The following is a 110,726-nucleotide window of genomic DNA, read 5'->3' on the forward strand; positions in this document are numbered from 1 at the left end:
GACCTTAGCGTCGCCTCTAAAACACGCAAGCGCGAACAGTATCACAACAACAATGGCGCCGTACTGTGCTGAATGGTTGCTGCTCATGCTACTCACCCTGCTGTCGGGCTTACAACAGAATCTTCTTCTTCTGGAATATCTCCAGGAAGAACAGAGCAATATCAACCACATAGTTCAGCACCTGAATTTGACTGAACCACGAAAATGGACCCGCAGGGCAACATGTATAAATATTAGTGCGGCATGCCCAACATTTCGTCGCCTATTTTTGCTTTGGCACCACAGCGCCACTTACAGGCTGGCATACATTTTGCAGCGTTTTCATGCATTCGTGTGGACGATCACATTTTATTTTACGTCTCCGTCTTTACGACAAACGTTCTGGAAAATATTAGCGTTTCGTGTTCATTTTGACTTCGTGTGGACGGGGCCTTAGTCTTCCCACAGGGGTCCGGACACTGCTAGCGAAATAAGTATGATGATGAATTGGCGCTTAATGTCCAAGGACTAATTTCTTGATAGAGGAGATGGGGAGGAGGTGGGTAGGACATCAGCTGTTATGCAGGAAGAGAGCTGGACCCATCACTTGGATCTTAGATGGGGATTTGCTTCAGAGGGGGTGCGGTCCCAATGGCGATTGGCTCGATGAATGAAATATGGGACACCAGCAGGTTATCGAGGTGAGGCTGATTAGAGCCTTCCAGATGGAATTTACGCATTAAGCTTCATAGCTACCAATATACGACCAGCTGCTAAATGACTCAGCAGTGCTGGATACTAATGCATGCCACACTTTCCAGATTTACATATGAACAAAACTGTGAAACCTGTAATTGCTTTACATTGTGTTGATGCATTCCATCACTACAACCACCACCAAAAAAAGATGTTTGTGAAATTAATTTAGAAAAACATGATTAGGTTTAAGATGTATGGATTATTTTGCAAATCACTACATGCATTGCTCCTGTAATGTAACTGATAGATTATATTTGAAAGCTCTGCATAGTGCTTCACTACACGTAATCAGCACAGGCACAGGTTATATTCATTTATTTTTAAATTTTTCCAAATAATATAGACCATACCCATGCATTATTTATTGAATTCTTTATTGATGCAATTTAAAAAACATAAAGTTTCAAGTAAAAATTTTATTTTGCTTTGATTTTACTTTTAGTAGAAAATCTTAATAATGTTTAATTAATGTTTGCACTAAATGTAAATGTAGCATGTGCATGTATGTGTTTTAAAGCAGGATTAGAATAGGGTTTCCGCATGAATGTATGCAAGGTGACATACTAAAATGTTTGTAAATATAATATACTGGAAAATGTATAGCAATAATATATCAGTAATTTAGAACAAAATAGAATATAATTGAAATAAATAGAAATATCCTTTCTTGTCTGTGGGAAAATTCAGGTGTGTCAGCAGCAAAGTGAAAAGACAATTGGAAGCATAGAGCTTAACACATCACAAAAAAAAAAAAATATAAAAAATTTCTGAGGCAAAAAAGTAGATAAGATATACCAGGATCAAAAGCAGGAATCAAAAGTAAGAATAGACTGTTCAGTAAAGCAAAAACCCACATAACAAAAAAGAAATACTGTACGGTTACCAAAATAGCAAACTCTGATTAAACTACTATTGTATGCAGTACTTTATTGTGTTTAATCTGCCTCATTGATCTCATATGCAGTGCATTAGTCTTCTGACTGATGTATATATGGGTTCTTAGTGTGCTTTTATACAATACGGAAAGTCTTTGATGCATGTTCTATCAGCCTCCATTTCCAACGTATTCAATGTTATGATCTTGGCTTTCATATATTTTCTCCCCATTTTCCTGTATGAATTGAAGCAAACTAGGATCTTCCTACTGATAAGAAAATTTTTAGATATTCTTTTCATTTTTTTATTACCTAAATAAAGTGTTTAAATGTATATGTCCATATTAAGGGCTGTCTTTGATTTGGTTTTGTATGATATAAATATGTACAGTAATTCCAATTCTTATTTCTTGTCTCTAAAAATCTTGCTTCTCTAAAAAACAACAACACGACATGCATTTTAAAGAACAATAAAAAGTTTCTATTGTATGTGTTTCAATATCATTACTTGTCAATCTAAATTAAAGTCAATATCAACTAGAAAATTTCTAAAGAAATTTTGAGGGGGGCCACCTACTGCCCGTCTGGGTAACTGGGCCAATACGGCCCTGGCAAGTGACGTCGGGGCTCCCCAGACCAACTGCTTACGCCTTTGAGGGCTGCTGAGGGAAGGAAAGAGGGCTAGGTCATGGGCAAAGAGAGCTGTGTGCCACTTGTGCTGAAATCTGGGAAATAGACGTGCACAGCATATGATGCACAAGGGTAATATGGGTTGTCCATATTGAACCGCAGTGGGTAAAGCGCAGTTGGCGGGCTCCGCCCGCCTGCTAGGAGCCCTTGCAGCGATGAAAAAAATCACCAATGGCGGGCTCCGCCCGCCTGCTAAGAGCCATTGCAGTGATGAAATCACCATTGGCGGGCTTCGCCCGCCTTCTAAGAGCCATTGCAGTGATGAAATCACCAATGGCGGGCTCCGCCCGCATGCTCAGAGCCATTGCAGTGATGAAATTACAAATGGCTATGAGCAATATGCCAGAATGTATGAGTGTGTATAAGGAAGAGGCTTTTATTCTGTAGAGTCCCTGTAGTCTTATTTTGAAAGTCTATCATGGATGTGCATCAAAAGATGGGTCATGCCCAGCAGTGATATAGAATCCATTTCCAAATGTTAAATCACTGGTTTTCCATGTTATTAGGTGAATAGCTGCTGTATTACAGAGTAAATGGGAGACTTTTATTGTGAAATTTGCTCTGGGGTGTGTTTTGAAAACGTCACTAGAGTCTAATAAAAACAACCTGGAAGAGTTTGGGTCATAATGTTGAGCCATTTGCATCAATTATTGCATTAGTATAATCTAGAGGCTTTTATTTTGTAGGGTCCCTGGAGTCTTATTTTGAAAGTCCAACAGAGTTGTGTTTAGAGAAAATGTTCAGACCCAGCAATCATAGTTGATGACTTTCCAATCGTTAAATCACTCTTTTTCCATGTTATTAGGGCAGTAGATGAAGCGGAAATGGGAGGCTTTTATTTTGAAATTTGCCATAGGGTGTGTTTTAAACAGTCTCCTAGAGTCTATTCTCTAAAATGGGGTTGAGTTTGGGTCATAATGTTGAGCCATATAGGGCAATAAATATATGTAAAAAATATAGAGGCTTTTATTTTGTAGGGTCCCTGGAGTCTTATTTTGAAAGTCTATCAGTGTTGAGTGGCAAGGGAAGTGTCATGGACAGCAGTCATATAGTGTCCATTTTCCAATGTTAAATCAGTGCTTTCACCCTCCATTGGATTAATATGTGCTGTTTAAAACAGCAGAGGTAAAATCTCTTTGAAGCACGGTTACCTTGACAACGCTTAACGAGCCTGTCAGTGACAGAGAGAAAAGCGCAGCACTATCGTTCCTTAGCTCTCAGGCTTTTTTGAATGGGAGGAACAGCTGCTGAACAAACGACTGCTGAGCAAAAACCGTAATAGGTATTAGAAAAATTCTTTCAGTGAAAGCAACATCTATCCTTTGTCTCAGACTGGGGTAACCTTCATGTCTGTAGGTCTTTCACAACCCAAAACGAAGCACAAACAAAATGGCTGATCTCACCTGCTCCTCCCTTTGTTTAAACTGCAGCACCACACTCTGTCACCTTTAAGCTGCTATAGCACCCCTCCGAACAAACGACAGCTGAGTAAAAACCGTAAAAGGTATCTGAAAAATTATTTTTATCTAAGCTAAAGCTATATCTTGTCTTCAATTGGAGTAACTTTCATGGCTGTAGGTCATCTACAACCTGAATGGGAAGAGAAAGAATAAGAAAAAACGGGTCCTCAGTCCTTAGCTTCTAACTGAGCTAGCTGCAGCAACACACTCTCACTCACCTTTAAGCTGCTAAAGCCCCCCTCCGAACAAAGGACTGCTGAGTAAAAACCATAAATGATATCTGAAAAATTATTTTTATCTAAGCTACAGCTATATCTTTACTTCAATTAGAGTAACCTTCATGTCTGTAGGTCTTTCACAACCCAAAACGAAGCACAAACAAAATGGCTGATCCCACCTGCTCCTCCCTTTGTTTAAACTGCAGCACCACACTCTGTCACCTTTAAGCTGCTATAGCACCCCTCCGAACAAACGACTGCTGAGCAAAAACCGTAAAAGGTATTAGAAAAATTCTTTCAGTGAAAGAAACATCTATCCTTTGTCTCAGACTGGGGTAACCTTCATGTCTGTAGGTCTTTCACAACCCAAAACGAAGCACAAACAAAATGGCTGATCCCACCTGCTCCTCCCTTTGTTTAAACTGCAGCACCACACTCTGTCATCTTTAAGCTGCTATAGCACCCCTCCGAACAAACGACTGCTGAGTAAAAACCGTAAAAGGTATCTGAAAAATTATTTTTATCTAAGCTAAAGCTATATCTTGTCTTCAATTGGAGTAACTTTCATGGCTGTAGGTCATCTACAACCTGAATGGGAAGAGAAAGAATAAGAAAAACGGGTCCTCAGTCCTTAGCTTCTAACTGAGCTAGCTGCAGCAACACACTTTCACTCACCTTTAAGCTGCTAAAGCCCCCCTCCGAACAAATGACTGCTGAGTAAAAACCATAAATGATATCTGAAAAATTATTTTTATCTAAGCTACAGCTATATCTTTACTTCAATTAGAGTAACTTTCATGGCTGTAGGTCATCTACAACCTGAATGGGAAGAGAAAGAAAAAAAAAAACGTTTCCTCACACCTGAGCTTCTAATTGAGCTAGCTGCAGCAGGACACTGTCACCCAGCTTTCTGGTGCTTAAAATGTCCTCCGAACAAACGACTGCTGAGCAAAAACCGTATGAGTTATTCAAAAAATTCTTTCACCGTGAGCGTCAGCCATCCTTCGACTCCAACTATGCCAACTTTGGTGTATGTGTGTCTTTCAGAACAATATTTATGACGAGTTTAAAACACATAATGTCATTCGTTTTTCTCCCCTCTGCTGTTCCAAAACCAATGAAAAACGGCTCTGATTTTCATCGACTTGAGGTCGGTCTGGAGGGTTTTTAAGGAAAAGTATTAATCCTACCGTAATTCCGAAGACATTGTGTGGGTCCAGAGATTTCAGTCTACAAACTGACCAAAAATGGTGACTCTAGCTATAAATATGTGGCCGTGAGGGCGAGTTTAAAATGTTTTTGGGTCTTAAAAAAACGGCTGCCTCACACTCTAGCTTTTCAGTCTCTCCACTCTAGAAGGCTGGATTTTGCCAAAACTTTGTGGCGCTTGAGGTCTGATTATACAAAAACCGTAGCAGTTATCAACATGCCGTCTTCAGTTTTATGCAGACGAAGGATTTATCTACAAACTGAGCTTTAAACTGTTTTTCTACGTGAATGTATGCCAACACAGTGAAGCGCTGTTTTTTATGCTGTTTTTTTCCTCTCCCCATTCATTTCCTATGGGAATTTTTTGCGACGTTTTCGCTAATAATTCGCAAACCTTCGGACTAATGAGAAAGTTTTATACAAGCACGCATCGCCCCATTGGTCTCTACGCGTGTGCCAACTTTGGGCCCGATCCGACGAATGGTGCGTGACTAGTTACGCGCCGAAGTTTTTGGTGGCGAGGAGAACTATAAGCTATAATAAAAACTAGAAAATTTCTAAAGAAATTTTGAGGGGGGCCACCTACTGCCCGTCTGGGTAACTGGGCCAATACGGCCCTGGCAAGTGACATTGGGGCTCCCCAGACCAACTGCTTACGCCTTTGAGGGCTGCTGAGGGAAGGAAAGAGGGCTAGGTCATGGGCAAAGAGAGCTGTGTGCCACTTGTGCTGAAATCTGGGAAATAGACGTGCACAGCATATGATGCACAAGGGTAATATGGGTTGTCCATATTGAACCGCAGTGGGTAAAGCGCAGTTGGCGGGCTCCGCCCGCCTGCTAGGAGCCCTTGCAACGATGAAAAAAATCACCAATGGCGGGCTCTGCCCGCCTGCTAAGAGCCATTGCAGTGATGAAATCACCAATGGCGGGCTTCGCCCGCCTTCTAAGAGCCATTGCAGTGATGAAATCACCAATGGCTATGAGCAATATGCCAGAATGTATGAGTGTGTATAAGGAAGAGGCTTTTATTCTGTAGAGTCCCTGTAGTGTTATTTTGAAAGTCTATCATGGATGTGCATCAAAAGATGGGTCATGCCCAGCAGTGATATAGAATCCATTTCCAAATGTTAAATCACTGGTTTTCCATGTTATTAGGTGAATAGCTGCTGTATTACAGAGTAAATGGGAGACTTTTATTGTGAAATTTGCTCTGGGGTGTGTTTTGAAAAGGTCACTAGAGTCTAATAAAAACAACCTGGAAGAGTTTGGGTCATAATGTTGAGCCATTTGCATCAATTATTGCATTAGTATAATCTAGAGGCTTTTATTTTGTAGGGTCCCTGTAGTCTTATTTTGAAAGTCCAACAGAGTTGTGTTTAGAGAAAATGTTCAGACCCAGCAATGATAGTTGATGACTTTCCAATCGTTAAATCACTCTTTTTCCATGTTATTAGGGCAGTAGATGAAGATGAAATGGGAGGCTTTTATTTTGAAATTTGCCTTAGGTTGTGTTTTAAACAGTCTCCTAGAGTCTATTCTCTAAAATGGGGTTGAGTTTGGGTCATAATGTTGAGCCATATAGGGCAATAAATATATGTAAAAAATATAGAGGCTTTTATTTTGTAGGGTCCCTGGAGTCTTATTTTGAAAGTCTATCAGTGTTGAGTGGCAAGGGAAGTGTCATGGACAGCAGTCATATAGTATCCATTTCCCAATGTTAAATCAGTGCTTTCACCCTCCATTAGATTAATATGTGCTGTTTAAAATAGCAGAGGTAAAATCTCTTTGAAGCACGGGTTACCTTGACAACGCTTAACGAGCCTGTCAGTGACAGAGAGAAAAGCGCAGCACTATCGTTCCTTAGCTCTCAGGCTTTTTTGAATGGGAGCAACAGCTCCGAACAAACGACTGCTTAGCAAAAACCGTATGAGTTATTCAAAAAATTTCTTCACCGTGAGCGTCAGCAATCCTTCGACTCCAACTATGCCAACTTTGGTGTATGTGTGTCTTTCAGAACAATATTTATGACGAGTTGAAAACACATAATGTCATTCGTTTTTCTCCCCACTGCTGCTCCAAAACCAATGAAAAACGGCTCTGATTTTGATCGACTTTAGGTTGGTCTGGAGGGTTTTTAAGGAAAAGTATTAATCCTACCGTAATTCCGAAGACATTGTGTGAGTCCAGAGGTTTCAGCCTACAAACTGACCAAAAATGGTGACTGTAGCTCCAAATATGTGGCCGTGAGGCAAGAACAAAATCTTTTATCTTAAAAAAACGGCCGCCTCACACTAAGATGTCAGCAGCTGCACACTAGCAGGCTGCTGCAGAAGCTAACTGTCAGCTAGCTTCCAGGTGCTTACCCTCCAAACAAACGACTGCTGAGCAAAAACCGTAAAAGGTATTTGAAAAATTCTTTCAGTGAAAGAAACATCTATCCTTTGTCTCAGACTGGGGTAACCTTCATATCTGTAGGTCTTTCACAACCCAAAACGAAGCACAAACAAAATGGTGGGTCCCACCTGCTCCTACCATTGGTTTAACTGCAGCAGCTCCTCTCTCATCTTTTTGCTGCTAAAGCACCCCTCCGAACAAACGACTGCTGAGTAAAAACCATAAATGATATCTGAAAAATTCTTTTTATCTAAGCGACAGCTATATCTTGTCTTCAATTGGAGTAACTTTCATGGCTGTAGGTCATCTACAACCTGAATGGGAAGAGAAAGAATAAGAAAAAACGGGTCCTCAGTCCTTAGCTTCTAACTGAGCTAGCTACAGCAGCTCACTGTCACCCAGCTTTCTGGTGCTTAAAATGTCCTCCGAACAAACGACTGCTGAGCAAAAACCGTATGAGTTATTCAAAAAATTCTTTCACCGTGAGCGTCAGCCATCCTTCGACTCCAACTATGCCAACTTTGGTGTATGTGTGTCTTTCAGAAAAATATTTATGACGAGTTGAAAACACATAATGTCATTCGTTTTTCTCCCCACTGCTGCTCCAAAACCAATGAAAAACGGCTCTGATTTTGATCGACTTTAGGTCGGTCTGGAGGGTTTTTAAGGAAAAGTATTAATCCTACCGTAATTCCGAAGACATTGTGTGGGTCCAGAGATTTCAGTCTACAAACTGACCAAAAATGGTGACTCTAGCTATAAATATGTGGCCGTGAGGGCGAGTTTAAAATGTTTTTTGGTCTTAAAAAAACGGCTGCCTCACACTCTAGCTTTTCAGTCTCTCCACTCTAGAAGGGTGGATTTTGCTAAAACTTTGTGGCGCTTGAGGTCTGATTATACAAAAACTGTAGCAGTTATCAACATGCCGTCTTCAGTTTTAAATAGACGAAGGATTTATCTACAAACTGAGCTTTAAACTGTTTTTCTACATGAATGTATGCCGACACAGTGAAGTGCTGTTTTTTATGCTTTTTTTTCCCTCTCCCCATTCATTTCCTATGGGATTTTTTTTGCGACGTTTTCGCTAATAATTCGCGAACCTTCGGACTAATGAGAAAGTTTTATACAAGCACGCATCGCACCATTGGTCCCGACGCGTGTGCCAACTTTGGGCCCGATCCGCCAAACCGTGCGGGACTAGTTAGGTGCCGAAGTTTTGGTGGCGAGGAGAACTATAAGCTAGTATAATACGCGGAATAAATATGTGAGATAGTAGTAGGTGGGCCATGCCTTCGGCATGTGGCCCCCCTAATAATACGCGGAATAAATATGTGAGATAGTAGTAGGTGGGCCATGCCTTCGGCATGTGGCCCCCCTAATAACAACTTTTTAATACAGGAAAACATGTATAGATACATCTAAAAATCCAAAGAACCTAATATGCCCCTAACCCTTTTTATTACCGTATATACATCTCTGGCCCAAAAGTTAATACAACAATCATCACGTAGAAAGAGTACAAAGCTGCTTGTTCTGGATAAAAAACGATCAATCTACAAAATGGCCTCTCTGCATGGACGCAGCTTGGCCAAATTCAAATGAGGCATTGTGTAATCCTTTGGGAGAAAACGAGACCATATTTACTGTTTTAAACACTGAAACCTAAAAACAATTTTACATTAAAACTGATTTTTTTTTTATAATTAGAACTAATAATCCATAAACATGTGAAGTATTTACACAAACTCATTGAAATTGCCCCTTTAAAAAACACTTATTCTTATAGTACAATTTAAGGAAGGTGATTAGGAAACACAGAACCATAGGCAGGGGTGTTGGAAGGTTTGCTACAGTGGCAGGAATTCAAAGCTTGCCCCCCTAATATATGATTGAAAGCTTATGTATTCTATTCATAAATATCTACAAGTTTAGACTGTGTATCTCATCTGTGTAGAGAAAGTATTAAAATGATTACCGGTAATTTAAGAATCGTCATTCCTAAATCTGTCCTTTTAATTTTCAAATTAGTTTTAAAATGATGCATCCTCTTTTTTTATAAGTTGCAGCATCACATTAAATTAGAGATGGCTTTCCGTAGTGGGATTTTGTTTTGAGGAACACTTTGTCTGGTCAGGACCTGCTGTTATCTGTTAATTAAAATATTCATGTAAAGCAAAGCATTTGTTTATTTCTTTTTGATTGCTTCACCACCTGATGTGTCTGTGACTGAAAAAAATCAAAACTGCAACCTGGTTCAAAAATAACTGTAAATTGTTCCAATCTTGAGAGGCATGTATGCTTTTCCCAAGCATTTACTGCAATCTATTTTTTTTATTATTATTCAGTACAGAAGTAAAGCAAATACTGAAAAACAGCACAAAACAGAACAGGTAACATTGCTTTGTGAATTTCCCCTAAGAATAAAGTTTTTATGTATAGCTATAAGCTATACATAAATTAACCTTATATGCACTGCTGTGCTGTGTCTGAATCTAAAAATGACTTTTAGGGAATTAACGAGTGTCCAGTACTGAGAAAGGCAGCATTAAAATGTGAAAACTGAAAGCATCACAAGTCTTTGTTTTCCTTTCAGTGTGCTCTGGGAATCTAAATGTGTCCTGATGCTGCAGCCCAGACCATAGCTATGTTGGGGGTCAATTTCCCAACGAACAGCTCCAGTAATCCTCTGAAGAGGAGCACCACTGCTCTGTATTAAATCCTCATGTCCCATGGCTTTCTGTGTAAAGCCAACACTGTCTGGATGAGGTATTGAGCTGCAGTGAGCCCCTTTGGCCTTATTTGATGGTATTTGCAGAAAGCAACTGAAACCAAGGCACCTTGAGATGCATTGTGGACTTTAATTGGATCAAAAAACAAAATCAAAACTGTGAGGTTGAACTGATTTGGTCCAGTAAACAAAAAAAGCATTAGTAGATTTATCTGACAGTTATAGACCAAAATGCAGGATTATGCCTTAAACCTCTAGAAAAAAAATGAAACCTTACAGCACAAATTAGAAGTACTTTTTAGGTTATGATGACCTTTCTCACAATTATTGTGTATGAATTTGATGTGGTAATAAAATTAAATATGGATCTTTAATGCATATCTAAATTATGTCATACAAAGCTGTGAGAATATAAATGTATTTATAAATAGCAACTAAGTGAAAAACATAGCATGTTGAGAGAAGGAAAATCTAGGCACATTAATCTTAAAGCAACATTTCATCACTGTGAAACATAATAGAAAATATATTTGAAAAAAAAAAATAATACAACAAGCCCTCTTTCTTAACGATTCCTGAACCTTGATGAGATTAAATGCAATTTTATATTAAGCTGTCTATCAGTTAGCTTTGTGTCGGTCATTAGAGGGGTAGGGCTGGCTTCTTTTGTGCGGAGGATGTAAGAGAATTTTCCATAAACTATGAGTTTTTGACTCTTCCTGCACTGAAAACAATCACTAAGGGAGTAGATTTTATATTTATTGGTTCATTAGACAGGTTGTCACTCAGGATTTATTGCTCACTGCAAAATGGATCTGGAAATACCACTCATTCTCATTACCATGCAACACGTGCAAATGTACACACCCTCATATGTTTTAATCTGGAGAGCCGTTAGCTACATTTGTGTAACTTGCATTTTTTGTACATTTTTTTCAGACAGCTGTAGTTCCGGTTACAACCAGCATCATAATTGTGCTTTCTCTTTGCATAAAGAAGTATGACCTAAAGGCTGTCTGGAATCGGTATAGGAATCTAGAATTCTTTTCCTAGCCACTACAGTGTTCGTACTGTTGAACCAACAGAATTAGGAGCGAGAAGGCTAACATTTTATGAATTCAAAATAATGTTTACTTTTTTCATAAAAAGTTACGATAAGTTTGTGTTCTGTTTATCTGTGCCATTTTTCTGGTACAGAGGGGGACCTTAGCTGAACTACTTCTGCTAAAACGTAGGGCATGATCTCTAAAGAATGTAAACATGAAGCAATAGCTTGGGCATCTACAAAAAACAACGTATTTTATATTATTATTATAGTTGGCGTATTTTATATTATTTCTTATTATTTAGGAAGATGGCGTATTTTATATTATTTCTTATTATTTAGGAAGATGGCGTATTTTATATTATTTCCTCATTGAAATCTCTAGTTCCAGTGGGGTGAAATAGGCATTTCCTGTTGCCTGTTGTCATGGTGACTTGTCGAATCAGGGCTCCACTGATAAAGGTTTTTCATACTTGTTACGTATATGCGAAACTCTGAGTGGTTCTACTTGGAGTTGATTGAATGAATTCATAGAAGCTGTTGTAAAACCGAAAACTGACTTTAGGCCAAATCAATTTAGAGTTGACGATTTTAATCTGAGTTTCTTAAACCTGCTTTATGAAACGGACCCCTGACACTGTGGTGTGACTTTAAAAATGCTGTTCATATGTGAAAAGCATCCACTGTGACTAAAATGCAATAATTCTGCAAAGAAGAGAGGGACAAAATTCCTCCTTAAAGCAATTATGGCAGATGTTGATGTAAAGGATGGCCCAAAAGGTTATAAGGTTGAGGAGGCAATCACTGTTCACACAGAGCCATACATGCAGGTTTAGATATTTTTTCTCTTGAATAACAAAAACCTTAAAAACTTTTTCACACTTAGAAACACTTAAACAGGAAGAGTTAAACACCTTGTCACACAATTGCTTTCTATTATTACTTATGTTGTATTATTTCATTTCAAGGAGTTCTTATAGGTGTTGATGGCTGTAGGCAGTGTTTCGCAAGAACACGTTAAATGAACGTCATTCAGCGAATACGTTCATATTTTTAGTGAACTTTGAACCGAACAGACTTATTTTTAAGTCATGAATGTGAACGAGAGCGACGTTCGCTCTGAAAATAATGAGGGACACACACAACTCACACTTGCATTAAATTGATGACACTTTTCATAAATTTTTGCGGCACGTATTACAGCAAAAAGCTGTAAACAGCAAACAGCATTACAGACCAGCATGTCTACTGCTAGCATTAGTGTGTGCGAATCAGACTCAACTGCTGGTATTTCTAAAGCCAGTTTTGGAGAGCACTTGGCAACGTTTTATGAACAAAGGAAGACTCAGACAGAAAGAAAATTCACATTTTTATGCAAACTGTGCCCACCGTGACTTAACAAACAAGTCCATTTCCACTTCAAATTTAAAGCGACACAAATCTAGTTAAAGCATCCGAGCTATCTTGGGATATATCCGCTAATAAAGGAATGTAAGAAATAATTTTTGATACAGCAGAACCTGAATGCAGGTGTATGTTTCTGAAGTACTGTGTAATTGGGATAAATAAAAACTTAACTGCACATACCGTAAAACTTGAACGCATCATATATTTTCCAATTTTTTTTAAGTATATCATGATTAAACATTTAAGGGGTGAAATATGAGGTTCTATTGTGTAGGACTGTGGCTTTATTTTACCAAATGAACTTCAACTAGTTGATTTATAGGTTGGAGAACTTAGTTAATTTTTGAAAAGGGAACTATGAAGGAGAGCAAGTTCATTTTCAGCTGTGTGAACTGAACTTTGATGCTTGTTCTTTTTAATTATGAACTGGCACAACATTGACTTTTGGCAAGAAGGATCTTCTGTAGCAGTCTGTCTTAAAGCTAGTCTGGAGATGCCTGAAGGACACCCACTTTTGTTCATGATCTTTTTCCCTTTATGAAGCATTCTTCTTCTTGAAATAATCTCCAGAGATTCCAGAGGAGTTCATAGAACAGAGCTGATATTCTGTATCAGCTTGTTGAGCTTTTGTAAGTTAGTTGCTGTTACCCCAGCAGATAATGGCAGAAGACAACACACTCTCCACAACAGATTTATAGAAGATCTGCAGCATCTTGTTGCCAACATTAAGACACCTAGGCTTTCTTAAGAAGTACAGTCTGCTCTGTTCCTTCTTGTAAACAGCTTCACATTTTGTTTTTCAGGTGAATACCAGTTATACTCCTCCACTACCTCCAATTTTTCGCCCATGATGTTAACAGGACTTGTTTCTGGGGTTTTTTGGTGAAATCTATGATAATCTACCTTGTTTTGTTCAGAAGATGGGGTCAGCACCATCGTAACATTTGGTTGTGAACAATAGCATAGAAGCAGGAGGGTCTATGGGAGATTTAAAAGACAAAGGTTTTAAGGTTTGAGAGGGAAGCTTTGGGTATTAGAAGGGTGGGATATCCGTTTGGCAAAGGGCAGGAGGAAAAGGTCCTGATCTTGTTTCTGAATCTATTAACGAATATAATTACTTCATTGCCTCTGTCCAGACTTTCCTCTTTCTGAAGCTCCTTTTGCTTGTGATCTTCTTCGTCCCTGACCACACGTCTTATATTGTCCTCTTGGAGCTTGCTTACATCTTCTTCTGTATGACCCTTGCTTTCTCATACAGTATCCTGAGTTTAAGTTGCTTCTGTATAATCTTCAATAATTATTTTTCTCCTTTACTGAAGGGGCTTTTTTTAGCAGTTCCCTCAGGTCACTGGCGATCCAGGGTTTAATACTGAAGAAGCATATTTTACTGTTCTGGTAGGAATGCGTCTATCTACACCTAAGTTTATGTAGTCACACGGAAATTTCATTGGTGTCCTCTCCATGTGCCACTACACAGTGCATCCCAATCTGTAGCCTTGAAAAAAACCTTGCAGGACTTCTTTAGCTTCCTATGCCCATCTTCAGTTCTCTTTATTACAGGTTGCCTATAAAAGTGGCAAACTCTTCTGAGCAGAGAAAAACAATATTGTGATCTTCCAAGAAGAAACTATAGATGTTTATGACATTTGCATTAAACAAATCCATCTATTTGCATACACTTCTTATATGAAAACTGCTTTTGTGGACACCAGAAGTTATGTTCTATTTATTTACGAATGCTCCAATTCCACTGCTTACTCACATCTCATGTGACTCATGGTAATACTCTCCAAATCCTGCATGAAATTATGGAACAGCTTAGTTGCTCAGCCTGAATTTTGAGAGGGGTGTGTGTGTGTTGTCCTCAAACTGACAGCTACTTAAAAAATAACCCCCTTTTTCTCTGGTCTTGAATAGGTACTTTATAATCAGCTAAAAATTGCAGGTTTTGCTTGTTCAAAGATAAAAGTAACAGGGCTGTAAATGTAATGGACATCTTATTTAGCATGTGACATCTTTTATTGACTAAAAGCAACATTAAAATAATGGCACAGCAGTAACTAGATGTTTTCTAGAGGTCAAATTTATACATCCAAATATTTTAGCTACAATGTTTTTCCTATAATATGTTTTATTTTAGCACTTAGGGGACAATACAGCATATCATTAAAATTGAATGGCAGCAATTAAATTTGGATGTTGTTCTGGAGGAGAAGAGAGGAACAGAGACATCAGGAACTGTGACCTTGGTAATAACACACATGATGGGTTTGCTGCGTGAAGGTCAAGCACACGTGTCCTGAGCTCCTACTGGAAAGATCCCTCCCTCGACTCGCTGCACCAGCTCTTAAAAAGGAAAGTGGATGCAAGTCTTTTTGTGGGTGTGTGTGTGTGTGTGTGAGATGGTAGGAAGGGTCAAGGAAAATAGGTATTTTCAGTTGATGCTATCTTTCCTTTTATATTTCAAAATGGATAATTCCTTTTTGTATTCTATGTACATTTAATCCATGGATGTAAAAATAAAGAATTTGCTGAGCAGTACATCTAAAAGTGGATCCCTCAATAAATCCAATGTGTTGTACTACTCGACACAATTTTTCTTTTTCCCTTTTATTGTCACTAGCACAGTGCTTCATATAAGCTCAGCTTTGTTTGACTTTGTTGTTTTAAGAATTTCTTGTGATATCTGCAGTTTAGCTACTCCAGATTTGAAGTGCTCCATAAATGGACTCTATGATAGAGGTTGTGCCTCTTAAGTTCAGTTTATTGTAAAAAAAAAAAAAAAACGAAAAAAAAAAAAAAAAACAACCACCTTGTTTTTAAGCAGTTTTCAATGTTGTTTAGCAACACTGTAAATATTAGTGAACAAGGATATACACTGGAGGTGTTACATGTCTCTGAGAAATAAAGAGAAGAGGAACTCAAATTCTATCATTTTTTTCTAATTCAACAGAGTAAAACCACTTGGATATTTAAAAGAAAATCTAGTTTGGGGCAATGTACAAGTTCAGTAAGTATAAAATGAAAGTTTATAAGACATTGTTTATCCAAGAAAATGCTAGGATTGCACTAAATATTCACTCTAGTTTGATCTACTCCCACATGGGCACAAGTGCTATGGAGAGGAGAGCTCCATTTCAATAGCAAGAGTGCTCAAGGAAAACAGATTCAAGAAGGCTTGAAATTCAATCAGCGGACCAAATGGGATGGGAAACAATAGGACTTTTTACAGCTGTTGACCTTTTTATTTTCCTAAATTCTATACCAACTATACACTATTGCATTCCTTTTTGCAGATCTCTCTGTTAATGTGGAAAACAAAGCCTGAAAACACCAAATCAGATTTGTCCTCTGATCCAACAGAAAATTGTGTGGATGAGGTCACGTCGTTTAGCACTCATTGAAAGTCAATGGGGATGATTACACCCGACAAGATTTTACTCAAGAAGTGTTGCATAGGTCTGACTGAGGTAGACCCGAGATTGGTCTCAGTCAGACGACGCAGCAATTCAAGAGAATTTCATGTGTCTGACAGGAAGAGAGACATGGTTACAGAGTAATGCACATCTGCTTTGGGGGCAAATACAAAATGAAATCTGTTAATCACACGGGAAAACAGTCAGTTTTGGAGTTGTACTTTATAGACTGACATTTTTACGGGAATCCCACGGGATTCCCGTGGGAGTCAGTATTAGTAACTATCATGTGATTGGGACGGTGAAGGATTAAACATTAACGGGAGCAGACGGGAGCGGGAGCTAACCAATAGTAACTAAAAAAAAACTAGGATTGATGCCAAAAAATAAAATAAAATAGAAAGAAAAAAAATCCAGTACTAGCGCCGACATTTTGTAGTTTTTTTCCTTGAAGCCTACACTATAATGCGAGTCAAAAAATCTACACGACCCAAAAACCAACAGTGCTTCCGCTCTGAGTTTTTCACCCACGCTCAAAAACAGGAACTTAACTGACCCTTCATAGAAATTCAGATTCAATGTATTGGCAGAAATCTTATTGAAGACAACAAGAATGGGAGTGGTGCAGGAGCAGGAGTCATTCTGAATGGGAGCGGGATGGGAGTGGGAGTAATTTCACCAGGAGTGGGACGGGACAGGATTTAGATTTCTACTCTTTTTTTTTTTCTGTGGGAGTGGGACGGGACAGGAGTGAAAATCCACTCCCGTCTCAGTCTCTATTGTACATTGCGTATATATCAAGCGGACAGACTCGTGCAAAAACAATGAAGAAACATTAATTTACCCATAAAAGGAATTCAGGAGGACAGAAACCGGACAAAGTAGAGTTCTTCTTTTAGTCTTGCAAAAACAACGATGGACAGAAAACAGCAGTTTATCAGTCTCCTTGAAATGAAATAACTTCAGGAGAAAAAAACAGACATAGTAAAATAGTGATCCTCTTAATGATTCCCTCATTAAAGGGAATCATTGGCCTGGCTTAAGAGGCGAGGCGCTCTTTTCCCCTGTAATAGGATGGGAGTTTTGATGATAGTGAGAAGGAATCAACTCAATCCCTGAATTGTAGGTTTTTGAAAGCTAAAATCTGATTCCACACCCAAAAGGGCATATCGCCTTTTCAGCCAGGCCAACAATTCCCTTCAATGACCCTCCTTTCAGCGACATAGACAGGTTTCGGGTATTACAGGCTAAAGGGCATTGACGACCTGGTTTCTAAACATAAACCAGCGTTTACAAAGAAACCAAACATGCCCCTTGTTTCTAAGCTAAAACAAAGCCTTGTTGTTGTCCACTCTATTAAGCCTTTAACTCAACGCTATTTCTGACATTGTGAATTGAAAAAGCTTTGTCTAGAGGAAGTGAAACATATTCAGATTTGGAAACAAAACCCAGTGGAGTTTTTTTTTTTTTTTACTTTTTTGGAGGAGCGGGTGGGTCTTTGAAAAAATTCGCGGAAATCCTCCAAAATACCTTTAAGTAAGATATCTGTTTACCTTTTATTAATAAAATAAAATAAAATAAGAAAGAGAAGGAATTTCTGAAAATTAGAATCATAAATATTTATGAGGAAAATACACAGGGAAACAATCATGAGACGTCAATTTTGCTAATTTCCGGAATCAACATCTAATGCAGCACAGCAGAGTTGCCAACTTAAAGCTTTTTTTTTTTTACTTTATTCAGTGACTTTTCACATCTCTCTAGCACATTTATTTCAATACAGCAAAAACTAGCTACTTTTTTTCTGTTTCAATGGAGACTTTGGTGGCAACACATAAAAGCACCAAACTCTGTGCTCCCAAGGGATGGGTAAGTGGATCCATAAACCTGCCTCCCACTGCATGCAGAGCAGGCTGGCTGCACACTGCAGCTGAAAGAGAAAACATTAACTTGCTTCACTAATTTACACAACTACCTCCAACATTGGCTGATTTTTTATTTTTTTTTATCTCCCTTTCTGCTCCTCCTGTCCCCTTTTGTGTCCAATTGCGGGGCTGCAGCCTTCTAAGGGCCCAGTCCAAGTTTGCTGGGCTGGAAGTGATAAAATGCACATTGGGACAGACAAGCTTTCAGCAATAATCCAGCGCCCTTAGCCTAACTTCAGTTGCCTAGCAACTGTGACAGCCCAGACCTTTGATGTCTGAATATTATTATTTTTTTTAGCACTCTTTATTCTGACACGTATTATTTATCGAGGAAAACACAAATCGTTTGAAATACCAACTAATATGGCATCATTGTTATGACTGGTCTTACAGAAAAAGTGCAATAAACACCAAATGACAAAGGGTAAAGAAAAAAATGGATAAATTATATTGGCCGTTTGTCAGTATGTGTTCTTGTGTGTTCTCAAATGCTTGTGTACTGGTGAAACTTCATCAGCCTCAGCCCTAGTACTGTTCCAGTTCACAAGAACAGCAGACCATGAACGGACAAAATCCCCAGATGTTGTTCTCGCCCCTCCCTCTTTACCAAGTAGGCATAAAAGCAGACTTGTCCGTTCTCGAGATTGACAGTTGTCCCAGCATGCACCATGGCAGCAGCAGTTTTCAGTGGAGTGCCCAAAGAGCTCAGAGTATTAACATAAAAGTTATCTTTTCTGCTACAATTGTTCAATAAAAGTACGTTTTAAGATCATTTGAGGTGAGAATGTTATACTTTTAAGCTTCAGTATATGGCCCATTTACTGATTTAGCACGTCATAAAAAAAAGTTGCGATGTTCAGAGGCAACAAGCTGACCTCTGTTAAAAATGACCCATATTTATACTGCATGCTCCCATTCTCTACAAGTCCATACTTTCCTGTGATCTTGTCAAGAACATACTTAGCAAGGACAGAAGTCCATACTCGCATTCTTGTGAATGAAGAAACGGCCATTGTTTAGTTGAAGATAAGGGTCTGTCAGGGTTCCTCTGTGTGTGTGTGAGTGAGATTGAGGCATCGCTTCCTGAGAGGATCTTGGTGGAGAACCTGGGTAGTCTACAAAGGTGGAGCTCGTCAGTCTCCTCAGAGCGCTGGGGTCCGTTTCACAAAGTCAACTCTGCAACTCTAAATTGATCTAGCCAAAAGTAAGGAACTCTGAGTTTCCAGGTTTCATAACGGGTGCTATCAATTAGTTCAATCAATAATCAATAACTAGGTCCACTCAGAGTTAAATGCGTGCACAACAAGTATGAAAAGCCATTATCAGCGGAGAACTGATTCGACAAGTCACCATGACAACGGGCAACAGGAAGTGCGTATTTCACCCCACTAGAACTACAGATTTTAATGCAGAAATGCAAGAAAAAAAAAGAATGTGTTTATAAGACAGAAAAACTGTGTTACAGCTACAAAAGAGAGGAAGGTGATGAAGAAGAAGAACTTGTTGCTCAAGTTAATGTGTAAGTTTACATGAAGAGGTCTGTGGTAGGCCGTTTCTAGATGTCTTAAAAGCATTCCACTCTGTTGTTCCATTTGTAGATCACTAAAAAAAAATTCTTCCTGATCAAAATCACACTTCTAGACATAGGTGTAATATTTTTTTCTAAATTAAATTTTGAAGTATAAACTGAATTTTAGAAAGTAACAAAACAATTTTTACTAGTAAGAATTAAGTTTTATATATCTATTATATTTACACATTTTAAGTGGTCGTTCTGACATTTATCAGTTTGATTGAAAATGTATTTATGATATCTGAAAAAAAAATTTTCATAGTTAATATAATATAAATGCTGACCAGCGATATTAAGAATATGGAGATCTGAAATAAATTTCTAGACATCCAGAATGTATATTCTAGATGTGGAGTATGACATTTTGTTTGAAATGGTCATTTAGATGGAGAAAATTTTTTTTTTTCCAGATATCAGCAATACATATTCAGTAAAACTAGTACCAAAATGGCTTGCCATAGCCTGTTGTTATGGAATTGTTTATTGAGTGGTAGTAGATCAATGCATCTATTTATGTAAAATCTTCTGGCAACAGGTAAGGATGAAAAATAAAAATTTTGTTCTAATATGTAGAATCTGTGGATCATCTTATAATTTATCTATCAAAAATAGCCTCTCCGAAAAAATCCTTTTTTTGCCACAATAATATAAATCAATCTTAACTTCAAGAGAGCAAACAGCTATTTGTTGGGGGACCAGAAAGCGGCACTATTTATATCACATTTACAAGCTGAAACAGTATACATCAAAAAAAGAGGAAGTTTTTATGGGTTGACTTTTGTTAACAACATTACTATGGTGCACTTAACACTTTGAGGTTAGGAAAGCAGAGTTGCTGTTAGACACATGGACATCAGAATAACAATGGTGGACAGAACTAATCAAAAATTGAAAAGTCCCCCTGATTGCTGCCAGAATTTTAGCTTTTGGAGTTTAAATTTTTGTGATAAGGGATGAATTGTTAGACTGGTAAATTACAGGCTTTCTGGGTTCACAAAGTGCTTTAAATCTCAAGGCGTGGTGGTGTTTGGTGTTAATTTATGTATTTTTATGCTTGCTTGCAATTATTTCACCTGTTCACTGGACAAATCGTTGTAAATATCTTCCCCTTATAAGAACAGGATTTTCGTCATAGTACTAGTACTGAATCCTAAGTTTGACCCTGGCATTCATTTAGTTGTATTCTCAGCTGGCTTGTGCTTCTTTTTTGTTTGATGCATTTTTATATTTTTTGTTTTTTTTTCTGTTATAGGCCAAATGAAAACTCAAAAAATAATATGCAAAAAGGAAAATGTAAGGCATTTTTATTTGTTCTTGCACAAGGCTAAGTGCAGTATAAATAAAACAAAGCTATATGGTAAAACCAATGCAAGGAGGTATTCATTAAATACGGCATTTCCCAACGATTCTTACAAGCTGAGGTCTTATATTTCAATATTAGAAGAGAGAGAAAGAAGATGGCCATCTGCCGAGGCCATCTGCCTCGGCAGATGGCCGCTCACACTGAGCCTGGTTCTGCTGGAGGTTTCTTCCTGTTAAAAGGGAGTTTTTCCTCTCCACTGTCGCTACAAGCATGCTTAGTGTGGGGGATTGTATTTGAGTCAATGAGTCGATGCAATCAACTGGTTTTCCTTAGATAGAAAACTTTGTATCAATTTGACTGTATGATCTGGTTGACTGTAAAGTGCCTTGAGATGACATGTGTTGTGAATTTGGCGCTATATAAATAAACTGAATTGAAATTGAATTGAATTGAATTGAATTGAATTGAATTGAAAATTGGTGACTTTAGTCATGAAATTAGAAAACTGTAAAAATCTAAATCTAACCAATGTACCATCTTAACTGTGATTTGTCAGAAGTATACTTGCTATAGAGTTATTTTGACAGACAAAGCAATTAATATTTAGTTTCAAAATGTTGCTATATTTTATGTATTAGAATGTGAATAGTTTTAAAAAAATGCAACATGTTTTTTTTCAACAACAAAGCAGCTGTGCTTGAGTCTGTCAGGATACAAAATGCCAAAATTTAAATTTTCTCTCTAGCTAGATGTGGTTTTATGCTTGAAATGTTATATATGTCTAATTCCGTGCTTAGAAGTGCGTGTGTAAAGGTGAGTTAATGAATATGTGCAGGGGTGCTTTGACTATGATGAAGTGTTTGTGTCCTGCAGCCTGCTTTGGCTAAGCTCACCTGGACTCTGACTCCTGCTGTCAGCTCCCATCCCCCTCCCTATTGGTGCCCCCAGCCCCACGGAGCGGACACCCTCTAACCTTTGAAACATCCGCAGTGGGCTGCCTGATACCTTGTGACATGTCATGTTTGCTTCTTGAAACATTAGCATAGCTGCACAAACACCTTCCATTTGGCTAGCATGCACAGACAGAAGAGAGGTATCTGAAGTGTTTCAGCATCATGGCTTTTTACTCATTTTTACATAAAGACCAGACACTGGTTGATGATGATAGCTCAGACTGCGTTGCTGAAGACCTCTATCTATGTCTGTTAGTACAGAATAAGCCAGTACTGAACATTGGTGTTTACTGTAGATTAGCAAGCAGAATTAGTTATCCTCACGATCAGGCTGAAAGTCGGCCAGATCGAAAGATTCTCGCATGACTGGAAAATCGGCCCGAAAATCGCACAATGTACACCGGGCTTTAGATCATCTACAAAGGTGCTTCTGACCTAGGAAGGTTTTTACAAAGTAATAATGTAATAAGGTTGGTGCTATATGTGTTCAAACACAATCGAATTGTGATCAAATTAAATTGTAAAATGCTCCAATTTAAGCTACTTTTTTGGACACATTAACTTTGAGTTACTTTTTACAAAAAAACTAAAAAAAGAACCAAATCTAGGCTACTTTTAAAGAAGGCGAAAATGGGCGCTGCCAGTATTGGGCCTGTTGGGCTTCGACCGAACTCAAAATACACATCACAGTTATTTTGTGTACAGGGCTGTTTAGCCACAGATCACTAAGGGTGAAAATTGTATTCCTCAATGTCTCAGACCTTCTTTTATCAACACTGTCCCCGGCAAATAACCTCGAAAAAAAAAGTTCAGTTTTGGCTTGAGAGCACAACAAGTCTGAACAGTAGAATTTCCCTTCAATTCTAATTCTGTTTTATATACAATGTGGGATAGCCTGGACAATTGAGTCAAATTGACCTAGCAACTAAAGCAACATAAACATAATAGATCTGCCACTGACATCTTGCTGTCAGTTACCAAGGTTCCCCTTAGAGTTTGAGTGGAAAACATGCCTTAATAATGAGCTTTGGCTACAAAATTTTTGTATTTTTTAAAATGATTTTATTCTGTGTTTTGACCTTGTTTCTCGCATTGTGTTTTTATATCTTGTACAGTGACCTTGAGGTTCCAGAAAGGCGCCTTTGAAATAAAATGTGTTATTATTATTATTAAAATGGAAAACAACACACTTTTAGGCCAGTGGTCATTACACTATCCTTGATCAGTGTGTTAGTCACAGCTCAAGTTTTAGCTGCTGTTATAGCGACAAACTGCAGTAAAAATTAGATTTTATGTTGATAGTCCTGAATTGGCTGTTACATACTCTTACTGCCACAGCTGAATCTCAGTTGACCAGAGGACAGTTCCGGATTGTCTCTTGTATTAGAAACCTTATATTAACAAAACTGGATTTTCGAGGCAAATGCCATTGTAGTAGAGTGGGCACACCATATACTGAGGCTGTTGTCTTTGTCACAGTCATCTGGGCTTACCTAACCTGGCATGAGCCAAGTTGGTATGTGAAGTTCAAATCAAATTCTACACAGGATCCATACGGAGAGGCTCCTATGGAAAGTGTTCTCAATGCAGTATAATTCTTTGAGCTGACTGGGTAAATCACCAAGTAGCATGTCTCCATGTCAAACTTTTAGCCAATCACAGTAGCAGCTGTGACATATCACATTCATAATTTAGTACAACCATAAACCGATAAATCAAACTCTTACCGAATCTGGTCGAGAGAAACGCACAAACATCTTTACCATTAGCAAAAGCGCAAATCACATTCTTTTGCATGTTTTTCAAAAAAGAAATGGAGGGTATTCCATCTACAACTAGCACAACCATGTTTGTTTTGTCTCAGCCAGTCATGCTCATCACTATATTATATTGGTTCGAAGATTTTTCTGTTAGCAAGATGTATTACTGGGGGTTTGTGAATTCACAAATCTCGCAACAGATCATAATGCTTGCAAGGTAAGGAATTACCGTTTGTGTCGGCTAATTCTGCTGAGAAATAAGAGGTGACGTTAAACATCAAATGTCAGAAAAAAAGCTCAGTAATAGCTGTTAGATGTTAAACTTAGAATAAAAAAAGACTATGTAGTACATGAGCAATCTTCCAATGAATATTAGAAATAATTCACTAAGCTATTGTATGCACTTCCGTGGAACCAAAATAGAGCATCATACAGGCTCAATATTTGAAAAGCCCACCCCTTAAGGGCATGCAGGACAACCACAAGGCAGTTTGGTGCTACTTCAACTAAGAGAGAGTCAAAGTGGGCTGTAGCTGCACATCTATTACGGAACACAACAAAAGATGAACTATAACATGACAGTAACATCCTCTGTCTTGGCAAAGAAAAGTTTAAGAGATGCTGTTCTGATAAGTGTTTCAATACTGAAACATAAGGAGATAAAGAGGCAACTGAAGAGAGCGGGGGTGGAGGGTGCATGTTTTCTTTCACAGCCCAGAGCAGCATCCAGAGAGCAGCCTTGGCAGCAATCCATGTGTCCCTTGGCGTGAGCACTGCAATCACATTACATTTCCCCCTCTCCACTGGATTGCCGTGTGCCCAGCCGACGCTCCCATCCAGGACATGTCGAGTCCACTTTAGACGCTAGGCTCTCTGGCTTGAGCTAATACAGACTTCAGAGTCTATAATTATGTAAATAATTCAAGTCCGCTTTAAACAAATGAGTAAACAGAATGGTGCATGAGTTTGCCGAGATACTGATAAGAAGATGCATTTGCAATTCTGCACGGCTACTGTAAAATGGGGTTGACTAACGGATAGAAGATTGTAGAGATTTCTGTTTCACATTCAAATTTTCACACCATTTCAAAGTGCTGCAAGCAATGCAAAACTGAGCTGCACATCCGTGTACAGAAAACATGTTGAAATAGAAATATTAGGAAATGTGTTTAGTTTGTTTTTGCTAACACTAACAGCCACAGTGAAAGTGACATGAGCCACACACTGTGTTGATCCTGTACGAATAAATTTCATGAATGACTAACTCCTGTTTAGTAGCACACTCCCATTGGCGCTAGGCTTCCCCCACTAGCCCCCGAGTCCCGACCCGATTTCTTTTGAGAAATGGCATTGGTAGTTAAGACAAACAGAGGATCACAAAGTCATGTGTTGTGTTGGCCTTGCAAAAATATTTAAAGACTGGAGTGGAAACTGACTTTTTGTGGCATAACAACAGGAATGTTTACTATACAACCAGAAATGTAGATGTAAATGTATTTGATGTTAGAATGCATTCTTCTTCCCTATCCTTCATTATTACTCATGTCACTTTGCATATTACAGTCCCGAATTCTGCCAAGTATACTTATTAAACTTTAAATGTATTAACAGTATTAAAACCATTAAACATCTTAAAGCAAGGGCAGATTCATGGGGGGTGCTGCTGTAAAACTTTGCTACTCCAATTGCCCACCTACTTGTATGTCCTTAAAATACCTTTTTTTCATCGCTAGTTGCTTAATTGTCTGAAGGCCTCCTACAGCCTTCAAATTAAAAATGAATTACAAAAAAATATAAAATTATAGATGTAAAGCTTGTAAAAACCCTTTGCTCTACTGTGGCAGATAATAGTTTGAGTAGTCTGTGTGTCCTTTCCAGATTGATAGATTAGGATCTCTTGGTGAGACACTGTCCTGCCAAACACAGTTAATGTCTTAAGCTCTCCTTTAGGTGATGGCTGAAATCAGCCCAGTAATGCAGTTTTAGTTTTTCCTTTTTCTTTCTAAATTTGTGTTCTAAATTTTTAAGTTGAATTTCTTTCTTAGTAGATAGAATAGATATTTTTTCTGGACATTTTGTTGACTTCATTTGTCTATAAGATACTTTTTATGTGCTTTAATGAAGTCTTTTGCACCCCCTTTGCCCCCCATGTAAGATTGTCAGATAGCCCACTGTCTCTGTGTCTCACAATGCTTTTCTTCAGTATAGACTTTGAAACAGGCGATAAAGAGATGGAACCGAGTAGAGTTTGGGATAATCCTATGACAAAATAGTCAGAGGCTGCAAATAGGCTGCAAATGGAATGAGCCTGAGGTTTAACCCAGGTAAAACAACACTGATTAGTGATGCAGTGTTTGCTTAAGAATAGTCCAGTCAAAGTCTAAACTTATGTCCAATTTTATTTAAAAACCCTACGCAAGCTGACCGAACAATAGGTCAATGATGAAAATGTTTAGTCTAAAAACTTAACCTTTTAGATCTCTATTTGTAAAACACTTTACAACCTTTGACTTTAAGCCTAGCATTCACTTACAATGACATTTCTGCTTGGAACATGGCGAAGTGTGAAAAGGTTTAAGGCATAGGAATGTCTCTTAGTTATAGTTTAACACGCATTGTGCAAGAGACAATTCTGTAAAATGGATATGACTTTTTCTTAGTCTTGAGACTTTCTCTCTCACAAGGGTCCAAAAGGAGAGCTTTGGACAACAGTTTAAAGGTCCCTTCACAAAGAGAGAGCTGTGGCCACGTTGTCACAAGCATTGATTGGTTGTGGCATATGCAGAGAAAAAATTGCCAGCCATCTTTTCATTATTTCTGTGGAACCCCTGAGGAGAGAGGGCATGAAGATGGACTCGAGCTCGCAAAGCGTAATTAAACTTCCACTGCTGGGTCATCTGCTGTTAAATGCTTTTGCCACAACTTCTAATTACTTAACAGGGCGATCTAAATGATGTGCTGTCACTGGGAAAACTAATTGGTATTTGGTAAGGGCAATATGGCAGCATTGTCTTCTACATGTGTCACTGTCTCACTGGAAGGATGAGGGGGCTTTGCATTATCTGACCCTGATTAAGAACATAGAGCAAATTAGGTGCATAACAGCTCTGGTTTATCAGACTGTTACAGAGCATTCATACAGCATGCAATTTCACAACTTCCTGATGTTTTTGACATTTGGATGCATATGTTGGACAGCAGCACCGCAAGAGCTATTTTTGGTAATTTGAATGTGTCCTACATTTATGGGAAAAAGTATTAAGGAAAGAGTCCTTCATAAACCATGAAGCTGAACTTTTAAAGAGGTGCCTAGCAGTGCACAACATACCATTTCGAACTAACAAAGAGCTAATATCATTGCTGGAATAGCTTTTTGCAAATGCAGCTGCCACACTATCATTTTGATTCAAACCAGGGGAAACCGCTTAATGTGCTTCAGGTAAATTCCAAATACAATATGTTGCATATTCAAAGTAGAACTAAGAAAAGTAAAAAAGTTATGTCTGATTAAAATATTCTAGAGAAGCCTTTCTTCCGGTGTATGTTTTTTCCCTTGTTTCCATTCATTCTGGGAGCTATGCATGATTTCTGCAGATAACCTTTAAACAGGACACCAGCCAATAACAGCACACATTTCAGGAAAATATAAAAGAAGGAGTAGAACACCAGCAGCTAATCACACTGCTGTGTTTGGTGTTTGGAGACACATCTTGATTGACTTACAAAAATACATACAGTGATGTACGTAGATGTAGGCACTTTCACCAATGATGCCCTTTTCTGGTTAAAGCTGAAGTCTGTGTTGTTAAAAATCACTTTTTTGTCATATTGGCTAAAACTGTCCCAATGCCCAGACAGCAGTACATGTGATATGTAACCTGTGAAAAAAACTGCTTCAATTGGTACCACCTACTGCCTGTATTTCAATCTGGAAAGAATAATTCGGGACGAGTCAAAACAACCAATCACAGCCAGAGGAGCGTCTGATGGAGTGTCAATCACAGCTCACACACGCTGAATCCTGCCCCCCCCCTCCCTTCTGGTCACATGCGGTAGCCGCGCAGATGCTGTCAGAGGGGTGGAGCTTGGAGGTGGGGAATGAGTGAAGCAGAGAGGGTGGGGGAGTGGCGTGAAACCTGTTTTTCTTCAAATTTTCAGTCGAAGTCTGCTCTCTCCTCAATGTTACAGACTGCAGCTTTAACAACTGCAAATAAGCTTTCCTTTCTTTTTTCTGTTTTAAGACTTCATTCTGACATATTGCAGCTTGTTGGAGAGGGTCAATTGTGAATGCAGACTTGATTAACAGTGATAAAAAGCACCTCAGGATGCACTGAAGCTCAAGAGAAGCAGTGTGTGGTTGCAGGTGACCTTTTAGTTTTTGTTTCAGGAGGGAGCAACACATCAGCTTACCCCCAAAGTAGGATCCATCTGAAAGCTTGGTCTCTTTGCTGCCTTTGGTGAGGACACTCACAACCCCATGTTGAATGAAGTACATCTTCTTGCCAATAGTTCCCTCCCTGATGATGTAATCTCCAGGCTGGAACACCTCAAACCTCAACTTGGTAAGCATGGAAGTCACAAAATTGGGGTCGGCATTGGCAAACAGTGGCATCGAGGCCACCAGCTTTCGACAGTTGAAGTTGATGATTTCCTGTGTGGAGGTACAAAGGTATATTGAAAACAAATGCAAAAACACCAGATCAGTGAAGGCTATTTGAAATTGCTTTGTCATGTCAAAAGTGTTTGACAGAATAAATATTGCAGCAAGAAAAATGTCAGCTTTGCACATGCATAGCCTTGCTATGATTTCACATAACAACCACAAACTTAAATGTACTGGGATTTTATGTCATGACACAAGGTCATTCAGAAGCAAAAGATAAAGGATACAGGGTTTTCAATAGGATAGGAAACCTGTATGAAAACTTCCAAATATCGGAAAATATTTTGGATCTTGTCGTTTAAACCCATCTCTCCGCAGTTATATAGAGTGGAAACACTCCTCAACCTGCCTTACTTTGGATGTTCAGTCGTGTCTTGGTGAATTTGTAGTTTTCTTATACAATTTTCTCTTTTAGATGAGGTAATAACTGGTGCTCCTTATAATGTTTTAAAGTTGTTTCTTAACCTTATGCCATTTTAAGGCTATCCACGACTTCATTTCTAAGCTTTCTGTTTTTTTCCTTTGTTTTACCGAAGTTGATTTTTGAGGCCTTCTTCAGAGGTTTGTTAAAAAAAAAAAAAAACTAGAAAACAGAGGTTTTGTTCATAATACAATCAATTTATAGTGAGCTACATTTTAAAGGTGTCAGGCTAAAGGGTGTTGAACAAAAATGCATACCATATTTTTTTAGATCTTTGCTTTTGAAATAAGCATTGTTTTTATTTAAGATTAAGGGTTATACAGTAGTGTGTGTCAGTATATCATAAGAATAAAAACATTTGTGACTAAAGTGAAAAATGTGGTAATACTTTTGAAAACGACTCCATCTGCATTAGCATATGCATACAGTAGCTTAAAAAAAAAAAAAGGCTTTCATCCAATTCAGTGATCATGGGAAAAATCCCAAACATTTGAGCTTAGCGAAGGAGTCTTTAAAACTTAAAAATAGTTTTTGACTATATTATACTTGTACATGTAACAAAGCCAAACAGAAACCGCCACCTCACCTCACGAAGCGGCTCATTGAGCTCTCCCAGGATGCTCTCCTCATCGAACATCTTCCCCTGGTAGCGGTGCTCGTAGTAGTCGTGGATTCTCTGTCTCATTTCTGCAGGAAGCTTGTGGAAGGACATGTACTGCTCGACCTGTTTGTACTGCAGGGACACAGAAACACACAGTGGCCAGATTACCCAAGGACCCAAATGTACCATTGCAAAGTTCAGTATCCTTGAGGTTAAAAAAGAGATGAATTTATGAATACTTTTGTAGAATATGACCAGAGCTCTTTGAGTTTTCCCTTTTCTCTAAAACAGGCCAACTCATTCCTTACAGAAAAAGATCCACTGAGAGGCATGAAAGAGGTTTATAATGTGCAATGACGTCAATGCTACTTCAAAACATGAATGAGCATCATCTATAAATATGCCCTTAATGTTATGAAGTAGTTTTTCTCATCGAAAATATTGTGTTAATCTGTCTATTCCTGTGTAGAAAAATGCAAACAAAAAAGTAAAATGTGTCAAAATTCTTTGATTGACTTCAAGCATTTAAAACTGATGCAGATCAAAGCAAAGAACAAGCCTCTGGGGAATAATAAGAGGCAAAGTTCTTGACCCTCAGAGAATAAAAGACAAGAAACAAGAAGAGAGAAAAATGCATTAACCATACAAGGTGCACTGTTACAGGCTATTCTTTGATCATGTCCAAGTCTTACCACTGAATGCTGCATTTGACCTCAGTAGTCTACTTCTGTGTTGTCTAACACTTTTTTCCTAGTCACCACTGATGTTGGAGGAAATCATCAAAAGGGAAGCCTTGTGCAGATATAGCACAGTAAAATAGGACAGCTGTCTCATGAAAGTCAGCTTGTTTTTAAGGAAACAAGAATATTTTCTGTCTGGAAATCAGCAAAAATACAATACCATGTCAAGCACATAGAAAGTCTACGGGCAAACATGAGTAATGAATTTTACCCTGACACTGACCTTCTGATACGTGGCTGGTTTTGTACTCTTTATTTCTACATGAGACCTTTTTAAATCCTCCAACACTTACACTCTAAATTTGTAAAATTTAAATGTGATTTTATGAGTCTGCATTAAACCAGAGCCTTTGAGTCCCTGGCAGACAGAGAAAACAATCTGGAGTCACTCTGTGCATACTGATGATGCAGTCCCCTAAACGTATCACTCAAATCGCAACAAGCCCCAAATGTACCGATGAGGCACGAAACACAGCAGATGAAGCACAATGATTACAACCTATTTTTACAAATGGTAGTTTTTTTAAAAAGCTCATTGTTTATTATTTATAATGCCTTTAGTGGCATCACAGAAAATGACACAATCTCATTTGTTTAAGGGTAGTGATTCTGTTCTGTCGTGTTGGCAGTTTAAGACTTTTCCTCACAACAAGTTATCACTAGCTTATTAAATGCTGCTTTCCCAAATAAAGTACATTTTCCTCTTCTACTCCCTTATATTGCAAACTCTGTATAACAAATATAGACATAAATCAATCTAGTCCCTCATTTGTTGAACGGTATGTGGAAGGGAGCTTCCAAACCTGTGATCCTATTGGTCAGATGCACTAAGTATTTATAAGCCACTGGTGTCAAACCAATTGCTGTTTTAGTTTCATGAGAGAGAGGTACTGATCCAGTAGTGTTTGTTTGGTCATTAATGAATAAATTAATATATGATTTTATTTTATACCATTTAATAAAATTACAAGTTGAAAACATACAAACAACATATATATTAAATAATAGGTATAATTTAGTGTTTATGTCTAAAAAGGGGTATGAAGAATCTTCCTGATTCCTAGATTACTTGAGTCAACACCGCTCACAAATTCCATTAAGTGAGCCAATAAATGAATTTATGTAAATATAAAATTAAATATAAACATTCACATCCTCCTTCATACAATTATTACTCATAGGCCAAACAACCATAACCATTGCAAAAATATGCTTACACCCAGATATATTGACTAAGTGTACACATTAATATTCACTGCCCTTCCTCCACCTTATAACTTTTAAATGAAACCAGTTAGTTTTTTTTATGTTTTGTTTTTTAAAGCAGTCTTATTCTTGGATATTGCTTTATTTCAACTGTGGGCTTTTTCCCAAACTTACCACACATTTATTTCATGTTTGTTCAAGCAAATAAGATTTTAGATTACCCTTGTAACTGTGCCCTCCCTCTCTCTCTCAACAAAAAAAAAGATTTTGTATGCCGTCTGGTAGTTGGTTATTTCTAGCATTATATAGTAATTCTAAGATTTGAAATTCTACCAGATCAGAGAATTTAAGTGGGCAGAAGTGAATGAGTAATTAATGAGTGGGATCAAGATAGTCATCCTTTTGATATATCCTGATGGCTCTTTTCTGCAGTGTGCATTCTGATGCTTTCTGATAATTTGGTCTGAACATGTTTGAAGTGAGGCTTCTACAGAACCCTGTAATCCTGAGGTATCTAACCTTGGTCCTCAAGATCTACAGTGCTGCAGGTTTTAGATGCATCTCTACTCCAACACAGCTGAATCAAATGAATGGCTTATTCCTACGCCTTTACCAGACTTGATGGCATGCTGAAGAGATAATTCAGTTATTTGAATTAGCTTTGGTGGAGCGGGGCTGCGTCTGGAATCTGCAGGACAGTAGATCTTAAGGAGCAGACTTAGAGACCCCTGTAGTACAGCAGTCCATAACCACACCAAAGAAGTTTCTTTCATCCTCTCCTTCTACCTCAAGCCAATCTAATTTGTCTTTCCCTTCAATATTTTCTTTATATCATGCAAATAAATTGAACTTTGTTTTCTCCAAAGTCAAGGGAAAAGCAGCTCTTGGTATCACCCAAATTCAGCTGTATACAAAATATGTGCATGAAGATCAAACAAATCAAACTAAAATACTTTTGAAACCTTACATCTGTCATTTCTGGAAAGCAGAGGTTGCTAACGTAGGGGCAGGGTTCCCCAAGGTGTTTATGAGAGACCAATTTGGGGGTCGCAAGTGGTTTTCACAGTCATTGTGATGCGATCTCTGAAATATATGGAGGTCCAAACATGTTTTGAAATACAAAATGTACCATAAAATAATTAGAAGGCACACTATAATTCTATTCTATTCTATTCTATCATATTGGCCTCAATCCACTTTTTTTATATTATCCAATCTAAATTGAACTTGCATTTTTCATAGCATAATATTGGTTTTTAAAAAATTCTATTATGTTTTTCTTGATTTCTACTACGTTCTCTTTTTGTAGATTTTGGAAAACAGAAATGCATCCATTTACCCTAAGCTCTGGAGCAAAGTATAGTTTGATTCTTCTAACATAAAAGGATAATAATCAAGTGAAAAAAAAGAATGCTTTTTCACTGCTATCACCATTTATTAAAGCTGTCTGCTATATGGTTCAACTCTAAGCCTCTCCAAACCATTTTATATATACTCAGCACTGTTGAGCCACTGAGGAAATCTGACAGCGATTCAAAGAGTCTGACCAGATGGGGTTTGTGCTGTGATGGACTGATAAAAGCCCCTTTGACAGGAAATTATCTTATTGCCATCATGCTTTTACCATGAAAATCCCTGCTCCAACATTTTACCCTTTTGAGATCCAGTTATGATAAATGTTTTTTGTGTGCACTCTGTGCAGTGGTCAGAGCTGCTGTCTTGGAGCAATTTGTTTCCACCTTGGGCTCTCTCCGTATAGAGTTGCATTTTCTTAACATAAATGTGTGGCTTTCTCTAGGTCATCTGGCTTTCTTTTTCCTTAGTCCAAAAATAATAATGCTAGGTCAATCAGTCTCTTTAAATTGCACTTTGGTATGCATGTGTACACGCATTGTTGCTTGTCCTGTATGCCCTTAGACTGGTGACCTCTCTAGGGTGCAATTTGCTTCTTCCCAAACGGCCACTGGGGGCAGGCATAATCCCCACTGCGACCCCTCATGGCATGTTGTTGCAAATAAATCCCGAATGGAGGTTATGAAGGTTGGTAAAAATGCAAAACAGCAGCTTTCATCCATCCACTTCACAAACACTGTATTTTAGTAACTTTCTCTGTAAGTATTTCCTCTAATCTTCAACCTACCTCTGAATATAAAGTAAGGAATCAGGTATTAAATGATCTCGGTAAACCACAAACCACAAAACAGGCCTGTTTTGATTAAGTTTTATGGGTTGACAAGACTGACGATTTTGGACAGGCAACTTGGTATAGTTCCCAGTACTGGACTGATTTAGGGTATTAGTTTGTCAAATGTCAATGTCAAATTTATTTATATGGCACTTTAAATACAGGTATAAAACTGCACCAAAGTGCTTTACAGGAAAGACAACAAGACCAATTAACAAAACTGAATGTGAAACACTGCTTCAATTAAAAGCCGAAGAATAAAAACAAGTTTTAAGAAGCGATTTAAAATGATCCAGGCTGTGGGCGGATTTAATTTAAAGAGGTAAATGGTTCCACAGAATTGGAGCAACAACAGAGAAGTTGATTCTATTTTCCTAACTCCTCCCAAAATTATGACCATAAAAGTCTTCCAACAGTTTTAAATATATCCGTCAAGTAAAAAGGGTCAAGTCAATAATAAATCATACAGATTTATTTAGAGATGATGAGACTGAATCAGCCTTCATTCCATCCTTAAAATAATTCCAGACAGCTTACTTTAACTACACCATTTTACAATACGTTTGTTTTAGTAAGAAAGATAGATTGTTTAGACTGTTGACTTTTCATTATTAACAAATTCTGACAGCAGCACTGAGCTCAAGAGAACTGCTGCTGATTTTTCAACCATTTTATAAGGCCATTATTTTCTTCAGTGCAACGTTCCTCCACATGGCTGCTTTAATGTCATTCATCCATTCAATTCATCTCAACCCTCAAACTCTTTCATCACACATTTTACTCCCCCCACTTCTTTTCCCTCTAAAGAATATTTCCGAGCAGATGCAAATTCCAACCAAATAAAATATTAATAATTAATTTCCCCAAAGACATGTAAGCCACTTAATTACACTTTCTAAACATGTATTTTTTTCCTATCTTTTCTCATCCACAAAAACTTTGGATCCATAGACAAAGGAACTAGATCCAACAAAACCCATCTTTAAAGATGTAAGTATTATCATGACCACCACATGTTGAAGATTATTATAAGTCCCAAGATAATTCTTTAAGGGGGAAAAATGAGTCTATTACTAACAAAAACAAGAAAAGAAAGAAAGAGCAGAATGGATTTTGTCTCTATTTTGTAATATTTAAAATAGTAATAAATAATCTACAGAATTTTCAGTGTATTTGCAGTTTTAGAAGACTGTAAATAGGATTAGAGAGATTGACTTTTCTAGTAAAACAAATCAAAATAGTGAACCTGTGATGTACAATTGTTTATACTTTGAAGTATCCTCTGTAATATAAAACCTTAACATTTTATGTAGTGAAGATGTCAACTTTACTATTCTGTGCAAAGTGATGGCACTAATATATTGGGGGTATGAAAGATCCCTAAAGCCTTTAAACCTCCATATAATTAGCTTTGGGCTCCTTATTAACTTTTTCTCCTAAGATATGTTTAATTACCAAGTGTTGATTAGAGATGTAAATGGTGGCCCAGCAGCATCCCATTGCCATTTATGGTTAAAGCCATTTGGGATTGATTTGCCACAACATGCCCTCTCCTGGGCATCCTTTATTTAATCAGTAATTGCCAACAACAAACAACATCTTTTAGTTATATGCTGAGAAATGTTATATAATGGAAGTGAGACAGCAAGAATCACAAGTCACCTGCAGCCGATTGGGATTAGCTCGTCTGTTTGGTGCCCATGGTTATCCATCTCTATGTACGGTATTTATTACCACAGTGAACAGCCATTGAGCATAATAAGCTGTTTAGGGAGAGCTGGAGTGGCATACATGCCCTTTGTTGTATATACAGCCACATCTACAGCCATCTTAAGCTCTCAGTCCGGAAAGACTTAATTATCTTTATGTGAATATGAGTCTTAGCAAGCCTCAGACAATGGGAGGGGATTCTTGGGGGAATTTACTAGATGCTCACGCAATGACAACTAACACAATTGACAACTGTTCTTACAGTGAGACCTTACAAGTGTTTAGAGACTAAAAAACTTAAATGAATGCAAAGTGTTTGCCATACTTAAAGCTAGTTGCTAAGAAATTAAGGAAAGACTGAATAAATAGTGCTAAGTTACTCAAAGATTCCGAGCTATATTCTTTCTATATTCAACATAGTTTTATATTTAAAAGCAGAAAATCAACCTGTTTTACCGAACAAGATATACACTATATTGCCAAAAGTATTTGCTCACCCATCCAAATTATTGGAATCAGGTGTTCCAATCACTTCCATGGCCACAGGTGTATAAATTCAAGCACCTAGGCATGCAGACCGTTTTTACAAACATTTGTGAAAGAATGGGTCGCTCTCAGGAGCTCAGTGAATTCCAGCGTGGAACTGTGATAGGATGCCACCTGTGCAACAAATCCAGTCGTGAAATTTCCTCGCTCCTAAATATTCCACAGTCAACTGTCAGCTGTATTATAAGAAAATGGAAGTGTTTGGGAACGACAGCAACTCAGCCACGAAGTGGTAGGCCACGTAAACTGACGGAGCGGGGTCAGCGGATGCTGACGCGCATAGTGCGAAGAGGTCGCCAACTTTCTGCAGAGTCAATCACTACAGACCTCCAAACTTCATGTGGCCTTCAGATTAGCTCAAGAACAGTGCGCAGAGAGCTTCATGGAATGGGTTTCCATGGTCGAGCAGCTGCATCCAAGCCATACATCACCAAGTGCAATGCAAAGCGTCGGATGCGGTGGTGTAAAGCACGCCGCCACTGGACTCTAGAGCAGTGGAGACGCGTTCTCTGGAGTGACGAATCGCGCTTCTCCATCTGGCAATCTGATGGACGGGTCTGGGTTTGGCGTTTGCCAGGAGAACGGTACTTGTCTGACTGCATTGTGCCAAGTGTAAAGTTTGGTGGAGGGGGGATTATGGTGTGGGGTTGTTTTTCAGGAGCTGGGCTTGGCCCCTTAGTTCCAGTGAAAGGAACTCTGAATGCTTCAGCATACCAAGACATTTTGGACAATTCCATGCTCCCAACTTTGTGGGAACAGTTTGGAGCTGGCCCCTTCCTCTTCCAACATGACTGTGCGCCAGTGCACAAAGCAAGGTCCATAAAGACATGGATGACAGAGTCTGGTGTGGATGAACTTGACTGGCCTGCACAGAGTCCTGACCTCAACCCGATAGAACACCTTTGGGATGAATTAGAGCGGAGACTGAGAGCCAGGCCTTCTCGTCCAACATCAGTGTGCGACCTCACAAATGCGCTTCTGGAAGAATGGTCAAAAATTCCCATAAACACACTCCTAAACCTTGTGGACAGCCTTCCCAGAAGAGTTGAAGCTGTTCTAGCTGCAAAGGGTGGACCGACGTCATATTGAACCCTATGGATTAGGAACGGGATGTCACTTAAGCTCATATGTGAGTCAAGGCAGGTGAGCAAATACTTTTGGCAATATAGTGTATATATGCTGCATAGATGCACTAATTTTTTATTGTCTAATATTAAAACCTTTCCCAGTTTAGGATTACGTTATTCGCATACAGACAAGGAGAACTGGAATCAACAAGTCATCTCTAAGTAATGTATTTCATCTGCCCAGCCACTTAACCAGGGGAGTCCAGTCTAAACAAGTTAATTCACTTTGCAGATTAGACTCACCTGCTTCAGTGGCCAAGTAGAACAAATACATGGTATAGAGATGACTTGTTGACTCCAGATCCCCCACCCCTGCTTGCTTATGCTAGGTATAGAATGTTTTAAATGCAGTTTTATTACATGTTTTATCAATAGAAGCTTATGTATACTCAAAAGTATTTGCTAGAAACAGCATAACCTCAGTCATATGTTGAGTATCTTTATGCAATTTTGGTCCATTCCTTCTCCAAGAGTCAATATTTAAGTCAAATTTGAGGGTCTCCATACATGCCATTTGCTCACAGATTTGATGTGCAACTGAGATCCAGGCTTTATGACGGACACTCGAAAAAACTGAGTCTATAGTGCTTGCTTTTCTCTCAACTATCCACTCTGAAACACATTGGTGGTGTGCTGGTGACGGTTCTCACTCAACCAGGTCATAGTCATTCCAAAAAGAATTAAAAACGATCCACTGGACTTGGTTTCCAAGTTTGAAACTTCAAACTTGGAAACCAAGTTCAGTAGATTGTTTTTAATTTTTTGGAATGACATCGGTGGTATAAATAAGATCGTTTTCCATTACGAAGACTGCAGAACATTAAAACAGGCTCCTTAACCTGATATACCTAGATCTTTGAAAAGGGCATAAAGTTTGTTGCTACATACGCTGTAAAAACCAAAAGTTATTAAGGAGGAAGAACAACAAAAAGGTTTGTTTAATTATTTTTGCTTTGTGAGAAATGTAATGAATTCATATATAGCACCATCCACTGTCATTGCATCACGCCCCCAATGGAGAACATAACAGCAACACAAAGGCAGAAGGTACATTCTTCAGCTTGATAAAGAAAATGATGAGTGTGTGACAACAGTATTGTATATCCTTTATATTACTTAGAAGATGTACCATATAAATGTTGATGATTTTTAACCGACTCTGCCAGCGATCCTCAATGGAGAATGCTTGATCTTTTTTGTTTATGCTAAACAACGGCCATCTTGTTGGGAGTGTTGGCCTAGTGGTTAGAGAAAAGTGCACCTGTGCTCTGAGAAGGTAGCATGTACCCGTTTTGATCCTCACAGCCTGCACTCTGGGTCCCTGAGCAAGACCCTTAACCCCACACTGCTCCCCGGGCGCTGCATAGTGGCAGCCCACTGCTCCCCAAGGGGATGGGTTAAATGCAGAGAGTTCATTTCTCCGTTGTGAGATCAATAAAGTTACATTTCTATCCTTTTTTTTCTATCCAAATCCTATATATTTCTTGCACATCTAAAAAATATATATCGATATATTTCGAAAAATATTTCAATTTTGTAATTTCATTTTAATTTGATTTTCTTTTATGTCTTAATCAAGGTGATTGGGTGGGTGGGGCGGCTCCCTAGCAACCTCTAATGGCCAGCTCCCACCGTTAAAGACATATCATTGATTGAGCAATGTTATTTTTGGATAGATTCCTTGCAACACTGTGTTATCTTGTGTCTGGGTGGATCATTCCAGCACATTATCAAAGTTTGTGGCGCCTCCAAGGGAAATGTTTCTTGGGTGCTTACCGGCAATGCCATATTCATTTTAAAGATAGGCAGCCATTAAGGTTGTTGAATTACCTTGTACTTTTCCTTGTGTGTTATTAATCATAATAGATAGATTATTAAGTGCTTGCAAAACAATTACCGTATTTTCACGACTATAAGGCGCACTTAAACGTCTTTTTTTTTCCTCAAAATGTGCGGTGCGCCCTATGGTGCGGTGCGCCTTATGTGTGTTGTAACACACATAAGGCGCTTTTGAGGTGGTTTTGAGACCACCTCATTGAGGAGATGATGAAAGAGTGGCTGAATGTAAGGAGACCAGGTGTTTTTTTTCCACCCCTCACCATCGCTGTTAATATGTAACTCCATGCGTGCCCATCTCACAGCTGATGTGAAAAACATGGGGAAACAAATTAACGCTGCTCGACATCGGTGTGAACCGGACCCAGCAGGTGCAGCAGAAGCAGCGAGTTTACATGCAAAGTCAATGGTTGACGCGCATATAGGTGCAGCAAAAGGTCCCGCAGCGCATTTTGGTGCAGCAGGTCGGGAGCGTTTAAGCATCTGAAGCGCCGCGCTTCTGCTGCTCGAGATGGAAAAATGGAAGTTTTGCTGCTGGACGCGCCGCATCAACCAATCAGAGAAGCTGATCTGGGAGCTGCCAGCGAGACAGACAGCGCTCTGATGACATATGATATTAACGCAAATGGAAAAGGCTGGATGGATGCGTGGCTGAGGCAGGTGTATGTGAGAAGACTAGGTGGTTTTTTCCACGCATCACCATCGCTGCGTGCCCATCTCACAGCCGATGTGAAAAAAAGGTGAATCAAATGAACGCTGTGCTCGCCGTTATCCCGGGGGTCTGACAAAGGAGCTTCAACCGCTCGACATCGGTGTGAAGCGGCCGTTCAAAGTAAGGCTGCGAGCGGCGTGGGAGCGATGGATGACACACGGAGACCACAGTTTCAGGATAAGAAGGCAGCGCCGGGCAGATTACGCCACAGTTTGCGGATGGATTGTTGATGCTTGGACTAAAGTGTCTGCTGGCTCTGTTGTTCAAGCTTTCACAAAAGCCGGCATTATTTCTGAGGAGCTGCGCTGCACGGAAAGTGACTGACAGCGAAGAAGGGGAAACTGGCATGTCTGATTTAGCGCAGCTGTTTTATTCAGAAACAGAGGATGATGACTTTGATGGGTTTGATTAATACTTTGTAATAAATACATGAATAAAGCACAATCATACCCAGTTTTGCTCCCGCTGTATTTTTCTCCCTGAAAACTTAATTCAACAGCAGCCTCTGGGCGCGTCTCCTCCTCTTCATCGCGGTGGCTGGCAGGTGTTTTTTCATCTAAATAATCTAAATCTTGCAGCTATATTTGCTGTGATCAGTGGGAATAAAGTAGTTTTAATATGTTTTTAAGTGAGAAAGTCCACCTGAAAACTTAATAATTGCAGTCAGTTCATCCAGATTATCTATTTCTGTCGGAGGCGCTCAGACCCCAACATACCAGCGGTGCGCTGACAGCAGAAATCTCTTCATCAGCAGCCTGTAGGCTGGGCAGCCTGGGGTTCACCGCGGCTGCTGGCAGGTGTTTTTCATCTAAATAATTTTAGCTGCAGGCACCAGGATACCGGCAATAAAAGCGAACATATTCCGTCAGCAGGTTTCAGGATTTTAAGTTAATTTAGGAGTGATCACAGCGCTGTGTCATCTGCGATGTCTCTGTCTCACGGCCAGCTGCCAGGTTTGATTAATACTTTGTAATAAATACATGAATAAAGCACAGTCATACTCAGTTTTGCCCCCGCTGTATTTTTAAATACGCAGTAGAGGTATTTAAAGGTAGTAGAGGACTTGTACCTGTATATAAAAAACGCGCCCTATAGTCCGGTGCGCCTTATGTGTGTGTTAAATACAGAAATGGGACACATAACTGAGAGTGCGCCTTTTAGTACGGTGCGCCTTATGGTCGTGAAAATACGGTACTTGAAATTTCTCCAGGTTAATCAATGGGAACATGCTTTATTAACATTGTATTATTGAAATGAAGCTCTGTTCATATCACTATTATATGGCCCCAGTCCATACATTGTGTTGCCTAAAAAGTTCAATATGGCTTATTTGCATTCTGTTTCTTGTTATAGGAGCAATGCATTAAGAATTGTGATATATTGCAAAGGATAATAAATGAAATACCTTATTTATCTGTTGTCCAAATGCAGTTAATAAACCATTTTTAAAACAAAAATAATTTATTCTTCTTTTCCTATAAATCAAAAACATGATAAAAAATGGTAAAACTTTTCTATTGAGGAATTTTTTTTAAAGTAACTTTTTATCTCAATTTAGACCACATCTCATCTTCTTTAAGGTTTTTTAGTAGGGCCTTGTTGCCTTATTGAAAATAGTTCATTAAACTTTACTTTTTTAATTCTGGAAGCCTGACACATCATTTTATGCAATATGTTACTACAATATCATGCACTTCTGTTTTGTGATGATAACTTTGTCTATCTTTAAGACAGAAAATGTCCCTTTCTTTGTGCCATCTGACACTTGTGAGAAGCCTTTACAGGCTGGTTTTCCTTGTAATCATCCCTCTTAGGGGTTTTAGTAAAATCTTTTTCATTTAAATATAAAAGTAACCTGGATATCACTTCTGCATGCCAGTAGGACAGATGGTCTCCCATCTTTGCCATATAGCTGTGAGAGGCTTTTGTTCTGTTTCTTTACGCCTCATTTACAGCAGATGAACACAACCCCTGACATATCAAAACCAGCAGGAAACATTAAATTGGCAATGATTCTGCTTGGCTCATTAAGGATCCAGTATCACAACTTTTCCAATTGTTAAATGTTGATTTGTTTCACCAAACATACCACAGTGACGGTGGTGAAAGCAGTTAGTGCGATTTCCTGCTGTTTGTTCTCTGTTGGGTTATGCTTTACCTATGATTTAACACACTTAGGTTATGCACCATATGTATACTTTATTTTGCAACATACCGCCAGCTTTGCTAACCACATATGAAAAGTCAGCTAGTGTATAATTGGCTTTCATGTGAAGAACAGAAGCAGAGACCCACAGTGGTTGACATATGACATTTAGAAAAAATAAAACAGTATGGTACTTAGATTAAGAAGAGCATGTTCTATCAAATTAGACATCTTATTTGCACAGTTTTTAATTTTTTATTTAAATGCAGTCTTAAAAGATTTTCAGAGCTTTCTTTTCATTCAGTGATTTATAACCTTCTACTGTAGCTCTGGCTATAAATATACCTTTTTTAACATGTTTGGGTGTCCATTACATGTCTTTTGGTATATACAAAGAGGCCTTGTTGGGGCTTTCTTTTAACACTGTTTTGTCAGCACTCTGACATTAAAGGGATAGTTCGGGATTTTTGACATGAATCTGTATGGCATCCCCATCACCAGTGTCATATAGGGTGGCCATTTCTATAGCACCAAAAAGGAGGACATTGTGCGGCATATCAATAAATTACTAAGGTGTACATAAGAATCGGGTAAAGTCACATTTATAGCACAATTCTTAGTAGTTTAAAGAGGATGCTTGTGTAGCTGAATAGAACAAAATATTAAAGAAATGTAAAAAAGAATTGGTTCCCAGCATTTGTATTTATTTAATACATTGTGGTGTTTAAAAAGTGACCATTTTTTTAACACAATTAATTTGCGCAGAACTGCTGCAATTGATCATAAAATAGTTGTTTGGAAAAGAAGCTCGAGAAAGAGCTAGAGAATAGGACGATGCAAACTGCAAAAAGTGGCTGGAAAAGAGGAATTCATGACATGGCTGCAGCCTGTCGAGAGTAAAGATGATTTCACCATGTTCTCTATCTATCCATATCTATCTATATATCTATCTATCCATATCTATCTATATATCTATCTATCCATATCTATCTATATATCTATCTATCTATCTATCTATCTATATATATATATATATATATATATATATATATATATATATATATATATATATATATATATATATATATATAAACTTGAGTCATGGAACTGTGCTTACAGCTCCTTATTTCATGTAAACTAATAACTTGTGTACATGATACTTGTTGATGGCATTAAAATTATTTCTAATAGCATTAAAAGAGCATTAAATTAGAGCTCCTCATTCCTGTATAAAACCTGTGAAAGCTTAATTGAATCTGACATATTAAAAAAATCCCCATCATCATCCAGCAGATGTTCAGTTTCTGCCCAAATATTTTCTTTCTGTTGCCGATTTTTGTAACAGGGATAACTAGGATCATACATAGTTTGTATGAACTCTGTTTATTCTCTGCTTCCAAACTCATCATCTCTTCATCCATTCCTGCAATAAGAATTTTCTTTTAAAGTTGTGAGATTCACTCTAGAATCTCACAACTTCTTCCTGGTCTGTTGAAGCACCAATAGTCTGCATCCAATTATTTAATTAATTGCTCTTAGTTTTTGGGAATATATACAAACTATGCTCTAATTTCTAGATACCGATCTGTTTTTACTATAATTTAATTTGACAAACCGGGTCTTCTCTACATTCTTTTTTCTGTTTGGTGCGATTGCAATAGCGGGTCTTGATCTGGACGGACCGGAGGGGAGCAAAAAATAGCTCAGCTCCGTATTTTGACGGTGAAGGACGGAGAAGACGTACGTGGGCGGTGACGAGCGGAGGATGTGGAACAGCTCTCATTGATTTACATGACAGACAAGTACTCCGTACGTGAGCGGGGCGGAGCGCTGACGGAGTATGTGGAATCTGGGGGTAAAGGAGGACAAATACACGTCCGGCTGGGTGCAGCGCCGGACGCCGGACAGTGCAATGAAAATCCGGACTGTCCGCCCTAAAGCCGGACATCTGGCCACCCTAGTGTCATACAATCACACTGGCTTACCCCTGGCAGCATCCTGTGAGCAGAGTTCTTGTCCAGCTTTGGTCAAGCCGAAAGTAGTCCGGCAGGTTTGCTAGACCCAGCGAAATAAAACGTTTCTCTTCCCAAAACATTATGTGTTCAAAAGAGTGATATTTTTGCATCCCAAAAACATTGTAGTGGAAAAAGTCACTCGTCGTTATCACTTGGTCCTATTTTCTCTCTGTTCGTATCAGTGCGCGCCGTCATTCTGAGAGCGAGCTCAACAACAGCCAGATGCATGTCTCGCTCCGCCTAGCTAGGAGCTAGGCGGAGCGAGACATGCATCTGGCTGTTGTCAGGTTAGTAGGCCCTAGCTGTCAGGTCATGGTGTCGCGCGCACTGATACGAACAGAGAGAAAATAGGACCAAGTGATAACGACGTGTGACTTTTTCCACTACAATGTTTTTGGGATGCAAAAATATCGCTCTTTTGAACACATAATGTTTTGGGAAGAGAAACGTTTTATTTCGCTGGGTCTAGCAAACCTGCCGGACTACTTTCGGCTTGACCAAAGCTGGACAAGAACTCTGCTCACAGGATGCTGCCAGGGGTAAGTCAGTGTGATTGCATGACACTGGTGATGGGGATGCCATACAGATTCATGTCAAAAATCCCGAACTATCCCTTTAAGCACCATACTTGCCAAATGTACAATTAAAGGTATTGTGGAGGGTTTTTTAAAAGACCCGCCCTCTCCACTTACTAAAAAAATGCTTGTGCAAGAGCATGGATGAGCCCATTTCTCCTCGTGCATGCCCTGTTTAAAATCTGCTGTCCTCATAGCTCATACAAGTTTACCCTGTCCACATACAGCAGTGACTATATAGTGGACTTTACAGCAAAGTTAGTTAACTGACAGTTCGGAAGGTTGATCACTGCTTTTTGCTCTGTGGGTCACGCCATCTTTGTAATTAGTCGCCGCTGTCGCTACCAGACAGGGGGCCACTGTGATAGCAAAGTGATAGTGATTATAGTGATCTCCATGATGATGTTTCTCTACAAACCTCAGAGGCCTTCCCAGAACAGCAACATTATATTTATAAACTGTGTGAGATTACACCAGAGATGGGAAGTAACGAAGTACAAATACTTCGTTACTGTACTCAAGTAGATTTTTCTGATATTTTTACTTTACTTTACTACTTATTTTTATGGCGACTTTTTACTTCTACTTCTTACATTTTTACACAAATATCTGTACTTTCTACTCCTTACATTTTAAAAAATTGGCTCGTTACTCTAGTTTTGAATCATTTCAATGGAGTTACAGCTATTATTTTTCACGTCATCAATACCAAATTCGATCTAATTGGATGGGAATCTACCTTGCATTTGACGCACCACTACAAGATGAATCGACAGATTCGGCGGTATTCATTCACGGCAAATCATTGCAGCTTGGTGGCGGTGGCGTTAGCATAGTAGCATGGACGACGAGATGATTAAAAATGAACACAACTGAGATCTAGTCCTATTGGCAGACATCCATTTAAAATGCAGGCAACGGCATGAAAAAAGTGGTTTCTACTTTTACTTTTATACTTTGAGTAAATTTACAAGCCTGTACATTGTTATTTTTACTTGAGTAAAGAAGTTTAATCAGTACTTCCACTTTTACCAGAGTATTTTTTAACACAAGTATCTGTACTTTTACTCAAGTACGGAAAGTGCGTACTTTTGCCATCTCTGGATTACACACATTTGGACTCTATTTGTAAAGAAGGTGTCTTTTTGAAAACATAGTTTCTCAAAACATCACATTTAGGAGCTACTTTATTTCTAATCTACCCCCATAAACTGAAAGAAGACTCACTTCACAAGCAAAGTGTGTGCATGTAATGAGTATATATATTAGTTCACATGTCCTTTCTCATTATATGTGTTTCTATTCAAATAGATGAGAAAAGCATTAAAGAAAAACGGCATTAATAATGACAGATTTGTGCAAGCATAAGAACGCTGTGTGCAGTTTATAAAAGAAGACTAAGATATATTCAATGCTTTCAAAATGCCAATAAAATACCAACATTTTTTATTTATTAATAATAAATTCAAGTTAAAAATATTTGTGTTAAAATCGTGCATACTGTAAAATCGAGAAACCTGGGTTTGATTCCTCACTCAGCAGGGTCCTCTGCAGTCTGAATTACTGCAAAAAGGAACACGTGTCCCTGACATGGCTGCACAGTAGACTTCTAAAAACTACCACCTGTCTCCTAAGTATTCCAGGGATTGTCTACTCTTTGAGGATGTGGGTTAGTGGAATTAGTCTAAGATGGAAACATAGAGAAAACACTTCAGTAGGAAGATGATCCCACAGCTGAAAGAATATCCACTGGTGAAGTATTCTTTTTTTTCTCATTTTGAAACCAAAATGCATAAAAATTGAGCATGGATAGCAAAAAGCACGAAGTAGCAGAGTGTGTTTTATCGCTGGCACCTATGAAGAAGAGTCCACAATCTAAAAAATGAAATGCAGAAATCATATTTCCTTAGATGCACTGTGAAGGAGCATGGATTATGTTTTTTACAGCCTGCTGAGGGATTTGTATGCTAGAAATGGAAGCCACTGGGTTCAGCAGCACATAGACTGGTGCTGAGACAGGCCAGCTGTTCAGTTTGCATATTAGCAAAATATCTCTAAGCCATTCAACCAGCATGAGTAGTGTATTGAGCTGGTTACTAGTTTTGCACCATTCTTATCAAATGTATAAAACCTAAGTTCAGAACCTTTGTTGTAGTTCTTAAGACTTTTTTTAACTACATATTATGTTAGAAGTATGCATTTTTGTCATCAGATCTGGTCTTCATTCAAAGACGTACCACCATCCACTTGTTACATCTGCCTGTCTGCCTTCCTGCACTCTTTCACTCCTAAATTCCCCCTTTCATTTAGGTGAGATTTCTCGAGTCTCTGCCACTGTTCTCTAGAGGTCAGTCTCTCATGTCTGCACCACGCCTCAGACAGTGGACATTGAGGCAGCCTAGAGCTCAGCTCATTATCGCCCATGTTGGGCCTACAGAGGGCATGTCACAATGGGACATGTTTGAGTTTTCACAGCTGGCTAGGACCTTTTTTTTTTAGGTCTCGACAAAAAAAGCCTGGCACACTTTGGTCATAGATTTAAGCCTTGGTCCTTCATACGTGATGGAGTTTCTTCATAGAAAATAAAGCTGTTTTGAGTTACTGTCAAAAATCATATTTAAAGAAATAAACAAACCAAAAAAAGCAACTATTAATTAAGTGATTACAGTAAATATTACCCACAATAGTGTCAATATTAAGCTGAAGGCTGTACTCCATTGCACAAGTTAACTGGCGCTTTGCAAAAATATTTATAGGGCTTATCCAAATTTAGTATTTTATTGGGATTGAACTTGATAGACCAAGACAAAGAAGCACATGATGGCGTTTTTAAATTTTTGTAATGGATAAAAATCTGAAAACACGGCATTTGTTTCCATGGACCTGCACTTTTAAACCCCTGAAAAAATATAAATTCCAATATACCCACTTACCCTCAGAAGTAATCTAACTCGTAAACAAATACCAGCTCTGTTCAAGGAATTCATTTTAAATACAGTTGTTCCACAAGGACTTCAGATGGACACAATCATTAAGAAAGCAAAGTTGTGATGAAGCTTAAAGAAAACATACCAGTGATCTGTTGATTCCGGTAAAATCCAAAAATGGAAGCTGTACATTACAGCTGAAAGCCAAGATTTGACCTTTCAGCTAAATATGTCAGGATGGGTAATCAGAGTATTTAGAGCAATTGCAGAGATCCCCTGTCAGATGGTGGAATCTGTTGATAAATCTACTAGCTGTGCAACATGGGTAAATCACTTATTTCTACTAAGTGGAAAAAATGCAGAAAACTCTAAAATCTTTCATTTAAATACTCTCATCACAAAGTACCAAGTCAGGAAACAAATTTCATTCATGAGTTGCAGAAAATGAAAACAAAAAACATATATAATTTTTGTCTATGACAAATCAAAACAAAGCAGTTGTTGAGAATTGTGAAGAATATTTTACAATGCAAGACATACTGCCAGGTAGCAAAAAACTTTAAGGTCAGCAAACAAAACAAAATGTTCCATTCTGGCTATAAAGTGTAAAAATATGAAATATAAATAGAAAAAGGGTGAAAGGATTCATTCTTACGAGCATAAGAAAGGAAAAGGTATCATTTGACTCACCTTCTCTTGGTACTGGCGCCGAGAAGAGTCCAGAGACTGGATGAGTGCAGTGGCGTGCCCAACAAACATGGCGTAACACGTAGCGCCCACAATCATACTCAGGATGGTCAGCCAGACGTCCGTCATCCCCACTGGGGGGTACATGCCATACCCAATGCATAGCATGTGGCTCATAGCTTTGAAAAGTGCGTAGGAGTACTGCTGTCCCCATGTGTCATTCTGGATGGAAGAGAACAGGACAGGTGACTTAGATGGAATACATTATAACACATCCTGGCTTTAGCCTGTCTCAAATGATGGCACTGATTGCACATGAAAGGTCCGTTTTACCATCACAGCTACCCTCGCTTGTGACAGACCTACTGTGGGCTGCAACTTTCAAACATCTTAGTTCAGAGGAGGGCAGCTGGCAGAGAAACACAAACTCAAAAATATGTAAATATTTGGAGGCAGCAGACGTTTGGGCCGAAGCCTAAAAACAGAGCCCTGGAAATGGGCAGAAAGAGCGAGAGACATGGCAGGCTTGCATGAGAGAAAGTAGGTCAGCTATTTAGAAAAATGTGATTTCAGCTTGAGTTTTCTCATTTGTAGATAAATTGCCCCTTTTTCCCTTTAAATCCCAATGGTGGTTCATTGCAAATCAATAACTCTCTCCTGGGGGTGACATGTCCAGATTGCTTTTAAAATCATTTGCACCATGGAAAAGCTAATACAAAGAGCAAATTTGTTACTACCTACCAAAAGAAGTAATAAACAGTTTCCATGTAAGGCAGCCGTACATTTCTTTTCAGTCTTGGCGGTATCTTGAAATGACATTTTCAATATAATTCCCTAACTAAAAACTGTGACTAAGAAAAATACTTGTGCTTAAATATGGGAGGTCTATTAGCTATATAAAATGCGTTTAATGGATGAGATCTATGTAATATACTCTTATTTTAACAACATTGAAATAACCTGTCAAAAGGGAATTGACATTTAAGGCAATATTCCCTGGGTGACCTTTATTTTCGTTTAAAAAATGCTTTCATATTTCCCAAGAAATTGGAAAGCAGGAAGATACAAATGATAAAATGCTAATTGTAGAGATGAATGCAAATATTAACAAATAATCTATGTCTGAAAAATCTTGTTGTTTTTTTTTCAGACTCAGATTAAAATGTCTTTGTAGATTTTGAATGCTTTGGTGTCCAAATGTGGACTGTTAAAGGTACTTTGGAGGATGTTCTTTTTCTGGGTGGATCATCAAAATAAGTGGTCCTCCTAATTGTCAATCATTCTGGCCTTAGGCCATCCTATGTGCTCATCCCTATTTCACTTACTGGTGGTGAGTCTTACATTGTGGAAAGATTCCAAATCTTCTTCTGGAAAGCTTGTATGAAAAGAGCGTGCACAAGCAGAAATGGGCTTGTGCATGCTCTTGCATGCTTTTAATGGGCATTCCCTCTCAGGAGCCGTTACAGGTATGTGCATATTACTTTTTTTTTTTTTTTTTAAGTGGAGTGGGTGGGTCTTTTCAAAAATTTGCAAAAATCCTCCACTATACCTTTAACTAATTGATGGTATTTATGGAAAAAATCTTTATTTTTAGAAAGAAAGAGAGTTATAAAATTATAAATCATTAACATCACATGTTTATATATTGGCAATTGTGTGGTTATAGATTAAGGCTCTTGTCTTCAATTTCAGTTTGGGAAATTATATTTACGGTACTCATTTCAAAATATTTTCAAATAACAAGTCAGATACACATAGGATAATCGTGTTTTGAAAGCCACAATATAAAATCAAGAAAAAAGTGAAATTTCAAGTAAATGAAAAGAGTAATATATGTTGTTTTTTTTTTAACAATATTGCAAGACAATGAACATGCAAATTATTTTACATGTCTTTCACTAACATTTTATTCCTCTGTATGAATGTTTATCAACCAATCATATAGATTTTAATACAACCTCCAGCAAGTTGACTGGGGGAAATAATCTACATGCTGCTCAGAGACAGCTGAAAAGAAGTACTGAACTGGATGAACACAACATTTCCAATATAGTTTTACGTGATTCCAATTAAATTCAATCAAAAAGATACAAAGTAGTTTCTAGTCTGATCTCAAGTAATAACACGCTGCCTGAGCAGCAACCCTCACCTGAATGCATATCTCTGCACAAATTAACAGAAGTGCGACTAAAATTAGATAAAGTCTGAAACATCTCAGGGGAAGAAGTTTGCAACTTGTGCCTATTGTGCTGCTTAAACATTAGCAAAGCAGACTCAGTGAAACAAGTGAGCTTGTCATGGAAGCAGCGATGCATGGTGAATCAGGAACATCCTACCTTGAGAGACATAACTACCCATGTGGCATCTGTTCTGGTACAAGGATTTTAGCAACAGCAGCTAAAGAGGCACTGCTTTACAGAAACAGATCTCTGTATAATGAATCTATCTAATATGTTTTTTTTTTTTTTTCCTGAATTGAATTACTAAGAAAAAAAGTTTTTAAATGCCTTTCAAATCAATTTAGTGACATGCAACTACATTAAACTCAGGTTCTATGATGTTTTAAATTTAAATGTCTGGTTTTCTGCTCCGACTCTAACATCCTTCTTCTAAAAGAATAAAAAATAATCTCCCTTAGCTGACTAAAATAAGCATGTTACTTAAACAAAGTGATTTGATGGATGCGTAAGCTGTAGGATTTTGATTTTCATGAGAACAAATTGTTAAAGATCTTCCTGGTATATGCAGACACTTTAGAGAACACCAGAGAGCAAGCTAACAGAGAGTGCATGCTTTGTTGAAATGTCACCCAAGAACATTTTCACTCATGCAGTCTTTTATTCTATTATATAAAGGGCTTTAGGTGGCCCTGATAGCTCTTATATTGACAAGTGTATTGATAAGCTATCAGTGAGGAAGCCATTTCACCCGCTGTGTTATTCAGGACTTGGATCTATTTACTAGTCTGCTACTTCAGTGTGTTTATCCTTACCTCCAGAAAAGAAATAGGACTGTTAGGGTCACTCTGTATGTGCATTAACTACTGAAGAGAAGCTCTTTAATAGGGCAGATTTTAGCAAATGCAACACTTTGTTATTTTTTTTAATTAAAAAAAATGAAGGGCAGGTACAAACATAAGCATTATCTGGTAACACTTATGTTAAAAAAGACACCTTTTTACACTGTGTAGTAGAACTGCTTAAAAATTAGTCATCACCAAATTGAATAAAAGTCTACCAGTGCAGCAGATACAGCTATTTCATTTGGCCTTTAATATGACAGATATGCATTACAGTCTTTCACAGGAAGCTAAAGGGGTTTTAATACAGTAATTACTGGAGGTGATGGATAAGATAAGACATAAGTGTAATCTGATTTACACAGGGCATACAATACTGTCCAAGAAGAGCACTTACCACCATCTTATTTTTGGAGACCCAGCAGTCAGCTGGAAAGTCCTGCAGCATGGGCACCAGGAACTGCAGGCAGCCATCCCAGTGGCACAGCAAAAGCATCATACCGATGAGGTTGACTATTCTCACCATGGCGCTGGCCAGGTCATAGGTCATGTGGAAGATCTTTAAAAAGTACAAACAGCAGGAAATTAGTTAGAACCACAAGTCAAATGGCTCGACATCAGTGTTAGGGAAGATGGCTAACATAAAAAAATAAAAAATATCTTTATCCTGTCCATGTTTGTCATATTACTGCCACAAATATCAATGTATTTCATTTGCGATTTTGAGAAACAAAGTAGTATATCTTAATGAATGATTGCTTAAATTCTCTTCATAAAAACATATAAGAAATATTATCTATAATTTGAAACACTTCTCCAGATCAATAATTTGTAGAACCAACTTTTAATGCTATTGCAAAGATCTTTTGCTGTATGTCTCCATCATCTTTGCACACGTAGAGGAACATTTCTACCCATAATTTTTGCAAATAAGTGACAATCAGTCGACTAGAATGAGAGCATTTCTTACTTTAAGTATGATTTATGTTTGAGTTTGACTTGGCTTGTGAAAAACTGTACTGTACAGTGCCGCGATATTTCTCCTCATACCAAATTCTCCCACCAACTGTTGAATTTTACAGCTCCTCCAGGTAAATGTAGGAACTCACTCAACCAAGGGTCTAAATAAGGGTAAAGCTGAAAACCATTAACCATACGTATTGTGAAAAGAACCTCAACAATATCAAATCAAAATAAATCAAAGTTCTATAATTTCACTGAACCAGAGGTGTAGAGCATTCTGGGTCACGTAGACAGAGGGAAAGGATCAGCCTCTCTCTCACAACCAAGATAAAGGAGATAGGTGGTAGCACTGATCTCTTTATAAAGGTTAAAGTTTACCATGGAATATGGTTATGTTTACGACTTAAATTTGGCTTTTTTCCCCCTGGTCCTTATTTCAGATAGACAAAACAAACACTAATCAATTATCATCTAAACTGACTAATATGTAAGACTTATTAAGTGACATATTTGTCATTCATGTGGCAAAGAGATCTAGATTTAACTATTTCTTTTCACTTTTTTTTCTACTTTGTGTGAAACCTTCTGGAATATTTAATCTCATTTTACTTTCTAAATCCCCCCAAATTACCATCACCCTTTGCAGTTGTGTCCTATAGTTTCCATTTTCTGATTGATTTAACAGTGCTACTGTAGAATACTTCTTGCCTTATGGTAGATTTATTTGGTAGATCGTTTTTGATAACCTCACTCTTTATTCAGCTCCAAAATCATATCACTGAAATCTCTTCCTTATTCTTCATGATGTTAAACTAATGTTTCTTAGTAAACCTCTTGAGGGATGGAACAAGGGAAGTTAGAATCAACAACATCAGTCTTTTTTTCTGCAGGCTACTTAAAAACGGAAGCTAAGAGTTGACCTGAAGAGGAGGTTCCAGTTCTCAGACATCATCCATACTACCCTGAGGCTGATGCAGCTCTTCTATCAACATAAGCAGGGATGATCACTGCAGAGAGACTTGCATTATTTTAAGAAATGCATTTAAGGAGGAAAACTGAGTGCTACGAAGGACTGATTCAGGACTGCAGAAACAAAGGAAGGAAGCTCCCCTGTTCAGGCCTGGAAGCCATCAACAGCAGTGGAGATGATGGAAAGTGAGATGAAAATAATGGTCAGAAGAAAGACAGAGGAGACGGAAAAGAAATTAGCTAGCTTTCAGTAAGGGTGAATGTAATGGCTACTTAAAACTACTGGCCCACCAATAAGAGAGGGTTATGAGTTAGGGTCTAAACAATATTTGGAACCCATCTGATAGATCCTCCCAAGCTAACGGCTGCATGCACTGTTAGGAAATGGTAGATGAAAAAGAACCCCAAGATGTATGCAACCATTACAATTTATTACATATACATAATTATCTACAACTTATATTACGTAGATTACCTAATATAGTAGTAAAGAAGACAAAGTTTGCAAAAAATGGGTATAGATACTTTTGAAAGGCATCACCCGTTCTTAAAAACAAGATTTCATTTTCATCTCAAGCACCCTACTGGTTTGGCAAATCTTAAAAAAAAATCACAATTCCTAGATGTTGCAGGTGTAGAGCTTACAGTTGGGACCAAAGCTTTACCTTTCAGGGCTGCCGAATCACTCTTATCATCAGCTGCTCAGCAAGTCAGATAATAGAACAAGTAGAGGTGCCTGTGCTCCTAGGGTGATTGCTTTTGCTGTGTTTGCTAATCCTTGTGATAAACATGCTCATAACGCGCTGCAGGACTTCTAGACTTTACTGGCCTAGACCATTCAAAGGCTTTTAATCCCATTGAAGACCATGGTGTGCACCACTAACCACTCTGCCTCTTATTAAAACCCACTCAGTGCCTTTAAAGGGCTTGACAGTGAGTGGGGATATTGCACCTTCACTTTGTTGCTCAGCGGTAGGTGGCAATCATGAAAAAAGGAGAAGATATCCTCACCACACATGTTTAATATCAGTACCTGTGCCTAAATAGCTTAGTTATCTCTTTATTTCAAGCTGAATGCACAAAGATGTGAGAGTTATCAATGTTAACTCTGTGGCTGTGTGAATGTTTGGATAGTGTCCAAAGTGAGAGTGCTACAACATTAATGGACACAATAGAATAAACATTATTTTAGACATTGTTTATTCAAATGTGAAGTGTATGTTTTTTGTTTTTTTTTTTCAGGCAGCCAACCTCTTTTATAACTTAGATAAATAAATTATTGCAGTTCATACACTGTTTTGTGTGATGTGTACGTTTCTTAAGGAGCTGTAATGGAATTCCATAACATTAAAGTGTTAAATTCCCTCAGTGGTGAATGAATAAAATATAAAGTGCCCCTCTACATTTTGAGCACTGAATCTGATACATTTTTCATTTGTGAAATCATTTCCAGACAGTAAAAATAGCACACTCTGCTTTCAAACCTATAACAAAAAAGTTATTTTCTCTCAGCTATTTTTTAGGCAAAAATGTTGGTTTAAAAGCATTAAGTTATATTTGAGAAGAGATTTTTGAGTTTACGTGCCTGTAAACAGTCAAGATATAGACCTATTTATGCTTTATGTGATCAGGAAGCTGCAGGTGCAGTACAGCAAGAGAAGTGCTGCCTAGGATAATAAAACCCAGCTACTTTCAGACATAGGAGAAAGCAGGACCAAATCTAACGCTTAACATGAACCACCACCAGCGTTAAAATGTCAAATTTATTGCTTTAACAGTTGCTTGAACTGAAATCTCAGGATGGACTTAAAGCAGTTCAAAACAACTTTTAGTTTTGGGTGATAATGGCTCCCCACACTGGACAAAAGCTGTATTATTTTACCTGAAGGAAGACAGCATTTCCCATGAGCACCAGCTCATTGGGTGGAAAATCCCTGATGTCGAATATAGTTAAATTTGCATGAAAAGGGGATGAGTAATAATTGTTTGTGTGTTATCAGAAGAGATAGGCAAATACTGATTTATGCTGCTGCTTTATGGGAAGTATTTTTTTTAATTTGTAAAGATACCTTCCATTTCCTACTATGTGTTTTTGCTGGCTTTAAAATATGCACTACAGATAATGAAAACACAGCACAAATGTTAAATAGACATAGTAATTATTTCTATTTCTTTCATTTCCATATATCTGCCTGGCAAAATTGCACAATAAAAAAGGGTGGCAGGGACCCATACACCATACACCCTTGTCTGCATGTATTTATTGTATACAAAATAAATAACCTCACATGGTTACTGGAGGATTGAATAAGCAGAGTGTGGATATTTATTGAAGCTCATTTCTAACACAAGGCCACTTGTCAACATTATGGATCTGTTAGCCTATTTGTTGAGGTTAATGATGTTAATGTTATATAGCAAAAACCTTTGTTATAAAGTCACAGATGTTAATTCCTTTAACAGAGCAGTCTGCTGAATCAAACAGAAATCTAAAAGCTTATATTCTACCTATAAAACTAACTTCACCCAGTAAAAGTCCAAAGTTTTTCCATCTTCTCACACTGGTGAGACAAAATATCTCCTTATAAGCACAAAGTATTTACTTCTCTAAAGTAGACCGAGCAGTGGATGTCTTCTCTCCTCTTCTGTCACACCCCGTAAAGACCTGTGCAGAAGGCAGCTATGCTTTTTATTTACTATAACAGGCTGGTGTATGATCCAAAAAGTGAAATAATAATCTCAGAATACTTATGTTTCTGAAGTTTGGATTTTATTCACATAATATTTACTTTTTGTCACAGAAATCACACTTTAATCTTGAAATTTGGTGTGTTGTGTGAATTCTTAAAGTTTCAGTTTCAGAATTTTCAATTCCAAAAATAAGAGTCAGAATAATTAGAAAACAGTTGCAATTCTGAGATTAAAGTCAGGAATCTTTTGAATTTTTTTTTTTAGAATTTAAATCTCAGAATTCCAACTTTGATCTTGAAATATATATATATATATTATATATATATATATATATATATATATATATATATATATATATATATATATATATATATATGGGAATTCTGACTTAAAATCTCAGAAAATTCTGATTCAGGTAATTCTGACTTTCAAAATAAAAAATTCTAAAATTAGAATAAAAATTCTGAGATTAAAGTCAGATTTACTCAGTTTTAATTTTGGTTCCCTTTTGTTGTGGCCTTAATTCTCTTCTGTAATGATCCAGATAATCAACCCAGGGGAAGATTTCATACAAACAAATAAATAAAACTCATGGCATTCTTGCATATAGAAGAATACAAAAATGTAATTTATTAATAACATTTTCAGAGAAAAGGAAGCTAAACAAATCCAGAAATTATCAGATTAGAGATTTAAAAATAGAAACAATGTAAAAAATAATAACATAATAAAAAAGTAGCATAGTTGCGCTTATTGCAACTACTGATCAGTTTTTGGCAGACCATCACTTTATTGCACAACAGCTGTGCAGCACAGTTCAAACCACACACCAAAGTACTTGAGAAGAATGCCAAAAACACTGGAAGGCATTTTTCAATATTTACTACTTAAAATCAAAAAAGTCAAAATTTTCAATTTTTACTAAAATTATATCTTTCTTTCTTTAGCTTATGTTAGTTCCAAAGCACTTTTTTATTTGCCCTTGAAGTTGAACAATGCCTCTGAGTTGCCAAGTGAAATAGTGACACTGCCAAATTATGTGACTTATTAAAGGGTAAGTTGGTTTCAACACTTGAGAATATAACTTTGAGTGGACAGATGGTATGTGCAACCAACTGGCTTTGGGACTGAACCAAAACACATGGGACTGTCACAACACAGGGAGTCATTCACACATAAATTCTCACCTTTAACAGACATTGATCAATGTTGAGGAGATGGATACCTAAAGGATCACAGGATTTCAGCCATATGTAGTTTTCTTCAGGGTTATTGATACTCGTAAAAGAAAACAATGAAACAACGAAGCTGCTGTATTCTAGAGGTTATGTCAGTGACCACACACACCCAATTGTAAAACGGAAAATAACAGGCATATTTTTGATGCATGACATCAAAACCCAAGGAAAAAGAGATGTGCTGTTTTATCTGTAGCTCGCTATAATAATCCCAAGTTAATTCCACTGCATATCTCAATTTGCTCTATGATGCCTGCCTCACTTATCAAAGCTCATTTAGGAGTTCTGTAGCTTAGGGCAAAGACTTATTGTCTTCAAATTTGAAAAGTGTCAGTTTGATCACCACTTCCAGTATATGAATGTTTAAATGTTGTTTGTGATTAGGAGAGTGGAGGAGAGAATGTGACTGTCAGTATAAAAAAACACTTTAAGAAGTCAGCGTGATTAAAAAATGCAAAAAGTTCTGTCTGTCAAAGTGATTATTTGCAGCAGGGGACATAGCCAGACTAATGAGAGACCAACGGATCATTCTTGCAGCCTTATGCCAGAGCTGTTTTGTGACATTGGCTTGTATAAAACAAGGGGACTACTGTCAAACTGCTGATGTGCTTATTTGAAAACTTCAACTCACCCTTTCTGAAATTGTTAAACAAATTTTACTTAACTCTTTTTTTTTTTTTTAATGAGGGGGGGGGGGGGGGGGGGCAAACTTGAATTCACTGTTGTTATCCAAATATAGGGATAATTACTTCAAGCTGTATAATCTAGAGCTCTTTTATACAGAACAATGAGCAATTACCCCAATACAGAGAAAAAAAACATGGAACAGCCTGAACCTTCAGAGGACTGCCTATTCCAGGAACGCATCAGTGAATTATCCAGGAGGACGCAGAAGAACTCAGAGCCACTTCTTGAACACTGCAAGTCTCACTTGCATCACTTAAGAGTCCTTGTTCTTCGATTCAACAATAACAACAAAGTCTAAATTAACATCTTGAAGGAGATACAGAGCCAAAACAATTACTATAAACTATAACAAACTCTAGGCATAAGTATCTGGGGTAATACATGACTGTTGAACACTAACCTCTGCTGCTTTCCTATTTGAGCTGTTTCCTTAAACGACCTCTTCCACTCAGCCACTGAGTGAAGAATAAAGCCTATGAGAATGAAGACAGTTAATGCTATGCAAATCCCTGGCATGTAACACAGACTACAGTCTCTCTGTAGGAAGGTGAAATCTCTATTTTCATTTGTATCTGTAATCAGTACTTATACTGCCCTATCAAACAGACTTTTTGCTTATAAATGAGCATAACTGAGTAGCAACAGTCACTGCTGTGTAAGAATAGAATAGAATACAAAATAATAAAATAGAAAATTCCGTTATTGTACAACAATAGCAACAATTGGGTGAAACTGCAGCAAATTCACAGGCATTTAAAGTAAGAAGGTCCATGCAAAAATATAATTAGAAAGTGTATTAAAAAACATAATAAAGACTAAAATTCTCTACATTAACGAGAGAAGTTGACATAAATATTGTGCAGTTATTAAAACAACTGGTGAATGTTAATTTATAAAGACTTTTCTACAATGTGTGATAGTTAAAGTAGGAACAGCGGAGTAATAATAGCAATGCAAATAGCAGCATGTACTGTATGTAAACACCTTTTAAGCTTTTTAGAAGCATTAACTGTTATAAAGTCTTAAAGCTGCTTGTAGGAAGGATGTGTAATAACTCTCCTTTTTGCATTAAGGATGTTACTTAAGGAGCTCTCTAATTTAGTAACAGCTTCATGAATGGGGTGGGAGACATTGTCCAACTGTGATGTTATTTTAGAGTTCTTCTGTCTCCCACCACTTGGACTGGTTCGAGAGACATCTGATGAAAGTGGTGGAGACAGAAAAAGTTCACGGTGGCCAATGAAGACAGGCTAATTTTTCATAAAGCCTTTGATAATAAATCTAGACACATATTTATACGTGTGTTTTCTATATTTGTTATCTTTCTGAATAATATACACATGGAATGGGTTGAGCTGTGATTATTTATCGCTTTCTATTTTATAAAGGACTACTGAATGAAGACTTTCTTTTTCTCTTCTTCTTCACCACAAAACATGGCTCTGAAAAGAACGGGAGTTCCGTTATTTAACTTTAGTATTTTTCATGTAAATATTTCAATTATTAGGGTCATTTTGTTGTCAGTTTATTGGTAATATACTAACAACTAAAAATCAACTTAGTTAGAACATTCCACCAAGAGTATCACTGCTGCCACCTTGTTTTAGAGGTTTATGTTTTACTGTATATTCCAATAAGAACAATTAATCTGCAGGTTAGGTTGGTCATTGGGGTGGCTTCTGATTGGCCACCCCTGGCCCCGCGCCTAGCTCCGCCTCTGCCTATTGAGCTTATCTAAGTGATTCCTCTCCAGTCTAGATAAGCTACTGCTCCAACTTACCACACCACATAACATGAAAGCTGCCACCACAGACTCACAGAAGGTGTTCAGGAGCACTTCTGCACTTTACTTACTTACTTAACTTTACTTACTTCTGCACTTTACTTACAGTCTTCTCTGACTCCAGTAAATTCACTGTTATGAGTCCAGTCCTGTTACTGAACTATAACTATGCCTATTATAACAACATAACCTATGTTTAATAACACCAATATCAGTGTAATTTTTGTTCGCACTTTGTATGAAAAAGAATTTGGTGGCACATATATGATGATGGATTGCTGTCTTCTTTCTGCAAGTTGATAAGATCACTGGACGAGCATCTGCACAGACAGTCAATCTTTAATGTTGAGGGTACAGACACAACACAGCGGTTAGCGGCAACATGCGTAGGAAATACTTTGGCTTAGAACTTGTTACAGGCTGTGCTGCTGATTGCTTGACAGGGGGGGCGGTCTCCTGGGATTAAGCAACCTAGTAAAAATTTACTTTGTGTAATACTCTAGTAGGTACAACAAATAAAAAACACATATTTTCCACTTCAATCAATTGATGTTGCAAATCATTTGCTATTATATAAATTAATGACCATATCTTACTGCATACTGATTACTACTACATCACCACTGCAATTACACGTTGTACCAACCCTGACATTAAACTGCTAAGTAAATATGTTACAAGACATAGAAAATTGTTTCATACTGATAAATGGAAACTAATCTCTTTACAAATCAGATCTGAGGTTCAGGCAAGCATAGAGTTAATGAAGGCAGCTGCTGAGTCATCTCAAACAGATGGACTGAGGAGATCGTGGTCCAGGTGAGAGAATAGCTGCATTAAGCCACGTGGTGATGATGCTGGCTGTCGAGACACATTTAATATAAGGTGATACTACAGCACCTGGTGTCAGCTGCTCTGCTAATGATGATGAATGATTGTCAGGATAGTGCCTCAAGACACAACATAGAAATGTCTTCACTTGTTTTTCTTATTCTGAAGCCACAGCACTGTCAGGCATCCTACTAATGTTTGTGTTATTTTTCACAGAGGGATCTGGAAATTGATTTTGAAGTTGCATTTGAGTGTATTTTTCAAAGCAGTGTTTTTGTTTCCATGACTTTAGAGGCTTGTGAAAAAAAATGTTTTTTTTGGAAGAACTTTACCACATATTTAATCCACATGTCACAGCACACCAAACTCTGGGCATACCATACTATGTTTGAGAGCTTTTTGTAATAATCACACATTGACAAGATGTCATTTTTTATAACAATGTAATTTTTACCAGGGGGAATATTTTCTATAGGAGATTACAAGTAACCTTAACTGAGTAAAATTATGTACTGTTGTCATTTCTCAGATTTTTGCAGATGGATGTTTTGGTCCCAAATTAAGTTGCAAAAACCTAGCCTGAGGATTTTTATATTCTACCCAATACAGAGCAGATAAGTTACTTCACCAACTGGTCGGTCGAGCTTTTTTACTTGTAGCTTTTAGGGATGCAGAGAAAATAATCTCTATCTTATCTGTTAAATTATTCATTTATTTTATTAAAGATGTGGGGGTTTTTTTTTACGTACACAGTTAGATTTTTTTGCCCATTTATGGAGCAAACAACACTTTGGGTGTTATTTATAGTTCTGAAAGAGAAGTCAGAATTAGCTTCAACTGGAATTGGCAGGTCAGAAAGTTAAAAACTGGCAATAAGTCAATATCTGCCTCTGTAAAATGTTAAAAAATTTTATTGATTGATCTATGGTAGGATATATTGTATCTAACTTCATTTTAAGTTTTAAGTCTTTTGGGGTATAGGGTTGATGTGTGATTATTTCACATTGGTAATTAAAATAAACAATCTGTTAAGAGATAGAAAGAAACTTTAACAGCAAGGCATTTTTCATGAATCATTTTATGAGAGGACCATCATGACATGTGGAGTTGTAGCCACAGATAGCTTTGAAGAAGAACAAAGAAAGATTAACCTTCCAAAACACAGAATTACACAACAATTAAAAAGAAAAGAAACTATTTATATATTTTAAAGTAGTTGCTGTTAGTGTTTTTGTTCTAATGAAAAAAATCACTAAACATGACGACTCTTCGCTTCCAAAACAAACACAACAATAAACTGGAAAACATTCATGTATTCATAACATAATTTTCTTTTTATGCATTTTCAGACCAATCTGACTGAAAGTCTTGATCTGAATGAATTTTCATAAGGTCTCTAATGAGATCAAACTTGCAACCTTTGTTGGTATTAGCACCACACACTGTCAAAATTTGCTTTATTATGGCCAACTAAACGTTCATGATCATATTTCTTTTGAAAGAACACATATGAAACCTTCCACATCCCTTTATAATTTATACGTTTGTCATATCACAACTTCAATGTAATTAATTAGGAAATTAGGAGGCAGATCAACATAATGTGCATAATTGTCAAGTGGAAGCAATATTATACAACTTTACACGGTATGAAACTAAAAAGCATGAAGTAAATGTATGTGAACGTTGGATTGAAATGATTGCTCAAATTTGGTTGTGTACCAATTTGTGAATTCACACACAAAAAATACAAGAAGCAGCAAAAAGACTTGGCAACTCTAGAGGAGCTGCAATGATTCACAGCAACAAATTTACAACCAGAACATCATCTGATCCAATAAAAAGCCCAGAACCTAAACCCGTCAAGATTTTGTAATAAAATTGTTTTTCACAAATGCCCCTTCATGGATGGGTAATTAATGTCAGTCTAAGGATGTGCAAAGTCAGTGTTCATAATGTAAAAAACATGTATGTTTCAACATGGTATTGACTCAGCTTTTTTGTTTTTTGTTTAGAGAAACATAAGAAACTTATGCATAATTTGTATTCTACTTCTTTAGTTTGCTTCTTACATTTCTGAGGTTCGACAAAATCACTAAAGCTGCAGTAAAGAGAAAACAAAAGCACAGCAATCTTGACAAACACATTTTAATCTCCAATAATGTCATTCCACATCCCCGAAAAAAATCTTTTTTTTTTTAGGCTACATTAAATTTTCTTTGCTGCAGGATAAAACCATTATGGTCAGTTAGGAAAATCTTATTAGGGGCGTCTTTTTATGGCATTCATAATGAAGAAAACGAACAACATAATTGTAGTGTTATTCTCAACCTTCCAGTGTGATTTTAGATTCATGGAGCAGAACCTGGGCAGGGGTTAGATTTCCAACTGTAAATACCTCTTTGTAAATGCCACGCTCATGCATTCTGTCACTTTGAATGAGGCACATGTTGAGAATGAGAAGCAGTCCTGGGAATGGACCACAGGGAACACCCTTCCATCATCTGTCTAAAACGGGCTGGAGGGCTCAAATAGAAAAACCCACTGACTCCACTCTAAACGGGGATGCAGCACTGGGTTTGAGCATGATTACATATTGGGATAGAATAGCTTTTTTAAAGAAAGTCCATTGTGGGTATTCATAACACACAACCTTCATTCAGTGTTGAAGAGCTGTCATCGTAGCTGTAAAGCCTCATTGTCTACTCAATAATGGCCCATTAGGTCTATTATTGCTGTTTTGCTTATCTGTGGTAGACCAGTCCTTGGCTAAGGGTAATGGGTCATTGAGTAAAGAACTGATCTGCCTTATAAAAATTTTTTCTATAGACTTATTCGGTGGAAACTAGATGCGCTTTTCCTTCAATGGACACAGCAAACTTTAAGCAGGGTACAACAATGATGTGTTATGTTTTTCATAGCTTATGCATAAAGCCTGGACAAGCAGCACTGCACATCTAACTAATAAAAATGTCAAAATTAATCGAGAGAAACTTTCTGACACAATTACATTGTGGAAGTACAAAGTTGTGTATCCTGAAAGTACAATGACAATAAATATTCTTATGTGGCTGTTATTAAAGGCTCTGCTCATAGTGCCATCATAGATGTTATAATCATTTTATTTAAGTATAAACCTTTAATCTGTGTTAGAGAAAACTTATAGTTTTGATCTTATTAAGCTTTATTATGACTCATGATCTGTTATTCTCTTTTAGAATCATCTCTTTTCAATTCCATCAGCGTTCCTTTCCTATGACTTTTGTCTTGTTATGAAACCTCCAATCTCACTGAAATCAACATTTACTGAGTTGGCCAGTCGAGACAGTTCTGCAGTGGGCTTTGGGCAAAATGAGAGGAAACCCCTCTGAGCTTAGTCATTAGTGGACTGCCTTAAATCTGATATAACAAGATGACTAATATAACCCAAGTAACCAATACCAGTGAAGAGAATATCCGGTCACAGTCTTATTTTTTATCCAGATGAAGAGTGACAAGGGTAAGCTGACAAGAGAGAGATGGAGGAGAGGCATAACAACAGTCTGTTTAGTGTGTTTGTTTGTGTGTGTGGGGGTGTATATGGATATGTGCGTTAGAGCTTGATAATATCTGCACACCATGCTGAACTCCATTATGCATGACAGTGTTATCACAGGCATAAAGCCACAACCACTAAAACCTTCTTGTTTGTAAACAGCATTTTATCATCTAGCTGGGTGTGAAAAACTCCTCAAATTCAGAGTCTGGAAGGAAACTGCAGCAATCAAAGCTCATTTTTTGTAGCTCTGACAGAAAAGGACAGGAAATAAAATTTCATGAGCTGGTGGAGCATCAAGGTATTGTTTAACCTATGTTAAAAAAAATAAATAAAAAACGCTATAATTTCTCTAATATCCTGAAGGAAACTTTTTCAGAGATTCTAATATCATGTCAAAGGAAACCTCTTGTATAGATTTCAAACTTTCCCATTAAATGCGGAGTCCCTTATCGTCACCAGCTTTAGCTGAGCTGCAATGTGCGTGCTGATTCATATGAAGATGTAGCTCTACAGTTTCCACTGCTCTTTTCTGAGAGGACTCAAGAGAGCAGTTAAAGGATCAGTATTTAGGCCGAAGGACACTTCATCAGCTGGTGGTTTATGTGCCAACATGTCTGTGCCTCTGGCTATGATGCAGTATATTCAGAGGACATGCAAATACTTTGCCGGTGTCAACACAGCCAGCTAAAACCACATACAAACACATTGAAAATCACAGCATGCATGCATTTATTTTTGCATGTACATGAACAGTTTTACAAAATATCACAAATTTGTTTTTGTTGTGTTTCAGAATCTAAAAATCCAAATCTAAGTTGACCTAACAGTCCTGGTGTTCTATTTTATGTAGGCCTTAGTAGGAGTCAACACCTTTATTTCTTCAAGATATTTTTTTAGTAGATCTGAAGGCGAGTGCTACGTGTGTGAGTTAGCTAACTGTCCCCAGGAGATTATAAAGCAGATTTATGATGCGTCAGAGCTGCATGCTGCTGTGAGATGGCAGGTCATTCTGGCACAGTTTTATTCAAAATTATTTTTTATAGCACCACTCAAAGAGTGGTGCTACAAAAAATTTTAAAGAGGTCATAGAGTTATTATATAGGCTATTTGGTGCTGGTCCTTAAGGTCTCTGAATATGGTGTGTAACATTGGTTGGGCTGAAAATGGCATATTTGCTGTTCTATGAGCCCTAATGCAACCCTGGTTAAAAGCCCTAGAATGAAACGACAGGTTTTCTTCCTTTTATGGTATGCTCATGAATATTTAGATGAGCTGTGTGCTGATTGGTTGGTTTACAACAAGCGAAGCTGCTGAGCAATGACGCATCATAGCAACAAGCACTCACTCACTGAAACATCGAAATAGTTGATATGGTAGGGTGACCAGACGTCCTCTTTTTCCCAGACACGTCCTACTTTTCATACCTAAAAAATGTCCAGGGGAAATTTCAAAATTGTCCGGGATTTTGGTCTAAACACCCTGGGCAATTGAACCAAGCCGTCTGCTCCGTGGCTGGTCCGGGAACCCCAGCAGATAGAGGCAGGGAGCCAGTGGGTGATCGTGCGACCGAACCAAACGCGGTGACGGTAGCCTGGACATAGGCGGCCACGTGCTTCCCCCGCCTGCCTTACCAGCCCCCAGCCCCCCTCCTCCAGCTGAAGACGGGCAGCTCATGGCTCTCTACTGAGGTCCAGTCTGCTGCCCAGTAGTCGACACTTCATACCCCCCTCCCTTGGGCCAGTGAACCAGTGGGCTGGCCTGTATGTCAATATCTGGGTGTGACAGAAGTACAGGCCTGAACCAAATACGGAAACATCTCTGAGTTTACATCAACTCGGGGCTTCGTTTGGATTTGCCTGTTTTATGGTGGAAGTTTAGAATCGTGAGATTTGCAGAGAAAGGAGGTGTCGATGGGGTTTGAACTTCTCAGTCCATTTCACCCACTGAACTATCGTTATTAATCTATGACAATGTAAACTCGGTTTTGCATTCTATGACGCAAAACTCAGACACTATATGGCATCATTACACTTTACGTGCTCTATACGTCAAGTATTTATCAAAATCTCATTGGTAGGAGGATACTGCTATGGAAAACATGGCTGTATCCTCCACAACCTTGAACTGATGAAGGTGTTTTGGTGCTTGGATGTTTACATCCTCTGAGATCATTGTAGATTAAATGCCCCCAGTAGGGCCTCCCTTGGCAAATAAGCACAGGGTGATAGGTCAGACAAAGAGTGGTTTACTGTCTGAATATAGATAATGACATCAAGGCCAGTGATGTTGCCTGGCCTTCGATGAAGAAGGGGCCTCACCATTGAGCCAAGACTGGGATTGATGATTCTTCGCGGGTGCCTTTTAGCCAGGGTAATTTCCTGATAGATCCAGCCAGGCTAAGCCTTAAATCAGGGGTGTGAGCCCTCTCATTCTGAGGTTTTGTCTGGTGGAAGATAGGGTCTAATCTCTGCTCCTTTCAGGTAGGGGACAGGGCTATGACCATTGGCTCTGCCTTTGGGACAAATGATAGCATGGAGTACCTAGTCTAGTCGGGTGGCTTTACAATGCCCCTATTGGCAGCAACTTTAAAGGCAGCAAGGCCTCCTTTTTTTGAATGGGGTGCTGAAACGTAATTTTACCCTTTTGAAGTGTAAACTTAATCTGGGAGACAAGTAAAGCAATTTTCATTCTGTATTGGGACTCCATCATGTTGGCAAACTTAAATGCCTAGGTAGGAAATAACAGTTATACCTGGAGGGCTGTGATAGAGAGGAATGGACGGTGTGATCTGAACCCAAGTGGTGTTTTATTATTGGACTTCCGGGCAAGCCTTGTCCATAATTACCACTATGTTTATCCATAAGAGTGTTCATCAGTACATTTGACACCAGGACACCACAAGCCGGAGGTTGATGATTGACTGGTGTCCAATGACATTAGTCTGCATGTCTTAGACCAAGGGGGCTCAAGTCCAGTCTTCAAGACCTACTATCCTGCAACTTTTGGATCCAACCCATTTTTAACACACTTGAATCAAATGAGTGGCCGCTTACAATGCCTTTGCTGAGCTAAATAAGTGGACTGAGATTAAGGTTCGAGAAGAGCATCCCCCGGTCATAGACATTCAAGTGAAGATAGAGGCAGTGATATCAACCAGTCATCACCTGAGGGTGAGTTGGAATATAAGTAGAGGAGGAAGACATAGACTTCAAAGAATACCTTCACTACTCAGGCGAGTAATGTAGGTTTGCTGGAAACAATTGTCATGCCTGAAACAAACTATTCTAACTTAAGTATTTGGATAAAAAAAGTCACATTCTGTGGATTGTTCAATTAATTAGCTAAGCTTATTTTATTAATAATCCGAATACATGGAAACCTATGCAAATGATGTACTTCCTTTTGAATTGGAAAATATGAACAAATACATGTATATCAAAAACAACAACAACAAAAAAAGTCCAAAATCAATATATTAGAAGGTTGGCCCTCTCCCTACAATGTCAAATGCCTTCAGTTGAAAAGCCATTCATTTCACAAACAACTCATAATCAGTAATTTTCTGTAACAACATATTACCTTAAAACAAGTGAATGTTTTGTTAGAAATATCAGAGTAGAGGGAAATTAATACATGTGTATGCCACACATTTTTCAGGTTTTGGGGTACATATTCTTTAAAACCACATTCTGATTTCCTTTCACTCCAAATCTGTGTTGGACAATAACATACATTCCAGATATAGTAAACTGAAGTTGATGGTTGCTGTATGACCAAATGTGAAAAAGGGTAAATACATTTGAGAGGCACTTTACAATATTATCTCTGTGCTGTACTTACTCAATGGTAAATAAAGTCCAAAGTAGACCACTTCTTCGGGATCCTATAAATCCTTTAGTAATACTTACATTACATGCTGTCAGTATGTGTATGTTTGCAGCAACCCATTAATGGGAAAATTCAAATAGTCAGGCAGGTGGTGTGATGTTGGTGACAAGCTCCAGCGACAGTTGACATTTTAGTAAGGTTGCATGTGGAGTGCTATGGTGCTGAAGCAAGGCCAGCCTTTTACTCTGTCTGCCTAACTAGCATGCATCAGAATCTTTGCAAACGACACACATGAGTACCCCCCCCACTCCGTGAACACCTTTATCCATACAGATATAAGCACACGGTGGCACAATATGGCATTTTGGTTCCTGGTGCTTTTTTGCTTTGGTTTTACACTGCAGGAAAGTCAATGTCCTAAAATGCCATTGTATTTTTCATGGTAAGAATATGAATGATTCATCTTTGTCTTCTTCCATCCTAATTTAATCCTTTTTTTTTGGGAAAAGAGAACTACTCTTGAGAGGTGATCAATCATCTCAAAACATAAAGTCTATAAGCTTTGGGTTTTTTTGTATGTATCCTTTCTCTTCTACTTCCTTTTTATAATTTATACTATCCTTCTCACCTGCTTTTGTTCCTTATAAGCTAAATTCGCAAAGATATATTTTTATCATGAACTGTAATGCCTACTTTTTAGGTGCAGGAGCACGGCTTATAAGTAAATGTATTATGACTGAGTGTATTAATCCAGTTTTCAAACTGGTGTGATTACATCAATACTCTTTGTTACAGTTTGTCTTCCATGCAAAGGTAAATTACAACAACGTGCTCTGCTGGAGAGCAGAGATGTGAGCACTGAAAGTGGCTTGTGATGCCAAACAGACAAAGACAAGTATTATATGGATGTTATTCACTGAAAGCAATCAACACTTTGGGACTACCACTAATTTACAAAAACACTTGAAAGCAGCTTTTCCTCTGGGGAACTCTGAGCTGCAAAAAGGTTGATGAAGGAAGAGGAAGAAGAGATTGTCCACCTAAAACCAGAACTGTTACACAGACACAGAGGTCTCAGGCAAAGATTTTTTAACCCTTTGAGACATTTGAGAATGTCAAGATAATCTCAAGCATGAAACGTTTTTTGCAATAAGTTGTCATCTGGGCAGTTTAAGCAGACTGATAAAGCTATTATCAGTTGAAATGTTTTTTTTTTTGTTTCTCAGGAACTAAAAAAAAAATCTCTAATCAGAAATGTGAATATGAAAAATAATATTCGCATTAAGGCTACATCGAGATTCAGATTATAAACATAATAATTTTATCGAAACAGTTTACAAAGGGTCTAAGGTAAGTAAATTATTATTTTTTTAAATAAAAAAAAACAACATAATAATATGTTCTCCCAGTTTCTACACCAAGGCCATTTGCATCAATAGCATCACGCTGTGCATACAGTGCCTTTTGTTGTAGTTACAAATATATGTGTGCAAGCTAATTGTCACACATCTCATGGCTGTTGGTCTCTGGGTGTATGACTGTTATTACAAATATCACATGCTAGTAATACTAATGTCAACATAATCTTATAGATACAGTGTGTTGATATGTATTTATATCCATTGGAATGTTTGAATTGTACTGCATCTATGTGAATAATTTCCAAATTTCTCTCACTTCCTATTTTTTTTTATTTTTTTCTCTTTATATTATGTGATGTATCTCTCATATTGTTGAATACAATGCAAATAGAAACATGCAGTAGCATATTCAAAATAATACCCTCCTCTGCAAACATTTTATTATAATGTGCAACTTCCACCAGTTTTACGGATGATAGTGCGTTGTAGCTTTGGAATGAGTGGCACTTGGTGGGCAGTCAGTGTTTTGACAGTGCTATTTTTAAAATGACCTAAAGGGAGAGCTGCAAAAAATCAAAAATTACTTGCTGCTTTAACAGGCTCTGCACAAAGCATAGTTATGGCTTATCAAAAATATTTTTGGCATACCTTGTTTTGCAGTACATTAGGCCAAGTGGCTGTTGAGGAAAGTTGGTTTATTTCAATGAGCAGAGAAAAAAGAATCCCAAGTTTTATAAAATCTTTTATATCTAACTTTAACCTTTTTGCTTTTTTTGTTTTGTTTAACTTCTGTTTTTAGTACTTTTTAGATATGCAAGGTGCATTGTTAATTATATGTGGCAGCTTGTCTCAAATCCAAGAACAAATCCAACCAGGCAAGCCTCGAGTCCTGCATAGATCTTGAAAGAGTCTTTTTCCAACAATTTCAAACTTGTTAAACTAAAAAATAAAAAAAAATGTTGAGGAAAATATGAAAATTTAAATGGACGCACTCTGCAAATAAAATTAAGCAGAAAACTGGCTTTAAAGATTCTTCACACTCAGTTTAGAAGAAAGCTGGGTGTTAACAAATACTCTTAATTTAAATACCTTAGCATTGAACAAGCATGTTTAGATATGTCCAAAACAATATCGCAACATCAGCTTTAAGGCTAAGGTGTGTAATTTTCATTGACATCTAATGGTAACTACTTTGTCAGCTCTGTGTTGCCATAGTGCAAAGATGTCTGCCTCCATAAATCGCGGCCTATTACCATTTTGTCATAAATAGCGATTTATAGGGTAACACAAACATAAAGGTTGAGACTTTCTGTTGATGATAAAAAAAAATACTTACAGTATACATAATATGAAAAAGATTCCTGGAAGGGAAGCTAAAAGTCTTAAAACTTGGAAAACAAAGTCCAGCGGTTCGTTTTTTGTATAATATAATACATTACAGTCAATATATTCCTGTAATTATAACACAATGTAGCTTTAACAGTGTCACACACATACTCACAAAAAATAGGTGAAAAAATTAAAAACTTGACATTAACAAAACTGGTAAATGTCAGCTGTTTAATGATTTCTTTTTTTATCCTTGCATGTTTTTGGTGTCTGCAAGTTGCATTATGACTGCAACTCGGTCTATGATTAACTTTTTGGTTAAATTGTCATTTTATTTTGCAATTGATCATTGAATAGGAGGGAAAATACCCTAAAAGACAGCATATTGGGGGTTGGTGATCAATGTGTGAATCTGATCAGAATGCAGGTAAGCACAGAGTTATTAGGCTGTCATGTTTGTAGCTTTGAATAGGTCCTAATCTACAAGACACTGGCAATGTAATCACTTAATCTATACCCATCAGTGTTATGTCTGAAAGTGATTTATTCTGAAAGCTTTATTCTAACAACACTTATAGGATGAGCCCTAGCTCAGTATTACACTCAACAATTAATTTAAGAATTGTTTTGTGTTACATAAAAGGATAAATAAAAGATCAGCAAATAGAATGGAAGCTGTTAAGTGTGTAGGGCATAGTTGGGCAGTTGGGGCAGGGATGAGGCTGGAAGTCATGGCATGCACTGCACAATGAAAAAACTCCTGTTACACTGAGGGGTAAAATTTTGATGTGATTGTACTGCATAATTGCATGCAGGTCAACTTTAAACACTATGAAACAGAACTTCTACCTACAGCTCCATTCTTAGTCTGCTCACACTGCTAGGATTTATGACCATTTAATTGATGGATCATTGCATGTTTCATTTCAAGGTCAAGGCTGTTGTGACCAAGCAAAGTTGGTACAATTTGCTGAATGGAAACATAAAGAGCACAGAAAAACCTTTAAGGGGATTAAAGGTGGACTTCGAGCCCAGGAACATCAGTGTCAGATCGCACCATTTATAATGGCTTGAGCCAAAGTGGATTTTGCAGGTAACATTTTTGACAAAATCCAAACTGCAGCTGGTGCTTTGTACTGCTTACCACACAAGATTTTGTGTGATGATCTGTTTTCAAGTTTTGAAACCAGACCATGCAAAAAAATCTCTCAGAATAACATCTGTAGTGTAGAAAAATAGTAGGATGCTGCTGGACAAAACTATCACAGAGAAATTGCCTCTGAGGACAATGTGTCACACTATTACTATTACTTTTCCAATACTGCAATGAGGTAATTAAAATCAATACAATCTACTGAAGTTACTAATTGTATTTTGACCAGCAACGCAAATACTTTCAGAATGAAATCGGGATGTTAGCACACAAGCTAACACTGGTCTCTAAACCATGACACTTGCTCTACTCTCGAATGCTCTCACACCACAACTCATTCTGTCTCCTTTGGCCATTAATTCTCTCCCTGGTCTCTCTCTGCTCTTTCAGGTGTACAACAGGCTCATAACTATAGGGTTGTAGTTAGGGCTGTTACTGACAATTATTTTGCAAATCAATTAATCTGTTGATTATCTTTCGGATTAATCAATTAATAATCGGACATCCAAAGGTTTCCTAATAATAAATGATTAATAACACTTGAACTTTATTGATGTAACACTGGACAAATTTACCTCTGCATTTAATGCATCCCCTTGGGGAGCAGTGGGCTGCCATTGTGCGGCGCCCGGGGAGCAGTGTAGGGTTAGGGGTCTTGACCCAGAGTGCAGGCTGTGGGGATCGAACCGGGTACTTGCAACCTTCTCAGAGCACAAGCACACTGCTCTAACCACTAGTCCAACACTCCCCCCATGACTTAAAGAAGACGTGTTATGAACTTAAACCAGGTGAAACTAAAACTTTTCCACTTGAGGGGGTTTAAACAAACATATTGACAGACGAAAAGGTTTTTTTTCTTAAATGAAAAATGTTTACATATTTTTTCCACAATTTTGGTATAATTATTACTATAGTTGATTGCTCTGTCAGTTAAAGGCATGTTTTAGAGATTATTTCAATAATCGATTCATCAAGATTAATCCAATTAATTGTTTAGCATTGGTATCCATTGTTTACTGCTGGTAAGCTAAGCAGACTAGCCCATGTTATATCACTTCCGTGACCGTATTAAATATGGAAGTAAACATTTTTCACAGAAACAACCCAAGAAGCTTAGATAGTTCATATATAAGTAAATTCTGATTAAAAAAACTAATTCTTCACATATTTTTGCAATTATGATAAAAGTGGGTCTTTAACCTACAATATGTCCTTTAATGGGACACAAGCAAGAAGGACAACGTTGTTGAAAACAAATCATAAAAAAAGTAAGACTGGAAACTACATGTTAACAGGCAGCAAAGCTTCAGGGAGATTGTGATAATGGACAGATGGGACGAAAAGGGAACTTTTTGCCAAGACACATCAGCTCTATGTTCACAGATGAAAAAGGAAGCCTATCAGGAAATGAACACTCTCCTTATTATGAGACATGGAGGAGGCTTTATTATATTCTTTAGTTACTTACTTCATCTTACACAGGCTGTCTTAAATCTCCCCAGCCTACAAAAAACCCTATCAAGGGATTCTAGAGAGTAATGTGTCATGGGTCTTGCAACAGGTAAATGACCATAAACACACAGATAAAAACATACAAGAATAAAATTGGGAAACTCTGGACTATGTGGCAAGAGAAAAACATTGGACTATCCTGAAGTAACCCTTTAAGCGCCCTGACCTAAATCCTACCGTGCATCTTTGAAAGGAGGTGAAACATGCTGTCTGGAAAACTTGGCCTCGAAATCTGAGAAGACTGGAGCAGTTTTGCTCATGAATAGAGTGCAAAAATACCTGCTGAGAGGAATGATTTGATGCAGTGATTGCCACAAAAGTTTGGGCAACAAAATACTAAGTCAAGGGTACCACCAGTTTGTTACAGGACTTGTTTCATGAGTTCAGTTTTTAAAATCATTCTGTTGAATCATGGTTAAAAAGCAATGACTGAATTTCATTTGTTTATTTTCATAGAATGTTATTTCATGATGCTTTTGTCAGATTCTAGTTATTTCTGTTACCATTGTGGGTTTTTCTTTTATAAAGTAATGTTTTTGTCCACACTTATTACAGAGATGATGTGGTGAGATTTAACAGTAAAGACATTTGCTGTGGTTGGTGGTGACTGTGCCGGGCATCCCCTTTGGTAGGGTTGGATGGCCCGTATGTGAAATGTTGGCCCCGTCCGCAGGGGGCTTGTGCTGGTCTGGGTGCAGGATGGGGAGTCGGGGAACTAGATGGGTTGGATTGTGGCGGCCCATTCAGATTTCAAAGTTCACCTACTGGGTCATCAGGTGATCACGGGACCGGGCACCATCACTGCCGGTTCCTTGGTCCTGGGATTATTGGATGTGAGTGTTATGTGTGATTGTTCTTACGCCGTTTTCTTTCTTTTTTTTTTGCTTGAAGAGTCTGTATGTTGCAGGTGGGGGCACTAAGGTGGGGAGCCGTGATTGAGACTGTGTATGTTTTTTTCTGCTTAATTGTCAGGTTTGAGTCTGAACTGCTCCCTCTCCCAAGAACATCTCAAGTCTCTGCTAAGTAAGAGACTTGAGAATTTCGAAAACTTTGTGAAATTTGCTCAGTTAAAACTGGTATATAAATGCTTGCATGATAAGGCCCCTAAGGTTTTGAGTGACTGTGTAGTTCCTCTCAGAGCTGTGGGCTCAGTCACAAGAGGAGCCCACAGTGGAAACTGTCAAGTTCCCAGACGCAAAACCTCTTTCGGTCAATCAGCTTTCATTGTACAAGGCACCAAAACATGGAACACATTACCTGCAGCACTGAAGGGAGAGTCAAACTGGGTCCTTTTTAAACATAAACTTAAAGACTTTTTATTGAGAGGTCAGTCGTGTGAACATTAATAACCTAACTGACCTGATTTTATTTCTGTGATGTTTTAATGTGTAATTTGCTCTGTTGTTCTTGTGTACAGTCACTGTGTTTGTGTAAAAGCCTAACTGGGGACAGACATTGAGAATTAGCCTTAGCTAAAATGTTGTAGTGTGTGACATGATGCATGAAACATACTTGTCCCTATCAAATAAACGAATAAATAAATAAATAAGGAGCCCATTCCCCCATCCTGCCCCCCTCTACTGGTTGGTGCTTTGGCCCGCCGTTGCATTTGTTGGTGCTCGGTGTTTGGGGGTGGATGCTCACTGTTGGTTTATTTCTGGCGGCTGCTTCGCAGTAGTCTGACTTAGTCCTACTCAATTCTAGTCAGAATATGAGTCTGATACTGCTCCATAGAGCTGTGATTATGGGGCGTGTTTCGAACGAACCAGGAAAAAAAAGGCCTCTGCACTCAATTGGATAGACCTACAACCAATAAGAGCAACGGAGTGCGTGACGTATGTTAAGCGAGGCATAGTTGTTGTCCACAAAAATCAAAGTGTGCAGTTGCATGCCTAGAAAAAGATGAGCCTTGATCGCGTTTCTCTGTTCCTCTTTTAAAATTAATTTGCTGTCGATATCTTCTAGAACAGACCTAATAGCAGAATCTACACACCTCAACTCTCCAGCGGCAGCCATTGTTGTTGTCACCCATGCGTGCTTTGGTCACGTGGTTGATTATGTTACTGTTGATCATCTGTCCATCATCGTATAAAGCCCGCCCTGACAATTTGATTGGCCCGCCAGATATTGTGCGAGCATACTCGCGCTACTACTGAGCAATGCCAGACTGAATTTCCCGAACTCAAACGTTGTGGGCGGGACTAAGTTCGGAATGGCACCCAGGCTAGCTTCGCAGGGCCTGGGCAGGTTCCACTTTAGGGTGGATGGCTGCTGGCGGAGCCCGCAAGCTCTTCCTCGTGGCTCCTGGGGGCTCAGGCAGTGTGGCAAATGGGGGATTTCCTTGGGGTTTTGGGTCCCCCAGCACTTGCCAGGCGCTCTGGGGGGGGCGGTTCTTTGGCTCTCCACAACCAATATTGAGCATTTTTCCTTTGGATAAACTTTACATGCACAAGTGCACTCTCACAAGAAACTACAGGTGCTTAGTTCCAGGTACTTAGAGATTCACTTACATACAGAAAGCCCATATTCTTATCTTCAGCTACCACAGTATACATGTAAGATTAAATAATACTACTTATACTTCAGCAATAGTATCAAGGTGCTAATTTATCGTATCTGTTATACTATATCCGTTGGTTTTTGCTGAACTTTTTACATCTCTCTTTGCAGGTGATGAAGCAGACTGCGGACGTTTTATCATTGTCTCCCATTTATCTCCTCTTTCTTTCATCTTTTCCCATTGCAATGTCCATATAATCTGTAATACTCCCTGCATGAATTATAATAAATCTATTTATATGCATAAATCAAGCAGAACACTATGGAAAAAGCCATATTGCTCCACTTTTGAAAGCAAAATCTGTTGGGTTCTTTTTGGCATCAAGACAATTATTCTTATAGCCACAGGACACTGTTTAAAAAGAAAAAAGCATTACGCTGCCGTGCGTTATGCATAAGTTAGGCTGTCGTTGGACATAAGTACTGGACTCATTATGAATATGCTATGTATACGACACAAAATTGAAAAAATACATAGAAAGTTCAGCATATGCCGGCGTTTTAGGAGATTGTGGGACGCCAGGCATACGCTGGCAAAATCAGCAAGATGTGACAGAGCCCTTACTATTTGCATAAGCAATCTTTGTAGATAACTCGCAACACACCCACTCACACTGCATGTGCAAAAATCTTTTAAGATCAAGCCATACAGGTGCTGGTCATAAAATTAGAATATCATGAAAAAGTAGATTGATTTCAGTAATTCCATTTAAAAAGTGAAACTTGTATATTATATTCATACATTACATACAAACTCATATATTTCAGATGTTTATTTTGTTTAATTTTGATGATTACAAATGACAACAAATGAAAATCTCAAATTCATCATATCAGAAAATTAGAATATTACTGAAGACCAATAAAAACAAAGGATTTATAGAAATGTTGGCCAACTGAAAAGTATGAACATGAAAAGTATGAGCATGTACAGCACTCAGTATTTAGTTGGGCCTCCTTTGGCCTGTATTACTGCAGCAATGCGGCGTGGCATGGAGTCGATCAGTCTGTGGCACGGCTCAGGTGTTATGATAGCCCAGGTTGCTCTAATAGTGGCTTTTAGCTCTTCTGAATTGTTGGGTCTGGTGTATTGCATCTTCTTCTTCACAATACCATAGAAAATCTATGGGGTTAAGGTCAGGAGAGTTTGCTGGCCAATTAAGAACAGGGATACCATGGTCCTTCAACCAGGTACTGGTAGCTTTGGCACTGTGTGCAGGTGCCAAGTCCTGTTGGAAAATGAAATCTGCATCTCCAAAAAGTTGGTCAGCTGCAGGAAGCATGAAGTGCTCTAAAACTTCCTGGTATGTGGCTGCGTTGACCCTGGACCTCAGAAAACACAATGGACCAACACCAGCAGATGACATGGCACCCCAAACCATCACTGACTGTGGAAACTTTACACTGGACTTCAAGCAACGTGGATGAAGTGCCTCTCTTCTTTTCCTCCAGACTCTGGGACCTTGATTTCCAAAGGAAATGCAAAATTTACTTTCATCAGAGAACATGACTTTGGACCACTCACCAGCAGTCCAGTCCTGTTTCTCTTTAGCCCAGGCAAGACGCTTCTGACGCTGTCTGTGGTTCAAGAGTGGCTTGACACAAGGAATGCGACAGCAGAAACCCATGTCTTTCATACGTCTGTGTGTGGTGGTTCTTGAAGCACTCACTCCAGCTGCAGTCCACTCTTTGTGAATCTCCCCCACATTTTTGAATGGGTTTTGTTTCACAATCCTCTCCAGGGTGCGGTTATCTCTCTTGCTTGTACACTTTTTTCGACCACATCTTTTCCTTCCCTTCGCCTCTCTATTAATGTGCTTGGACACTGAGCTCTGTGAACAGCCAGCCTCTTTAGCGATGACCTTTTGTGTCTTGCCCTCCTTGTGCAAGGTGTCGATGGTCGTCTTTTGGACAACTGTCAAGTCAGCAGTCTTCCCCATGATTGTGTAGCCTATAGAACTAGACTGAAAGACCATTTAAAGGCTTTTGCAGGTGGTTTGAGTTAATTAGCTGATTAGAGTGTGGCACCAGGGGCCATCAATTTTGAACCTTTTCACAATATTCTAATTTTCTGATATGATGAATTTGAGATTTTCATTTGTTGTCATTTGTAATCATCAAAATTAAACAAAATAAACATCTGAAATATATGAGTTTGTATGTAATGTATGAATATAATATACAAGTTTCACTTTTTAAATGGAATTACTGAAATCAATCTACTTTTTCATGATATTCTAATTTTATGACCAGCACCTGTAAGTCACCACTCAGAACATCCCCATCCCTATCACAGTTCCAATAACCACTAACATTATGATCTAGTACTTCAAAGATTTTCTTTATTGTCAAATGAAATCATGTAATCGAGTCCTCTGGTGCTGACTTCAGACTGTGATTCTGACAATTTGCTTTCCACCCTTTACCTAGGAGTATAAACAACAATCCATTCAAAGACAGCAGAGGGAACTTTTGTAATTATTGCTGCAATTATAATCGTCCTTGAACTGCAGCACTGCCTCTCTGGGGTCTGTGGTCCCACTGCTCTCAGGATGGGCACATGGAGGTAAAATGCTAATCAACATCCCAGCTTCATCAACTTATCGGTGACTTGCTTACAGCATAAGAGTCTCTTCACCCCTTTAAACGGGGGCTGCAATCAGAAGAATTTCTTTCCATATTTACCTATAGGGGGACGATATAGAGGGGAATACACCAAAAGTGCCAGCAGGAGCACCGCATGATAGGAATATTAGTTAAAACACATTTCAATTTAGAAAGTAAAACTTGGCAACCTTGAACAAATTAATTAAAATATGGGTGCTTCATTCTTATTTATTGTATTATCTTCATTGTGTTAAGCTTACCCTTAAAGATTCATGGAGACAAAAGATTTCCAAAAGACAGTTTAAACCATTTGACATTAACTTAAAAAATGCAACAGGGTAATAGTTAACAACAAGACTAACAAAATGTGAGTAACTTTCCTACCTCTTCCCACTGGTGGATATAACGAATGAGTCGAGACAGTCGCAGGAGTCGTAGCAAACTGAGGATCTTTGTAAAGCGTACAATCCTCAAAGCTCGTGCTGTCTTGTAGAAATCTGAGTCAATGCGCGTCTCTACTATAAGGAAAATGTAGTCCACAGGGATGGAGGATATGAAATCCACCACAAACCAGCTCCGTAAGTATTTGATTTTGATCTCCTGAGGATCCAGGATGATCTCTGTGTTGTCTTCTTTGACAATGCCTGTCCTGAAGTTGAGAACAAGGTCCATGAGGAAGAATGTATCTGAGACGACATTAAAAACGATCCAGGGGGGTGTGTGCTCATCCTTGAAAAAGGTGATGCCCACAGGGATGATGATGAGGTTGCCGACCATCAGCAGTAACATGGTCAAGTCCCAGTAAAACCTTGAATCAGAAAGACAAAACAGGAATACATAAGGATTACTGAAGACAAACGATACCAAAGTTTAACCTAAACACAAAATCTTCCCTGCATGTAGAACAATATAAACAGTAATGCACATATAAATTAAAGATTTTTCCTTGTTTGCAAGGGTTTACAACCAAACTCATTAAAAATAATTTTCATACTGTTGCTTTTTAAGTTGCATTTATGAGGACACAATAGTGTGCATTTGTTGGCTGTCTCTGTTATCCTTATACAAAATTACAGTAAAAGAGTTGCAAAGGTCAGCTGATGGAAAAATGTAATGAGAAAATACAGGACATTCCTAGAAATAACCAAGCTGCAAAAGATTTAGGACAATAAAGGAGGTTCCCCCTCTTACAAGAACCTGAGACAGTATGAAGCCATAGTTCAAATGAAAACATAATTATGGTTTGGGACAAGGTATCTGTGTGTGATTAAATAGCCCAGTCAAACCAACGACCAGAATCCAATTGTTAATCTATGGCAACTTTGAAAACTGACAATTAACAAATAGTCTCCATCAGATCTGAGTGTGACATGACAGCTTTGTTTTGCCCCACCTCTGCTGCTACCAAAGCCAGCCTGATTGAACACACCTGCCCTCAATCATCTCCTCCTGCGCATTTAAGCAGTCTGTTCCCTTACTCCCATGTCAGTCCATCTTTGTTTCTTCCAGCAAGCTTCCCAGCCCCTTTTTCCAAGCTTTCTAGCCTCTCTTGAATTTTTTTTTAAAACTTTTTTTGCACTCTGCCTCTTCACAGTGTGTTTTGTTACCTCTCCCCTCTTGACTGTTTCTCAGTGCATCGATCTTAAGACTGTCATTAAACTACAGAATTTTGGACACTCTTAAGTTGTCATTTGAGTCCTGCCCGCCCAGATTCCTGTAACACTGAGTGGTAGTTTTGAATAAATGGGAAACAATTTCTGCCTCATGATGTTCAGAGATGTTGTAGAGTCATGCCTCAAAGTACTTTTAGTAGCTGGATTTGCATTGTGAAGTAAAACACACCTCACACTAGAGTCCTGCAACGGGTCGGGTACCCGCGGGTCCCCGACGGGTCACCCGCTAAAATGCTCTTTTGCGGGTGAAAAATACATAAATAATAATAAACGGGTACGCGGGGTCGGGCGGATGTTTTTTTAGTGCGGGCGGGTAGTTGGTGATTTTTTTTTTTATGCGTGTGTGTTGTTATGGACATCAGAAATTTTATATTAATCAGGCACTGGGGTCACCCTTGTTGTAGCTTAAAGCCCTGCCGGCAGTGTGGGCTTCCCTCCAAAAAGGCCACAGTCAGTGTATACACGTCTGCTGCAGTGTTAATGGCGCTGTTCTGCAGCGCAGCGTACTATAGCCTATTACTTGATGTGTTAACGGGTCGGGTTGCGGGTTAAATAACAACGGGTCGGGTCAGGTTCGGATTTGAATTGAAGATATCCGCGGGTGACGGGTTGGGTTCGGTAGTCATCCTAACGGGTTCGGGCAGGTGCGGGTTGGTAAAACTCGACCCGTGCAGGACTCTACCTCACACTTTTAAGAATTGCCTGTGTATAAACATTGGAAGCTGTTCTTCATGAGTTAATCTAATGTATCCTTCCATTATTACTGAATACTTCTACTGCACCCATTCATGAAATGTGTATATTTTAGCATTTGTTATAGATGTTATTTAAATATTGCTACAGTTACAAAGTGCAAAAATGTACATTAAATATGATACTACTGTCATACACGTACTGCTGCCATTCTACTGGACAAAAACTGATAGTATGTGGTTAAACTACTGACAGCTACTAAATTACTCTCCTTTTATTAATGTCACCATTGTTTACTTGTTTATACGTACAGTCCATGGCATAATAATGAAAAACTGGTTGAGTGGCTCACAGTGTATTACTTCTGACTCCCTATTTGTATTCCACCAGCAGTAGTTCAATGTGGGTGGGCATGAGAAGTGTTTGAATTTGGACCATAAAACAGAAATCCTAATTTGATTTAAGACTAAATGCTAATTAAAATAAGACTCATGCTCTTGTCTGTTTTCTGTGTCTGAAAGTTAGAATATAAATAGCTTTTTGCAATGCTGCTAGTGGACTAGTAATTAAATCAAGATATATGATAAATTCTGTGTACAAAATAGACCGGCTCACTGATCTTCTCTGATGCTCTGTTTCAATCTAAACTAGGCAATACACATCTGTTGTCAAAATGAATATGACAAACTAAGTACAGTTTAAAGAAAAAAACAAAGGATCTATGCAACATATGTATCCAGAGGCAAATACAGTACTACATATATCTCCTCTGAAAGGAGCTACAGCTAGGAGGAAGCTTCCCATTTTTTTTCCTCCTTCATTGCTGTGCATCTGATGTGTATTGATTTTTTTCAGTTCATTCAGTGTGTTGAAGTAAATAACTCAGGGGTTTCCATTGAACCGCTGCTGTACATAATCAGAGTGTCACTGAGTAGTGTAGCTCGGAGATGAGGACCCTAATTCCTGCTCAGGCAGACGTTGGGGGATAGAAGCAAATACGCTTTTATTCTTTTCTTGTAAACGGAGCAGAAAATGCTTGTTGTGGCATGTTATCCATCCGAGAACATAAAAATGAGGAAAGGCGGGGTAGCAGGAAGGACATGGCCTAGAAAAAAAACAACAAAAAACATAACAAAGAGCAAGAAATTTAGGTCAGCACTGAATACATCAAAAATGATAATAAATCATGTTTAATACAAATCAAATAATTGGTAATCAGAACTGAAACTACACTTGAAACAAAATGAAAACAAAAGCATGATAATAAAAAAAAATCATGATAAGAAAAAAAAGTTGTGTAAAAAGAAAATGAAGAAAAAACACAGGGAAAGTAAAAAATAAGAAATATATGAACATTGCTCAATCCATTATCCAAAAATAAAATGTACAAAGAAAGTGTTGTCCACAATAAACTGACAGGCAGGACAAAAAGAACATTAAACAGAGAAACAGCCAGGAGGCCCATTTGCAGTTTGCCATATCCGGCGTGGAGGAACTATGTGGAAGAAGATACTTTTGTCAGAATAAAACAGAACTTCAGAACCTTGAAACTCTGTCTGCAGCAGACGACTAACTTTACACAAACTTCCTCACAATGAAATGGTTCCTCAGCAGGGAGAAGGCAGAGAACCAAAGTTAAATGACAAACGATCCAGAGGTATACAGCACCCGAAGGTAGTCTCCCTACCTCCATAGTCACCATCACCTTAGTCAACTGAGACGGATGGAAGAAAACCTTAAGATTGGGTCAATGATTCACCTGCAGTGGTACAATGTTCTCTAATGTATAGCAAGAAATTCAATGGAATGGTTTTTAATAAAAAAAATATTTAGCATATATGTGTAAAAAAAAATCCTTAATGTCCAGACCTAAAGCAAAATCTGCAGGACCAATTTAGAAAATGGCTGATATTAATGATTTTCTACATTTCAGCAAAAATCTAGATCTAGAATTAGCAAAGATTTTAGTGTAGTACAAATTCTAAAAGGAAATACAACGAGGTTTGTTTGTGTGACTTTACTGCATGCAAATGAAGTTAGAAGTATACATACATACATACTTCAACAAGACAGTATACATAATCTACATTTTATAGAAAATATTAAAGATTCAGAGCTTTGTATATCTTTAAAGATTCTTTAACACTGGATGCAATCCTTTTTTATGGAACACTATTTCATTAAACATGCATGTGTTTCACAACTATTATTCTAAAACATATACAGCTTGTGTCACTAGCCACTAAGGTTTCCCAAAAAAATGAACAAAAATTCAACATTAATTTAAGTATGAAAATCTTATATTCCTGACACAGGCTAAAGGCCAGTGTTTTTTGTTTTTTGTAATTGGCCTTTATGCACAAAATGTATCACGAAAACAGGAGTTTTTAAGTGCTTAGATGAAAGTTTTCAAGAAAACCCCTGCCCTGAACAGGGTACACATGGTCTAAACATACATTAAGAACTGAAAACCATCTGAGTCTCATCTACACACAACACACACACACAAATCACACATACACAGATATGCATGAAAAGAGAAAACTGACAGTAATTGGAATTCTTAAAAGTGAGAGGGAATCCACTGTTCCAATGTGTTGTCATGTGCAGTTATATTTAGACAGACCTTGGCACCACTGCGTTTGTTCACATCAAGTCTGAAAACCTAGAGGACAAGTACAATTTCAAAGGAAAAAATGCAAACACGTGTCAAGACATTTTATACATACTGAATTTTTGTTTTTCCTGACTTCTGTGAAATAAATGACAGATCATCATATAATGTTTAGAGTCCAATTCTTGACATAAGTCATTTTTGCTTCATTGCGATATCTGAAGCTGTAAAATCTTCCCCCACTACTGTCACATATCATAAATTAAAATATAATCAAAAAAGAACCATTCGTCAGGGATCTGGTTTTTCCGTTAGCTTGAAGCTTAATCAGCAAAATGAACAGAAAGAAAATGCTTAAAATGAATCTATATCAGTTTCACATCCAACACAATTCATTTTCTAAGATAATTAATTTTTTTGACTATGTGGTGACTCATTGGGATACGGCTGCATTTTATCACATTTATCTTTTTTATCTGTTATACATTTGTGCTAATGAATTTAGAAAGAATAAATCGCTCCGCATTTTCAAAGTGATTTACGACAGAGAAATCAAGCAGTGAAAAAGCATAATATGGACAATGAATGAGTGTTCGGTGGGTGACAGAAAGCAAAACATCCAACATGCTGCAGGGATTTAAACTCTCAATCATCCAACTGGAAAATCATATGTGGCCACATATGTAAAACAGAACATTGCATTAAAAAAAGGCACAAAGAAACAGTAAGTGAACCTTAAAATTACAGATCATGGTAACGTCATGTTGTTGGCATAATGAAGTCTGATAATGAATGTGTTGAAATAGTCTTGTATGTTTTCTGTCCATAGGAATGAGATCTGCTCCTTTCTCTCATTTACAATTTTGTGGTTTTACATTTTTTTAGTTGATAAATACCTGACCTTATTTGATAAAAATGAAAGCTGTTTTTCTTAAAAGATTTTGTACAAACCATGGGTAGCAAGACCTATCTTCCTTGCAGGGACTTTTTTATCTTTGACATTGATGTTACTTTAATCTTTATTCATTTAATTTAATCAAAATATACAGAGGGAGTTTTTCTTCATTATAGGAAGTACTCCTGAATCAGTGCACTTGTGATTTTTGTACGTATGCTCATTGCTTTTAATACTAGTGAGGTTCAAAAGTAGGTTTTAAAATTACAAAGGATTCCTTCCTTTCCATTTGCAAAATATGCTTGTTCAGGATGCAATAAATAAATAAATGACTAAATGCAATTAAAATAGTTCTAACCAATTGCTATTATACACTAAATTGTAAATGGTCTGTACTTAAATAGTGATTATTCAAGTCCAAGGACCCCAAATAGCTTTAACCTAAATTCTCTCATTTATACACAGTTGGTGGTAAGTTAGATTGTAGTCACAACTGCCCTGGGGCAGGCTGACAGAAGTGAGGCTGCCATCAAATCTAGCAGCAGGCAAGGTTCTGAGTCAAGAAGACAATGACTAAGGTCCATTAGTGGGGTCCAACGGGAAACCCCTACCCTTTGAGACACCGTCACCCTTTACATTTTAGCTATGTTCTTATTAAAATTTATTAAATTAAGTTGGAATTGATCTATACAATTAGGTTGTATTTGGTTGATTTACATTTCTGTGTATGGTTAAAGCATGTATATCATGTAAACATTCATACTGAATTGGCATCATGTTTATAAGCTGGAATGAACTAAATTTAATCATATTGAACAGTTGACAGTTTCTGATACAGTATAACAGCTGTGAAATCAGAACATTTTAAAATTATCTTCATTAGTTATAAAATTATTAGTTCCATATTTGAGTTTAGAAAACTAAAAAACAGCTGGAGTTTGTTTTACTCTCTCTAAAAACAAATCCATGATGCTTGATATAGTCTAGAAACAGGTGCTGCAAAACTGCAGAAACTGAGCTCTATTGTGCTGTTTACATTTCTGTGGAAAAGTAAAATATTTTTCTGTCCTATACATGCTTTGAAAAAAAAGAAACGACCGCTGAAATTCAATCCACCTTCTAATGCAGCCCTGCATGGAAGCATCTCCTGAAATGGGACACAGCTTATGTGTGTTTATAGTTTGCCTGCTGACTCACATGCACATGTTTGTGTGCATATAAGAGTGCCTATATGTTTGTATGGAAGAACAGAGAATGTCAGGATTTCTTGCTTTCAGTCCTGTGGGTTTACCTCTTAATGGAGGTCAGTTCAACCAAACATGGTTGGAATCCATTTACTGTGTTTTATTATGCATTGGAAACCTGATACTGAGGAGCATCCTTCTATAAATACAGCTGGGAAAGAAGGAGAAAAAAAATAAAGGAAAAAAATAAAATACACAATGTTAAGCTTAAAGGAGAATTCCGGTTTTTAACACTTTTAGCCCATTTTCTGTAGTGTCCAGGATGAAATCGAATGATCGACACCAAAATTTTGACAATTGGTCCTGTCTCTGCTTTTTGGCTCATGCATGGCTGCTTCAGAATGGCTTCCATTGTGCATGTCCGATAATGTCCTTAAAACAACCTTAAACGTTCTTTTTTTAAATATGCTACTCACCGGGTCGTCAGCGCTGTTCAATGACGTTCCAAAAAAAGTTTCGTAAAGAAAAAACGTTCCTGTAGTGTTTTATTTAGCATTTTGTAAATCCCATTGAGTTCTGTTAGAATAGTCAATATTCCCCTGCCACCGGAAACGGAAATAGGGCCTGTTTACACAGTTGTAGTCTTTTCGCTTCACTCTGTGTACTCCGACGTCGAGAATCAAGAATCCCCCTTTCGTATTCCATTTTCAGAGTTTTTTAAAGTGTTTAACAGAGACGTTAGCACCTCGACGTCGGAGTACACAGAGTGAAGCGAAAAGACTACAACAGGCTACTGTGGGTACTATTTAATGAAGATGCCAGTTGGGGACCTGTGAGGCGTCTGTTTCTCAAACTAGAGACTCTAATGTACTTATCTTCTTGCTCAGTTGTGCAACGTGGCTGCCCACTTCTTTTTCTACTCTGGTTAGAGCCTGTTTGTGCTGTCCTCTAAAGGGAGTAGTACACACCGTTGTAGGAAATCTTCAATTTCTTAGCAATTTCTCGCACGGAATACCCTTCATTTCTAAGAACAAGAATAGACTGTCGAGTTTCAGATGAAAGTTCTCTTTTTCTGGCCATTTTGAATGTTTATTTGACCCCACAAACGTGATGTTCCAGAAACTCAATCTGCTCAAAGGAAGGTCAGTTTTGTAGCTTCTGTAACGAGCTAAACTGTTTTCAGATGTGTGAACATGATTGCACAAGGGTTTTCTAATCATCAATTAGCCTTCTGAGTCAATGAGCAAACACATTGTACCATTAGAACACTGGAGTGATAATTGCTGGAAATGGGCCTCTATACACCTATGTAGATATTGCACCAAAAACCAGAGATTTGCAGCTAGAATAGTTATTTACCACATTAGCAATGTATAGAGTGTATTCCTTTAAAGTTAAGACTAGTTTAACTTTTTTTCATTGAAAAGTACAGTGCTTTTCCTTCAAAAAAAAGGACATTTTAATGTGACCCCAAACTTTTGAACGGTAGTGTACATTAGATATAGAAACTCAATCCTTCTATGATTATCCACCCATACATTGAATGCATCTGTGTCTTTACTGGACTTTATAAGAAAGACAGCTGCAGCTCATCCAAAATGCCACTAATGCGTTCAAACCAAAACACATCACATCACACAATTTCTAAAATCACTGCATAGGCGCCGTTTGCCTAGTAAAACATTTTAAGATTGTGCAATAGGTCTATAAAGCACTGCTGTTCTTGGGCCCAAATACATTTCTGAGTTTCCTTTTGAAGCATAGCCCCTCAGGTCATCAGAGCCTTGGTTACTCAGTGTTCCCAGGACTGCAGAGGCTGCATTTACTTACTTTGCTTAGAAACAAACCCCAAAGATTTGGGGACATGAAGAAAAAATCTGACTAGTAAACATGTTTCTGTCAGGCTGTATCTATAGGTTGTTTAACATCTGGTTCTGTGATGCAATGCTTATAAGCTCACTCTTTGTTGTTTTCTTTTTGTCTTTCATTCGATGTCCAGCAAAGCTCCTTTGACTGCTCTGTCCAAATGGAGTCAAGCTTACAGTAGGCATGTAGGCATTATGTTCACACATATGTGGAGATTTAGACCAAAAATGTTATTTTTTATAATGTTAGGTTTTTTTTTCTTTCGTTGCCTTATTTGCTGTGTTTCTGTAGCAGAGTCACAGCACCACCAATGGGGCTGGAATACATACTGAAGCTTTTTCAGTGGTGCTGCATGCACTCAGTTGGACATACATTTCTTTTTTTAATTAAAGTAATACCATTTTTGTTGTCACTAGGAAAGAGCCTATGTAAACTTGCTATGACTACAACCATTTTGTCTTTTATGTGGAGGGGTGAGAAGATCTATCTCTAACACTGAGGAAGAGGGAATCCTTAGCAGGTCGCCAGTCCATCATAGAGCAGAAGGATAAAATTCATAAGAAATTTAAAACTAGTGCGTCCAAGTCATGTTTTTTTAAATCATTAAAGTTGCATGTTCTTTTTTAATCTTTCCACATTGGAAAAGAGTTATTCATTGTCAAGCTTCACTAAAAATCTCAAATTGATGACACTCGTCTGTGATGAGTGAATGGAAACTTCTGATAAGAACTGCAGAAATTGCATGGTTTCAAAAGCATGTTGTGGTTAAGAATACATAGACATACATGTGGTTAAGAATACATAAGAATACATTATTTCTATAATGTATTCTTAATTAAACTATAAGATTTCTTACATTTGTGGTCAAGTTTTGAGGTAAGTTGCTATCAAGTTTAAAGAACAGAAGGAAAATATAGCAAACTTAAATGATAGCAGAAAGAATCACAACTCTATTCAGCCCACTGCCTTGAAACAATGAATTAGTAAAGGTGAATAAATAAAAAATAGGCACAAAAGGTTCTTGTGAGAAATAGGAATTAGTTAATTTTGCATAAGATAGACTTAGCCACAGTGAGAGGCAATCTTTGATAAAGCATCACGCTTAATCTAAAAAACAGCTGTACAAAAACTTCTCGTTGCTACTATAATGCAGAGATCCGCCGTGTTGAAAAGAGTGAAATTAATAACACAGCAAAATTTAAGTGTCTGAGCAAAAAAAAAATCAGGTTAAAAGGGTTAATCCTTTTTCTGTTTGTCACTAGTTCCAATAAACTGTCATAACCGCTTCTGCCTTCACCCTGCACAGCTAGCGACCACAGTACAAGCACACCAATGATTCTGAGGCTATGCAGTGAAATATCTCTTTAGCACACAGTTTTATCAAACATATGCTGAGAAGATTTCATCAGAGGTCGGGGAAAATCTCCCCAACCTTAGCCTAAAAATGGGGATTTACTAACTGCTCTTGGAAGGGAGGGGAGAAATAAAGTCTACTGAAAGGGGCTAACCTTACTGAACACAGCTTAAAGAGATCCATTTATAAGATTACAAGTTGAATGCTGGTGGGACACTCAGGTAAAAGACTTTCATTTGTGTAATATGTGAATTAAATGTAACCTTCAATATGGTTTAAGTGCAGCACGAGTTGTATGAGGTCATGATTCAACAGTTTATAGCTTTTTGTTAATATGATATTTTCAAATCACCCCTGACCAAAAAGACGTTCTTAACATACACAAATGCATCCCAATAAAACATACTGTTATTGCAAATTCATTACAGCATTTCATTTCAAAAAATGGCTAATTTGTTTGAGGGATTTATTACACACATTGCAACATGTTTCAGGTGTTTGTATTGGTAAATTTTTACGATTATGAATTACAGCTAATGATAATCAAAATTCATTACATGTGAAAAAACGATTATTTTTATAGAAAAGGAAAACATGATTTATAGTGCAGAACTGTTTAGCCATGCGAACATTGGGACTAGTGCTCTCTTAAGTCACTAATACCCTTCACCTGAAGGCTAAGTAACAAAAAGTCGTTCTTTTGTTTGCTACTCCAAGAAAAAAGATACATCAGAAGTATCATGCTCTTACTTAATTTCATCAGTTGCCTTTTCAGTAAATTTTGATTACCAAACACCTCTCAGAGGAGCATAGTTATGCCATATGCCTACATGAAAAAGAAGTAAATCATTTGATCCTGAAAGAAAAAATTATATACACCTGATATTGTTTTGATAGTTCTTTTCAGCCTAAATAGAATTCCAGCACTGGGCCAGATGAGCTTGGCAGAGCCTCCTATCAGAACATAAAGGAAAAAGAAAATTACTGTTCCATACACAAACTATAGGTTGATTAATTAACCCTGGTTCTCTGAAACACAGTGAGGTCTCTCACCATGGGACACGCCCCAGTGCTGTCTCCATAAGTTCTATTACATTACGCCAGTCTTGAATGGCCAGCAGAAGTGTTGTCTGCCACTGGAGGAGGGATTTTCTCCCTGTATAAGAGGGTCCCTCACAAGTAAGCTCTTCCTCACTCAGAGCAAGGAGGGTGATCTGGTGAGCACTCACCTGCTTGTGGTGCACTTCGCATCTGCTCTTGTAACTCTGTAATCGCTAATTTCTGTGATAGGTGCAGGTGAGAAGCAAGCAGGGGTTCCCCAGGAGGCGGGTGTGAAAATCATGGGGTTGGCCCAAGAACCTGTCGCATCTTTGATGCATTTAAAAAAAACTTGGCTTTGGGAAGCCTTTTCCCATTATACCTTGAATGCAGTGGTCTCTGTGAAGGTTTCGGGCCATTCAATGCCTAGCTTTGCAGCCACTCTTCTACAGACATCGTTCAGGTCCACCATACTTGGTTTGAGTATTTTTTCACTGTGGATCTTTGACTTTTCTTTATTGTTTCCACATTTTGCTAGGGAGGTGTTAACTAGTCTTGCTCATATAGGCGACTTAATGTTTACCCCATTAGCATATATCCAGTATAGTACCTCTGTTGGTTTTGTACTATGTTTTTGCATACATCTATTTAAAATACCAGACTGACACCAAAGGTTGAAAGACATCTAGCAGAAAGGAAAAGATATACAATATGAAAGACAGAATTTAGATAAAATAGGACCATACAAGATCAAAACAGGCTAACATCTCTAAAAGTTGCAGATGACACCACCCTCATTTGAATTATCTCTGGAGGGCTGAGACTGACTACAGGTGGGAGACTCACCATCTGGTGACCTGGCGCAGCAAGAACCGACTGCAGCCCAATGCTCAGAAAACAATGGAGATATGGACATGGACCTGGAGACAAACAGTCCCAGACTTTCCCCTCTGGCAGGAGGTTTCAGTCCACCAGGACCAAAACCTCTTACCACAAAAACAGCTTCTTCTCATCTACGTCTGGCCCCATTAACAAGGCCCAGGTCCCCAACTAACTGTTTCCTATCAGAAACAATACTAATATTTCAACAGGTGTTATCATTTTACGAGAAATAACTAGGGTTGTCACGATACTAAACTTTTCAACTCGATACCGATACTAAGGAAAATATTCGATACTCGATACCATTTTCGATACCACAAGGATAAAATTTTTACAGAAATATTTTGATTAATAATTAAAATACAATAAATAAAATAAACAATAAGAGAAACATTTTGAGGTTGTTTGCTGTGCACAGCAAGCTTGATAAAAAACTTACAAAATTAAAATTAAGTTTTCCTTACTTGGCTATGCTTTGCACACATAACAATGACACTAGCCAAACCGGTTAAGAAACAAAAATAATTCTCAGCAGCTGCAACTGTTACAAAAAAAGTCTGAAACTGCAAAGTGCACAGAATTATTCAATCACAGTGTTCAGAAAGTGCATTTTCCTCTATTCTGCACTTTAGATGAATGACTGTTTAGGTGCGACTGGTACTCGAAACTTTTGAAAATGAGTATTGTATCCGGATACAACATTTCAGTATCGATACTTTTTTGAGTATCGATACTTTTGACAACCCTAGAAATAACTGAGAAAAACTGTTATTATTTTAGTAAGAGTAAAATAATAACAGTTGTTGCTATTGTATATTCTTTAGATCTACCATAGTGTTTTTGCTCTGCAAAATATTACACTATTTTTATCTATTCTAATTACATTCCTAAAAAAATTGCAGTTTTTTTATTCCACATTATGTATTTCAACATTATATACATGTATTTATGCCAACTGTGTTTGTCTATGTAAAGCTCCTTATGGCAAAATAAATTACTTGTATGTGTAAAACACTTCTAGGAAGTAACTTTTTTCTGATTTTGACTCTGATAAGCTCACTTTGTGATTCAAAACGCTGCTAGAGTCCTAGTTTTAAGGGGTTAGTTTCCATGTTCATTCAGTCACGTAGAAGGTATCAGTGATACTACATTTTCTACCTTCACACACAAACTGCCTTAAGATAAATCCTTTTTTTACTCCTTTCCATCCAGATAAAGATCATGAAACTTTTTTCTGAAGTCATTTCCTGATACAGTTCCACAAATGTGTGTCGTGTAAGTGAGGATTTAATAAATCCCTGTACTGGAGCAGAACACCTCTGCTCATGTTATGGCTGAAGACAGCTGACCTGTATGTCTAGAATATTTGTTCTGCTGGAAGAGGAGCCAGTGACCAGTTTCTCTATTCCTGATGATGAAAAGCACTGCTACAGCTTAATGCCACCTTTACGTTTCATATGACATTGTTATGTAGAACATGATAACTAGTTGTTTTTTGCTACACAAACCATTAGGCAGGCTGATGAGAAAAACCTAATCTTGACGCCACTCCAAGTGCACAGATGCATTGCAATTTGCAGCTATGTTGTGACAAAATACAAGATACTACATGATATCTGAATCCTTTTGCTAAACACTTTATCTGTTGTGAAGTTTTAGGACTTTATATTAAGTTTATCGAGGGTAAAAGGAGCTTCTTAAAAGGTCATGATTTAAAAGCATAAAGAAAATTCTCCTTTAATAAAGGTAAAACCTTTCTTAAGGATATTTTATCTTCATATAAAATCTAACTTAAAGCCACAGATGGCATTCTAAAAGCAAATGTACATATTGCTTTAGCTCTGCAGTTTCTAGATTTTCCATGCTGAACACAGCCAGGATTTAAATTATTACACATCTGCCTTGTAGAGGCCGTCCATTTTGATTTCGAACCTGTGTGAAGAAAAAGAGGACCTACTATTGACTATGAAGATGGAGCAGATAAATCAGGAGTGCCACCATGCCACAGAGGAGACGGAACGATCTGTCTCTCACCACTGCTTGTTTCATAATCCAGATATTTGTCTGTCTACTAGACACCCAGCATGTCGCAGGACCAGGCCAAACAGATTGATTCAGGTAAGTATTTCCTGTGAATCGTGACGGCTACCCAAACACACACTAACACACCTCTCTTTTTATCTGCACCACGGTCTCAGGCCTCTCTGAGGGGAGACCCCACTGTTCTAAAACACAACACGAAAGCCGTGAAAACTCTAAAGGTCTCCCCTAATGGACATTTTATTATGTATTTGGATGATACTAGCATTGTGTTTTAGGGTAAAACATTTCAGATGAAACACACACAGCAGATAGTTAGAAGCCAGACATCATGCAATCAATTTTTTTTACTATTTAAAAAAAAGGAATTTCAGAAAAATAAAACATTTCAAGGAATTTTACGTATCGTGCTAATAACTGAACCAAGCAAAAAACAAAAGTCATTTTTAACTCACATTAAAAGGACAGATAAATGTAAAGAAAAGGATCACCCCGCAACAGCAAGCAAGTGAAAAGTAAAGCCAACCAAATAAAGATTTCTGCTGCTCTTGAGAATTGAACTTCTGTGTCAATCAAAATAACACATTAATATTAGGTAAGCTACAGTTTTTTTTTAAACTTCACCTAAAAAGTATTTCAATCCTGCAAAGCAGAAACTGTTGATGCTAGGAGAACAACAAGTCAGTTGTTATATTAAAACCAGTCTATGTAAAACATTGACTCTACACTGCAAAAAATGTAAATCTCAATAAGTCATTTTTTCTTAAATTAAAGAGGTAAGTGAGATACTTTGCCAATGGAACAAGACAATTTACATTTAAAATAAGAAAAAAACTATTACATTGTCTTATTTCAAGTGCATAATATCTAGTTATCTTATTTTAAGAGTTAAAATACTCATTCCATTGGCAGATCATCATATTTACCTACTCAAATTAAGGGTAAATACACTTAATTTTAGACTTTTTTTACTCATTTTTAAATTATTTTTGCAGTGTATCCATCAACATGGTCATCATAGTCACTAAATCGGGATTTTTATCCAGAAACTACATCAAAACATATTGATCAACTGGACAACCGGACCAGCTTTTACAGTTTTGTGTTACAAAGTTAACCAGCAATGAAGAAAACAGGACATGATTAGAAATGTTGTGTTGCACTGCACAGTTCAAGAGGTCTATGAACCAACAAAACATCAAAAGTGGGCTTAAGTGAAAACCATCTGGAGAATGGTACCCCTCACCTATAAAATGTCCATTTCAAAAAGAGATGGCAAACATTTGAAAAGAGCAACAGCCAATTTAAAACCCGTATAACTATGCATGTATTAGTGGTTTACCTTCACCACTCAGTAACAAACATGTTCAACCAGCAGGAACCACATTAATGTTTAAATATGGATGAAAAACTGGTCTACATTTGAACAAATACATTAAGAAAGCAGATAACAAGCACTTTTCTGCAAGGAGGCATCTTCACGTAGTGCTTCTGGAAAAGTCTACTAATTGTCTCCAGCTGAATAAACTACAAGTGTAGCTTATCTTGTAACATTGAGCAAGTTAGATTAAATTTAAACGCTTGCTAATATTATCATTCTCTTGTTGTGTCTGAGCCCTACAGCTGCAAATTGTTGCTAGTTTCACATCTTGGTCATTCCTGGTCTCAGCAGACAGGAAAAAGAAATATCCAATTTCAGGAGGACACAGAGTGTGAGAATCCACCTGAGACACAGACAGGGCTGCAAAAGGTCAACTTGTATGTATTTGACATGGCAGTGTGTTTGGGCACAGGAATGACTAGGGGAATGTGTAGGTACAGATGTAGATGTTGATTTTAGGTATCAATACGTTGGAGCTTAAAATATGTCCTTTTAAGTGAGGAAATTAAAACACCTTAGTCTTTGATTTTTTATTTATTATTCAACAAACAATAGTTGAAGTCTATTATCCAATGCATTCTTGTTTAAACTTGCAAACAACTGCTAAATTCTCAATTTCCTTAGACATGGCCATTAAGGTTTCCATATAAATCTAGTTGAGTTACAAGGCCAATTGGCCATGCCATTGGCCAAGGCAATGGCCATGCAGGATACTCATTTCAGACTATAGGTAGTACCATCCATTAAACAAATTAACTGAGAAATCAAACTAAAAGAAATTCAAAGAAACCTGTGGGAATAGGCTTGGAGTGATTACCCCTCAGTCATTGCTGAACAAAAGTTTATCTTCCCTTATTCAATTTTCAAAACTCTATATTTTCCTGACAGTGCCTGGTGGCAGCGACCAGATACAGCTCTCGACAATTCCAGAAATATTTTAATTTTACTTTTTGTTTAACTATTGCAGATAAATAAGCTACAAAATATTCTTTAGTTCTATTTTCCACCATAATTCTATACTGAAAGCTTAAAGGAATAGTACACCCAAAACATGATTAGCCTTCATTTTCTACTCACCCCCATGCTGAACAACACTCTGGAGTACTTTTTTGATATCTCAAATGCATCTGGAGATCTGGGAGGCTTCTTGCTGTCTGCTGACATTCAAATAATGGAGGTCCATGGCGCCCGAGACAGAAAGGTCCATAAAAGTCCACAAAAACGTGTCAATATTCCTCCATACTGCTCGTCCAATGTATTCCAAGTGTCCTGAGTGGGTAGCATCCAGAATTTACTCGAAACGAAGTCATTTAGAATGTTTTTAGAGCATAAACAGTAGTGTATAGGATTTCCTAATAGCGCCCCCATGCGCGCTCACGATTCTACGGAAGCCGGCAGACCAAACCGGAAGAAAGTGCGCATTCAGCGTCTGGTCTGCCGATAATGCAAGCGTAGAAGAAGAAATGTGCTGTTTACCTGTGCAAAGAAAGAAACAACGAAAGAAAAATGTCTGAGGACTTCAGTGTTGAGGAAGAGCATGAGTTCTTTGCCGAGCTGAATGCGCTGGTTTGGTCTGCCGGCTTCCGTAGAATCGTGAGCGCGCATGGGGGCGCTATTAGGAAATCCTATACACTACTGTTTATGCTCTAAAACGTTCTAAATGACTTCGTTTCGAGTAAATTCTGGATGCTACCCACTCAGGACACTTGGATTACATTGGACGAGCAGTATGGAGGAATATTGACAAGTTTTTGTGGACTTTTGTGGACCTTTCTGTCTCGGGCGCCATAGACCTCCATTATTTGAATGTCAGCAGACAGCAAGAAGCCTCCCAGATCTCCAGATGCATTTGAGATATCAAAAAAGTACTCCAGAGTTTTGTTCAGCATGGGGGTGAGTAGAAAATGAAGGCTAATCATGTTTTGGGTGTACTATTCCTTTAATTGTTCAGTGTCATTTGAGCCAATTCATATCGAGCCAATTTTAAACAAATGTTATGTCAAACAAATTTCCAAACAAGTCCTACGAGACTCAAAATAGAATCGATTTGACTCAAACCAATACCAGACCACCTTATGTATCCTCATATGAGTTTACACAAGGTCAGAGTCAATAAAAAAAAAATTACCCCTTTGGATCCTACTTATAATACAAAGATGTGAATCCTCGTTAAACAATGCTAAGTGGTAGAAAATTATCAGTTTAATTGTTATTAATTTAAGTTAATTGCAGCAGACAGGTTCATTTCTAAGGGTGCACAGATTTATCAGCCTCTATTTCCTTCATTTTGGGAGATCCGTGATGGGCCAATACTTGGATATGAAACCAGTCTTTTCCACAGATCTTATCTACCTCTGCAAAGGTCGGAAAATCAATGCTCTAAACTTTGATTTAAATTTGAGAGCAGTAATTTCAGAAGTTTTTAGTGTTTCATGAGTTATGATTAATCATTTCAGTAAAATAAGAGTGAAATATTCAGGGGGTTTTGTGATCTTATAACAACTGAGAGTATCGGTTATTTTAAAACATATGTATTGATCAAAATTTGAATCGGTATGTCAGGCTTTTTAAAGATCGGGAACATTTGATTTTTCTGAGTCAATATCTTCAATCTCTTTTCCCAAGCATATGGTACCAGTAGAAAGAAAATGCTCTTATTAAACATGAATAAATAATCAGCAGAATCAAGCCGAATGGATACTGAAACAAACTAATAAAGTATGAAAACTCTGATCAACAAGTATACTGTTCAGGGAGAAAAACAAAAGCAAGACAAAGGCAGCATTGGCGTTATTATTAAATCAAATAGAGCAGCAAAACATGTTGAATCCTGATTATCCTTCAAAATTTGCAATATCCAATTTGCCCTTTTGGTATGATATGAAATTTAAAGTGCCATTAATTCAAACTGCCAAAAATGCAAAGGTCTATTGAATTTGTTTTACTGCATTTGTATTTGCTGAAATGATAAAACTTATACAACAATGAAGGATACATTGTAATAATAAAAATGAAATAACATAATTGGAAAATGACAGTGAACTATTTCAAAATGGCTAAAAAATGTAGATATGTGATGCATATGTTTGGTTGCTTTGATCTTGTCAGCATAAGAATCATCTTTTCACATTGTGCATAATCGAACAAAGCATTTTTACTTGATTTGTTTTGTGAATCACAGTTATAAAGGATTTGTTTAAAATATTAAAATGTATTTAGCCCCCTTTGGATGTGTGTTTTAATTAATTTGTCTGGGTTTTTTTTTTGTATTTTCTAATGGAAAACCAAAACAAATTTATGAAAAGGAAATCTTCCCTGCAATACTAAATTGAAATCCTGCTAAACTCATAGCAACACCCTCAAAGTCAAGAAAATACTCTTGTACATTCCTCAATGATTATTGTTCATTTTTGTGAATGCTCGTTTGGACAAACGCTGCTTGTCAAATAATGGGCTGAAATTAAAAATAAAAGTCCCAGACTGAACAATAAACTATCTAGATTTCAATTAAGAATCCCAAACATTATGAAATAAACATTAATCAAAACTTAATGTAAGTCACACTTTTAACCACATCTTACTTTCATCCCACTTCTACTGCATTTGGATTGTACGCAGGTTGGAAAATACTGAACTCTGCTAATTGACTGCCTTTGTGATACAACTGACTGTTTACCCCGGTCAGTGGGACAATAGCAGATCATGTGAATGATAAACAATTTATAATGACACAAAATGATATTTAAAAAGCAGTTTTGCAAGATTTGTCTGGCATGCGCACCTGGAGAGATTAAACTGATGCTGTAATGCAAAGGATAGCGAGGAAGGAGGGAAAACAACATTGGATTTCCCTGGAGATGAGAATCATGTACAAATGTGAGCAGGGTAATTTTTTTAACAAAGAAAAAAATTAAAGATGTGTTTTCTACTTTCAAAATATTGGGTACAAGCAACCACATGTATCACACTTTGAGATATCCACCATCTTCTCAAGGTTAAAAGTTGACTCTCTGCTAGTACAAGAATGACAGACTGCTTTGGACAAGAACACTACCTGAAATTAAGAAAGGTGAAAAAGAAAACATATCCTATTCTTTTGTGCTAATGTTACTGTGTCATATTAGTGTGCATAGTGAGGAACACATAATAACGTTCATCCTCCTACCCTGTGACAGGCAACCTTCCACCCCTGGCCATGTACATCCTCCCTAGGCTCCCTCCATTAAATAAATTGTGCTGTAATAATCTCTTGGCTCCTAATATTGGTAGATGAGCACAGCAGCCTATTTTGATTACCCCACTTTCAGGCCCAGCCAGAACCATCTGTAATCCCCATGTTTTGCCCTCGCTACATTAAAGAAGGAATTATTTAATGGAAACTGAAAAGGAAAGGGTGCAATTCATCCGCAGCTCCAAACTGCTTTTTTCTTCTTTCCTCCTTGTGTAAATCAGCATTGCATGGCAAGTAAATGTGGTTCATGTTAAAGATATTCTCTCTAAACCTGTCAATAAACTCATGCTGACCTATGATTAGTTTACCTTCAATCCTGCCACAACAAAAAAAGGAGAAAGGGATCATGACCGTTGCAATAGAGCATGTTGCTCTGTCAATGAAAAGCTGGTTCCCCCTGTGAACTAAACCAATCAATACCAAGACATATTCGCAAATCAACTGTAATCAACCTGGCTCAAACAGAGGATGCTGATCCTATTTGTTCACAAGCATAATCCACAATCACACAGAGGAAATATTCTAGTGCAGTAAGTGACTCAATCAATGTAGCTTTAAGTGATTTTAAATACTTCATCGAGTAAAGTTTTAGTGCAAAAAACACATTACTAAACACTATGTTCTGATCACATCAATGCTTGCAGGTGCACAGGCATTTTTCGGAATATGGGTTGTGACTGAATGAAGGAGATTAATTTAAGGCCAAAACATTCTCTAAAAGAACAGAGAAATTGAACTCCTGTCAAGGCTCCAAAAACACCACTTCAACATTTCTTTATTATCTTGTAGCCTTGATTTGGGAGTTCCTAATGCATGTTTTTTGTTATATCATGTCAAAAGAAATGTGTGATTGGTCAAAACATTAAAGTAAATACACTGACAAACGCTGCAAATTTGTGGACATATGGCTTCCCAAGAGTTGAACTTGTCCTAGTTACAGATAAAATGTAATGGAGTTTTTTAGTGAGAGCTAGGGATGTCCCGATCCAACATTAATATCAGATATTGGTCTGATATTAGCCAAAAAACTAATATTGTATTCCATTGGCCGGCATCTAAAATCTCCCATATTTTTAAGCTGATAGAAATGATCTGCTTCTGTTAAATGTTTCTCTAACTTATGAGGTAATTTTACATGATAATTTTTTTTTAGACCTTTTGATGTTGATTTCTGTTCCTTGCTTTAGTAATATTACTTGATCAAGCGTTTCCTAGCATTCTGCACTATAAAATAAGTAGTAAAAGCTGTTATGATTTGTGCTAATATAGTATAGGGTCAATATCTTTATAGGCTGATTTTCAAAGCTACTATATCGGTATCGTAACGGAAATAAAAATTGGGACATCCACACACAACAAAAAACTTCTTCTTCCAAGCTCTTCTTCTATAATGATGGAGAGAAGAGACAGAGAAGAATAGAGTTAGTTAGTGTTGTTGGATCGGAGGAGCCTAGAGAGAGGTGAGTATATCCAAGGGACTGAGGTAGGTGAGTTGTGTGGAGTGAATTCTTGATTGTTTTTGTTTTCAAAGAGAAGTTGGAGATGATGGTGATGGTGGGGTGGGGGAGACAGCTATGATTTAAGATGAGTGGAAGGAGAAGGGACCAGAGACGTGAGATTCAGAGTGCAGGGTTCCTTGCTGCAAGCAGGACACACAAAGTAAGCTTGGAGACATAAGTTAGGGTGTAACAGATAACAGGAGGCCTGATTACCTCTCTGGGAGTAAGAACAATCTGGCATCTGCCTCAGGGATCCATTCACCTTTACGCTCACCCTGACTGGCTTGAATGAGCTGCAGTTGCGGGGACACCTAACAGTCACATGCTGCAATCAAAGAAACCAAAGATCCCCCATTCCCTCATTGTCTCTAAATCTCCAGCAGTCCCCATTTTAACTAGTCTTCAGATAATTTCAGTGTTCATAGGATGCTTAAAAATTCATACAAACAAAGTAAAAATGAAAGAATCTTCTAGAGAGAAAAAATATTCTCTAAAGCTCCTTTGGTGTGCTGCATTTAAACAGGAAGGGGGGAACTAAGAGTATTATAGCCAAATTACTTTATTTTGTCATTCTGATGAGCCCAAGCCCCTAGTTGAAAATGCAGGATTTTGAAAATATCACAATAAAGTATGAAGCACTGAACACGGAACACACATTTAACCACTCCAAACAGATTCGTATAAGATACCAAAACTGTTTTGTAATTGCATACTGTTATAATGTTGTCTTTCTTCTTAAGTAATTATCAAAAAATTGTGTAAAAGCAGAAGTGATAACAAAGACTCAAATATAATTCTAATTATTACCAGTTAAAAAGTAAGAATCCATAAGGCTCCATCTATAGTGAGAGAAAAATTAATGAATGATTAAGCAATCTACTGTATCAAATCTAAAACTTTTTTCTCTGTGTCTAGTTGGGTATAGTAGAGTAAAGAAGGAAAAATAATGTGTAGTGACAAGGTGTAGGTTTTGCCTTTTAAAGTTGGATGGATGGATGGATGGATGGATGGGTGGATGGATGGATGGATGGATGGATGGATGGATGGATGGATGGATGGATGGATGGATGGATGGATGGATGGATGGATGGATGGATGGATGGATGGATGGATGGATGGATGGATGGATCTTTGTTAAATTATTTTGCTTTGTTGATATTGTTTTTATTTTACTAAAAAATAGATTTTGTTGCTCATAAATGGAGCAGAGAATCATTAAGGTGTTATTTATAGTTCTGAAACAGAAATAAAAATTAGTGTCACCTGGAATCGTCAGGTTAGAGTTACAAACTGGCAATAACTCAAAGTCTGTCTCTGTAAAATATGCCTTTTTAAGATTATATATAGTCGTGAACAAAAGTAATAATTGGTTCTAGAAGAAATAACCCTTTGATGTGAGAGAATAGAAAGGTTGCTTTGACATCTGTGAAGAGATTTCAATGACAGACAGGTGACAACAACATTAAATTTGATCAAGCCTTCTCTAGAAAAAAAACAAAGTTTGAACATGCAAAATCTTCGCTTCAATCTCCCTGGGGGAAAACCAGAGGACTTTCTAACAGATGTGTCCTCTGGGCTATGTATCACAAGATAATTAAAAGACTCTTCACGATTAGAGGGCTGCATCCTAATATTGGGCCACATCATTTGTCTACAAACTACACAAAGCAGTTGCTCTGACATAATCCACTCAAAAGGCTCTGTGCAAACAGGCAGGAAAATAACAATTACCTGCTTTTCATCATGAAGATATGCAGCCAGTCCTGCATGGATGACTATCGCTCTGTTAATCGCATACTAAAATGATGATGGTAGTTATAGTAGCATTAGTCATTATTTAATTATAGTATCTTTTATCACAAATGTATTGCAGTTTTTTTATATTACTGAATATTATTAGTATGATTATAATTACTACTATTACTATCAGTAGTAGTGACAGTAACAATAATTTCCTCTTGTTTATTTTGAGTCACTTCACTCCTACTGATATGATTATTGAGGATGTATGCAAACACAAACCACTAAAACATTCGACAGTACGAAGCTAAAAGCTGCAGGTCAGATCATATATTTGTGAGAGAGGTAAGGAGCTCAGGAACCAAATTTCTCATCCGGTCTCCTCATTCCTCTCAATGTTATTGGTTGCTGTAAATGCGACCCTCTGTTTAACTGACCACATCTGCTCACAGTAAGCAGTTCCTTAGGAGACCAGAGGAAGCAGTTCTGCTCTGAATCTGGAATCGAGGCTGTAGATTAGATTATGATGCCAGTTTTAATCTGCTTTTTTTTCCCCCTAGCAAGATATGAAGCCCCTCCCCTGCTTCTTACCATGGCACAAAACTTGACAAGAGCAGATTTTGCTTAAGTCCGCCGTACTGATGATTCTGTGATTCTTTGTGACAGTCTAATTTGGACTTATGGAGTTAGAACTCTAATGCATCCATGATGTGGAAATAAAACTTTTCGGTGAGATCCTTCTCTTGGGGTCAGCTTTTACTAACCAATTGGCTTTCCTGAAACTCTACTTCTATTTTTTGACCTATCTTTCAGTTAAATTAGGGTGATTTTAGCACAGATATATGTAATATTTCTTCATTTAAGTTTAAAAGACATCAAACAAAATTCTAGTTTTAATTCTGCCATTGTTATTTAATTGCTTGAGCAAATTAAGGCTTTTTCCTCCCTTTACAGTATATTTCATTGAGTTAATTCTTACTCAAAATTGGCCCTTACAACTACAGCTTTAGTTGTAAAAATGCATGATTTGAAAATACAGTGATAAGTGACTAAAATAGTCCAAATGATAAGTGTAGTGATAAAGAATATCCACCTAGAGCAAAAATGGGACCAACTTTGTTTTTTCTGTTATGCTGTCTTCTCCTGCAGAGCTTCACATATTATATATTCTAGCATCTGTTTTAGTGAATGTGGTGCAAAACAGGGTCGTCTTCGGGCATGTTGCTCAAGGACACTTGGAATCCAAAAGCCGTCGCCAGATCTCTGACCTTTCAGTATCAGGAAAGTCTCCCCACACCCCTAATCGCCCTTCGTCATGACATTTAACATAGTGAGCAAAGGAACAGATGGGGACATAGAAGCCATACCCAGCTGGGAGGAGCTCAGGGAAATCGGCAGGAAAAAAATGTATGTTTTCTACTTCTTTGTTTCAGTTTTCAGACAAACATGACCGAATAGCTGTTGTGAAAGTGACTGGACATTTTTTTATCTTTCAAAGTGCAAATACCTCTGGAGATGACTTGAAGTCTTAGGGTGTGATGAAATGGTCTTCTTATTGTGGATCCATATCCAAACAGTTCTTCTGTTTTATCAGTTTATTTTTTTTAAATGTCCTACAAATGCCCCTTGAACCTTTTACACTTTTTGTAGTGTAACAACCACAAATTTGTATGTGTTTTCTGTAAAACACACCAACACCGCTAAGGTAATTCCCTTGAGAGACAAGTTTTGGAGGGGTTGAAACGTCTCCCAATTTTTCTTTGCAAAGTAGCTCGAGCTCAGTGGAATGGGTAGAGAGCATCTGCAAACAGCTTCATGGCTTGCCAAGAAGTCTCAGCTGGATTTAGATCAGCATGTTAAGTCGATCTTATACTTTCAATCTGAACCGTTTCCTTGTAGCCCTGGTAGAACTTTAACGGTCACTGGTCTGCTGAATTGTTCATCTTGTTTTCACAGCCTCAAGTCTCCTGCAGCCTCCAAATGGTTTTCCTCCTGCAGTTGGCTCCATCTATCTTCCCATTAGCAATGAACAGCTTCCCTGTCCCTACCAAACAAATGCATCCCCACAGCATGAGGTTGCCACCACCATGTTTAACTATGGAGATGGTAAATTTAAGGTTTTGGTTTTCTGTAACACCTGGCATTTGCATAAAATGGGTGTATCTGAGAAGACCTTACAGTTCTACACAAAAAAGACCCAAGAGCCGAATCTAAAACAGGGACTTTCTTAGCACTATCAACTAAACAACAGTGCAACAATAAAATAAAAAACTTAATTTACTAAATAAATAACTTCAGAAGGGAAACCGAGTAAATATGGAGCAGTGATTGCTCAACCCAATGCTCAGTTTACTTTTAAAAACTTTTAAAAACCATGTCGACAAATGTATCAAAGTAATCTCTCTCAATTGAGATGTTTGTTTTGTTTGTGTTTGTTTATTCTATGATATTAAAACATATATTGTGATTGGCACTTAAGAAAGAAATTGAAGGATATGAAAACTTCTGTAAGGCTCTATACAGTCCTGTCAAGTAGTCTTCAAGTACATAAAAGCCGAATCCTCACCACAGATTTAGATTGCCTTAGTCACTATTTAAAGGATGTTTTAGCAGAAAACATGTAAAGACGTCAAATAAACGGCCTCTTTTTTATTCTAAGAACAACGTTATCTTGCATTACTGACAAAGTCGCTACACATGTGATAAACTTTTATTCCTTGTAAGGTTAACAGTAGTTTAGAGCCGAGGTCCTCAACAGGGGGTCCGTGACCCTTAGGAGGTCCACAGAGGTACAGAATGGGGGTCGCAAAAGTTTTGGTTAATTACTTTTTTTTATATTCCCCCCTCCAATTTTTTCCACTAATTGAAATGTCTTTAAATACACATTAACATCATTTCAACACACGGTAGTAAACAAAAATGGAGGCAGAAGATGTCTTTCAGTCATCAATGCACACATTCAGCGACACACAGGAGCTCTTTTAAGCTGGACACCGTTTCATTCACAACACCTGTCCCATCAACCAGGAATGAGAATCAGAAATACTTTAATAATTCCAGGGCGAAATTACTTTCGTTACATAACTCCATATGTAATAAAGTGACTATTGGACCAGTTTGATATAACACAATTTCATACAATATATATAATTAGGGGGTCCCCGCTCCATCTTGCCATCAATTTGGGGGTCCTTGGCCTGGAAAACGTTGAAGACCCCTGATTTAGAGGCAACACACATTTGATACACCTCATACCATCAGACATCAGTGTCCTGAAAAAGGATGATTAAATATTAAAGATAACATGCATTACTATCAGAATTTACTGCATCTCCTTGATATGTGTTTGATTATAATAACTTAAATGGCAAGGGTGATCAGGCAATAAAATTATTGTTTTTTTATTTGTTTGTGTGAAATAAATAACATCACCATTGAGTTAATAACCAAAACCATCATTATTTGCATTGCTAACTCAATATACTCTAAATACATACTTGTTTCCCCAAAATGTCTTTGGTTTTAAGAGAGAAAAAACATCCGTTTCCCTTCAAAGCATAATGATTCTAGTTTTATTGACCTAAAAGAATTGTTCAATCATAATTGTTTTTTTTATTGGCATATTGTAAAAGATTTATATTCTTATATATTGAATGAATGAATAAATAAAATCTTGAAATCTAAACTCCATACTGGGCAGAATAAGACTAACAATAATCTCAAGGACACTAAACAACAGAGAACAAACCCTGGAGCTTTTCCCTGACCTCTTCTGTTCAGGTTTGCAGAACAATTTGTTCTGAAGAGAAGATTAGTTTTTAAAGCTAATATAATAAATAGAATAAATGAAATGTCAGTGATTAGGTGTTATAAGAACAAGTCATTAATGAGAAATAATGAGAAAATGAATTTTATATATGATCCTTACTGAAGCAAAAAGGATTCCCAATTAATAAGAACACTGCCTAATTATTATTTATTCTCTGTTATCGAGGCAACTTTTAAAAGGTTTATTATGCAGCATTAAATATATTTAAACCTTTAATGTAATCCAAACTAGTCTGAAGAAGAAGCAAACATAAACATCTGGGCCTGTGCAGGGCAGCCTCATTTCTAACCTTTGCAAAGAAAAAAGAAAGAAAGAGAGAGAAATAAAGAAATGAGTCTGAAACGCACCTAAAATCGCTGTATGGGTGAATTATCCAGAATCCGGCCGATTTGACGCGCTCCTGTTCCCGTTCGACCGCCTTCTCACTTCCAAACATCCTCAGGGAGAACTTGTTGACCCCAGGCTGGAGCATCGCTCCCAGCTGCCTGTGGATGAACCCGGCTTGATATAATCCAGCGTCGTCCGGTAAAATCTGATCAATGCCTTCCAGCTTTATAAAACCCGCCTGTTGTTCCGGAGACTCGGCCGGGGCGCCGCCGCTGGCACCCTGTGCACCTTCATCCGGCTGCTCGTCGCCGATCGCCCCAGGGGGGCTCTCCTCGCTCGGGGTTACATCCCCCTCGGTGATGAGGCGTCTCGCCTCGGCCGAGTCTGAGTCGTGCACATGCCGACTAGTGATGGACGATAGGCTGCCTCTAAATCTCCGGCAGTCCCCATTTGAGCTGGTCTTCAGTGGTCTCCCCATGTCCGTCTCCATGATCACAGACTCTCCACTTTTGGTCTCCCCGATGCCTTTGCAGCTCACCCCAGAGGTCGGCGACGGCAGAGGCTTCATCCTGATGCTCTTCCTCCGGGTGTCCTTGTCTGCGTCTTCTCCTTCGCCCATTATGGATGCCCTCTGTCCAATGTGCTGTGGCAAACTGTAGAGCCTTTTACGCATGGATGAGTGCAACCTGTCCATTATGACATTGAGAAACAGTGGGGGGAATTAGATAAATCCAGGGTGTATTGTAACGAACGCAGCCAGCATCCGCGCTCCCCGCATCTGTTAGTGAGAGTGATTAGGCTGGGGCTAATCTGAATCCCTGAAATCCCGCTACACATGACAAGAAACGCCGCGACTCCACTGAACCAGACGAGAGACACTCATTCTGATAGACTACCTGACTGCCCGCATATGTCCTCACGCACGACCTGGGCGGTCCGCCTGCCTGCTGCGTCCTCTGTGCACATCTTTGTGGCGCTCCGACACTGTGCGCAAAAGTGCCTGAAAGTCACCTCAGCGTGACATATGGAAGAGGTGGGATGGAGACAGGGGGAAAGGTCATGCACGACGAAGGAAGGATGCTCCTCTTTCCAAGCTGCGGCTTAGAAGAAGGCGAAAAATCACGCAAAAATACAGTAGAGCGTTCCAAGGAGCGCTGACATCACTCATCCATAGTCAGGATGCGTTTTGGTGAATTGTGAATATTCATGCTGCTGATCTATTGGGTTGCCATAGGAGCGAGAACTGCAAAAAAAGGCTCAACCCACCTTGTTTAAAGGGGAAACGCTCTCCCCATTCTTAAAACCCAACCCTGTTAAGTATACAGGTAGCAGTTGGGGAGCCCTTTGTTGCAGCCAGCCGTGGGCTTCAATATGAGAACCAAAACACCCCTTCTTCATCTGTTTTTCACTCTAATGTGCTGGGTGAATTTCTTTTGAAGTTGAGATAATCAGCAAACACTTGGAAACAAGCTCTAAACAAATCCAAGCATTAAAATGTTGAGGAAGGTATAGAGTAAAGCTTAAAATAACAGCATAAGTGAAGTTGGGTGTAAATAAGTGGAACTCCTGTAATGAAAGATAATTATGGTATTTTAGAGCTATAAAATCTGTATGTATTGTAAATTTAGAACATAAACTAATTACAAATTGCCTGCTTTATTTTCTTACAAGCAGAAAAGGAATTTCAAAACCTGTTCAGTGGTGGTCCTAGTCAATGGTGTAATTATCAGCAGTTGCTTAGGGGCCCCCAACCTCTTTCCAAGGGGCCCCTGGTTGGCTCCCTACGCAACTGGGGTCTAGGATGACTCTTTGCAGAAGTAATTGTGCGAAAAAAGTTCTTTATACCCACCTAATACAAAATTGACAGACCGGACCATATTTATACACATGCCAGATTTCAACATGATGGTGAGCCGTTTACACCAATAAAAAACGCAGACAGTGGTACTTTTAATCACTATGTTAATAACTGTGTATAGTTCATTAGACTGTTAATAAATGTAAAAATACACTCATATATGTTTCAAACCACAATGAAGATCTTAAAAGAACAATGTAATTGATTATTTTATTTTTTACACTACAACGTGGAGTTATTGGTAATACAGAGCATAGATTAAAGGGGGGTAAGTACTTCATATGGGGGCCACCCAGATAATGTTGCTTAAGGGCCTATTGTTGTGTCATTCCACCATTGGTCCTAGTCCAGATTTAAAAGGGACTTCAGGCTGGTGCCATATTTTTATGTGGCACAGAAAAGCATGAAACAAAATATTAGAGTCGCATGAAGTGAATTTTTTTATGTCATTTAGTTTAATTAAAAAGGCTATGTTTTTCCAACTGATTTTTTTTATTTTTTTGGTTGGAAAATTTTAATTAATGAGTTAAAATAATTAGTTACTTAATCAGTACCTACTAATATATAAAAAATTAAGGAATTTACATATTTTTTATTTATTTTAAATGAAAATTTGCAGTTTTAATCAAACCAGAATTAGTAACTAAATAAAGCTTAAATAAAACTGATAAATTCAGCTGTAAAATATTTTTTACATACATTTTACATATACATTTAAATACATTTAAAATTTCAATACAAAAACAATTACAACAAAAAAACAGGCTAATAGATTAAAACTGAGATCCTATCTCAATTAGAATTTCTTTTTAAAAATCATAATCAAAATAGAATTGTAAAAATTTTTTTTTAAATGAAATGGGTCCAAGTGACCTTTGTGTTCCAGCAGATGTCATTAGAAGTGTTTTTAGTATTATATCTTTGATACAGGGGCCACAATAGGGGCCAAGACCAGTTCTACAGGAGCACTGTCCCCTGTTGGCCCCTGTCTAGACCCGCCCATGCCTTTATTTGTATTCTTAAAATAATTTAAGACTAGAAAAAGCTGTTTCGGAGAAACAGCAAGTGGGAATGCTTTTGCTGAATGAATGAAGCTGAAATTAACTGCAGAACATATGAAAATGTGATAGGAAGTCATCAGAAACTTCAAACTGCAGAAAACAATTGAATCATCTGAAGATTTTTGTAGGGTAGAATTATTTGGCACTAAAATGGCAGAAAGAAACTCATCTTAAAAGCTGCACAGCCAAACCATACATAATATCAAAAATGTCATTAATATGTGCACTAGAAGGGTCTTAATATAATGTCTATCAAGTTTCTAGAAAAATTTCTAAAGAAATTTTGAAGTGGGGCCACCTACTGCCCAGAAACATGTCAGGCATGTTATGAATTAGCAGCAAACAGAAAAGCTTAATTCCTGTCCAGAAAAAGAGCAAAATTAAGCCAAGGTTCACAGCATAGGCTGAACAATATAAAATTAGCTGAATCAGAAAAGAAATTACAAAAAAAAAATTTAATCTTATCTGGTTGAAGAAAATATGAGTAGCTCAAGGATGGGAAGTAAAATGTTGAGGAAGATGGTATTGAATAAGTATCAAAATTTTGAAATTGTGGAAATGTCAAGACTTGGCACAACAATTTGAAATGATTTAAAATGTGTTGGTTGATCAGCATAAAGAAAACAGTGTCATCCTTAGAGGATTGAAAATATACAAACCTATGTGCAAGACTGACCATGAGAAGCAGAGGAAGGACAGAGAGAGAAGCTTATAGAAAGAGAGTTAATACCACTTAAGGAGCTGAATTTATAAAAAAAAAAAAACTAACCTGCATGTTACGAGCCGCTGCAGTGATGAAAGCACCGTCGGCAGGCTTAGGCTGCATGTTATGAGGTTAGCAGATGCTGTATCTCAGTGTAAATCTTAGAACCTGGTTAAGAAATATGCTCTGAGGTCTGTGGTCAACAGGCCTTGGTAGTGTAATTTGAAGAAATTGGTTGAATTTGGGTCATAGCTACAAGCCACACGGCACAATGAATGAGTGTGTGTAAGGAAGAGGCTTTTATTTTGTAGAGTCCCTTTAGTCTTATTTTGAAAGTCTATCATGGATGTGTGTCAAGGGAAGGGTCATGCCCAGCAGTTATATAGAATCCATTTCTAAATATGAAATCACTGGTTTTCCATGTCATTGGGTGAATAGATGCTGTATTAGAGCGTAAATGGGAGACTTTTATTGTGAACTTCACTCCGGGGTATGTTTTGAAAAGGTCCCTAGAGTCTAATAGAAACAAACTGGTAGAGTTTGGGTCATAATGCTGATCCATTTGCATCAATTAATACGCGTGTATAATATAGAGGCTTTTATTTTGTAGGGTCACTGGAGTCTTATTTTGAAAGTCTAGCAGTAGTGTGTTGAGAAAAGGGTCAGACCCAGCAGTGATACTTGATGACTTTCCAATCATTAAATCATTCTTTCCCCTGTTATTAGGGCAGTAGATGAAGTGGCAATGGGAGGCTTTTATTTTGAAATTTGCTGTGGGGTGTGTTTTGAAAAACCCCTAGAGTCTCATTTTTAAAAAAGTGGTTGAGTTTGGGTCATAATGTTGAGCCATATGCTGGGAAAAAAATATGAGTTTAATGTAGGGGCTTTTATTTTGAAGGGTCCCCGGAGTCTTATTTTGAAAGTCTATCAGGGTTGCGTGTGAAGGGAAGGGTCATGGCCAGTAGTCATATTGTATCCACTTCCTAATGTTAAATCAGTGTTGTCTCCCTCCATTAGATTAAAATGTGCTGTTTAAAGTGGTGGAGGTAAAATCTCTTTGAAGCACGGTTACCTTGACGACGTTAACGAGCCTGTCAGTGACAGAGAGACATGCGCATCACTTTCGTTCCTTAGTTCTCAGGCTTTTTTGAATGGAATTATCAGCTCCGAACAAACGAGTGCTGAAGACAAACCGTAAATGGTATCTAAAAAAATTCTTTCAGTCTAAGCGACAGCTATCCTTTATCTCCAATTGGGGTAACTTTCATAGATGTAGCTCATTCACAACCTTAATGGGAAGGAGGAATAAAAAGGTTTGAGAAATCCTGCTGGTCTCATTGAATAACATGCAGCACAACGGTAGAGCAGAACTCTCAAAAGCAAAACTTTCCCTCCGAACAAACGAGCGGTGAGCCAAAACCGTATTAGGTATTCAAAAAATTCTTTCACCGTGAGTGTCAGCCATCTTTGGACTACAACTGGTGTAACTTTCATATTTCTACAATATTTCGTCTAGGCGTGGTGACGATGTAAAAAAGTGTATAATTGTCAAAATCTTGATTTTGGGGTTCGGACAGATTTGTTACCCCCGAACAAACCTTTTTCCTAGCTAAACGATAAAAGATATCGACACACTTCCTTCAATGCGAGTGCTAGGAAGGTCTGAGGAACAACTTCCATAAGGCTCGTGTTGCTACGTCGAACGGTTCCCGAATGGGAGCGATACGAAAAAGTCTGTTTTTTTTTATTTTCATTTCGGATTTTCAGAGATCTCTCATTGGATTTCTATTGGGGAAGTGTGGACTTCTTCGTGGTCTGGGTTAAACTGTCGGAAAACCGTAAATGCCACACAGATGAGGGTTACATTTCCTGAATCCTGACAAAAATCCCTACGTTTTGATGTAAAATTTATCTAGATAGAGTAAAGAATGAGCGAGTGAGTTGAAGCTGTTCGGCATGAGTGAAATGTTTGAAAACGCTAGAGTGGCACACCTGCCTAA

The 110,726-nt window shown here is 37.8% G+C and overlaps 1 protein-coding gene across 1 annotated transcript; it reads right to left on the minus strand.

Moving 5' to 3' along the window:
* Positions 1 to 28,103: 28,103 nt before the first annotated feature.
* LOC119776186 (potassium/sodium hyperpolarization-activated cyclic nucleotide-gated channel 4-like) lies at positions 28,104 to 106,329 on the minus strand (the record flags this gene model as incomplete). The annotated part of the gene is made up of 6 exons (XM_038274473.1): positions 105,125 to 106,329; positions 78,243 to 78,666; positions 51,207 to 51,368; positions 47,794 to 48,012; positions 29,364 to 29,510; positions 28,104 to 28,344 (listed from the first exon to the last, which is right to left on the minus strand). Coding segments are annotated over exons 1-6 (1,867 nt in total), but the record flags the coding sequence as incomplete, so codon positions are not given.
* Positions 106,330 to 110,726: the final 4,397 nt, after the last annotated feature.

The sequence above is a fragment of the Cyprinodon tularosa genome, unplaced genomic scaffold, assembly GCF_016077235.1.
Source record: "Cyprinodon tularosa strain WSP-4 unplaced genomic scaffold, ASM1607723v1 ctg1200, whole genome shotgun sequence".
NCBI lineage: Eukaryota > Metazoa > Chordata > Actinopteri > Cyprinodontiformes > Cyprinodontidae > Cyprinodon > Cyprinodon tularosa.